The sequence below is a fragment of the Lampris incognitus genome, chromosome 7 (assembly GCF_029633865.1).
Source record: "Lampris incognitus isolate fLamInc1 chromosome 7, fLamInc1.hap2, whole genome shotgun sequence".
NCBI classification, from domain to species: domain Eukaryota; kingdom Metazoa; phylum Chordata; class Actinopteri; order Lampriformes; family Lampridae; genus Lampris; species Lampris incognitus.
Window position 1 is genome coordinate 13,107,114 of NC_079217.1, and position 131,462 is coordinate 13,238,575.

At 42.3% G+C, this 131,462-nt stretch overlaps 4 protein-coding genes across 5 annotated transcripts; 1 reads left to right on the top strand and 3 right to left on the bottom strand.

The window, feature by feature from the left end:
* Window positions 1-11,866: 11,866 nt before the first annotated feature.
* LOC130115683 (SR-related and CTD-associated factor 4-like) lies at window positions 11,867-69,932 on the bottom strand. Of its 2 annotated transcripts, none has more exons than XM_056283453.1 (18): window positions 69,714-69,932; window positions 61,624-61,707; window positions 51,347-51,391; window positions 51,087-51,248; window positions 50,458-50,575; window positions 50,165-50,289; window positions 49,912-50,061; window positions 49,715-49,788; window positions 46,821-46,917; window positions 46,531-46,614; window positions 45,717-45,796; window positions 43,114-43,301; window positions 40,415-40,515; window positions 40,191-40,304; window positions 39,918-40,074; window positions 39,721-39,818; window positions 13,420-13,558; window positions 11,867-13,304 (listed from the first exon to the last, which is right to left on the bottom strand). In XM_056283453.1, exons 1-18 carry the CDS (start codon window positions 69,741-69,743, stop codon window positions 12,847-12,849), a joined length of 2,304 nt encoding a protein of 767 aa, XP_056139428.1. In that variant the 5' UTR covers window positions 69,744-69,932; the 3' UTR covers window positions 11,867-12,846. The 2 variants fall into 2 exon arrangements, with proteins under 2 accessions (XP_056139428.1, XP_056139427.1); XM_056283452.1 differs by having other exon boundaries at window positions 45,711-45,796.
* A 42-nt stretch (window positions 69,933-69,974) lies between these two features.
* On the top strand, window positions 69,975-73,675 carry LOC130115457 (uncharacterized). The gene is made up of 3 exons (XM_056283125.1): window positions 69,975-70,530; window positions 70,855-70,923; window positions 71,315-73,675. The coding sequence occupies exons 1-3, from the start codon at window positions 70,170-70,172 to the stop codon at window positions 71,611-71,613; spliced, it is 729 nt and encodes a 242-aa protein (XP_056139100.1). The 5' UTR covers window positions 69,975-70,169; the 3' UTR covers window positions 71,614-73,675.
* LOC130115907 (putative nuclease HARBI1) lies at window positions 73,212-75,641 on the bottom strand. Its single transcript, XM_056283766.1, has 3 exons — window positions 75,336-75,641; window positions 73,635-74,230; window positions 73,212-73,269 (listed from the first exon to the last, which is right to left on the bottom strand). Exons 1-3 carry the CDS (start codon window positions 75,567-75,569, stop codon window positions 73,212-73,214), a joined length of 888 nt encoding a protein of 295 aa, XP_056139741.1. The 5' UTR covers window positions 75,570-75,641.
* A 2,729-nt stretch (window positions 75,642-78,370) lies between these two features.
* Window positions 78,371-101,001, bottom strand: urb1 (URB1 ribosome biogenesis homolog). Its single transcript, XM_056283124.1, has 39 exons — window positions 100,839-101,001; window positions 100,508-100,647; window positions 100,266-100,417; window positions 100,043-100,172; window positions 99,867-99,963; window positions 97,901-97,986; window positions 97,689-97,814; window positions 97,437-97,567; window positions 97,158-97,353; window positions 93,848-93,985; window positions 93,573-93,746; window positions 93,317-93,449; window positions 93,102-93,224; window positions 92,882-92,994; window positions 92,346-92,465; window positions 91,439-91,555; window positions 90,232-90,370; window positions 89,962-90,120; window positions 88,757-88,956; window positions 88,438-88,656; window positions 88,167-88,352; window positions 86,977-87,814; window positions 86,680-86,884; window positions 86,392-86,578; window positions 86,250-86,308; window positions 85,954-86,144; window positions 83,925-84,035; window positions 83,446-83,509; window positions 83,168-83,336; window positions 82,948-83,050; window positions 82,699-82,859; window positions 82,477-82,588; window positions 82,244-82,350; window positions 81,836-81,979; window positions 80,882-80,991; window positions 80,588-80,794; window positions 79,661-79,902; window positions 78,941-79,528; window positions 78,371-78,743 (listed from the first exon to the last, which is right to left on the bottom strand). The coding sequence occupies exons 1-39, from the start codon at window positions 100,963-100,965 to the stop codon at window positions 78,553-78,555; spliced, it is 6,795 nt and encodes a 2,264-aa protein (XP_056139099.1). The 5' UTR covers window positions 100,966-101,001; the 3' UTR covers window positions 78,371-78,552.
* Between the last annotated feature and the right edge of the window lie 30,461 nt (window positions 101,002-131,462).

Here is a 131,462-nt window from a genome sequence, read left to right on the forward strand (position 1 = left end):
TTTGGCCTTCCGGAGTTTAAAAATGGCCACTTGGTTTGAGTAATATGAGATAAGATAAGGTTGAGATTTCTTTTTGCTACTCTTGCTAAGACTGCAGCGTCCTCACAGATAATGCAGCAGACCAAGCGAAAATGCCCAAGCGAAAATGCTGATCAAACAAATAGTGTTAATACTGTATTCATCCCTGCTCAGACCGACCACAGACACCGCAAAAATGGTTGCTTGCGTGAAATGTAGGCTGTACAAAATACTCCCTTCCCCCACCAGTACAAGACCCTATAACCTGGGGCTACCCTCACTCAGTTTAGCAGTCGATCGGATTGGACATGACGCATCAAGTGACAAACCATTCAATACTGCTGCAGAAGTATGGCAGGTGAGTCTACGGTTACGGAGCCGAGGCAACACCCCCGACCGCCGGTGTTGTCCAGATGTCACAACCTATTGCAATCACTGCCAATCACATTCAATGATGGAGAACGATAAAGCTGAGGGGGGCAAAATGTGAGCCGTCAACTCACGAGGATTTTCAGTACGTTTTCTACATGCGACTCCTTAGGAAAAAAGTAAAACCATACTGGTTAAATCTCATCCATTCATTCATTTATTATCCAAGCCGCTTATCCCAATTGGGGTCACGGGACGCCGGAGCCTATCCCAGCAGTCATTGGGTGGCAGGCGGGGAGACACCCTGGACAAGCCACCAGTCCCCCCCCCCCCCACACACACACACAAATTCACACCTAGGGACAATTTAGTATGGCCGATTCACCCGACCTACATGTCTTTGGACTGTGGCAGGAAACCAGAGCACCCGGAGGAAACCCACACAGACACGGGGGAGAACATGCAAACTCCACACAGAGGACAACTCGGGCCGGGACGACCCCCAAGGTTGGACTACCCCGGGTTGTCCTCACAGCAAGAAGGTCCTGGGGTCGAACCCAGGACCTTCTTGCTGTGAGGTGACCGCGTTAACCACTGCGCCACCGTGCCGCCTGGTTAAATTTCAATGCTGTTAATTTAAATTATCACCGAACTCACCCTTTGTTAAGAATAAACGGTATCATAAGTTGTGTATATCATATCTTAAATTGTTGTCACTTTGTAGGTTTGCTTGGATGCAAGCCAATAAACATTTACTAATATGACAATGTGTATGTCTGAAGTAGATAAAGTTAAGTAGACCAACACTAAAACAACTCGGCTTGGGATGTCAAATCATGCAAAGCAGACAATTTTCCGTTAGTAAACTCATGTTATCAAGTTTGAGCTAAATTCTGTTTTCATACGCTCATGTTCACTTTGCCTAAAGGATTAATTAGGACGGCTGGCTGAGGCCAACACAGCCTTGTAGGCAAAAGTAAAAGCATCAGGCCCAGCTAGTATGTCGTATGAAAATACACTGTTTTACATGACCAAATTAAGGAAGGAAATCTAATGCTGAACACTCAACAGTGCGCACCACCTTGTAATACAATGAAACAAGCCCAAATGTGATTAGGCCCAAAAGGGCCCCTCGTCCCCTGGCAGTAGTAACTACATTTACAGTTCCCTTCAGGAAGTATTCTCACACACCCCTTGAACTTCTGTTGTCGTTTTTCTTGTAACTTCCTGAAATTTTACTGCATCCAAATATATTTTTTCTCCATTGAGTAACATTTAAGGTCATACCAAAGATTTTCAGTGAGACTCAATTCTGGACTCTGGCACTTCCATTACTGAACGAGCCGTTTTTATGCCATTCCTTACTAGTCTTGGCTGTGTGCTTTGAGTCATTGTCCTGCTGGAGCATGAATTTACATAACTCTCCGCTGACTGAAACAGATTCTCCTCAAGGATTTTTTTGTATTTGGCTCAGTCCGTCTTGTTCTTGATGACGCCAAGATTTCCAGTCCCCCCCCTGCTGAAAATCAACCCCGTGGCATGACGCTGCAACTTCCACGCTTGATAACAGGGGCGGCATTGCCAGGACGCTGGACTGTGCTTGGTTTGTGAACATACAAGCTTTGCTTCCAGGCCAAAGAGAGCAACTTTGGTCTCATCAGACCAGGACATGCTGCACGTCTCAGATTTTGTCACGTGGCTTCTAGCAAATTCCAGGTGTGACTTAAAAGGTGGCTAGTCTCAGAAGTGGCTTCCTCCTGTGTTCCCACAGAGGCAGCATGGGTGACGTGCTGAAGAAACCGTTGACCTACAGACAGTTTCTCCCACTTCGGTCAACGAGCCCTGCAACTCTGTGAATGCTGTAGCTGCTGTCTCGGTCACTTCACCTACAACTTCCCTTTTTGTCCAGTTGCTCGGTTTGGTAGCAAGACCTGATCTGGATGATATTAGGGTTGCGTCATATTTTCTGCGTCGCTACAACGGCTAATACGGTTCTCCTAGGGAAGTGGAAAGATTTGCCAGTCTTTTTATAACCGCTTCTAAATGTCCATGTACAGCTCCCTCCTCTTCATGACAGGGCAGAAATCTGACAAAGTCAATGATATTCGTTGAGCAATCACACAACTGAACAGGTGAATTCGAAATCAACATAGGACCTTAATATTCATTCATTCATTCATTCATTATCCAAACCACTTATCCTTACTCAGGGTCGCGGGATGCTGGAGCCTGTCCCAGCAGTCATCAGGCGGCAGGCGGGGAGACACCCTGCCAGACCATCATAGGACCTTAATATTAATGTGTTTAACGTGATTCCCTGAGAAAACTGAACCCGCGTGACTCAATTTGAGATATTTAATACAAACGGGGTGAATATTTATAAATGAAATAATTTTCAAGTGTTTATTTTGAAATATAAAGCTGGAGACATCTAAATCTAAATATTTCATTTAATTTTGACATTAGAGCATGTTGAATTTATATATGCAACACAGCAAAACAAGAAACAGTCGACAGGGAGTGAAACTTTCCAAAGCAACTTTAAATAGTTAAGTCTACATGCTTCCTTGCCCTACATAAATATATTACAACTAAAATGTAGGGAGGATTATCTGCAAACACATACCCCTATAAAAACCTTTAAACTGGCTTCATCCAATCAAGATGATGGAAGTCATTTCATTATTTAACATAGGGTAGGATGTGCCTGGTTGGACATAGTCTTTTCTCAATGCTTTCCAGTATTGAAAAGAAAGTCCCCAACGTCCTTCAGCGTAAGGGTTCGAGTGTGTATTTTCTTGAAGGTTTCCTCAATTCTAACAACACACGCCCCTGCAAAGTCCTCTAAAAGAGATGGGTGACCCAAGGTACTGGAAAAGAACACTGTGTACAATGGTTATCCAAAAGGGGAAAACGCAACTGTTACACAAGACATGAAAGCCAACCGTGGGCAAGTCGAGATCATTAGTGGAGAACCCTAGTGGTTTGCAGCAGTGGGCTGTCTCTCGACAGTCGACATCAAAGCCACCGGTATAGAGTCAAATCATTCAGGATGCACAGCAAGAGCTCAAACCAGCTGCTTAACACTGACCATATAGACCATAGGTGGCTCCTCCGTATCAGTTATCTAAAGATGGTCGTAGGTTCTGAAAGCTAGAATAAACCGAAGGTAGCCTTTAGACATTAAGGGGGACAATACGATAGTTCCTTGACAATGGTTGGGACATGTCCCTACTGTCCATACCCAAACCTACATAAAAACAGTTTCTTTCCATGGGCTGTCATTCAAATAAATGCTTAACACTGTCAAATAAATCCAACCATTTTGTGTTTACTGTACTGTACATTGTATGTATACTGGTACGCTCTGTCATGTCCGTCTACCTCAGGCATATATGTATGCAAGTAAGCTGCTAATATCTATTTCAGCATCTCTGATATAGTCTCTGCACCATTGCACCTTATCACCTCTTATTTCACCTGTATATAGTCAATCATTGTGTATATATCTGAAGATTGTTGTGTTGTAGTGTTGTTATCTGAAGATTGTTGTGCTGTAGTGTTGTTATTCCATGACAAGTACACAAAACTGGAGTCAAATTCCATGTGTGTGCAAACTTACATGGCCAATAAACATGATTCTGATTGCCTTCTAAGGGTTGCCGGTTAGAGTAGGTGGCTATAGCGCTCCAAACTGATCATAACGAATATTTATACAGTTACAATAAATGATTATTTTCACTATTGATTAATCTATTGATTTGTTTTTATTAATCGGTTAGCCAATGCATTGTTTATTATTGTCTATAAACTGCCAAAAATAACAACAAATAGGGGTGTCCGGGTGGTGTGGCAGTCTATTCCATTGCCTACCAACACAGGGATCGCCGGTTCGAATCCCCGTGTTACCCCCGGCTTGCTTGGGCGTCCCTACAGACACAATTAGCCGTGTCTGCGGGTGGGAGGCCGGATGTGGGTATGTGTCCTGGTCGCTGCACTAGCATCTCCTCTGGTAGGTCGGGGCGCCTGTTCGGGGGGGAGGCTGGGTAGAATAGCGTGATCCTCCCATGCGCTACGACCCCCTGGCAAAACTACTCATTGTCAGGTGAAAAGAAGGGGCTGGCGACTCCACATGTATCGGAGGAGGCATGTGGTAGTCTGTCTGCAGTCCTCCCCCAATCGGCAGAGGGGGTGGGAGCAGCGACCAGGACGGCTTGGAAGAATTGGCCAGACACAATTGGGGAGAAAAGGGGGGGGGGGGATCCCAAAAATAAAAAATAAAATAACGACAAATACCCGTCAGGAGTTCCCAAAGACATCTTAAAAGGCATTTACTCTGATCAGCAGCCAAAGAAAGCATTCATTTTATAAAGATTTGAGTCAGAGAACGTCAGGCCAATGTTTAGTATTTTTACTTGACAAATGATCAAAATTATCATTCCATTGCCAAAATTGCACAAGATTAATGGATTTTTTTTGTTGACTAAGTGAATAAACAAAAACCTTCCAAGTTTGCAGAAACTGTGAAACCAATGTGTTGGCGAGAAAATGTGCAGTCTGGCAAACCGAAAGTTTCAACTCGTTATCAACATATACCAAACCGCCTCCAACTTTTGAGTTAACGCCAAGCAAAAAAAAAAAAAAAAAAAATTAAGTAAATAAATCGACTCAAGAAGTTCTTGCTTGTGATTAATAGGACAGTAGAGCTAACCTAACCCCAGCCTCCCCATGGTGACTCATTCCCTCAGCAGTTTAGAGCACTTAGTATCTATTATTCATCCTCACCACAAGGCTCCATCAGCCATGCGAAACCCAGCGATCACCACCCTGTGCATTTCTGACAGCCGGTCATGAGTCCCGCTCACAACTTTGAAACAAGAGCAGCAAACGGGCTTTGATATAGCCTTTATACGATCATCTGTCAAGTCTCTTTGATTCCTGTGACTGTTCCGGAATAGTAAGTACCAGAGAGCCATTGAATCCCATCCACCAATTCCCAAAATGTACACCGGCCTCTCCCTTAGAAATAGTAACCTCCTGTAATTGGGAGTGAATGTTTAAAGAAATCACCATGCACAGTGTAACTACAACCTTGTTCTTCAAAGGCAGCTTTGAAGAACAAGTCAATACTTGAACGCGCAGGCGAGTCAACTCAATTCGTGGGGAGCGTTCTGTTTACTCCTTCCCGCAGCCAAAGCCACAATGTGGAGCCCTAGCAAGATAAGGAAAGGCTGCGTCTTCATGTTTGGACATCACGAGTGAGTTCATAAATCGTGCTTTTTGTCACGCTTTCTGCCCGTCTGTGACGGGTTCCACCTTTAGACGAGCCATACCTGGGAGTGGGAGAGTGCTTGGCTTTGACATCACTTCCTACGGTTAGTGAAACACAACCCCCAAGCTTTTATCCCATTACATGGACTATGTGAAAACCCCTCTAAAGTGGAGCACTGCTAAAGTGGGTCGTCCCTCTCTCTCTCTCTCTCTCTCTGCCAAGCATCTGGAATCAACTCTCGGCAGACATGCCATTTGGATGCACCCTCAATTTATGCTGTCAGCAATTCGCAAATTTGTCATGTATGACAGTTTGAAATGAAAGACCTACATATCAAAAGTTGCTGAGTGGTAATACGGTAATTTCATGTGTTTTGAAATTAGTGAGTCTGACGTGCCAACTACCCGTAAACGTTCCCTCAATTATACGTGTCGGGTTCATCTGTGAGCGTGAGCCAGAGTCGATAAAAGTTGCATCGGCAATTTGCCGACTGGAGACCTAGTTAGAGATGCCGCAGTTTACGATATAAAGACATCCCACACCAACAGGGAACGAGACAAGACACTGTCATGTCAGGTTTGACGAAAGGCTATCTGTAAATCTTACAGATAGAAGCTGCATGTGTGAAGCTGCATGTGTGAATGGGGAAAATCACCACAGGTGCTGGAAAAAAAATAAAATCATTCCAAGGAAGTACGTTTGAAAGTGGCTTAAGTGACAAAGTTACAACACAGGTTGAATATTCTCTCTCATTGTAAGTTAGCCAATACTGACATTTTTACAGCTGAGCGTGCAAAACAATGGCATTCTTCTTTCCTGCAACGGGCCAAGGACAGTGAAAGACTCATGACTGATAAGGACCATATCAACGGTGCACTCCGACGGAGACAGATGTCCTGTCAAGAGCTACGAGGGAATGAAGACCCAGCACTTGTCTAAAACTCAACAGAACATGGATGTAAACGGAGGTTGAGAGGGAAGCACGGTCTTGTCCATCATCGGGCACCAGGAGGAGAACAAAGAGCTCTTGATTTAGAGCTAATGTATTAGAGACCTCTCACACCAAACATGATGTGATTATCTAATAGACACGCTGGGAAAAACAGGTGACTGGGTGGAATAACGACGGGCATAAAAAAAGAAGCGTGGAAGAGTCTGCCCGGCTTCGATATAAGAAATCCCTTGTTCTGAGCTGGGAGGAGAGCAGATAATTCTCACAAGACAAATTTGGCAATCAACCAATGCCGACTGTATGCTATCAAACATGAGGGTCTAAACAGAAGGCCACACTCATGGCAGCAACAACACACATTGTGAGCAAATATGGCTGCCTCTGTAGCAAAACTTTGCATGAATGACAGCTGGTGTATTGAAAGCAAGTTTATAAAACTAAAATTACAACTCAAATATTGTGCTTTTTGTAAACAAAGTTTGATGTTCTGGTATTGGGGAGGTCCAGGACAGTAAAGAAAATGACTGTAATGACCTGTACTAAAAGGCAACCTTAGCTTCACAGGAAGTTGGATCAGTTCATCTGGAGACAACATTTATTGACAGAAATGTTTCATCGCTCATCTAAGTGACCTCTTCGGTCTCAACTGACTGCGGGTATCCCCACCCTTATAAACAATACAGTGGCATAACGACCAAACAAACAGACGATCACTTTCATATGCAAATGGCCATAACCACCAACTAGAATTACAATGGCAATGTGTACTGTTCACAGAGGATTTGGGAATGTTTGCAATCGCAGCACTGCGCATTGCAAGACGGTAACAGATGTATTCTTAGCCCCTGCCCCACCCCCCCTTCCAGGGATGGTCGTTCCCTCTTCACATAGATGGCCTCTTTGACTCCCCATTCAAACCGGCGTTCCTCCCCATCAACCACGTGCACCGGCCTGTAGATGGGTGTAGACTGCAGAGTCCTGGCCTGACACATTAGCTCTTCTGTGTTGTGCCATCCTCTTGGCCAGCATCTGAAACTTTAGCTTGTTTAAGAGCTTTACATTTCATCTTATTTGCCACAGCATATGTTTAACAATCCTTTTGCCATATGTCTGCCAGGCATTCACACAGAAGCTGAATTTGAGGGAAAAGGAAAATCAAACACAAACCCAAGCAAAGAGGTTACCACAGGACAGGACCTCAGGATACCCTGTCATACATCTACTGAGTGACCCATCCCTCGGGCAGCGACTTCACTGCGCTACACCATCTGATCTAAAATGTTACAAGGTGAATGCTTTTGGGAATTTTATCGAGGTTTTAAAGTTGATAGTTCCTTCACTGATTTTTGGCAGAGGTTGGTCTGACGACATTTTAGGATGGGCAATAATGCAATTCAACATCTTGGAAACTGTACCTGCCCTGTGATGGCCTGGCGGCCTGTCCAGGGTGTCTCCCCGCCTGCCGCCCAATGACTGCTGGAATAGGCTCCAGCATCCCCGTGACCCTGAGAGCAGGATAAGCGGTTCAGATAATGGATGGATGGATGGCAACTGTACCCAACTCCCAACAATAGACTCACCAACACTGTTGTGGTGCCATTATTAAAAGCTTGCATGACCAACATTTATGCTACTTATCATCTCTCCTCAACAATAAACCGTGCAACATTTGCATGTTTCCAGTTTACTATTTCTATATAATGGATAGATGATTCAGTTAGCCTGCATGTAAAGTTGGTAGAGATTTATTTTTGTTGCAAGCAGTACTATTCGAGTAAGGAAACTATGAAATATTCAGAAAGATCCTAAAACACCACTTTAGGCCACGAGTTTCTTCAAATATTAAAGCAATCTTTGCAGAAGCACGCATTTCGGTGAACTGTACTGAATTGTCAATGCGTTTTTTTCAGTATCAAAACCTGGATGGCCTACAAGAAATAGCTATTAAGACTGTATTTCGCAAAAAAAATCTATTAAGTTCTATGCAGATGGAATAGGTGCCTGGGTCACTTCAATACTTATATTTGTGGTACTATCAATGACCAGGCTATCTAAACAAACCCTGCAATTTTCCCAAAAGCTAAGATATACAGTTTTATTCGTCATAGCTATGGGATCATATTCCTAGACTCAATCTCTGTAAAACGTCATAGATTTATTTCATACACGGTATGTTTGCGTTTGGTCACATGCCACACCTGAACATGATGGATAAAATGGAGAAACCAACATGCAATAAAATCGGATATATGGTCTTAACATTACTTAAGATACTTAAAACTGTTGAAAGTTAGTAAAACAGTAGCCATTTTAATTACATCTAATACTCGAACTATGTGGTTCACTGAACTATCAAATTTTTGGAAGAAAAAAAATCCTTTTTACGGTAGTTGTAGCTTAGCTTGGTATTTTGACTTACTTTTTTATAGCTTAGTTTGTAAAACAATGATTTTACATGAACTACTATGTGCAAATATACCTGAAATTCAAACTTTGCTAGCTGGCTGAACACGGGGAACATTGTGACAACAAATGTATGTCTACTAGCCTATGATATCCTACTTAATCTGCAGCTATAGCCTTGGTCTTTATTGCTTTTCTGAGACAAGCTAATTTCAAATAAATAAAGGCCCATTTGAACACAGGTCACGATAAGCTTCTTGTCTTTATTCGCTTTGATTGTGAAGTATCTACAGAAAACTCAAACAGAAAGCTATATTATTCACTTGATACTAACCAAAACATTAGGCTGTATACAGCATTTACTTGGCAACCCTTTGCAAATGAAGGAACAGTTATGTGACTGTGGGATGGAAATGAATTATTCACGAGGAACAGTTAAAGGGTTGAATTTTGCACATTTCAAGAAATCATCTGTGTTTGGTTGAACATGTCTTCACTCACAGAAAGAACAAAGTCAGGAATTGTGCAAAAAGTCTACACAATTGTGCAAGCATTCTTTTGTGCGGTTAACACAGATGGACCTTACTTTGCCTCGAGATGGTCAACATTTGACATCTTCTAGAAGGAGCATGTCAGCTGATGGGAGTTAAATGAGCGTTGACACAGGCCAGAGGGAAACCAAACTAGTCTTAACCTGACCCCTGCGGAGAGACTGTATGAGAGAGACAGATAGAGACGGAGACAGGGAGAGAGCTTTCTGTAGAGACATGTCACACAGATGGGCTCTGTTTACAGCCCTGAGGACTCAGAGAACTGAAGCCATTGTGCAGCATGGTCCACGTGGCTTCCCCCCCTTCTACCTACGACACTCGGCTCCAGGCAAACCAGTGCACTCAATATGCTGTTTAAGCCTTTTCCAGTTTTAACACTTCCCGTAATAAGTACCTTGAAGACTTCATTTGTGACTTTTAACTCGGAAGGGAACATCTGCTATACCTTACCTACCTATTATCTGTTTTTCTCAATAGCAATAAATGCAACAGAACAGGTATGCAACATCTAAAATCAAACAGTATCATAACAAGAACTATCCTCAGTGGGGTGTTATGTAGTTGTATGCACGAATCACTGTGAAATAGGTGCATAAACACATTTGTCGACCCTGAATAGGAATGCCTTCCCACAGGGTCAAACAATATGATTTGAAAACAGCGTAATGATGCGATGCTCGGCAATCAAGATGCACAGCACCAAAATATCCTTTGCTACATGTTGCAATTCAATTGTAGTTGCTGGGAGTTACACACATCAGGGCCAAGGCTCACATCTACAATCTCACACTTGGGTAACTCCTATGTTTTGTTTTTGCTTTTTTTGTGTGTTTTTTTTTAGCCCTGTTTCTATCCAAACAGCTAGCATTTCCAGGATGTTGTTCAGGCCTACTCTCCTTGAGAACTCACCCCCCATTCTGTATGGGGCGTAAAACACCTCAAAGCCTCGCCACCTTCACCTGCGCGCTACTAACACGTCAACTACATGTGCCAAGCATGTCACGACGACCATGTGGAGACATGAGCGTTGTGACAAGGATACACAGCGCATCTGTCGCCCAGCAAGGTCACTGAATGATATACAAATGCACAGAGGAGCTACGCCTGTCTCCTCTGAACAATGCGCACGACATGTCTGTGTTCATTCCAAAGTGGAGACGGCGTTAATTCGGCGGAGGGCACTGGCACGCGACACGCACGAATTGTGCAGGAACTCTGCTCCGTGCTTCAATAACCGGACTGCATGCCGCCCTCCTTCAATGCGCTGCACGCTTCATACCGAATAAACGACATCTCTGGTCACTATGGGTGATACAAAACCTTGCAAAGGTAAAGCAAACAGTCGCCCCGCTCCCCCCCCCCGTGTTAATTGCATGTACTGTTTAGTCAACGTCCCTCGCCAAATGACTGCGAGTGAACTGAGTCAGTGGTGCCGCGCAAGACGGCACTTGAACGTCTTTGAGACGGCATTGGGATGACTGGACAAACGCGAACCCCCCCCCCGGCCACGGCAACAACCCTTCCATTGATGATCAATTCCGCAAGAAAACTGGAGGGTGACTGAGCCGAACACGATCTGGTGCCGGCGGCCACCTCCAGACGCCTGATGCCCCACGTATATACGGGACCGGCTGCCCGGATGACCACGCCAGTCACACGGCGCGAGATATATAGGCGCTGTCTTGTCTCGGTTTCAAAACTTGGTACGATTTCGCGGACGCGGTTATGTAAACGGCGGCAGGACCCATGAGGTGCGTTACACATCAAGCCAATTCATCTTCCCCATGACTGGGACGTCGCTATCATCATCATCATCATCATCATCGTCGCCGTCGTGTTTTTCCACGCATACCTGTCATCGCGTCGGCGGCGTCCGGATGGTGAGGCCACTTCTCGCACACCGGCGCTCCACCGTCCGCATCACTTGATCCTGCCGCTCCTGTCTGCTCACCGACCATGCGTGTTGTTTAGGAGGGGCGGAGCCTACAGCTCCCGGAGACGGCACCCGATTGGGCGGCGAGACTGCCACTCTCCTCCACGTCGTCCAATCGGCTGCGGTCGTTTGTTTTTTTTTGGTTTTTTTTTTTAGATGGGCGTGTGCGAACCGCGGGGTCGAAGCGCGTCCCCAAAAACCCCTTCAGGTGACCGACCGACCGTACGTAGCAGGCTCACGTTTCAGTTTGATATCGTTTTCGTGCTCACCGGCCCGGCCCGGTCCGATTTATTTATTTAGTTATTTTACTCTACGCGCTACTCCACCTCCACAAACAGGTAACAACTTCACGAATGAGTAAACGTCTTTTAATTGATGTGCACACAATATGAATGAACTAGATGACAGTGCAGCTGCAAGTGAATTCTACAGGAACTAAGCAAAAAAAAAAAAAAAGCAAAAAAAAACACACACATACTACTGCCATAAACAGTTATTTCGATTATCATAGCACTACATCCGAGAAACAGGGCCATGCTAATCCCAAGAGTATATGACGTATCATTATTAGAGGAAGGTCGGTATTCTGAACCCTACCCTCCCTTAAAATCTGACTCCCACCGTAAAAGCACGAGGTTCGACCCCAGTATGTGGGGGATGGTAACAAGGTTTGCTATACCCCCCTGCTGTTGGGATATAAATTCCACATATCAGCAGCAACCTCTCTCATTGTGACAGGGATGAATGAGAAATTGGCTTCACACAAAAGCGTTTTACAAAATCACATGTGAATGGCGAAATGTGTAAAGTAAGGTTTTCCACTCCGTTTTTACACAACACAAACCAACTGTGGTAAAGGACAAGACAAAAAAAATAGACATTGCCTCTTTGTCCCAAGGAGTTGAATCAAGTGCAACTGGACTTGGTATCCAGTTGCACTTGATTCAACTCCTTTGGATAACCATGACCTGGATGAATGAGAACATTCAGACATTGCCTCTTCGTCCTCTACCAACCAAGTTGACAGTCCAAACAGCAAACTAAACAAGATTTCAAATATACAAAAAAGGTATTAAACACCTACAAGTATAAACAATATTAACAGAACCAGCTTGAACTCTTTCACAGTTTTCAAGTGGTAGGAGTTGTTTGCGAGGACAACGTTCAAAATCGTTTTGGTTGCCAGATTGACAACAAAACATGTTTCTGGGGTTGTAAATGAAGTCTCTCTGACCACAGGACTCTGGAATCATTTCACAATGGTCTTTGTGAGCCAAGTATCCTGTTCGGTATTTGTACGTGTCATAGTGGCTTATTGTCTCCTTTGGGTCCATCTTTCAACCAATCTTTACCACCTTCCCCTGGGATAGGTTGGGTACCGAAACCCTGGACTTCCATTTCGGAAAAGTCTTCCATTTCTGTCATCCATCTCTTCAGGTTGTAAAGGATGCCGCTGGGGGAATGGTGGTACATGGGGATGGAAGGGCATTTGCATCCTGAACCTATCTGGTGGGAACACTGGACCACCAGGCATCATTTGAGGGGGGATGGATGGCATGTTTGGAAGTGGGAGGAATGGAGGTAGATGAGGGTTTGGCGCACCAGGTGAATGCTGGACATGTGGCATACCCGGGCCCAGGCCCTGCATGTCCAGTGGGAGTGGCAGGTTCATCACTGCTGCAACTGGTGATCCTAGATGTAGATCAGGGCTTGCATCAGACGATGTGCCACTGTTTCCTGTCGTATCTTTGGATGAGTTTTCCATCGTGTTTCCGGATCCTGTTGCAGCGGCAGTGGCTGAAAAGCCTGCAAAAAAAGGCACAAATATCAGCTGTGATGAAAAGATCTGTCTATCTCTGTGCATCTATTTTGTCACATGTTTTCTTCAAACAAAGACTTATTTTCCTACCAAAGGCCTGACCTGGTAGTAACTTTGTAGGGTCGAACCCTGCTGGAAGGAAAGTGGGTCCTCCTGGAGGCATAGATGTGGTTGGAGGCAAAATGTGTCTAGCAAAAGCACCTAACCCCACCATGGATGCTGCCTGTTGAACTGTTGGCACCTGGAAGACACAGACAACAAACAGGGGCATCTCATTTAAGAGTCACGTTCAGCCAGCAAGAAAGCCTTAAAACTGTACCTGCTGATAAAGAAGGAATTCTCTCAGGATTTCAACAATTCATAGCATAATACTTCGTGGTGGGACAGCGGCCCGCATTCTTGGATCTGGGGCGTACCATATTCAAGTAACAAAAGTGGACCAAACTGATGATTTTTCAAAAATCCTTACGCCTCATATGTACAGGGACAGGTTTACAAAAAAAAAAGAAAAAAAAGAAAAAAGAATCCCTTCATACGCAAGCTACTGAATTTGACTCTAATTGCATTTGTCTTAACTGGTTTTAATCACTCTGTACATTTTGCCCTTTGGTATCATCTTTATGCATGCTCAACAATCCAGGTAAGGAAATCACAGAAAGGTGAATCAGTTCATCCGGACACAACGTTTAGTGGGAGAAACGTTTCATCACTCATCCAAGTGTCTTCGTCAGTCTCAACTGACTGCAGGTATCCCCCCCAACCTTATAACCTTATCCCCCTTATAAGAAACAATTTTTTTAAAAACAGTAAAAATTTACATTATATTAAAAAGAGTTCAAATTCTAAAAATTCTTATTTCATTCATTGTTTATTTCATTCGTTATTGTTAAAAGTTATAGTATTATCAGTGGTCGGCAAAATAGTCTTAATCTGCTAGCCTGAGATCCATTGCTTTCATCTTCACCCACATCTACTACTACTACTTTTGGCTGCTCCCGTTAGGGGTCACCACAGCAGATCATCCATTTCCATGTCTTCCTGTCTTCTGCATCTTCCTCTGTCACACCAGCCACCTGCATGTCTTCCCTCACCACATCCATCAACCTCCTCTTTGGCCTTCCTCTTTTCCTCTTCCCTGGCAGCTCCATATTCAGCATCCTTCTCCCAATATACCCAGCATCTCTCCTCCACACATGTCCAAGCAATCTCAATCTTGCCTCTCTTGCTTTGTCTCCAAACCGTCCAACTTGAGCGGTCCCTCTAATATACTCGTTCCTAATCCTGTCCTTCTTTGTCACTCCCAGTGAAAATCTTAGCATCTTCAATTCTGCCACCTCGACCTCCTGTCTTTTCATCAGTCTCCAAACCATATAAAATAGCTGGTCTCACAATCATGTTGTAAACCTTCCCTTTAACTCTTGCTGGTACCCTTCTGTTGCAAATCACTCCTGACACTCTTCTCCACCCACTCCACCCTGCCTGCACTCTCTTCTTCACCTCTCTTCTGCACTCCCCGTTACTTTGGACAGTTGACCCCAAGTATTTAAACTCATACACCTTCGTCACCTCCACTCCTTGCATCCTCCCCATTCCACTGTCCTCCCTCTCATTCACGCATAGGTATTCCGTATTGTTCCTGACTTTCATCAGTAGCTTAAAATGTGGTAACTTGCCTTGTCACGAATCACCATTAGCATAGAGGGCATGAGACATACCCTTTTGGCTCGAAGGAATATGGCTGAGCAACCTATTAGTGAGGTGAGTAGTCAACTTCCAAAGGAATCGTCTTCCACTTCCACATCCTCAACCTCAAAGCTGCTGCCGGTGGTCTCGTCGCTCGCCTTTTTTTTTTAAAGTGACGACAGAGCAGGAAGGGCGCTGTCACCAGTGAATTTCTCGTTTTTCTATGACACGTGGCAAGCGGTTTAGCCCCAGTGTTCAGCCCACCCAGCCAGACCTACACGACCACGCTGAAGTTCAGTAGCCAATAGCTATAAAATCATAAAACCACACCTACCTTTCAGTTGTAATTCAAACCACCCGTGTTAAAAATGAGCTCAGAAACAGCATGAAAGTATCTCTTTAAAACGATGGTGTGTGGTGATTTCCGCAGTTACAGATAGGTTGTCTACTCGAGACATGTCCGTGAGTTAGAGCAGCTTCTTTTGGCTAGGGTTACGTTAGTCGTGACGGGCCAACCCTCAAGATAGCCTTAGCCCTGGGCCTGACAGCAAGCAAGCAACATTTTATTTATATAGTGCTTTTAAAGGATTGGCCGAAGGACAGACCCCTGAGGGACTCCACACAGTAGGGGAGCTGATGAGGATACAAGATTGTTAATACAAACATCTATTAGTCAGATAAGAGCGAAACCAACTTAACGCTGTACCAGAAATGGCAACCCAGTTCTCCAACCTATCAAGTAAGATGGCGCGATCGACGGTATCAAAGGCAGCAGTTAAATCTGGGACAATAATATTCACCTTTATCAGCATGCATAAGAATGTCATTGGACACTCTTAGTAATGCAGTCTCAGTACTATGCTTGTGACGAAAGCCGGATTGAAATTTATCGAAAATGTTATGACCCTCAGTCAGTTGCAGGATTTGGTCCGCAACATATTTTTCAAGGATTTTGGATAAGAAAGGAAGTTTGGAAATTGGTCAATAATTCCCTACTCTTACTGGATCAAGAGAGGGTTTTTTCAGGAGGGGATGAACACAGGCAATTTTAAAGTAGTCAGGTACAGACCTGGATGTGAGTGAGCAGTTGATGATAGAGAGCAGGCTGGGACCTAAGACAAGGAGGATGGATTTTGAAAATTTTGTCGGAAGTATATCACAGGTACTGGAGGAGGGACACGTAAGGGTCTACAGTATTAACAAGGAACTGAAGAGACCTGCTATTGTTAGCACTAGCTCAGCCTCCTCGGCAGATGCGGTGGAGTTTGTCTCCATTTAACGGCGTGGGAAGGCTCGCAAAAGCAAGCCACCCAACGTGTGGCAGTCACTTCTCCCGACTGTAAGCCGGTATCAACCCTCACCAGCCCTGTTGGTAGTCCTACTGGCCAGCGTGCCTCTCCCGCTCCTGTCGACAGAGTAAAGCAATGCACGCTAGTGATGAGACTCCATTACCCGCAATATCAGATTAGCTTTGCCAGCCTTGGTTCACTGTTTACCCAGAGCCAGAGTCTCTGACATAGAGGATAATCTTAGGGTGCTGACATCACAGAAGGAGAAACCGGGAACCCAGGCACACAGCACCACTACTTTCAGCAACATTGTTATTCATGTTGGCACCAATAATGCTAGGATGAAGCAATTCGAAATCACAAAAGCCAGCCTAGTCAGGACACTTGAGTTTGCCAGAAAGATGTGTCGGCAACAATTCATTGTCTCTGGTCCCTTACCCGTGAGGGGTAATGATGAGATGTACAGTATGCTCACCTCAATGAACCGCTGGCTGGTTCATGACTGTAATGAGCAGGGATTTGGCTGGCCTTCTTTCTGGGGCCGCCCTTACCTGTTGAAAGTGGACGGCATTCACCCTACTGGGGACGGCGCCACTCTTTTGTCTAGCAATATAGATAGCAGTCTACATTTAGTTTCGGACTTATCATTCACCAGGTTGCAGTTGATCAGAAAGCCCGCTAAGTTTAAATCTAGTACAGATGTGGAGTCAATACGTTCAGCCAGGGAATTTCTCATAGTATAGATTATCAGATTGACAGCTTGGTCTATAACACAATTTCTTGAAAAAATTGGAGAATTTGTCTCAGGTCTTGTTACTCACTCTGATGAGATTCTAATTCTTTGTTATTTCAACATTTGTCTGAATAAGGCTGCTGATTCTCTAAGTAGAGCCCTTCTGGCACTTGTTGATACTTTTGGGTTCGCTCAGTTAGTTCAAGAGTCGACTCATTGCAGTGGTAACACCCCTGATGGGATAGCTGTTTCTGATCTGAATGTCTTGCCAACCACATCTGCTGTGTCAGATCATTTTCGCATCAAATTTGAAGCATTATTGGCCTGTCCAGTTAATGTCCGCACATATGTAATTGTCACTCACCACACTGGTCCATCCACTGTTGCTGCATTTGGCCAGCAGCTGCCTGAAGTCTTGGCTCCTTTCACTGTAGAGCCTGACTCTGTTGAAAATTTCACTAGTGACTTAAATGTGGCCCTCTCTAGTCTCATCAATTCAGTTGCACCTCTCTACCAGAGCTAGGTGACTAAAGAGGCTTACACCCTGGTTTAACGATGAGACACATGTTCTTAAGCGGGCCTGCAGGAGACTGGAACGTAAATGGCGAAAATCAAAACTGGAAGTTTTTTTTTTACCTATCTTGGCATGAGTGTTTATTGAAATACAAGTGTGCTTTATCTACTGCAAAAGCAGTGTATCTCTCTCGCTTAATCAGTATTAATAAACATAACCCCAGATTTCTCTTTGACACTGTATCTACACTTAGTACAAAGCAGCTGTCTATTTGCTGCTCACCATTCACAGCCCATGAGTTTCTAGACTTTTTCTGAAATAAGGTTGATGAGAACATAAACAAATTAGTTCAACTCCAGCTACTCCTGCAGATCCTGTCTTACCAAATTCATATCTATACAATGAGTCACTGATAGTCCCTGTTATTACAGCTTTTGAGACTATCTCTTGATACTTTGACTAAGCTCGTGTCAGCTTCTAAACCAACTACTTGCCTACTTGACCCTTTATCAGCAAAACTTTTTAAAGACATCTGGCCTTTCCTATGACCTACAATGCTAGACTTCTAACCCACATAGAAGAAAACTATCTATATGAACCTTTTCAATTGGCTTTCAGAGCCTGTCACTCCGCTGAAACTGCTCTGACCAGAGTGGTGAACGGTCTTCTACTAGATATGGTATCTGATTCCACTTCTGTGCTTCTACTACTGGACCTCAGTGCAGCATTTGAGACCACTGATCACTGTATACTATTAGACAGAATAAATTGTAATTTTGGTGTCTCTGGCTTAGCTGTCTCTTGGCTTAAGTCTTACTTATCTAGAAGAACACATTGTGTCTGCTATGGCGTACCTCAGGGCTCAGTTTTTGGCCCTCTACATTTCTCTCTTTATATTTAACCTCTTGGCCAAATTATACGCAGTCATGGATTAAATTGTCATTGTTATGCTGATGATACACAGCTGTATGTGTTTATAAGGGCTGATGATCATACTTAAATGTCTAATTTAGAGGCCTGCTTGGCTGCAGTGAAAAATTGGATGTCATTAAAATTTCTGCTTTTAAATTCGGATAAAACTGAGATGCTGATTGTTGGCCCTGCTAGACACAGACACCAATTTGATCAAGTAACAATAACAATTGACAACTCTGTGATTACACAAAGTGTGGCAGCCAAAAATCTTGGTGTTATGTTTAATCCCAGCCGTTCCTTTGATAAGTGCATTAAAGAAATCACCAAGACTGCCTTTTTTCACTTACGTAACATAGCTAAAATGTGATCTTTTTTGCCCATGGCTGACGCAGAGACTCTTAATAAATGCATTTATTTCATCCAGACTTGATTATTGTAATGTTCTGTTTTCAGGTCAGATGGTTCAGAATGCTGCAGCTAGAATCGTAGCTAAAACTAGAAAATTTGACCATATTACACCAATTCTTGTCTCCCTCCCCTTCCTTGGCTTCCTATTCATGTTAGATCAGACTTCAAGGTGCTTCTCCTGGCTTATAAAACCCTAAATGGCTTGCCCTATCTTAACTGTCTGATCTCCTTAAACTGTACATTCCATCTCGAGCTCTTCACTCTCAAAAGGCTCCTGTGTGTACCCAAAATTAAGAAGTCAGCTGGTGGCAGCGCCTTTTCCTATCGGGCCCTGTTCTTGTGGAATAACTTGCCCGCTACTGTCACACAATCAGAGTCTGTTGAATCCTTTAAATCCAAACTTAAAACTAATCTTTTTGCCTTAAACTACAATAGTTGCCTTTCAGTGTTTCACAGCCTGTACTGCATGGCAAGTTGGTTCTGTCTCACCTGTCTCAATGAATTTACCAAGCACTGTTATGCCGATGAGATTATAGCGTATAGATTGACTACTGCAAACTGTTCTCTTCTCTCACGTCTTTTCTCTCTCTCGGAATGATGTCTTCTCTTTTCTCTTCTTCTGTGTGTGTGAATGGTGTGATGTGAGTCTCGCTTGTGTGCACGTGCAGTCTGTCCTCCTCCCAGGTCTCCGTGGTGATGGTGGTCGCCACATGGATACTGCTTGGCATCCCCCTCATCACATTTTCTTTTTATATAACTTGTAAATCCATACAATTTTGTCATCCTGTTTCAATGTTATATCCTTCTCTCACTCAGATGTGTGGCTTTTTTTTTTTTGTCTAATAGGTGATGGTGGTCATGTGGCTTGGGTCCTGGGCTTTTCCAGTGGCGTCTAGACACTGCTTGGCATCCTCCTCATTATATTCTTCATATATTTTAGAATTCCATTATAATTCTGTTATCCACTTTCAATGTTTTATTCTGTAAATTGTGTAAACACAACATCCATTGCACATTGTCCGTCTTTGGAAAGATCCCTCTGTTGCTTTCCCTGAAATTTCTTTTTTTTTTCTCCCTGTTAAAGGCTTTTTTTTTTTTTTTTAGGGAGTTATTCCTTATCTGATGCGAGGGTCTAAGGGCAGGATGTTGTACTGCTGTAAAGCCCAGAGGCAAATTTGTAGTTTGTGATATTGGGCTATACAAATAAAATTTACTTCTTTCAAAAGTCCTTCCTTTCACAGGGCTGCCAGGCCCTGTGATGGCCTGGCAGCCTGTCCAGGGTGTCTCCCCGCCTGCCGCCCAATGACTGCTGGAATAGGCTCCAGCATCCTCGCAACCCTGAGAGCAGGATAAGTGGTTTGGACAATGGATGGATGACTCCTTTCAGCTGCTCCTATTAGCGGTCACCACAGCAGCTCATCCATTTCCACCTCTTCAATCAATCAATCAATCAATCAATCAATCAATCAATCAATCAATCAATCAATCAATCAATCAAGTTGCATTTTATATAGCACTTTTCTAGCTGCAACAACCACTCAAAGCGCTTTACAATTAATTAATTCACACACACACACACACACACACACACACACACACACATCTCTTCCTGTCCTCGGCATCTTCCTCTGTCATGTCAACCACCTGCATGTCCTCCCTCACCACATCCATAAACCTCCTCTTTTCCTCTTCCCTGGCAGCTCCATCTTCAGCATCCTTCTCCCAATATACCTAGCATCTCTCCTCTGCACATTTAAACCATCTCAATCTTGTCTCTCTTGTTTTGTCTCCAAACCATCCAACCTGAGCTGTCCCTCTAATATACTCATTCCTAATCCTGTCCTTCTTTGTCACTCCCAATGAAAATATTAACATCTTGGAACTCTGCCACCCCCAGCTACGCCTCCTGTCTTTGTCAGTGCCACTCTCTCCAAACCATATTACATAGCTAGTCTCACAACCATCTTGTAAACCTTCCCTTTAACTCTTGTTGGTACTCTTCTGTTGCAAATCAATCCTGACACTCTTCCATCTACTCCACCTTGTCTGCACTCTCCTCTTCACCTCGTCTGCACTCCGCGTTACTTTGGACAATTGACCCCAAGTATTTAAACTCAAATGCCTTTGTCACCTCCACTCCTTGCATCCTGACCATTCTGCTGTCCTCCCTCTCATTCACGCATATGTATTCCGTTTTGCGCCTACTACTGACTTTCATTCCTCTTTTCTCCAGTGCATACCTCCACCTCTCCAGGCTCTCCTCAACCTGGTCCCTACTCTTACTACATATCACAGTGTCGCCCGAGACATCATAGTCCACGGAGACTCCTGCCTGATCTTGTCCGTCAACCTGTCTATCACCACTGCAAACAAGAAAGGACTCAGAGCCGATCCTTGATGTAATCCGACCTCCACCTTGAACACATACCTCACTCCTGCTGCACATCTCACCACTTCCTTACAGTAAAATAAATTAATTAAATGTATGAGCTAAGCTCTAGCAACTCTGGCATTGTTTACTGGTCATAGAAATTGCAGTTTTTGTCAGCTGGGGATACTTAACTAAGTCATGAATACAAATTATTTTGAGTATAACACTGAAATTTGAGGGGGTCATCCAGAACTGTCATTTTTAGTACCCTACAGATCACTCTAGGCACACAAGGGTTTGCATTTCACGCTAAAAGTTTGGTCAGAAATACCAAGTTGGTATTTCATTTTTCACACATTTGCTGCCCCCCCCAGTACTATTGTTTATGGTTATGATTTAATGACTTAGTTATGGGAATTGTGGACTTTTAATATCTGATGTCTGAGACGCCATCAGAGTGTGTAGATGTAAAGGAGTGAGTTATATCTTTGCCAGCAGTTGGCGTTCGTGTGTTTCTTTTTGTGTTTCTGTTACGCTCTGCCGTAGTCTTTTTGAGTCTTTTTTTTTTTTGGGGTCCTCTGCAACTGTAGATTCGTTTTGGTTGGCATTTTTTAAGGTAGGGAAGTTCCCTGAGCACTATTCGACTGAAAGCACACAGTTTAAGCCATTAATATCACTGTCTGTGTTACAACCTTCTGCAGCACGCCTATTCCGAGTGTGATTATTTGCAGGATGGAACCATTTTTATCAATTTAATGTTGGAAAGATGGTTGTGCTAATCGCCAATTGTGTGGGATGGGCGAGCTAGCTTTTCTGGGCATCGCTATGGCTGGCTAATCAGTAGCTTGTTCTTGATAGAGGCAGCTGAAGTTAGGCATCTGAAGGCTCACTGCCTGAAAGACAGGGTTACATCTTTGTAAAATCTTTTTTTTAGGTCTTTTTTAAATTTCAAATATTTTACAGCAAAAGAACTATTAAAGTGCAGTTTCTGCGGAAACTGGGTTAGCATAAAGCTGAAACCATTTGCCAAGCATTGCTGAAAAAAGCTGAATTCTGAGCTGAATTAACTGAAAAGCCCTAATGCATTGCATTGCTTTACTGAAGATCCTGCAAGCTAAAGTGTAATGGTGGCAGAGTTGGAAGCTGAAGTCAGCACCTAAAAAAGCAGAAAATGCTGAATCTTAACTGCAGCTGCTAAAAAAACTGATATGCATTACATTGCTGAAAAATACCGGAAGCTGAAATACAATCACCTATTGGCAGAATTGGGAGCTGAAGTGCATTCCCAAAAGAAACACTCTTTAGAACCTGAAGAGGTTTTTGCCTGAGCATGAAGCAGAATAGCATTGTCTGGAGAAGCTGAAAGGCTGAATGACCCAGACAAGCATGTTCCAATGAAAAACAGGATAAATCAACAAAAGAAGAGACAAAAACACAAGTTAAATTTCAAGCAGCTGATTTGAAAATTTGTGTATGACCTGAAATTCACTGGAAAGAAAAAGAGAAGAAACCCACTTTATTTTTGTCATTTTACAGGTTACAATGCAATTTATTCTCTGCATTTAACCCACCCTATCGTATAGGAGCAGCTGGCAGCTGCAGCGCCCAGGAAACAACTCCAGTTCTTCTTTCCATTGCCTTGCTCGGGGGCACAGGCAGGAGTATTAACCCTAACATGCATGTCTTTTTGATGGTGGAAGGAAACCGGAGCACCCGGAGGAAACCCACGCAGACACGGGGAGAACATGCAAACTCCACACAGAAAGGACCTGGGACGGCCTGGGGTTCGAACCCAGAACCTTCTTGCTGTGAGGTAACAGGGCTAACCACTGGGCCACTGTGCTGAAAGGTGTTGAACTTTCAATATAAGGTAAGGAGTTTTACATTGGGTAAGTGCAACATGAATAACAAACGAAATCCAAAAATTCGTTTTTCAGTTGTTTATCCCAATTTTCAGAACAGCTGACTTTGAAATCAGATAACAGTGCAAATTACTGACATTAGTTGAGTGCCAGGTAAGGAGTAAAAATTGTTTAAGTGTTGGGTTAAGTGTAAACACAGGAGTTAGTAAAGTGTCCCTGTTTGATTATATTTGTAACCACTGTTCTCAATGCTATACCATGTATGACATGCACACACACACACCCATTATAATGCATCTCATACATGACTGTTCCTGTGTGTGTGTGTGCTTGTCTGTCTCTCAGACAGCATGACTCAGTGCTAATGGACTTTTCCTCTCCCCTTCCCCCTGTGTGCGTCACCATGGCAACTTGAGTTCATTTTTGAAAATTTCTTGTCGATGCATTTTCTACAGAGGCGCACCCTCCCAACAAACGCTTGCATCTCAAAAACTATACATCACACAGCTTAGATGTTTACACCGCGAGTGTCACAAGAAGTAGGCGAATACAGTCAAAACTGGGGACGTTATAGCGATATAAGTAAAAGGTCATTTCAGTTTTTCTCTGAAAACCCAGTTTTGAATTTGTATTGCAGACTATGGGGAAGATGGATGGTGCTCCTGCCACTTTGTGGCTCGCAGTTCAAATTCTGTGAGTCACTGTGCTTTGGTAGTCACATTGTCTGAAACAGCACAAATTTCTCCAGATTTTTAATACATACATTGTGTATGGAAGCGAAATTTGTGAGACTTATAAGGGCTAAAGTGTGAAGTGTGTGTGTAAAGCAGAACAGCTGAAGTTTAGAGTGGGGCTGGACATTCTGTTCAATACACACCCATTATAAACTCAAACATGAGGAAAAAGCATAAAACTTACTGTGATAATTCAAAAACTAAAAGATTAAAAAAAAGAATGTACATTTAATCACTGAAAGTGCTGTGACCCGTTTAAAATTTAAATGGCGCCTCTAGCTGAAAATATGCAGAGTTGAAGTCCGAAGTGGAGTTTGTTTGAAGAGCATTTGAATATTCCCTCCATTTACTCCCATTGTAAAAATTTGTTGAAAAAAGCTGAATGTTTTAAAAACTGTTGTAAAACAAGTTAAATGTAAGCACAAATGCCTTCACAGAGCTGAACATTTTGATATGTGAATGGTCTCTGTAGCCCAAAGTATGCAGGAGTCCAAAAAATGTACGGAATAATAAAGATAAACACGCAATAAAGATAAATATGGGGAAGATCATAAGTGTGCCAGCTTTCAGCTAGCCCACTAATTACTTAAGTACAATTATGCAAATATTTTCCTACTGACTGAACTATGGTCACTATCACATCAGCAAACACATATTTGACTTTTGTAAAAATTGATGAAAGGAGTCTACCTATTTTAAAAGAAACAAATTTTGTCCGCATTTTCCCACAACTGAAAGTAGTAGTGGTAGTAGTAGTAGGTAATATATTTTTCAAAGTGCCATACACCAAAAGGTGCCCACAAAATAGTTGTAAAAGAAGAAGTAAAGAAAGCCACTTTATTTTGCCATTGTATTCTTACAATGAATTGCACTGTTACAATGAATTTGTTCTCTGCATTCAACCCATCCTATTGTATAGGAGCAGCTGCAGCGCCTGGGGACCAACTCCAGTTCCTCTTTCTGTTGCCTTGGTCAGGGGCACAGGCAGGAGCATTAACCCTAACATGCATGTCTTGTTGATGGTGGGAGGAGGAAACTCAACACAGATACGGGGAGAACATTTAAACTCCACACAGAAATGACCTGGGACGGCCTGGGGTTCGAACCCAGGACGTTCTTGCTGTGAGGCAACAGCGCTAACCACTGGGCCACCGTGCTGCCCACATTCAACATGCCACCCGAGATAATTAATGAAAATAATTGATGTTGCAAAATGCAGCTTTACCTACCACTTTTCTGTAAACATCAGCCACAAGCCCCAAATCATTGCAGTTTGATTATGGCAGGGCAAAAGGATAAAATCTTATTTTCGCTTCTGGTGTGGGAAGATGGCGGTGCGAACTCAAGTTTGTAGCGGCCTCACCCAGTACCGGTGTGAGAAGATGGCGGCGCGAACTTACATTTGCAGCGGCCTCACCCAGTACTGTCCATGCAATGTCTTTGTCCATGTCTGCATCTAAGTTAAGTGTCTTCGTTTGATGGCTGGGAGAGCTTGGTCTGCTGCGTCCTGTGGGTCCAGGGACCACGGCCCTGCCCGGAGCTGCGCCCGAAGAGGACACACCAAGGGCGGTCTGACAGGACGCATAAGCAAGACAGGCTAAGCTAACTGCTTGCCCATGAAGACCGGCAGTTCCGATAACACCGAGGACAGTCTGGCAGCGGCCTCGCCTAGTGTTGACTGTGTTTTGGTGTCATCGTGTGGAGTGCGGGGAGGTGTGTCGAGGGTGTCTGGCTGGGAGAGCTGGCGTTGGATCGGCTGGGGGAGCCTGGTCTGCTGCGTCCGGTGGGCCCAAGGACCACGGCCCTGCCCAGAGCTGTGCCCGAAGAAGAAACACCTTGGGCGGTCTGACAGGATGTGGGAGTGGGCAGGCTAAGCTAACTGCTAGCCCATGCAGACCGGCCGTTTTGACAGTCATCCTGGCTGGTGTTCGTTCTCTTGGACAGTGATTTTTGTTGTTGCTTAGTTTGGATATATGTCTTTAGTTTGGATATATGTGTTCTTAGTTTGGATATATGTGTTCTTAGTTTGGATATATGTGTTCTTAGTTTGGATATATGTGTTCTAGTTTGGATATATGTGTTCTTAGTTTGGATATACGTATGTGTTCTAGTAGTTTTTGGATGTGTTTTTTTCTTTGTGCTGCACTGCTGTGGGCTGGGGGAAACGATATTTCATTTCATTTCATGTACATAAGTACATGAAGTGAAATGACGAAGTGTTCCTGATTGGCTTGGTATTTCATGACAGGTAGGCTCCTTTTTATGTTGTGCACAGCATTTAGTGCAAGATAACATTAGAATCAGTTAACTGATCTAAGAGGTCTGTCAAAAAAGGTCTTCTTTCTTCGACTGTGATTAATTTGTTTTTGGCAATGACAACAAGATGTGAGTCGGACTTTTAACTGTAGATTGGATTGTAGCTGGGTGGCACAGTGGTTAGCGCGGTCACCTCACATCAAGAAGGTCCTGGGTTCGAGCCCCGGGGTAGTCCAACCTTGGGGGTCGTCCCGGGTCGTCCTGTGTGGCGTTTGCATGTTCTCCCCGTGCCTGTGTGGGTTTCCTCCGGGGACTCCAGTTTCCTCCCACAGTCCAAAGACATGTAGGTCAGGTGAATCGGCCGTACTAAATTGTCCCTAGGTGTGAATGTGAATGTGTGTGTGTCAACCCTGTGTGAGGGCCTGTTGGCCTGTCCAGGGTGTCTTCCCGCCTGCCACCCAATGACTGCTGGGATAGGCTCCAGCATCCCTGTGACCCTGAGAGCAGGATAAGTGGTTCGGAAAATGGATGGATGGATGGTAGCTGATGATCAGGGCCAGGCCAAGCCTGTAAGGGGCCCTGAGGCAGAATTTGATTTGGGTACCCCCCAACTGCGTCCCAGCACTCCATTCATAAGTGCAAGTGGCCATGGGGCCCTCGATCATAAACAGACGCTTAGTCTGTTCATGCCTCAGGCTGGCTCCACTGATCATTCATTTACTGTTCCTTTAAGTAGGTGACAAAACCTGGGACTGTCGCACACTGCATCCTATACTCCTTTCACCACTGTTGAGGATAGTAAAATCACTCACTTCAAAGTATAGTATACTCTGTTTGGTGTGGTTACTTTTGAATCAGCACCTCAGCTGTGTCAGAACTGTGTGTGACATTATAGTGAATAAGACATCAAAAGTTCAATTCATACAATTTGCAGAAGTATAAATTAGCAGCTCAGATGCATGTAAGAGGTGAGGATTTCAAACAGTGCAACTAGTATTTGTCTTCTCGTATTATAACATTTCAGAAAACTCAAAGGAAATTATATTTTTAGACTCTTGGACTGTTTATATGTAAGATAGATTAAGAAAGATTGATGTGTTAAAAAAAACAAAACGCCATATATATATATATATATGTATATATATTCCATTATCCGATTCATCCATTATCCAAACCACTTATCCTGCTCTCAGGGTCGAGGGGATGCTGGAGTCTATCCCAGCAGTCACTGGGTGGCAGGCGGGGAGACACCCTGGACAGGCCGACAGGCCATCACACAGGGCTGACACACACAGCACACACACACACATACCTAGGGACAATTTAGTACGGCCGATTCACCTGACCTACATGTCTTTGGACTGTGGGAGGAAACCAGAGTCCCCGGAGGAAACCCACGTAGACACGGGGAGAACATGCAAATTTCACACAGAGGACAAACCGGAACAACTCCCAAGGTTGGACTACCCCTGGGCTCAAACCCAGGACCTTCTTGCTGTGAGGTGACCTCGCTAACCACTGCGCCGCCCGCCCGCCCACGCGCACGCACGCGCGCGCGCGCGCACACACACACACACAAGACCTAAGCTTTGGATCATGAGATGGCGAATGAAAAAATAAAAGTGTGGGGCATCTGGGTGTCGTAGCGGTCTATTCCATTGCCTACCAACATGGAGATCTGTGGTTTGAATCCCCGTGTCACCTCTGACTTGGCCGCGCGTCCCTACAGACCCAATTGGCTGTGTCTGTGGGTGGGAAGCTGGAAATGGGTATGTGTCCTGGTCGCCTCACTAGCACCTCCTCTGGTCGGATTGGGTGCCTGTTCAGTGGGGGGTGGGGGGGAGAACTGGGCGTGGGGGGGGGGATAGTGTGATCCACTCACGCACTGCGTCCCCCTGGTGAAACTCCTCACTGTCAGGGGAAACGAAGCAGCTGGCGACTCCACATATATCGGAGGAGGCATGTGGTAGTCTGCAGCCCCCCTGCATCAGCAAGAGGGGGTGGAGCAGCAACCGCGACAGCTCAGAAGAAATGGGTAATTGGCCAGATACAATTAGAGAGAAAGGGGGGGGGAATTCCCCCCAAAAATAAAAAAATAAAAGTTTGACTGAAGAAAAATCTCAAATGTAGACAAGAAAAACTTTATCTTCCCTTATTTATTCTACAGATAGACTATTGGTACTTTTTGTAAGAAGAAAGCCACTTCAATTTGTCATCGTACAGGTTACAATGAGATTTGTCTCTGCATTTAACCCATCCTATTGTATAGGAGCAGTGGGCAGCTGCAGCGCCCGGGGACCAACTCCACTTCCTTCCAGAAGCCCAGACAGCAGGAGTATTAACCCTAACATGCATGTCTTTTTGATGGTGGGAGGAAACCCCCGCAGATGCGGAGAGAACATGCAAACTCCACACAGAAAGGACCTGGGACGGCCTGGGGTTCGAACCCAAGACCTTCTCGCTGTGAGGCAACAGGGCGAACCACTGGGCCACCGTGCCCCCACTATATAAACACATTTAAAACTCAAAATTTAAAAAGAAGAAACTAATCTTGGAAAACTATAATTAGCACATTATCTCCAAGTTCTCAACTTTGAATAAGAAAACCCATTGCAATCATGTCAATGACATTTGTAGATGTCAAGGGAACAAGTATAAAATTGGCAGTACGAATTTGAAAATGTAATGACAAAGTCTTATCAATCTTATAGGGCAACGCTTGGCCAATTAATAAGACTCCATTAGCACCACTTGGTCTTAATGGGAAAGCGCATTATTGCCTTAATTCAAAATCAATCTCATCAATTCAAATGACAAATAGTTTGTCCTTATAATAGATTTCTGCCACCAGTGCACATAATTTTTTGCTTTATATAGTGTTACTCAGTTGTGGCAATTATTGAGGTCTACCCAGAGTCTCCTTACTATGCCAAGAGGTTCCCATAAAGAACAGCCATCCTTTGTGGCTTAGCAAAGTATGCTATGCTATGCTTGTGGTAATGTATATCCACCCGCATCATAATCACTGCTATACAATCAGCTGGGGGTTTAGCCCAGCTTCTCTTTATACCAAACCAGGAGCCAAAACGATCCTATTGATAATTTATCTAATAACTGATTGCAATAACACAGTTTATGTATAACGGCTGAAGGAAAGTGTAAACAACGTCTTGTGTTTGCATGTGCGCAGAGGTGGAAAACCCGGCTTCAGAAAGTAGAAGTACTAACCATGTATTTTCTCCACCCATGGACTAAACCAGCTGATTTCACTAATTAGTTCTCCTAACTGGCTGAAGTGGTGTGCTAATTAGAATCAGCTGGTTTAGTGCATGGGTGGAGCAAATACATGGTTAGTACTTCTGCTTCCTGAAGCGGGGTTTTCCACCTCTGCATGTGAGAAGCTCCTTTTGACAGAGCCCTTTATTGCAATGGGCAATAATATTCAAATCCAGGACAAATCTGTCAAAACTATGCCCCTTTTTTGTTGCATTTCTGCAACTCCAAAGTTTAATCAGGTGTTGGAAGGGGGCTTGGTAAAAACTAGAGGAATTAATTATTATCAAAATCTGGCTTTAAATGGCTGCAGCTTCATGGGGGTTAAGAGAAGGCATCTACTTCCGAATAAGAAATGATTGCAGTAACACGATAACTAGCAAAAAAAAGGACTGCATATAAGCAGTCCATCATCACAACCGGCATTAGGATATACCCAGACCAAACTCAAGCAACAAACTCAAGAAAAGAAAAAACAAAAACACAGGATTACCTGACGGTGCTATTAAGGATTTTAAATTAGTAAATAAATGCATTAAATGCTACCAACGGGATAAACTGCACGCATTTGAGAGTAGCGGTAGCGCTTTTTTTTTTTTATAAGGGCTCTCATGCACAACTCAACAGCATCAACATGGGTCTGTTCTTACCCTGGTGTCTGATTCCATCTGCAGAGATAACGGGACATCTGTCGCTCCAATTCCTGCAGTTAAGTCCCACTGAGGAAAGTGAGCTGGTCAAAATATTTTCGTCATTGTCCACCGGCTTTTTCTTTTTTCCCCCTCTGTACCTACCACTTACGCGACGTGGAGAAAGACAGCACAGCAAAAGCTTGGCTAAATTCTGACGATTTATATTATCCAGAGCGCACCGATGTCGATGTAGAAATATGTGTCGGGTCCATCCCAACATGCATGAGCCAGTTAATTACCTTTCAGCCATCTGAAAGATCCTCAGTATAGTCCGAGAAAGGCATTCTGGTCTCCAAACCACAAAGAAAGACTCACCTTTGTGAGGCCTCATCAGACTCTGATGTTCTCCATACAAGGACCTATACATCACTGTTGTGTTCAGTGTAGTGTTTAAAGAAAATTGTCTTGCGCTGTCACTTCACTTGGTAAATGAAAAACAACACTTGTCTAAATCATCCGTTAGTCCAATCTGTATATGTGGACATGACCAGGGAGACAAACTCGGACGCATGTTGTCATCCAGATGGAGGTTCTAGTGCAGCTCTATAGGTAAGGATAACATGGGACATTTGTTTTCATAACTGGTAGCACTTCACATATCCTAAAATCATGTTATCAATGCTGAACAAAAATAAATATCCCATTTCCAAACTTCTTCTGTTTTCCCTATTTTACTCACTTTTTCCTCCAATTAATTTTCCGTGGATCAGCTATTTTTATCCCATTCAACTTCATGACATCGTCAGTTTTGAATCTCGCTTCATTAGTTTCATCCTTGCAGACAGAGATTTGCTATCTCAGATACAGAAATTTAGTCTTTGACTGAAGGCATAACCTATAGAAATCTATATAATGTGCAAGTTTCCCAGTTTAAATCAACATGGGCCATCCCTGGCCCAAAATAGCTTGCAGTAAAATTGAAAACTTTACCTTTATTAAAACTTAAATCTTTGGTGAACCGATTCCAAATGCACAGAATTTTGCTATTTCAGCAAGCTGCATCAGCAAACTAAGAAAAGTTTGTCGACCAACAACTAAAATGGACCAGAATTCAGACTGTTCCTGTAATCTCAGTCCTTGGAGAACCATGTGACACAATCTGATGTGAAAGGTGTTTTAGAGATTTTACTATAGGAGGAAAAAACACTATAATAAAATATCTAGTTGTAACCAGCAAAAACCAAGTGTCTTAAGAGTGCCCATTCAACAGTCTTTTTCTGACACAAGAGATAAACGGGCTTCAAATCAAATCTCCCATTTAACATGAAATTAACAAAAAAATGCTATTTTTCAATAACGCGTTTTCCTTTTGTCATTGCATTATGAAGGATAAAGGGAGAGATAGGAAAAGCCCTGTTTGGACTTTATTCTTCATATAAATCTTCATATACGTCAACTAAAAATGCACAGCATTTTAGTGTTTTGGCAAAAAGAGAAATTCCAACAAAGACTGGTCCATTGGTGTTGCACATCACTAACCTCATCTATGTTGTTTAACATTCACTTCCCACTGTTGCTCAGTGAAACGTTTTTGTGCAAGCGCTCCACTTTCACATAAACCCATTATCTTCCCCTCTCTCCAATGTACTGACGACTTGATGAAAAGGGATCTTTAGCTTACAGCATTATATTGAGTTGTTATGACTTCTTTCTTTTTGATGGCGCAAAGGCATCTTTGCACCATCATTTGTGGAGACCTGAAGGCGTTGACTGTAGAAACTCTAGACTTGACAAGTGGGGTCATGGCATTGTCCCGAGCTCCCACTAAACCTTGGGATGATACAAAGAAATAAAAATTGGACTCGATGGATAAAAGTTCAACGAGTTACCCTATTCCAAAGTGATCTTCAAATAAAGCGTCTAATTAAAAAAAATAAAATCTGCTCCTCTCAAGGAATGTAGTGGTTCCGTGACTTCAGTGCTTTTTAAAAAGGTAGACGGAGGCAACATACTGTCCTTTACAGTATGACTGAACCATATTTCAGCTAAAGTATTGTTACTATTGTTTATAGTGGTTTGAGTAAATGACTACACAAATGCAACATGTCCTTGAAAGTTTTCTTGCTTTAAGCGCAGACTTCACTCTTTAGCAGATGTGCCTCCACAAAAGTTGAACAGAAACCGAGATGTCATAGAGGCAACGTACAGCCCAGGTAACTTTTTGATGAGGCGTATCTGAAAATGTGCTTGCGAGATTAAATTCAATCTATAGAACTGTACTCTGAAATGTATTCAATGCCTTTACATGGGCAAATAAATCAAAACCTCAATTGTATTTGGGCTATATTACACATCCCTTGGAAGGGTGTCCCCTCTCAGACTAAGGGGAAAGATAATGCATCACTTGTCATTTGTAAATGCACTGCAAGATGTTATTAGCTATGATGACAGACTTACAATAAATATATGGACAGCCAAGTCTGTTCATCGAAGGAAAACCACATCTGTCAGTTTTAATATGTGAAACTCGCAGCAGCAGATGGACAAATACGACGCAACTGATCTCTTTGGCTTTGACTGGACCCCTACCAACAACTTGAGCCACTTGGCAGAACAGACAGATGTGTTGGACGGATCCTTGCAGAATTTGTGACTGTCTAAACCAGTTAGCAACAGTCTAAATAGAAGTATACTTTTGAAACTGCCTACACCCCCCCCGCCCCAAAATTTCTGTGTTGAAAATTAATTTTCTTCCAAGTGTTTTTAAAATACATCTAGTCCTAAATTGCAGACATTTTACTGAGGATCTTTAATAGTATGATGGCAAGTTAGATAAAAAGGAAGATCACACAAATAATGAGCACACACAGTCAGCAGACCATGCAGTGTTAAGATTTCGATCATGAAGGTTTTGTTCGCAATGTCTTTCAATGTTTTATACCCAAACTAATACCGACTGGCTTTGAGCCTTGTCTGAACGTGATGCCTATGTCAGCCTTTACGTTTATGTTAATTTTTTACCAAATCAATGGACACTTCAATGATGACGAAAGAAAACACGTGAAAACCACCAACACCGCACTCTATTGACCTGTCGTCGTTTCACACCAACAGTAGATGGAATAGAATACACCGGTGTATTAAGGGTCTATAACCTGAGACGCAACTTCAACACCATAAACCTTTTAGAAAAGGGCATTGCTTTTAAATCCAGGATTCTGGATGGCCATTTGTCTCAATGACATGAAAGATGGCCGCCATGAAAATTCATCACGTTATATTAAATCTTGGCAAAGGTGTTAACTTTTCAAGCCAAGTTTTCCAGAGCACCTTACACAAAACATTTGAGGGGATAAAACCACATTTGAAAATCGAGCACCATTCCATTTTGAGCAATATGGACACAAATCACTACTTGAACCCCGAGGGTTCCCTCAGTGTACCACGTCTTCAATCAACAGGGGCATCTTAAAACAGGCAACTGGAGAACAGGCCAAATAACCTAGTTTGGCTTATGCTTGCAGATACTCCATGTTATACAGAACATTTTGAATCACAAACAGGAGGCAGAGATTCCTATGAGAAGTTGTGGCTAATTTTAAAAGATTATATAAGAGTTTAGGTCCTACTTTTCTACTTTTCTAACCTTGAAAGGTTAAAACGAACCGAAAATTAAGGGGTGTGATCTCTTTGGCACTGCTTTGTGACCTCTGAGGGGATGCAAAATTCACTTCAGGTGCACCTTAGTCTCGAGATCATCATCCTTTGGTTAATGAACAAATAACCCGACTTCAAGAAAATCTTTCTCAAAGTTCAGCTCATCTTTCCCCTTACCCTTTAAACGTGTTTCAACAGATGGGGTTGAACACACAGGGCAAGCATAAGTACTCATCATCAAAAACACTGGTTAAAAATTAACCCATATTACATTTTAAATGAGTAGAGAAATTTAATTGCCTCTTTGGTCACACAGTCCATTGTTATACAGATCATTTTATAATGGTACAAAGGTCTTCCCTTGGCTGTGACACTATTACTGAGTCAAGATTCCTCCTTCCATTGAAAATACACAACCTGCATCAGTGGTTCACATCGGCAGTGTGAGCAGCTAAGCAGTGCTGCAGGCTTACCTTGTCTCCCACTTACAGGCTCGTCCTCCAAATGTGAGCCCAAGTCCCATCGTTGTCACTGGTCAGACAATCAAAAGCTCAAGACACGTAGGATGCCTCACGTGTGTTTGAATATTTTCATGTAGTGCGCTATGGTAGTTAGCAGACTGTCTGACTGGAGCATATATTGTTTAAGCGAGTGGAAGTTTTTTTTTTTTGCTTTTGTGGCTGTTTCTTGGCCTCAAAACAAGCCTTTTTTTCCTCGTACAAAATGTGTTTGGCCAGCTGATTAAATTTGATTCACCAATGATAGACTTCGACTTAAGTTGTTGTTTGCAACCACTTGTCATGTTTCAATTTACTCCCAGCCGGCTTTAACCCTCAGGTTGAGTCAGGCTTTTTCGAGTTCGCGATCAATTCAAGAGCTTACGAGTCCCAAGCCATTGCAACCCACAGACGAAAATGGGTTTCCAGTGAGATGTGTTTTTCCTCATTAAAAGAGAAGAAAAATTCAATAAAAAGTTAAATCATAGTAAATGATATTCTTTTTAATTCAAGCTCTGGTGAATGGCTATCTGTCCTCCGTGATAGAATATGAAAAATCAAGCACTGAATATTGACATGTCTATGCCTTTTAAAAGAAGTCTAACATCCTTTGGCCATGGTCAAGTAAAGAAAATTGAGATTGCTCAAAATATGGACATTTCTACTTTAAAAGAACACAAAGGCATCCCTCTTCACATACCACAGTACTTATAAAAGGTTTTTTTTCTTGGTCACTTTATTAAACTTTATAGGAATACCGAGATAATTTGAAAATACTTTCCCATGTATGATGCTACTGAACGAAATTCAAGAATGTACGCCTAGTAAGTAAAGGAGCTCATCTGAAAAACTGGCAGAGCAGACAAAAGCATCATATTTGTCATAAATGCTAAATGGATCTCCCTAAAATTTGACAAAGATCTGCAACAGGAGGTACCATATTCTAAAATGTCTTCTTGCAGATTTATTATTCCAGTTAAATGCATAACATTTCAAAATTGCTCTGCCTATCAAGAGGTGTCCTGAATTCTCAGCTCAAGGCCAAAAATGACATTCCCCAATTCTATGGGCTACTGCTCTGACATCTTGGGGGAAAAAATTATATATAATTTATAAATAAAACTATGGTCTCTTCCTGAAGGTAATTAAAAGCTTAAAAAATGGGATCATAGATCCAAGATGGCGTATACTTTAAAGTAGGGCTGCACAATTAATCGAATATTAATCTCAATCACTATTTTGGCTTCCCACGATTAAATGAGCATGATCATCTGCGATACTGACCTTAAAAATGCATGCTCCGCTCATAGAATGCTCTGCTTTATATCAAATGATAATAATAATACCAATAATAATAATGGATTACATTTATATAGCGCTTATCTAGACACCCAAAGCGCTTCATATTGAATAGGGGAAACTCACCACAACCACCACCACCAATGTGTAGCACCCATCTGGGTGATGCACGGCAGCCATTTTTTGCGCCAGAATGCTCACCACACATCAGCTTGAGATGGGGAGGGAGGAATCATTGAGCAAATTAAATGGGGGGATGATTAGGTGGCCAGATGGAGAGAGCCAGGTTGGGGAATTTTGCCAGGACAACGGGGGACCCCCTACTCTTTGCGCTAAGTGCCATAGGATCTTTAATGACCACAACCACAGTGAGTCAGGACCTCGGTTTTAACCCTTCATCTGAAGGACGGCATCTCCTACAGCAGTGTCCCCTTCACTGCACCGGGATTTTTCTTTTTGGCCGTTTTTTTGTTTTGGCCCACTAACACTACTTCCAGCAGCAACTCCTTATCCGATGAGAGGGTCTAAGGAGAGGATGTTGTGTTGCTGTTAAGCCCACTGAGGCAAATTTGTAATTTGTGATACTGGGCTATACAAATAAAATTGACTTGACTTGAACTCAAGTTATCCCAGGAGGTCTCCCATCCAAGTACTACCCAAGTCCATACCTGCTTAGCTTCCTTCATTCGGCAGAGCCAAGGTACATGTTGGTATTACTGCCAATCCAAGCCCTTCCTAAACTAACTGCCTCACCAATCACAGCTGTTCCCTTTAAGCATGCACCATGCAGCGGCAGCCTGTGAAAAATGTCCTGGATGTTGCAGCTTCAGTCCAGAGTAGAAGAGTTAATATACAACAGAGAGCAGAAGGGTAAAACGAAAATTAAACATCTAGAGCAGAAGGCGAAGAGCTAGTCCCTCGAAATGGATCATCATCCGTTGTTAAGAAGTATTTCGGATTTAGGCCAAGTGATGTTAACTAAGAACATATTATATGCAAAGAGTGCTTTGGAATTGTGTCTGCGCTGCAAAGCAACACAAGTAACCTGTTCAACCACCTGGAAAAAACACCACAAACTGCAATGAAATGAAGCACGAAGGCAAAGAAGAGTAACGTCGCTGACATTAACTCACTGAATCCTCATCCTTGTCCAAATGAATGAGGACCAGTTTTATTTTAATGCAGAGATTTGTACATTAGAAGGAATGTAGCACATGGAAGTGAAAGCAGTGCTGTTTATTTAAATGTGAACGTGCAATAAAATATTTTTCCCCTTAAATCAATGAATAATCGTGATAAATAATTGTGACCTCAATGTTGATAAAAAAGTAATCATAATTATCATTTTGGCCATAATCGTGCAGCCCTACTTGAAAACATAGGTTAAAATCGTCAACATGGAATTCATTACTTTGACAAAAGATGACCACCTAGATAGTCGGTTTTTGTTTTTTTTAATCTTAGGGATAAATTATCAAAGACTGATGTAATCCCATTCTTTTTTCTCTCCACAAAAGGAGGGTAAGCAATCCAGTCACCTTAGTGTTTTATTCATTTAGACAGAAGGAAGGCTGATGGATAGGAATGAGTGGGGGGGGCTACAGGCAAGGAAGTTCCTCGTGGGATTTGATCCAACGCAAGTGGAAGTACATGTGTGACTCCAGAGCAATCTGACATGAGCATGAGGCTCATCTCTGAGTACCTCTTTCAATTAGAATCTGGCTTTTCGTTGACCAGACCACACCTTCTGGTAGTTTGTCATAAACCACATTAATCTCACATCCAAAACAAAATATTACGCAGCATCAGTATTGACTACGCCATTTGAGCTGAGTTCAGCAAGAACTTTTGAAGTCTTGCAAGCCTACATAGCATGTGGGCTTGCAAATAGCATGCCCAGATAAAATCCTCGAGTCACGATTAGGAGTGTTTACACTTTTGCAAAAACGGCCCTAGACTGTGAAATGTACAGCCTAGTGCTGGGCGGTATACAGGTACATCCTGTATACTAGTTTTAATTTGCGGTACAATTTGATTTTTTTTTTCATATACCACCATACCGGTGTTGTATGAAATTTGTAGTGGCATGAAATCTGGAATGGGTCAAATTGTGTCGACAATTAATAATGTAAACTATCACGTTCGGAGCCACCAGACTGTTAGTTGCTAAATAATTGGGAGGCATTTCACATGCTAATAAAAAAAATTAACTCCGATTTGCAGATTTAGAGACATAGGCATTGTAGCGTTCTTAAAACTGACTTCATAGCCATCTGAGTAAGGGGCTGCGCCATGTTTGTTTATATCCTCAGAGCACGTTAGCGGTGCTAACACACCCATGTCCGGAAGCATTTCACATGCTTATTCACAAACTCAAACAATTTGATATCATGTGTCACTCAGGGGTCAAATATTCATTTCAGAGGTGTTTTGTTTAACCCATAGACTTGTAACATGATTTACCTACCTGAAAATGGGTCACAGGATGCACCCATTCCAGATTTCATGCCGTTACACGTCATACGACAATGACGCTGGGCTCTTCGCTCGCCGCTACTGAGGGAACCCTGTTTAGTTTTCTTTTCCTTCGCTTAGTAATATGCTTAAATTCACCGCGTTGTCTCATCTGATCAGAGTTCGTGGTGGAATTTCAGCTATAGCGTGGTTCACCGCCCGCCGTCACCCCGGCTGCCGAAGTGAGAAGGGGTCGGGGGAGGACGGATGGATGGATGGAAAAGCTGATGTCTGGCTACAGGCCAAAAAAAGGGGCCCAGCGGCTTCTGCTCAAACCAGGAACATCGAGAAAGGAAACTGCGAGGCGCGGAGCCCGCCATGCTCTCGAAAACCAAGAGAATTGTGGCTGAGCAACAGCCATTTTAACATTTAAATATCTTGGCTTGAAGCATAACATAATGTGAATTAATATTAGACTTGTTTCTTACTTGTGCGATAGAACGTTTGAGAAATATCTCTCTCTGAGTATTTTAGGTCAGTTTATAGTGTTTATACAACTATCTTAAAATATTTCGTTTTGAAAAGGAAGCAATGTTAAACTTGTTGGCGTATCTATTTACTATTATGTTGCAGCTTGCACAATAAAAATTGTTTCAAACAACTGTTTCATGAATTCTGATTCCTTCATATTTCGTATCATTTTGTGGGGCCAAGCAAACCCTATAGTATCAAAGCCTTCAGTATACGTGATTACATTAAGATGTTTTTATATTCTATGTACTGATAGCAGAATAAGCCACTATAAACGTATATAAAAGGATCAGTCATGGGGGGGGGGGGGGGGCTGATGTACCATGAAACCGCCATAATCTTATAAAATACCGTGATAGAAAAAAATGTTGGTCATACCGCCCAGCACTACTACAGCCTAAGAAACCTGGACAAGCAAATTCAGTATCACCTTTTTAATAATTTCTTAAGATGCATGCTATATAATTTCACAGAGCATTTTTGTTTTTGCCCACCTTTTAAACGGTGCGGGATATGTACGTTTTTGTAACAAGCTTTTTGAATGTTTCCAAATTCATATCTCCTCAGTATAACTTTCTTTTTATGTCTTTTGTTTATTGCAGTGAGACAAGTGCCAAAGATGTTTATTATTGATACTGAAATGACCTAGCTACCCAAGTTAACAGGTATCCAAATGCTAAAAATTGACATGAAAATACATTACAGAAATGACACAGCATATGCGAACTTCAAATCGTGGCAGACATTTTATGTTATGATAAAAATGGCTTTACAGAGTCAATTTATTGATTTTAGATGAATGCATGCCTCTAAAAGAATGTCTGAACCAAATTTGTAGCTGTTCCTGTTGTGTCACATTGTTTCTTTTTTAAGGTTAAGTTCCACTATCATGTCACTCAGCTGTATATGAAAACATTAAGTGCTCCACCTTGGCGAAAAGGAGCACTTCTTCATCAATTTAACTACATAATAACTCTGAACACAACAGTTGGAAATGGGTAAAAGACAACCTATTAATTCAACCTATTAAATCCATAACAACTATATTTTACCACATACAAACTAACATATGTGTGCAGGCTTATTATTTGTGCTTTCGATATGCCTCAATCAATTAAACCAATATTCTTTTTTGAATATATTTTTATTCAGATTTTGCGATAATTAAGCCAATATTCTTAAACTGACCCCACAAAAATGATTACCAACGTATACCTCCAAAGTGCAAGTTCAGCAAACCAGCAAAATAAACAACCATTAAAAATAAGTTTCATGTGAAATTGTATCAGTATTACCTGAATTTGAGCACTGACTGATCCATCTGCCTGAATACTTTCCAGGGCTCCATTAACACCTACAGGTTTTTTGATGTCCATGAGAGCATCATTCCATTCTATGTAGAAGGGAAAATAGAATCACAAAATGAGTGAGAAGTGTCACAATAACAGAATCATAGCGCATACAGTCAATGAGGAGACAGTCGGGTGTTTACCTGGATTCAGTGTGTCCACATCCAGCATGCCTCCTTCCCGAAAGCTCTCCAGCTCCTCAACTTTGACTTTGTTCCATGGGATGTAGGTAACTCCCCGCTCCACATCCCAGAACTTTTTGTACGTTGTCTTTATACCTTTGTTCAAAGCCCAAGCAATCTAGACAAAAGTGAAATTTCCCATAAATTTCAAAGTTAACCCCCCACCCACCCAGAAATAAGTCTATATGTGCACAATAAAACTGGCTGAAATCAATCTGCTTCAAAGTTTTGTACCTTGATGGGTTTCTGGTTAACTTTAAATGACCCATTACTGAGTTTGCGCAAAGCAGTATAGGCATCTTGTCTGTGAACCATAACAATATAGGCACAACCCCTGGGAGGAATCATCTGGACAGACGGCAAGAGAGAACAGTGATAAGTATGATATAGCCACAAGTTTATATGTTTATAGACCTTCAGCTTTTTTTGAAATCCTGAAGAACCGTGTTTCATCTTACATTGATGGACTCAATCTGGCCGAACTCTTCCAGAAGGGACATCACATCAGACTGCTGGGTTCTTTTGTCTAGTTGTCCTACCCACAAAGTTGTGCTGCAAACTAAAGGCAAAATGAAGTCAGCCACATTTCAGAAGACACGGAAGAAACATTAAACATTTGTTTTTGTCACCCAAGCACTATACAGTCAGCAGTCAAGTAGTAACAAGCAGGAGTACTTCGCCTTTTTTTTTTTTTTTACCTTAATCCCAATTATATTAGATGGATTGAGATGGTCTTTGAACTATTTAGTTACTGCTCTCAAGAACCTTTCCTATCAAATATATTCCCAATTTTAGTATGAAAATGTTGACATGTAGTGTGAGATAAGGATGGTCTATCCAATTTGGGAGATCTATATCAGAGCCTTTCCAGGCTTATTTCAATTGACTGGTATTGGCTATATCAGCGTTCTATTTCACATGGGCTCTGCCATCTAATCGGCTCTATAGGCTTGTCCATTCATCTTCTGGATTTACCACACTGGCAATTTTCTGTTTCCCAATCCAGTCTTCAAGGCCTCCCTGCTCTGCAGATTTTCACTGTAACCCTGCATACATAAATACGTCTGCTTGTACTTAACCAATCATATCATACTTAATTATTCAAGGTGTGCCAAATCTGACATGAAGAAGTGCTGATTGGTTGAGCGAGTACATGCAGGCCTACGTAATTCAGGGTTACAACAAAAACCTGCAGAGCTGGGGGACCTTGAGGACTACATTGACAAGTACTGGTTTATATTAAGCCCGGTCAAATTCTGATTTGTTTGTTTTACCCACTTGTGCTACGTCTATGCCCGCTGTCATACAGGGGTTTGTTAATGTCCCATTGGCTTTGTTCAGGTGTTGTAAAATGACATTATTCACAACTTGTAGGCATGTGTTAAAAAAAAAAATCAACAACAAAGCAGCTAAACTGTCAGCAGTTTGAACTTCTTTAAAGTGGAAGATGACAGCAGACCAACAGCCACTTGTAATGGCTACGATGCCAGTGATTTGCAAAAAGGTAATAACCGAGCTACTTTCAACTAGACTAATATGATAAGGCACTTGAAAAGAAATCATTCAAAAGAATACAATGAGTCCACATGCTATATACTCTGGAGTGTGCTTTGTCAGGCATACTTAACCTAAACTGGATTGGTTTTAACAATTTAAATATTGGATTGGGAATTGATATCAGCAGGTAGTATCAAATGACTTGGATCAGAGGCAAAAAAAAAAAAAACTTGATCGGGACATTGCATAGTGTGAGATGGTTGCAATGTTTAATGTTGGTTATAATGATTAGCAAAAAGGTAATAACCGAGCTACTTTCAACTAGACTAATATGATAAGGCACTTGAAAAGAAATCATTCAAAAGAATACAATGAGTCCACGTGCTATATACTCTGGAGTGTGCTTTGTCAGACATACTTTACCTAAACTGGATTGGTTTTAACAATTTAAATATTGGATTGGGAATTGATATCAGCAGATATCAAATGACTTGGATCAGAGGAAAAAAAACAAAAACTTGATCGGGACATTGCATAGTGTGAGATGGTTGCGATGTTTAATGTTGGTTATAATGATTAGATAAGAATGAAGGCTTATGTTTGAAAAAACTTGGGAAAACCACATTTTCCGATAAAGACTTGAATTAAGAGATTACTTAACCCAGTAGGCAACTAAAAATTAAGGAGATTCGATTATTTTTGCAGACAGAAATTCGAGATAATGGAACTGCTGAAATGCAGCAAAATTAAATTTCTCAATAATTGTGTGTTGAACTTTCTAAGAAACACTTGGTTAATTTGACAGAAAGAGTCCAATGATTTATATTCTAACTGCACAAATGGCTGTTCAAATGACAGTGACAAAATGATTTCAATAGCTAATCTCATTTTGTATTTCTGAACACCTGTTTTATTTAGAGATCATAAGTAATATTTGATTGAATTCCAAACACTGACCAAGTGACAGGGCGGTAACACTTAGGTGCAACTTCCCAAGTACGCCCACACACAAGGTACTTTGAAGATGCATACAAATCAAAAATATCCACTCCCACCTCCCATCATCCTCTCCTATTTTGGCTAGCTCTTCAATCTGAGATACAGAAGCCGAAAGTTTCACTACTTAAATGGGTAAAATCTGACCAATTCCTCGTTTTGCAAAAGCAATCAGTGTTGTATCACTGAATACCTGAAAAGTATGCTGAAGCACAGAGACAGTACCTTGTCATGGTCAGAGAGTGGGGTCTATGACAGACTGCATTAGTCATGTATTTTTGAGAAAAGGTGGTACGCTCTAAATTGAAGATGGGTGCTGTTGACACTTTTGATGGCACTTTTAATTTAAAGGCTGGAATCATCAGCAGTGCCTTATTAAAATTTATAGCCCCAAATGTGTGGATAGTTTATGATGAAAGATGAGACGAAAAAGTGGAAAAGGTATTAAAATATGAGGCCGTCTCGGGCCAATCATGGCAGTACAGCAATAAACGCTCCAAAAAACAAAATCTTTATGTGTAGTACTTGGATTGACGCAATTCTCATTTTCTCTGTATCAATTACTTCTCTGCAGGTTTGATCAGCTAATTTGGATTGCAGTCTGTAAAAGTGGTAATTTGTGAAAAGGCACCAACTGTAGGGGCATTTCCACATAAATACATACCATTGAGTGTTTGGCTCTTAATGCTAGGCAGGCCTTTCTGTCTTCGCTCTCGATCTTTCTCCCTTTCATTCCTGTCCTGTGAATGAGAGCGGGATCTCCAGCGCCGCTCTCTGGAGCGAGAACGAGCACCCCGATGCCGCGGCATCCTCGAATGGGATGTAGACCTCGATCTATCTCTCCTGGGGGATCTGAACAAAACAAAATGTTGTACATGTAGTTTTAACTGTATATAACTGGAAGGAAAAAAAAAGATTTTATTCATTAGGGAGAATAATAGTTAGTGCTGTCACTTTTCTCTTGTTTCACTGTTGGGGGGGCAGAAAATAATACCAAAACAGACCCACTTTTAGGTTTTTCTCTAGGTGACAAGGCTTTAAAAATCCTCTGCTGTCAGCACCTGCAACTTTGTCGGAATGATTTTTCTGGCACCGGCGGCATTTTCCCCTATTCACACATAAAGCCTCTGTCTATAAGATTCACAGATTGTGTTTATTCACATACATATGCCAAGAAAGTGTCTTTTGTCTGGTCCCTGCTCATGCAGGATGTGTTTATATGGTAAATTATGGCATCTCTAATGTGATTCTTTTATTTTTCATTCATTATTTTCACATTCTCGATTTTAATTAACGGCAACACACAGCTGCTTATTGATTTCATCATCTGCGTGAACTAAAATAAGCTCTTATTTTTAAGTCATCCATTCTCCAGACATTTTTAAGTATACTCTTAATGATTTAAAAATAAATCTCACAGGCCGCTCTGGTGGCCGAGCGGAATAAACCGCCGTTCTTGCAACCCGCTCGTCACGTGGCTGGGAGGTTCGTATCCCAGACTCGCCATAACCGGTCACGGCCAGAGCGTCCACGGGGTAAGGCCTTCATTAGGCCACCCTTACCCAAGGGATAGTGGGTGTAGATCGGTGTAGTGTTCGGGGACTCGTCATTCAGCGACCCCTCTGGCCCACCCGGGCGCCTGCAGCCAAGCAACTGAAAGCGTTCTCCCTACGCCTCCTTTGCAGCCTGAAGGTGATGCAATCCATGCGAGGCTTCAGCGTGTAAAATAGCGAGAGCAGCCGACACGAGTTTGAAGGAAGCTGGTGTTACAACTATCTCCTTCCGGTGGAAACGTGAGCCAGGGGAGTTATTCGACAAGAGTTCCGGCCATATGCCACTGGGTTAATCGGGTGGGATAAGGGGAAAAACTAGAAATTAATTTAAAAAATAAATCTCACACTTCGTTTGCTGTGTACAAGTTGCATACATCCCTTGTGATTGGTTCACTCGCTCCTGTATAAGTGTTTTTAACACAACAACCCAACAAATTTTGTTCACGCCATCGTCGTTTGGCAAGACTTCCATAAACGTCACTTGGTCGAGAGTTGGTGAACTGCTGATCCAACTTTTAGGGAATATTGACTCTGGCTTGCGCTTACACACGAGCCCGACACGTAAAATTGAGGGGAGGTTTACAGATTAGCTGGCATGTCTGAGTCAGGTTAATCATTTGATGCTTGTGTTTTACTCACGATGAAACGATATCCCTTCTGGACGTACCAGCGATATGAGCAGATTAGAAAAAACAATGAAAGCTAGGGCTTGGCTGTTGTGATGTATATGTCTTTTCACAGCTAATACCCATTTTAATAATAGAAATATTAATATAAATAGATTGCTCATACATACATACATACTGCTCAATTATATCTTATTTTTTATTTTTGTAGTTCTTGGTAAAAACTCCTTTCCTGTTGTCCTCGTGAATGACGCTAGTCTGCTCTATACAGGTCATGAAGCCTTTGTTTCTTTTGAACTCAATACTTTCTAGATTGCATTCTTTTGTCTTTGCAATGTTTACTTTCTGCTGTCATTGAGTACTGCAGCGGCAGCAGCTCCTCTCTCCACATTTCAGCATGTCAGGGCTTTTTTTTTACGGCAGACTATTTGCTAACACTTGATTTTTACTATAACAAATTTAAAAGCAGATGTTGACAAACAGCACTTGATGTAGCGTACTAAAGGTTATACCCAAGCTGTAGTCACCCTTTATGAATGTCATAACTGTGATGACGTGCTAGTAAACTGAACATTGAAGCAGTGAAGACATATCTGGTATTTGAATTTATTGTTCCACCTTTGCTTTTAAGTTGTACGTCAAGTTAGTCTTGAGGGTAACACAAAACCTGATGAGACGACACACACTTGGCATATTAACAGGTGATATTATATACAGTGAGAATGAGACCCGGGATGCCTCCATAGCACATACCACATGGCCACAAGATCACAACTGTTGCCAGTTCGAGTTCGAATTCTCTCTCTCTCTCTCTCTCTCTCTCTCTCTCTCTCTCTCTCTCTCTCTCTCTCTCTCTCTCTCTCTCTCTCTCTCTCTCTCTCTCTCTCTCTCTCTCTCTCTCTCTCTCGAGGGATCGTGGAGACATAAAGTGGATAAACCTAATAAAATACATTTTATTTGATTGAACGCCAATAAATAGGCTCATGAGACACCAAACCTCATGCAGTACTTGATATATTTCCCTTTCACTATGTAACCCCGGAAGCCACAATACTGCATCCACTATGAGCCCAGCCTCTTACCCTGACCTTGTTCGGGATCTCGATCTTCTGCCGTAGCCTCTGTGCCTGGCTTCCCTCCTGATGGATGACTCTTCCATTGAACTTCCCTACAAAGACAATAATTAGAAAGGTGCAAACCCTTGCGTAAACCTGATGAAGTCTTCAAAATCTTTCACAAATCTGTGAACTATGAGACAAATTTCAATAAAAAAGGTTACATGTAAGCATGTCCATAGTTTTGATGTGAGATGTAAAACTACCAACTTGCCATCAGAAAGTAAGCCATATTTACTATTGAAAAATTATATTTCATCAGTTGTTATTTGATAAGTTGACAAAAACCATTTCTTATTAAAATAGAACAGGTATTTTAGGCAACAACCGGATACAAACCCAGTACAGGGTAGTATTTTAGGCAACAACCGGATACAAACCCAGTAGAGGGTAGCATTTTAGGCAACAACCAGATACAAACCCAGTAGACGGTAAACAAGGAGATATTAAAATCTAACATGCAAGTTGCAGAAAGTTCCTTTGTGTTAAAGATTAAAAGTTTATTTAACAATGGTCTGATTTTATGTTTTTTTAAACCACTGAGGCTGTTGCCAACATAGGACGGCAAAAAAATGAAACATATTCAAATTTTATATCCATTTATTCTCGGGTTGATTTTCTGTGTGCTTCTCATTTATTGTGTCATTTTTATCTGTGATATTGTTCGCATCTCTTTTTTTTTTGCAAGCACGTTGCAACTGCTTTGATAAATAGTTTTATAACTACGACCATAAACTCTCATAAAATGACAAAATTAACTACATGAATGGGCTGTTTGGGGCTTTACCTGTGGGTGAGCATATGCCTCAGTCATGGAGGGGTATCTGTCAGGCATCACTTGTGGTTCACCATGCATCATTACTCCACCATGCTTAAAAAGAAATAGGAGACAGCCACAAAAAAATCTTTTAGATTCAACCAGGACATTGTAAAGTGGCAGCAACTCTAAGCAAATCTTTGGCTGCATATTTGTAAAAATCACGTGTTAACATCTCAAACATATATGCTGCAGTGTAGGTCAAATATTGTAATGTTATGTAATGTCATGATAATATCATAATGTTGTAGTTTGGATACCTCGCTACCACCAGCCTCTCCAGTCATGTGTGGCTGAAAATTTCCCATGGTGGGTATCTGACCAGGAAACTGCTGAAATGTATTTCCTGCGGCATCTCTGTAATGACAAAAATTTACCTTATTTAATAACTTAGTCCTAGTATTAGTCAGCCATAAAAACATAAAGTGAAGCATGTTTACTAATAGTGGGAAACTCAACAATTAAGTTTAAGAAAATGCAGGTAAAGTAACAACTTGAGAGAATATGAATAAACAAATTTGATGCAAAACTGCGATGCTAAGCCATGACGGTTTTAATACTGCAGCATTTCCCCTGAATCACAATGCTGAAGCAAAATCAACAGATGCGGTGAGGAGGAATAATGTAATGATATGAAGTGCCTGAATGTGAACTGTTTAAATGTTCACTCAGGGGCGCAAACTCATGTCATACTCGTACTCAATAAGCTTTTGCAACACATGGGATTTCTAATAAATGCATTTGTTGTAAATTTTCTTTAGATTATTGCAGTTTTCACATATTACTGGAGTTGACAGGTGACGGCGCCTTAAAAAATCAAATCAAAATATCAAATTACAATAGTGATAATATTGTCATATTTGGAAAAACTAATTTGTTTCAAAAGTTAAACTAAAATATTGTGATATCGGATCAGAGGGACCGGCCAATTTGCCAGCCCTAGCAAATTGCTGTTGGGATTAGGCAGTGGAAAAAGGTGCATCTGAAGTCTTGCTAGAGTCTACTACTACTTTCGGCTGCTCCCGTTAGGGGTTGCCACAGCAGATCATCCGTTTCCATCTCTTCCTGTCCTCTGCATCTTCCTCTGTCACACCAGCCACCTGCATGTCCTCCCTCACCACATCCATAAACCTCTTCTTTGGCCTTCCTCTTTTCCTCTTCCCTGGCAGCTCCCTATTCAGCATCCTTCTCTCAGTATACCCAGCATCTCTCCTCCACACATTTCCAAACCATCTCAATCTTGCCTCCCTTGCTTTGTCCCCGAACCATCCAACCTGAGCAGTCCCTCTAATATACTCATTCCTAATCCTGTCCTTCTTCATCATTCCAAATGAAAATCTTAGCATCTTCAACTCTGCCACTTCGAGCTCCCCCTCCAGTCTTTTCTTTCATCAGTGCCACTGTCTCCAAGCATATAACATAGCTGGTCTCATAACCATCTTGTAAGCCTTTCCTTTAACTCTTGTTGGTACCCTTCTGTCGCAAATCACTCCTGACACTCTTCTCCACCCATTCCACCCTGCCTGCACCCTCTTCTTCACCTCTTCTGCACTCCTCGTTACTTTGGACAGTTGACCCCTAGTATTTAAACTCATACTCCTTCATCACCTCTGCTGCTTGCGTCCTCACCATTCCACTGTCCTCCCTCTCATTCAGGCTTATGTATTCTGTCTTGCTCCTACTGACTTTCATTCCTCTTCTCTCCAGTGCATACCTCCACCTCTCCAGGCTCTCCTCAACCTGCACCCTACTCTCGCTATAGATCACAATGACTTCCGCAAACATCATAGTCCATGGAGACTCCTGCCTGATCTTGTCCGTCAACCTGTCCATCACCATTGCAAACAAGAAAGGGTTCAGAGCCGATCCTTGAAGTAATCACACTTCCACCTTGAACCCATCTGTCATTTCAACAGCACACCTCACCACTGTCACACTTCCCTCATACATATCCTGCACCACTCCTACATACTTCTCTGCCACTCACGACTTCCTCATACAATACCACACCTCCTCTCTCGGCACCCTGTCATATGCTTTTTCTAAATCCACAAAGACACAAAGCTCTCTAGAGTATCTAATTGGAAAATATAGGACTGGGTGATATCTTGGGTCTTCACAATCACATATGTATAAAAGACAGACCAAAACATTCTACAATTTCAGACCTATACAGTGTCAAATACAAATATCAACATCAATTGGGGAGACTTATTAAAGGTAATACAATGATTTGACTCTGGCTAGTAGCCACAGGGAATGGTAATATAAACTGGCAGACACTACAAACAGCCCCCCCCCCCCCCAATTCCATTGGATTGGACTTTTGCATTACTGCATTCAAATAACAATTGAGGAACCTGGAGGCAGATGTTTAGAATCAGCCCCTATTGGGCATTTTTGGGCCAACAGATGGATTATGGGAACAAAGTAATTGCAAGTATGGGTGCCATTACTAGTAGTCTGCGTCATCACCACCACCTCTTCTCGATGATGCCTTAGATCTCATATTATGGTTAAAACTGGCTTTTGAAAACATTTGACTGGCTTTTGACAACAGTTTTACAGTTCTGTGGCAATAAGTCAATGTGTAAGCTTGTGGAAAAATAATAAAGCTGAAAGTGTATCAATCTAGTCATTTTGCTCAGTATTTTAAATTAAAGAACACATTTTATAGTCCATTAGAGGAAAGTGGATTTCATTACGATCTATATTCACCCACAATACATTATTACAAAACCTCTTCACCAAATGATGCAGAAGCTTTAGGGCGCAATATCCAAGTGAAGTAAGCTAATTTTTTCACAATTATTTCCATTTCATTTTCTCATGGCATCGTTCCCATCACCATAATGTCATTGGCGTACTGTCTAATGCTAGGAATCATGAATGAAAACACTATTGGCCACCAGAGGCAAATCTAGCCATTACAGAAAAATTAAGACCTATGAACTGGCATCAGAATCAATTTTAACTTTGCATTACTACATGCAGAATTGGAATAGCAGTCAATAAGGAAAGTGCCTTTTTGGGTCTGTCATTATTGTCCCCTAGTGTTTCTTGTTTTTCATTCCCATGCTTTAACCCCATCAATTGTTAATCCCTGGTAGGACATAACATGCATACTAGCTTGAGGGTATTTTAATTAACTTACAAAGATGAGGCACTGCTTCCTCTATTCTTCATATCCTCCGGTTCATCATCGTAATCAAAATGGTCAAGGAGTTTCTAATGCAAACAAAAATAGTAAAACAACAAACAAATGTAAACCAAACGAGTCAAAGGGAATATTCAATATGTTGCATATAATCAAACTTGGCTTTCATAACAAACAGAGAGCTAATGTATAACCTTGGCTAAAGAGGCTTTTTGCTCCATGTGTGTGTTGTGTGGACTATGCTGGGCCTCAGGCATCTGGACATGGGCTGGGAAGTCGTTTGCCATGGCGGTTACCAGGGTCTTGTCCTCTTGTTGTTGTAAATTCTGCAGCATCCTCTGTAGCTAATGGAGATACGGTGAGGCGGGAATAAGCGGTAAAATCTGCACTTATCAATTTGCAAAGTACTATGATCAATGAAGTATCTAAATGAATCTCTTGTCTCACCTCCTGACCCTGTGAGGACTGAAACAGTTGTGCCACCGCAGCCAATGCATCAGGATTGGGCAACTGGGGCACAGCTGAGGCACTCGTGACAGGAGGCTGTGACGGTGGTTCGTTGGCAAATGAGCCTGTTTGGAAACGGGCAATAATGTCTGAAGCTTAATTCACGTTGTATTTATATTGTTACTGCTGTGGGGGGCAATCTTGCAATGCATGGGGCAACATATCTAAATACATGTAAAAGAAACACTAGTTTGCAAACTTTAAGCGTTGTCAGTAGAGACAATGAGATTTACCTTCAAGTGGGGGGACAGGCACTAAACAGCCAGAGGCCATATCCAAGAGAGGTTGGATTATGTCCATGTCAAAAACACTGTTCTTCTGCCACAGGTTGAGCACACGCAAAATTTTGCTCTGGAAAAAAACAAAAAACAAAAACATAGAAATGTAATGTAGCGAATTCGGGGGGCAGTCTGAGAACCGCCACAGCTGGGACGCGAACCCGTATCGCCCGCACCGCAGGAGACATCGCTAACCGCTCGACTAAAGGGTCCGACCCGTCATCCAGCGGCCAACGTGTCTACTTATCCATGCACGTTACACTACCCCCCTCCTTCGGGAAGCGCGTCCCGGCGCTTAAGCATATCAGCTCCTTCACGCCTCTGGGAGCATACGCTTCCGATGGCCTTACGGTCTCCCCATCCCACTTCCGACACCAATGTAACGAATTCGGGGGGCAGTCCGGGAACTGCCACAGCCGGGACGCGAACCCGTATCGCCCGCACCGCAGGAGACATCGCTAACCACTCGACTAAAGGGTCAGACCCGTCAGCCAGCAGCCAACGTGTCTACTTATCATGCATCATACAATATCACCATTAAGTTTCCTTATAAGTTTATCATCAAACGCATATGCATAGAATACCTTGTCATCCTCAGGACAAAAGTAAAGATTTTGAAAAGTATCGGGGAAATTCTTCAGGAACCTCGGTCCAAACACATCCTTGTCAACACCAAACTGATGACGTGATTGACGAACAATGGAGTCAACTACATACAAACCAGGGACTTTTAATTCTGGCTTGCACTGTGGAAAACAAAAGAAAAGAGAACAATGAAAGTTGGCCAGCAATTTTACAGAAGATAATGAAGTTTTACAATGAATGTGAAATTGGGCAAACATACCTTCTTGATGAACTTTTCAACAATCTGAACAACATGCTTGTAAAGCTGATAAAGAGGGAAAAAAAATTACATAATCAATATGTTATTTTTTACCAAAGAAACACAGACAAAGGGCATAATTCTAAAATAAGTCAATTTCGTATTAATTTATTTATCACTGGTAAAAGACTGTCTTTCATTTAAATGTTTGTCAGACAAAAATGGTGAACAGCTGGTCTTTGAAATTGCCTCTCCTCCATTTTCTGACCAACTTTTTAGAAGACTTTCACCAACTTTCCCTGCTTCTTGTAACCTCTAGAAATATCGAGAGTGGTTTATAAGATGGTGAATGGCCCAACTGCTTGGTCACATAACATCTATCATGAGCACTGACATCACTTTTGTAAGTGGTCTCTAAATTTCATCAGTTTGTCAACTGAAATCACATGACACTACAAAATAACTATGTTTGCTTTGTGCTGCTGTACAAATTCAACATTCCAGACAAGCTTATCCACAAACTCTCCTTTTCAGGATGAGAGTTTTTGCTGCTGTGAGCGGGAGGATGAGACGCTACGTCATCTGTTCTTCCTGTAGCAGCCCACCACAGTCTAATTTGTCCCGCAACAGTTTCACAATGAACTGAAAATATTTTTACACTTCTCATGATAACATAAAAGTCTCTAACATTGTGTTTTGCGCCATTGTTTCAACCAAGCATCATGCAAAGCTGACTTCGGGAGACACCCCTCAGCAGTGCACCCCCCTCACAATATCCAACAGCCCTGTGTCAACCGTAGAGACCTTCAAGTTTCTGGGAGCTACCATTTCCAAAGATCTGAAGTGGACGACAAACGTCAACTCCATTCTTAAAAAAGCCCAGCAGAGGATATACTTTTTGCAGCAATTGAGGAAGTATGGTCTGCCATAGGAGCTACTGAGCCACTTCTACACCGCACTCATCAAATCTGTCCTGTGCACGTCCATCTCGGTTTGGTTCAGAGCAGCCACAAAACAGTATAGGAACAGACTGCAGCGAACAGTAATTACATCAGAAAAAAATCATTGGTGCTCCCCTGCTCAACCTGCAGGACTTGTACACCTCTAGAACCCGGAAACAGACAAGCAGAATCAGCAGAGACCCCCACCCCACCCCCACGATACAGTCCGTTTTAACTCTTATCCTCTGGCAAGCGTTACAGTGCGATGTGCACCAAAACCACCAGACACAAGAACACCCCCCCCCCCCACAGGCCATCTCTCTCATGAACATTAACAACATAGTGTAATAATAAGTATATAATAAAGAATATAATTACAATATACACTCACTGGCCACTTTATTAGGTACACCTTGCTAGTACCGGGTTGGACCCCCTTTTGCCTTCAGAACTGCCTTAATCCTTTGTGGCATAGATTCAACAAGGTACTGGAAACATTCCTCAGAGAGTTTGGTCCATATTGACATGATAGCATCACGCAGTTGCTGCAGATTTGTCGGCTGCACATCCATGATGCGAATCTCCCGGTCCACCACATCCCAAAGGTGCTCTATTGGATTGAGATCTGGTGACTGTGGAGGCCATTTGAGTACAGTGAACTCATTGTCATGTTCAAGAAACCAGTCTGAGATGATTCGAGCTTTATGACATGGCGCGTTATCCTGCTGGAAGTAGCCATCAGAAGATGGGAACACTGTGGTCATAAAGGGATGGACATGGTCAGCAACAATACTCAGGTAGGCTGTGGCGTTGACACGATGCTCAATTGGTACTAAGGGGCCCAAAGTGTGCCAAGAAAATATCCCCCACACCATTACACCACCACCACCAGCCTGAACCGTTGATACAAGGCAGGATGGATCCATGCTTTCATGTTGTTGACGCCAAATTCTGACCCTACCATCCAAATGTCGCAGCAAAAATTGAGACTCATTAGACCAGGCAACGTTTTTCCAATCTTCTATTGTCCAACTTTGGTGAGCCTGTGTGAATTGTAGCCTAAGTTTCCTGTTCTTAGCTGACAGGAGTGGCACCCGGTGTGGTCTTCTGCTGCTGTAGCCCATCTGCCTCAAGGTTCGACGTGTTGTGCGTTCAGAGATGCTCTTCTGCATACCTCGGTTGTAATGAGTGGTTATTTGAGTTACTGTTGCCTTTCTATCAGCTCGAACCAGTCTGGCCATTCTCCTCTGACCTCTGGCATCAACAAGGCATTTTCGCCCACAGAACTGCCGCTCACTGGATATTTTCTCTTTTTCGGATCATTCTCTGTAAACCCTAGAGATGGTTGTGCATGAAAATCCCAGTAGATCAGTAGTTTCTGAAATACTCAGACCAGCCCGTCTGGCACCAACAACCATGCCAAGTTCAAAGTCACTTAAATCACCTTTCTTCCCCATTCTGATGCTCGGGTTGAACTGCAGCAGATCGTCTTGACCAGGTCTACATGCCTAAATGCATTGAGTTGCTGCCATGTGATTGGCTGATTAGACATTTGCGTTAACGAGCAGTTGGACAGGTGTGCCTAATAAAGTGGCCGGTGAGTGTATAAACAGATGAGTATATTATAGTATATATTAGTATGTTATATAATTATATCATTATATAAGTAATGTGTTATAAATTATTCAGCCATAACATTCTGTATAGTTGTGACATACCTTGTTGTGCATATATACCTACCTCCAATATTCTTACAATTCCATTATTTATTTTTTGTTTTTGTTGCCTTTCTTTTTTGTTTTTGAGTGATATATTTTAGTACTAGAAGCTACTGTAAACCAGAGTCAAATCCCTCGTATGCATAAGCACACTTGGCCAATAAAGTTGATTCTGAAATTATCACCTCTTTAAATTATTTATCTAAAACTAATCCGCTAGCCTGTGAGTGCGACAGATGGGGACAAATCTACCCATTATCCAGCCTTCTGGCAGCAATTGCACTTGCAGTTCCAGTGTCAACTGTCAACTGTGAGAGACTCCTCCACAGTGAACAGGGTAAGGACAGAAGGCATGGTAGTATGACTGAAGTTGCCAAGATGTGTGCCAAACATTTAAACCCACTGCACTTACGTGATAAACAGCAAAATCTTAACAAAGAGTACAAACGGTGTGTTCCAAATGCACCTTTTATTTTCATTCATTTGGCTAAATGTAGTTCCCTTCATTTTCAGGTCGTATCAGACATTTCTAACAGGCTGCAAAGGAGCCTACCTGAGGGTCTCCATCAATGGGTCCAGCACAGAGGATGTCAACTGCAAAAGGTAATCAGAACTGTTTTTCTCAAAGCCCAGGAAACAATTAATGTCCAAATTCAGGGTGCAAAGTTTGCCAATAGGGATGTCGAGAGAGTTTATCTATACCACGTCCTCTACCTATAATAGAAAAATATATGTGTATTTAAGGCCCCCATGCATGAAATACGGACTTCAAGCTGATAAATAATATCCTGAGATCAACCATCAAGCTCTACAGTATGGTCCAGCCCCCCAAAAAATGTTTCCAGTCAAAATAGGTCTATTTTTGGCTTAAAGCTTAGATTTTTTTTCGACTACAAAGTTGAGTAAGGAATTGACGATGTGCCTTCCTCATTCAATATATTTTTGATTTTCTAAAAAATAAACCAGTTCAACATAGGTAACCACTTTTGCTTCATTTCTTTGATGGCTCAAATGTATGCTCTAGTTAATTTTGTGTTTCGACCATTTGTGAACTGCGATAAACTGTCTCGTTTACCATGCTTTGTAGGTGCGATTTTTTTTTAAATGTCCTCACCATTATTATATATGCAACCAATGTGTTTATGATTAAATTGTTTAAACTGGAGCACAAAATTGTTTATAAGAGCACAAAGTGCACCAGATTGATGTATCTAACTTTAAAATGCACAAAATTTTCTTTCTGGGAGCATGCTCCCAGAACCCCCAAGAGGCAGTTCCTCATTTGCTAAAGAAATTATATCCTCTGCTGGGCTTTTTTAAGGATGGAGTTGACATTGGTTGTCCACTTTAGATCTTTGGAAATGGTAGCTCCCAGAAACTTGAAGGTTTCTACGGTTGACACAGAGCCTAACCAACGTAGCACCTTGTTCGTAGAGGTGGGGAAATCGCTTCAGTGCAACATTGCAATACCAAGCCGTGATGATTTTAATATCGTGGCGCTTACCCTGAATCACAAAGTTGAAGCGTAATTAACAGATATTGTGAAGAGGCTTTATGTAATAATTTCTGCATGTCTGTGTACACACATACACGGATGCCCCTGGACACATCTTCAGTGATGTTCCTGGAATCATCGCGTGTTTTGGGTCTTTCAACATCATGCACCCTTATCCAGGTGACCCAGCCAGGGCTGATCAGACCCCAGCTTGTGTCCAGATGGCTTACTACTTATGACTACATGGCTCTCCTCCTTTGAGCCACAGCCATTGAGGCCCTCTCTGCCGCATCGGTGGCACTGTGGATGGCTCTGCTCTTCCTCTCTCCCTCAATGCCCAAATCTCTGAAGTCTCTGGCTTAAGAATGGGCTGCAAGCCCCCTGCATCCAACCTCCAATGGGGGGCACCTCACTCGCCATCCAGCCTGCTTGCAGTTGCTGAGTAGTCTTGCTTACTTGACGGGCTTCCTTTCAAAGGCCTCTTCCGAGTGATTTTCCCATGGGACTGGCAGCTCCAGCAGCACAGCTTGCTTGGTGGACTCGGACACAAAGACAATGTCTGGTCGCAGGGGAATGTCTACAATATGGTTGGGGAACATCAGCTGCCAGTCCTTGGCTGAGGTCAGAATGCCTGTAGATGTTATTTTAGTGGATTTTGGCTGCTCCCCAGCCCTGACAAAGGTGATGGCCAACTTGGAGGGTTGGGACCACTTCGCCCACTCAACTCCTGCGTTGATCAGGACCTGATCATGCCTCCATCAGTACCATCCCTCTCTAAGTGCATTTGTGCAGCAGCCTAAGACATGCTCCAGGGTTCCTTGCTTGGCGCACAATGGGCACACTGGTGACTCTGCTTTGCCCAATATGTGCAGATTTGATGGGCTTGGAAGCACATCATACACTGCCTGGATGAAAAATTGGATGCAGTGTGGCTTGGCTTTCCAAAGCTCAGCCCAGGTCACCGCATTCTCCGATCTTGTCCAAGCTCCCTGTTGCTTCATTCCCACCGACTTGCAGGTTCTCATCTTCTCCACTGCTGCTCTCACTTCCTCCTGAACTAGGCGGTGCATTTTCTCCCTCTGATGGTGTTTGTTTGGAGAGCTAGAAAGGATCCTAACCCAGTTCAACCTCGTATGACCTCTCCCACCAGCCTCTTGTGATAAAGCCTTGCCTTTGCTTCCTGAACAATTTCCTCTGCCTTCCACTTCCTGCCAGTTCTCACTTGGATCCCTGCTTTAGCCATCCTTGAATCACTTGACTCCCTGTACTGCACCACTTCTCTGGCTCTTGTTACCTTGAATTCCCACTCCAAGATTTTTTCCCCCTGTATTTTCCACCCTTTTTCTCCCCAATTGTACTCGGCCAATTACCCCGCTCTCTGAGCCGTACCGGTCGTTGCTCCACCCCCTCTGCGATCTGGGGAGGGCTGCAGACTACCACATGTCTCCTCCGATACATGTGGAGTCGCCAGCCACTGCTTCACCCGACAGTAACGAGTTTCACCAGGGAGACGTAGTGTGTGGGAGGATCACGCTATTCCTCCCAGTTCCCCCTCCCCCAGGTGCCCCGACCGACCAGAGGAGGTGCTAGTGCAGCGACCAGGACACGTACCCACACCCAGCTTCCCACCCACAGACATGGCTAATTGTGTCTGGATGCTCGGCCAAGCCGGAGTCAACACGGGGATTCGAACCGCGATCCCCGCAATGGTAGGCAACGGAATAGACTGCTACGCTACCCAGACGCCTCATCCTCCAAGAATCTGAAGAGCAGTTGCAGTTTGTTGTGGTGACCGTACAGTGCGATACTGCTCAGGCTCTTTGGCAGCCCCAGCCATCTCCTGAGGTAGTTGCTAACCCTCCTCTCTAAGGTCTTGACTATTGAGATTGGAACTGCAGAGACAAGGAGGGGCCACAGAATTCTGGGAAGAATGCTGCACTGTTACACCCAGGCTTTAACTTCCCAGGTAGGCCAGACTTGTCCACGGATTTCAGCCAGCCATCCAACTTGGTGCAGGGGGACAGGAGGGATGTCGTGTCCCTCAGAGAGCGGTCAAAAACCTTACCTATGCTGGGATGGCTATGCCTGTGACGTTGAACCGGAACTTGTCCTCCACTTTCCCTTTCCTCAGCACCATAGATCTTGATTTGGCTGGATTGAAACGCATATGGGCCCACTCCACCAGCTTTTTGAGCCTCTGCAGAATCCACCGGCAGCTTGGGAATGATTCTGTTGTGACTGGAAGATCATACGTGATTGTCCTGATTGGTGGTTGTCATTGAGCAGAATTTGTTCTGGGCCCTCTGCACTCCAGTTCAGCAGATTTAGTGAGCATGTTCATGGATAGGGAGAATGATGTTACGGAGATAGTGCACCCTGTGAGGATGTTGATCTCCACACCTTGTGCCAGCTTGATGAAATTGCTCCTGAAGAGACCCTCATCCTGAAGTTGCTAGTAATCAGTGGTGTGAGGACTTTGATTCTGCTGGGGACATGATGTTTGGTCAGTGTGAGCTGCACCAGCTTGTATGGAATGGAGCCATGTGCATTTGCCAGGTCGTGAATTTGAATTTGAATTGTTTGAATGTTTGCTCAGGGAAGCATATTCATGTTTTTAAACTTTCATACACGGCGTTTATAATTCATTTTCTTGTATATTTTCTTTGGATTATTGAAGTTTCTATATTTTATAGTAGATAGGAGGGGAAGAAGCTTAAAAAAATTAATATTGCACTGCAATATCTACAATATTGTGATATTTGAAGTGGCTCTAAAATATCTTTACAATATCTACTCAGGAGGTTCCTGATGGTTCCAAACCCTACTTGTTTGTGTCTCTGAAAGTACTGTCAAGGAGAGGTATTTTAAGTTTAGCAAAAAAACTCAATATTTGTGAATCTTTGGACTTAAGCATGCTTTGGAAAAAAAATTAAGTGCCACCTATTATATTGCCATCAGCCATACCAACATGTACGCTGGCTCTGTCGAATGAAGGAAGCTAAGCAGGTATGGGTTTGGCAAGTAGTTGGATGGGAGACCTCCCGGGAAAACAGAGCTGCTGGAAGTGGTGTTGGTGGGCCAGTGGGGGGGCAGTCTTCCCCATGGCCTAAGATCCCATGGCACTTAGCGCAAAGAGTAGGGGGCCCCCCCGGTGTCCAAGAAAAATTCCCAAATTCGATGTCTCCATCTGGCCACCTAATTATCCCCCTGTATAATTCGCTCAATGATTCCTCCCTCTCCACCTCAAGCTGATGTGTGGTGAGCATTCTGGTGCAAAAGTGGCTGCCATGCATTACCCAGGTGGGTGCTACACATTGGTGGTGGTTGAGGTGAGTTTCCCCCTACGCTTTTAACTGCTTTGGGTGTCTAGATAAAGCGCTATATAAAAATGTAATCCATCATTATTTACATCAAGGAGGCTTTTTATTGGGCTAATTAATGCAGCCTCTTCTACATCTGGCACCTCCTAAAATAATTGTTGGATAGGCCGTGTAGGCGTTAAAATGCAGCCGTTTCATTGATAAACCTGGAATGACCATGGCTGACAGGAACAAGCCTGACATATTGCAGAGCAAATGGAAATCAACTTAAGAAATAAGACTAGCTATAACTTCGTGCACATCTTGTCCATGACAGAAAATGAATAATCAAAGGCAAATTTTGGCCCAGGATTAACACTCAAGTTTAAAAGCAGTAGCCATTTCTGAGACTGTTATGATTTGGTCTTTGTGATTTAGGAGTCCTCTTGACTGAATGTTTTGCAGATTTAGGAGCAAGTTTAGTGCTTAGATACTTCAGGAATTACTCTTAGCCCAAAAACTTGGGAGTTTAAAAATGAGGACTGATATTAACATTATTTTTGGGATTTTCTATTAAATCAACCCATTAGGAGCCACGTTTAACCTTAAGATTTCATGAAAACGGCACCAGGTACTTAGGGAGTCAGGTGGAAAATGTTCTTTGCCCTTTTATTAAATCAACAAAGTTTCTGTATTCTTTCAGTGTGGTCTCTCATTGACCATCAATTCAATCCAGCATACAGAAGAAAGCTGCTCAGCTCCCAACATTTGAGAAAGTCTCTGGGGGACTCCTCTGCTGTTACTGTGCTTTTACTCTCTGAGGATGCACTTTATTAAAAAAAAAAATTAAAGAACCAGACCGACTCTCCAGTGGTTGTGGTTTTCTTTAATTTCCTTTCACAAGGAGATTTTCATCCCTTTAATTTCGAGAGGTGATTAGTTATTAGTTTGCTGATTATATCACAGTGGTAGGTCTCATCAGCAACAACAACGAATCCTCATACAGAGCGGAGGTGAATCAACTGGCGGCAAGGTGCAAAAACAACAACCTCTCCCTAAATATAGGAAAAACTAAGGAGGTCATTATTGACTTTAGAAAGACCAGCACCCACCATACCCCTCTGACCATCAATGGTATGGACGTGGAGAGAGTCAGCAGTTTTAAGTTCCTGGGAGTTCACATCACAGAAGACTTCTTCTGGTCCTCACGTCACTGCGCTCTCCAAGAAGGCCCAGCAGCGTCTTACTCCCTGCGGCGTCCGAAGAAGGCGAGTCTCTCCCCACCCATCCTCATTAAATTCTACAGAGGCACCATAGAGAGCATTCTGACCAGCTGTATCTCTGTCTGGCATGGGAACTGCAAGGCCTCCAACCACAAATCCCTACAGCGGAAAGTGAAGACAGCTGGAAAGATCATAGGAACTGCTCTCCCATCCATCCAGGCCATCTTTGATGCAAGGTGCACCCGGAAGGCTCTTAGCATCGTGAAGGACCCCACCCACCCTTCCCACATCCACTTCACCCTCTTACCCTCTGGCAGGAGGTACTGGAGCATCCATGCTGCCTCCACCAGACTGTGCAACAGTTTCATTCCTCAGGCTGTGAAGTTCCTCAACAGCCTAAACACTTACTACTACTACTACTTTCGGCTGCTCCCGTTAGGGGTCGACACAGCGGATAATTCGTTTCCATTTCCTCCTGTCTTCTGCGTCTTCCTCTGTCACACCAGCCACCTGCATGTCTTCCCTCACCACATCCATAAACCTCCTCTTTGGCCATCCTCTTCCCTGGCAGCTCCATATTCAGTATCCTTCTCCCAATATACCCAGCATCTCTCCTCCACACATGTCTAAGCCATCTCAATCTTGCCTCTCTTGCTTGATCTCCAAACCGTCCAACCTGAGCAGTCCCTCTAATATAATCGTTCCTAATCCTGTCCTTCTTCATTACTCCCAGTGAAAATCTTAGAATCTTCAACTCTGCCACTTCCAGCTCCGCCTCCTGTCTTTTCGTCAGTGCCACTGTCTCCAAACCATATAACATAGCTGGTCTCACAACCATCTTGTAAACCTTCCCTTTAACTCTTGCTGGTACCCTTCTGTCCCAAATCACTCCTGACACTTCTCCGCCCACTCCACCCTGCCTGCACTCTCTTCTGCACTCCCCGTTACTTTGGACAGTTGACCCCAAGTATTTAAATTCAAATGCCTTTGTCACCTCCACTCCTTGCATCCTGACCATTCCACTGTCCTCCCTCTCATTCACGTATAGGTATTCTGTCTTGCTCCTACTGACTTTCATTCCTCTTCTCTCCAGTGCATACCTCCACCTCTCCAGGCTCTCCTCAACCTGCACCCTACTCTCGCTACAGATCAAAATGTCATCCGCGAACATCACCGTCCATGGAGACTCCTGCCTGATCTTGTCCGTCAACCTGTCCAAGCCTAAACACTTAGACTTCCATAAAATGACTTTTTGACCGTCTTACTCACTGTCCGTGTCAGGTGTGCTTGTGACGTTTAGGTCTGTGAAGTAATTCTTGTTTTTAATGCATTTTTCGTATTTAATATTTATTGTATATTATTTGTTTTTATGTGGCACTGAGGTCCTTGTGAAATTTAATTTAATTCCCTTGTATGCATGAGACATGCATATAAGGCAATGACAAATAAAAACAGTCTAAGTCTAAATAATTCTGCCAAAACAAAACACACTATGCATCAAAAATTATAGCCTATTGCTCTGATCCAATTAAAAAGGGTACAGCCAATTCCAGCTCACCAATAATAGCAATATCTTGTACAGTTTTAAGGTATTAATCAAATTAATGTCATGGTCACCTTACCTTGATAGCTTTTATTGCCGATTTTGTTACTGACATCATCTTAGCACGGGATATTGGAGGCTTCATATCAATCATGGAGAACAACTGAGGAATTTTGAAAAACAAAAAACAAAGCTCTCAGATCATTTGTAAAACATTTTGATATGGCCTACACAACAAAAAAAACATCAATATATGTATGGGGTAATGACATTGATTAATGAGGACATATAAGAACATTGCTTGTTTTAATTACTGTTTGCAGCTTGCCAAGCACAGTCACATAAAAGTCTTGATGCATGCTCAATAATCCAGGTAAGAAACCCAAAGAAGGTTGAATCAGTTCATCTGGATACGTTTATTGACAGATACATTTCATCAGTCATCTAATGCCCCTTTTCCACTACATGGTACCAGCTCAACTCGACGAGTGTCGTTTTCCACGACCGTAACAGTACCCCCTCAGTGTAGCAGGTCTGCATTGATTTTGGTACCCGCTCCAGTTTTTTTTTTTTTTTTTTGGAACCTCAACAAAGGTGGTACCAGAAAAGTGGTAACAGTTACCAAAATGCTGGTACTTTCCAGTAATAGAAAACGAAAAAGTCAAGTCGAGTTGAGCCGGTACCATGTACTGAAAAAGGGGCATATGTGACCTCTTGCGTTTAAACTGACTGCAGGTATCCCCACCCCTTATAAACAATACAGTTGCATAATGATCGAAACCAACAACCAGTTCCATATGCAAATATGGGTGTGACTATTAACTAGAGTTTCAATCGCCACGTGTACTAATTTCAGAGGATTTGCGTAAACCAGGGGTGATTCCATATGTGGTGGGAGTGTCGGAAAAGTTGAGATGCATATTTTCCAAACACAGCATCTCAGTTACTTTCAAACCCCAAAACACGCTGCACCAAAAGTTGGTTCACCTCAAGGATCGGGTCCCGCAGGACAAACAGAGCAATATAGTGCATGCTGTTAAGTGCCAGGAGGATTGCCGTGACTTGTAAATTTTTGGAAACTAAACAGATGCTGGACAAGAGAGTGGCACAACACAGGAGAACCAACATCAGGTCCAGGAATCCACAGTCTACACCCATCTACAGGCCAGTGAACACTCTTTCAGGAATCCCTATCAAGGATGTGCATATCCTTGATAGGGAGGAACGCTGGTTTGAATGGGGAGTCAAAGAGACCATCTATGTTAAAAGGGAATGACCGTCCCTGAAACGGGGGGGGGCTAAGAGTACATCTGTCACCATCTTACAGTACTGTGATTGCAAACATTCCCAAATCCTCTGTGAATAGTACACATGACCACTGAAACTCTAGTTAATGGTCATGCCCATATTTGCATATGAAACTGCTCTTGGTGTCGGTCATTATGCAATTGTATTGTTTATAAGGGTGGGGATACCTGCAGTCAATTTAGACTGAAGAGGTCACTTAGATGAGTAGGGATGCTCTGATCAGGGTTTTTGGGGCCGAGCACGGATCGCCGATCATTGGAATCAGAATCGCCCGATACCGATCACAGGGTGGGTGGGGGGGCTGATCTTCAATTTAAAGTGTTCTATTTATCATGTACCATTATTTATTTATTTACTATTTATAGCAATAAAAGTAACTATTCTTAACAGCATTGCAGAAATATAATTAAGAGGTGAGAAAGTATCATATATTGACAAGTGTTTATTTATCGGAAGGCAACATATGCAACATATTCCATTCTCTTATTAGGTCATGTAGATTATGAAGAAACTGAAACCAATATGGGTGGCATGGTGGCGCAGTGGTTAGTGCGGTCGCCTCACAGCAAGAAGGTCCTGGGTTCAAACCCTGGGGTAGTCCAACATTGGTGGGTCATCCTGGGTCGTGCTCTGTGTGGAGTTTGCATGTTCTCCCCATGTCTGCGTGGGTTGCCTCCAGGGGCTGCGGTTTCCTCCCACAGTCCAAAATTAAATTACATGAATTGGTCATACTAAACTGTCCCTAGGTATGAATGTGTGTGTGTGTGGGCCCTGTGATGGCCTAGCGGCCTGTCCTGGGTGTCTCCCCACCTGCTGCTCAATGACTACTGGGATAGGCTCCAGCATCCCCGCGACCCTGAGAGTAGGATAAGCGGTTCAGATAATGGATAGATGGACCAATATAATAGCCCATGCTCAGCTAAAGAGCAGTTTAGCAAATATTTTTGCCTTTCAATGGAATAAAAGCTGAATGTGCTCAACACTATGCACTATGTTTCAAAGCATAAGAAACCATTAAAGCCTATATAAGGCAATAAAAATCAATTCCAATAGACGGAACAAAATACAAGGCCTTTCTAAATTTAGGCCTACTACAAATTTAGACAATAAAAAACAGCAACAAAGAAAGGCTATGGCCAAATACTGTATAAAGCATTCCTCATCATTTACATGTCTTTACAAACCGTCATGGCTACCATTCTTTAGCTTAGCCTACTTCTTAAGCACGACGGCAAGTTTTTCATTATACATATAAGCATCTCTGCATTTTTGGAAGTCCGCCTGTTCCTCTTCTCATCTACAACATTCACTGCTGTGCTGAAAAGTCGCTCACCATCTACACTTGTGCATAGCGCGCAGAGGTAGGCTTGTGTTGCTTCTACAAGTGCGGGAAGCGGCTTTTATTGTCCTGACAGAAAACAGGTGGCTGTCCGCTTTGTGGAATAAGAGGCTCTGACAAATAGAGGTTCATCTGTGATGCGGTTTGGTTGCTGGTGTCGCTGCCATGTTCCATGTCTTCACCCAGTTATTCAGCATACATAGCCTGCAAAGAGCCAGCTCATGGTACTTTCTCTGGGGGCTCGGAGCCACTCGCCTCCGAACTGTTCTCATCATACTGCCGTTCCTGGCCGGGGCCTGAACAGGCAGCCAGGATACCTGAAAGCAGAACACGTAGCTGTGGCAGGGCTCCAGAGTGCGAACATTTAGTCGCATTTTGCACCTAGTTTTGGCGTCAGTGCAAGTAAATTTTAAACCTAGGCAGACTGGTGGCAACTTGCAATATAACCCGAGTTTTTTTTAAATTATGTGAAAACCAGAAAGAGCGAGAACTTGTGTGTGTGTGTGTGTGTGTGTGTGTGTGTGTGTACCCACGTGTGAGAGAGAGAGGAGTTACTGCAAGGGTCTCGTGACATGACCAAAACAAAGCAGCATTTTGTGTGTGTGTATGTGGGGGGGGGGTCACGCACGGGATGTCAGTTGCCACTCAGTAGGACTTGACTTGCTCTCACTGTGAAATGAACAATGAAACAAACTATTGATTTGTTTTTTTAAAAGAAAAGACCTTCCTTCAGACCCTCCTCCTATTCCACCGACCCAAACTGATGACAGCTCTGACAAGGAAGCAGCAGGTGATGTGAAAAAGGCAAAGACGTATTCCTTCCAACAGGAATGGCTTGTGCAATATCCATGCAACTTAGCAAAGAAAAAGGCACCATGTACTGCACGTATTGTTCTCAGTGTGGGCCACCTTTTGCGGGGAAAACCAAGTTTGCCGACCCCTCGACCGGCACCACTATGTTCAAGCATGGCAATAAAGCCATGACTTGGGACATGCACTCGAACTTCAGATGTCACTTGTAAAACTAATTGATGCGACGTCCTTCAAAATGCTGTCAATATGCCTATACACTGTTTGGTATAACTGCGGCAGGCATATGTCCATGAAATATTTACGCCCTGCGTGGCTCCAAGTAGGTAATAAGTCGTCGGTACCCTTCATCTTGCACTACTTAAAGAGGCTGCTGATCAAGGCCAATGAATTCCAGGCTGATATTTCTTTTGACTTCTTACTGTCGCCGCTATAGGGTTCCTGCCGTTTAAATGTCTCCCTAACTGACAACTGAGTGAAGGAAGGCCGAGTCGCTAAAGGGTTAACTCGCTTTACTGACTTTGCACTGGCTTGCCTTTCGCACTTGCCGTATTCTTTGACATGGCGAATTCTCAAATGTCTGGTTCGTTGTATTAAAATGTCATTGTTGCGTTCCACCACGAGGGATTTCTGCTTCACACACATTGCATATAGCCATTTTAGTGTCTTTTTCGAGCACCTTGTAGAACTGCAAGACTGGTGAAGCCAACTTCTTTTGCCGCGCATTGAGAAATGTCTCACGTATTTTGCGTTATCTGATCGGCTCTTCTGATTGATCGAAGCTCTCTATAAAAGCCAAACTATTTACAATGATAATCGGCCAATAATGATCAGCGGCCGATTGATCGGAGCATCCCTATACATAGGTGATGAAACATATCCGTCAAAAAAGGTATCCAGAAGAACTGAGTCAACCTTCTTTTGTGTCACATAAAGGCCTGTTTCCTCATGAAATTATGTCAAGATTGCAGTCTGTAGTAAAACAGCAGAAAACAACAGTTTTCTTGGATAAACATTTGATAATTAATGTGACTAAAATTAAACATGCATTAATTAAATCCTTATGTCATCACACTTAACTATGTTGGAACATAGATTGCAAAAAATTAGTAAAATTTTAAAATGCAGGTGCACAACATTGTCATTCAAATCAAACAGTACGAGCATTTTCCCCTTTCTGAGCATTAAGAGTATTTGTATTAAACACCATAGAAATAACAGCGTCAACATCATCTTGTATTCCGTGTAAACACATTTCATCGTAAATTTAAAAAAAAAGGTCAAATATAAAGATGTAATTTTGTGTACAGATGGTCCCAACTGACCAATAAAAAGAGCCTCTATGACTTGCACATTATTGCTGATGTATGAGTTACTGTCCTCATCTCAACAGTTGTTACGACCCCCTTTGCAATTCATATGGAGATGTCAGAGATGAGTCCACACAGCCTTTTCAAGGCACGAATGTTGTGCCATTAAGCCTCGCCGTTCTGTGTAAAAGGTACGAAGACCGCATGGGGGGTCATTTCTGTTCCGGTATTAAGCCAGTAACAGAGCTAATCACAAAGCTGAATCGTCATCTGTGTAAAAAGGGACAGCCGGCAGGACGGGACAGCAGACGCTGTTGTATTACACGTCGTGATGCCTCTGCTTCTGGAACACCACCATGCCATCTATGTATGTAAAAATCACACACTAGGGCTAGGTATTGGCAAGGACCTCACGATATGATATATATCAAGATACATGGGTCATGGTATATTGCAATACATTGCAATACTCTACATAATTTACTGATTTAAAAATACAGCTGGAAATATAGCTTGTTACCACCTGGGTAGTCTAATATTTACATCATTTATTTTGATAACTCAGCAGACAAATTGAATCAAAGCTATTTAATCAAAAATTTCCACCCCAATTCATAAGAACGGTATTTGCGTTTCACACTGTTACTGAATACACTGAACTGAAATGTGGATGCCATAACATCATATGAAAATAAAGTGTGCGCATAAAATATTCTTATTTTATGAACACACTGAAATACTGAGCTGTGTTGATTTTTTTCCCTTTTTTTGCACAGCCCTATCACACACTGGGGCACCTTTATGCCACCTTTGCTTGGCTCAATGTAAAGAACAAAGCCAGTGTAAAGACAAGTCTCCATTACACCGTTATTGTGGAATCTGTAAAAACGCCTCATGTTGTTAAGAGTAATCAGTCTTGTGAAAGTGATGTTGGTCAGAGTAATAGGAGATGTGTCAATAACGTGTCAATTACAAACGGAATCCTAATCCAATAAGTGGGATTCAACGGTCTTTGATGCACAGAGTACTCTGGAACACGCTGTAATCATATGGTGTGTGTGACTATCTCTCTGTCATGGGAGACAGGAGTGTGAATGTAGGTTTTTTTCCCCCCTCCCCCTTGAATTTCCCCTCGGAGATACTAATAAAGTCCTATTTCCCTTCTTGACAAAACTCAAATAATCCTGTTACATGCCTCCCTATAACGTGTAGTATTTAAACACACCATTAAACCCACTATGACCTAATCTGAACTCTGTTAAAATGACCTACTTGCTCACGTTTTGTACAATTTACTGAGAACTGGAAACACGAACCACATCAAAAAAAGCCTCAAATCAAAGATGACTTTTTGGGAAGCAGAAGAAAGAGGGTGCAGAAGGAGTTGTAACCATCATCACTGGAACAAATAAACTTTAATGAAAGCATACCGACTAATCATGGCTTTCAGTGAATCAAAGCTCTTTCACAACTCACGTCAATCAAAACTCGGTGCAAGCATACATAATAGCTGGAACATGCAAACAGAAAGCAAGACAATTTAAACCCTTCTTGAACTCGACCCCTCCCCCCTTCATAATGCTACGTTTTGTGAGAAGATGGGTTTGATTGGGTTAGATCGGCGTTTTGGAGGGGATGATTAGGGGTGAAGAAATGGACTGAATATTTGCAGCATTACACCTTGTCCTTATTGCATGCAGACCAAGTGAGCATCAAACACGAAAACACATGTGTTATACTAAAACCAATCCCAGTGTCCCTTCAAGGATGCCTATGATTCATGTGTATTTTCCGAAGTGACTCAGCTACCAAGACTTTCAAAAATGGCATCTTTAGATGAAATTATTCCTTTGTCCCAGATAAATACAACAAACCAATTCATGCTGGAAAAGTGAGAAAATGATAAAGGATTCAAAATACCAACGTGTATAATAAATCTGCTCGATTATTCTGAAGAACTTTGCGTGCGATTATGTTGAGTGAGTGTGCTGTGATGGTGCCCACTAGGCTTGTAACGATGGGATCGTATATCTATGATTGAAGGGATGATCGACGATTGGCTTTTCCTACACCAATATTTGGGTGATTTTAACTAACTTACTATCAGAACTTAGATACTGTAAAAAAAAACATCTAAAAACTGCATCTTCTTCTTTCGGCTTGTTCCCCGTTTCTCTGGGGTCGCCACAGTGGATTTTACAGTTTCCAACAGGACCCTGCGAGGGCACAGCACCAATGGCGGCCACCGTTAATCTGGGCCTTGACCTATCCGGTATGGAGCCTCAACCGATCCGGTATGGTTTTGTCAATCTGCATACTGATTTGGCAAAACTTTACGCCAGATGCCTTTCCTGACGCAACCACTAATAACCCTGTGGACGGGGGCACAGGTAAAGCACTGGATGCCATCGAAGTATTCAGACTTGCACTTTTGCCTGTCGCAAAGTCTAGAAACTGCATCCTACTGTGCATTTAATGAAGTTTCCATGTCCGCCCGCTGAACCCCTTTAATCAGCACGAGTGACTTTCTGTATGCTCAATAATCTAGGTAGGGAAATCAATCCATCTGGACGCAACGTTTATTGAGAAACGTTTCATCACTCATCACTCAAATGACTGCAGGTATCCCACCTTTACTTACTATCCTTACTAAAGTTATATTGTAGCGAACTCGGGGGGCAGCCCGGGAACCGTCGCAGCCGGGACGCGAACTCGGGTCTCCCGCACCACGGGCGACTACGTTAACCAGACGACTTAAGGATCCGACCCGTTAGCCAAACTATTGCAACTATTCCAAAAACCCTCTGTGAATAGTAGACGTTGCCATCGTAACTCTTGTTAATGTTAACAGCAACTTGCATATGAAACCGATCGTCGTTTTCCGGCGTTAGCTAAACTCGACAACGGGCATAGGCCTTGAGAGCAGTCAACAATTCGACCGATTGGCTAACAACACACCAAAAACGCATTTGCGTTTAAAGACAAGCTCTATACCAAAAGACAGACACATAGGTTTAACATTGGGGAAAAGAAGTCAAAAATCACCGCGTCAAATTGAACCATCAAAAAAGACATGCATGTTAGGGCTAATGTGTACCCCTGACCGAGGCATGGCAAAAAACGAACCGGAGTTGGTCGCCGGGCGCTGCGCGGCGGCTGCCCACTGCTCCTAGCTACACAGCTAAGATGGGTTAAATGCAGAGCACAATTTCCCCGCGGGGGTTTAGTAAAGTATACCACAATCAAATGAAAAACTCAAATGTAAACCAACTCAACGATCTGCGCACAACATCAGTTACTAAGCTAAACACTGTTAGCTCGACCTGTTAACTAACGTTAGCATCCGGCTATCGCTTCCCGATTTAGCTGGTTGAGCTAAGATTAGACGTTAGCAAAGTTTACCTCCATGTTGAACGCGTTCACGGCATCCATGGTTGTTCGTTTCAACGGAAAAGATCCAAGTTTGATTGTTGTTGTTGTTTTTTCGGTCTTTCTGACTATTCTCTCAAACCTTATGACGACCTAGCTCGCCTCATCGTCGCACCGTACAGGCGAAATTCCACCGAACGAGGGAAAAAAAAAAGAGAAGACCTTGTTTTATCTGTCACGTTGCTGTACACGAACTCGACACACTTAGCTCCTCCCCTTCCTTTGCGCCGGCGCCTAAGGCCGCACGCGACGTGCCGCGCTCGCGCGGTAGCCCTAGTCTTCACGGCGCGTTTCCACTGTGCGACCCGTGCCCGGCCAGCTTCTTGTCCCGCGCCATCGTGTTTTGTTTTTTCTTTTTTTTGGTTTTCCGGCGGCCTCCCCGAGCTTCCAGTCGCGCCCCGCCGGTGCTTTCAAACGGGCCGGGGAGCCATGGCGAGTGCGAGCAACAGCCGCCAGTATTGGTCCATGAGTGAAACAAAAGCGTTGCTCAACATATGGGCCGACGAGGCCGTTCAGCAACAACTGGAGGGCGTGTGTCGCAATGAAGAAGTCATCCAGTTTATGGTAGACGAGCTGGCCAAGTCGGGGATACAGCGCACAACCACCCAAGTTAGGGAGAAGCTGAAAAAGATGAGGCATCTGTACAAGGCGGCGAAGCGAGACGGCAAGAAGAATTTCCCTTTTCTGGAGCTGATGGACAGGGTGCTCGGGGGGAGAGGAGAGGGTCAGCTGGGAGCAGAGACTTGTCAAATTCCCAAAGCTACAAACAAGTCTTTGACTCACCCGGGAGGTAAGTATGTGTCGTCGTCGTCCCAGTGAGATAAAAACACAGACGAGCATGCGAAATTATAAAATCACAAGACTTATCAATAGTCTTATACACGTGTGTTTTTTTCCTCCATCAATTACAGATTTAATGAACCGTAAGTTTACGGCCGTTCCTATGTTAAATTGCCACAGGTTAGGCAGGGAATGGCTCTTAAGCCCTCCCTAAACGTAGTCTCACCTGTCTGTCTCCACTTCTGCGGTCTGTGGAGCGTGGCAATTCAGATACTTTGTTTGTTTTATATATGGTTACTTTGTTTTAATTTTACCACTGACATACATTTCACAGAAAACTCGGAAAGCGGCGGTATTCCTGCAGCGAGAAGAGGAACAAATCTGTTCCCTAGAATAAAACCCGGTAAGTTGAACAACAGATTTTCCCAGCATGCTGTTCCCCCAGATATTAAAATGGCATCGCTGGAAGAAATTCTTAACGAGACTAGTCACCATAGGTGAATCATTCACTTTAAGTAGTGGTAAGAAAACGGCCATAAGCAGCTCTTCATGCACCTGCTTCTTGGAGCTGTCATTCCCCAATTTAAATCAGCACATGGATGTGAAAAGTGAAACGTTGGTTTTGTCGATCCTAATCATATTTGGCCCGATATTTTCCAAGAATTTCAATATTGGGATCACAATTTTCCTGAGTGTAATGTGGCGTTCCAGCTGAAAAGATTGAAGTAGATCAATGCTATTAAAGTAATTCAAAAACCATTTTAACACGTGTGACAGTTGTTGCATGCTTGCAGAGACCCGTAAACGGAGGGCCAACAGTGACACTACGAAGGAGTTCCTTAATGCAATGGCAGAATGCCACAGGCAGTGGTTGGAGAAGGAGCAGGAGCTCAGGAGGGAGGAATGGGAGAGGGAGACCAAGTTGAGGCATGAAGAGATGCAACAAGAGCTGGCTTTAAGAAGGGAGGAGGGGGAGCGAGAGGAAAGACTGAGACTTGCGGAGATGGAAGCTCGGAGAAAGGACAATGAGCTACTAACGTCTTGCTTGACACAAATTGTAAAGTTTATTGCAAAGGACCCTGGCACGATGTAAGATCATTATATCATTAAGATTATTAATACAGCATATTCCCTGAACTCGAATGCCTTACAAAGAACATAAAAGCACAATAAGGCCTTACTCCAGGCCAATGACAATGGAGTGCGTCTGCTCATGGTTATTCAGAACAAAGTGGCTGTCTCGTCAGAATTAGTTTTATAAAGTCATAAGCCCAGCGCTGCGCATTAGCATGATTCACTTTTATGAAGCGCCTGTGGCTTAAGGTATTTATGACAGGCCCCAGTGCATGCTAGTTACTAGTTGTGAAGCACACACACACACACCATTAGGCGTATATATATATATATATTTTTTATTTTACCAACAATGTTTTGGATTTTACTGTTGAATGAGTTACTTAGGCTATTGTATTGGGAGAGAGGTCAAAAAGAAAGCTATCAGAGCCATGGATAGCGGTCTGACACACTAACGTAAACAGACAAATCAACAAGTCAACTAATCAACCAACTATAGCTGGAATGTTTACACAACTATAGCTGTTATTGGGAAGGTATGTAGGTAATAAAAGGCATCATCAGGCAAGTTGCTAGATAAATAGCATATAAAATACTGTAACTATGCATAGCTGACTAGAGCTAACAATTTATTGTTGACATGGATAAATTGTTTCTGCAGTCAGTTTAACTAGTTGCTTGTTGCCGTCTGCTTCACATCAGAGAAGCATTAATGAGCTGATCTCCATGACTGAAACGTAGGGCGAAATCGTTGTTGCTGGTGAAAACTTTCAAAGAAGTAACAATCAAAACATGCACTGTGATGTGTCATTACTGCAATTCAAAATCCTCTGTTGCACACACGTCCTGGTGTAAATCATTTGTGCAGTATTTCAAGCGCAGTAATGAAGTTGTCTTTTCTTTCTGCCTCTTGTATGTTTGAAATGCATGACTGCTCGCTCAGCTTGCAGATGTGCTCAGCTCGTCAGTCTTGACGTTCAGATTTTGCACCTAAACTAGCGATACCGTATCATCTGGTCACATGATCAAATAGAGATTTGACATTACCCAGCAATCATAATTGCATATCTGTACGTCACAAACATACCAAAGAACATACATTGTCTTTATGCATGCTCAATAATCCAGGTAAGGAAATTACAGAAAGTTGAATCAGTTCATCTGGACACAACATTTATTGAGAGAAAATGTCTCATCGCTCATCTAAGTGACCTAAACTGACGACGTCCCCACCGACACAGCGGCTGGGGAAGGGGAGAAATCCCACATTAAACAGGCCCTGGTTAAGTGAGGTTATCCTAACTGGGCGCTTGTCAAAGCCAGGAAGACATCCAAACAGTGCACCAGCCAATCGAAGAGAGGAGAAGGACAACAGCTGTCTAAGCATAAACCAGTGGCGATTCCGCATGTGGCGGGAGTGTCGAAACAGCTGAGACACATACAGAAGAGGGAACAACCATCCCTGAACCTAAGGGGGGGCTATTCGAAGTGTGGTACTGATTATCGTTTCGGAATTTCTTTAGCTAAAAAAAATGTGCACCAGGAGAAATTGAAAGTAGTTGAAATTACTGTACATTTTCTGTCATAACCTGTTGTACCATAAAACTGGTATCAGGATCACCATGTTTTGGTGGCCTGCCATTTGTAGGATAAAGCTGACTGTCGGCAGTCCACTCTGGAAGGGATACATCCATGTTTTTCTCACAGAGATTGTGTAGAACGCAGCATGTCTCTATCATATGCTTGACAGCCTCAACATTGCAGTCATTTCGTTTGCTCAGACATGTCCACCTGCCCTTCAACCTCCCAAATGCTTGGTCAGCCACACAGCGCGCTTGACTAATCTGAGTGTTGAACAGTTCTTGTTCAGGTGTCAGCCAGCCTGTGTTGGGGTACGGTTTGACAAGCCAGTTTTGTGAAGGATACTTAACGTCACCGAGAATAAAGTGACCGATACCTGTTCCACAAATTTGATGCATTCTGCTGGGGAAATGGTCAGACACCCATGATTGTCCAGATCCACTGCAATCATTTACCCACCTTGGGCAGCTCATGTTCAAATCCCAGAATAAACCTTTGCCATCAACAACTGCTTGTGATAAGATAGCCAGATAAAATTCTTCGTTAGGCTGATCTGACTGATAGTGCGGCGGTCTGATGACTGGAACGTGAATACTGTCTATGACACCAATACACTGTGGGATGCCATATGTCTGGTAGAAATGGTCTGCCATTGCAGCAAGGTCTGCGTGGTTCGGTGTTACAACAAGTTGTGGTTTAAGTACTTCAATAACTGCTGTACAAAACTCGTGCACACAGCGGCAAACTGAGGCCACTCCCACGGCGAAAAGGTTGGACAAAGTTTTGTAGTCACAGGAGTTTGCCAGTTTGTAGAGCGCCAAACCCACTCTTTTCTGTAGGGGTATGCAAAGGCGATATGTGGTGTCTTGTCTTTTCAGCCGAGGCTTTAGCGTTCTGCAGAGGTATGAGAAAGTTTCCCTCGACACCCTGAAATGCTGCAGCCACTGATCATCTGTAAAAGCAGCTGCCGTTTCTTCCCACCACGCACTGTTCCTTGGGTAGAACCACACCTTGGCTCTTCTGCGCATGTGGGTCTTCAGAAATGTATGGGTGATCTGGTTGAAAAAGAAAAAGAGGACATCAATTAGCACGTAATGAACATGACTGAGGGCAGGATGTAGAAGGCATGAGAGCACTCGTGCAAAGCAAGTAGCAGATGAAAAATCTGGCGATGGAAGAAATCCACCTGTTTAAACAGGCCAAAATGTCAACACCTGTTTTTACACGGAGACGGGGGGGGGGCATGTTTTCTTTATTCACATCATATAGTCACAGGAAGTTGAATCAGTTCATCCGGACACAACGTTTCTTGAGAGAAAGGTTTCATCACTCATCTGAGTGACTTCTTCAGTCTCAACTGGCTGCAGGTATCGCCCAACCTTTACACACGGCACAGCTGCATAACGCCCGAAACCAACGATTGGTTTCATATCCAAATTGCTGTGATCATTAACTAGAGTTTCAATGGCCATTTGTATTATTCACAGAGGACTGGGGAATAGTTGCAATCACAGCATTGTAAGATGACGACAGATGTACTCTTAGCCCCCCCCCCCCCCGGTTCAGTGATGGTTGTTCCCTCTTCACATAGATGGCCTCTGACTCCCCGTTCAAACCAGTGTTCCTCCCCATCAAGGATGTGCACATCCCCATCCTTGAAAGAGTGGCCAATGGCCTGTAGGTGGCCTTCTCCAATCCTCTGTGACTACTACACATGGCAACCGTAACTAGTTAATGGTCACGCCAACTTGCATATGAAACCAATCCGTTGGTTTCGATCGTTACGCAACTGCGCGGTCTATATGGTTGGGGATACCTGCAGTCAGCTGAGACTGAAGACGCGAGTACTTAAATGAGTGATGAAACGTTTCGCTCAATAAACGTTATGTCCAGATGAGCTGATTCAACTGCGGCGTCCTTACCAGGATTACTGAGCATGCATCAAGTCACGTCATAGAGGTTGCACAAATGGCAAGTTTATAAGCAAACCACTGGCTTTGCAAACTGCTGTTCTCTGATCAGTTTCACTTGCCAAACCTGGACCCGGCCATGAAGCGCGTCCCTTAAAACACCTGCGGAAATTAGGTTGTCAGGTAATCTGACGATTAGCCACCATTAAGCATACATCTAAACGTGTGGAAGTTGTTAATAGACACCCACCGTCTTCATCCACACGTCGTGAGCACAGAGTCGGTGCAGCCGACACTGGCGGTGGCGTTCACCTCTCCGCTCCCACGTTTGCCGGAGTCTCCTCAGGCGCAGGCGTCGGGCCGACAGGAGCAGTTGGCGGCGGAGTCGTCGCCGACTTTCGATTTGGGTGTCTTGCTGTACCTGCCTCGCTCTGCACCGCGCCACCACCGACAGAAGTATACCCGCACAAACGTCCCCCTCCATGCCCAATTTAATCACACCCTTACATTTATTTCTGATTTTTTTCCCCTCCCAATTTAGTGGCCAATCGAGCCCTATTTTGGCTCAGACACCCACCCTTCGTACTGCCTGCGACACCGCCCCACTTTCGTGACAAGGCGAATCCAGGCCGAACACACAGACACACACACACACACGCTTTCATGTGAGGAACACAAGCCGACTCCGCCCCCCTCCCGAAGACAGCGTTGCCAATTATTGCGGCTTCATCGAGTCCGGCCTTAGTTGGACCGGGACGCGAACCCCGGTCCCCAGTAGGCAACTGCATCGACACAAAGCCGATGCTTAGACCGCTACGCCGCCGCGGACCTAATTTAATCACACTCTCACGGTGACGACAGAATAAACTTCTGGCGGCTGCTCCTACGCCCCCCAATCTTACTCGTGAGTTTCCTCTCTTCTTCTTTTGGTCTTGTGTTATTTGATTTCCAGTGGTTTCACAAACTGGCATGCGTGTGCTACTGCCCCTAGAGTATCCAAGTGGTACTACATTGGCCTTATAATTGCGAACATACTTTTCTAAAAATTACAAAATGCTTTTTTTTCTGGGGGGGGGGTGACACATTAAGGTCTTCACAACAAAGTGAAAATTGCGTAAATATCACAATGTCAACACAAACCATGACACCCTTGGAGGTCCTCTCACCAGTTCAACCCATCAAGTATAAAATTAAAATGAGACAAGAGTTATAAAAGATATTGTATGTTTCATGAGGCCCACAACCACTGTGGACACCCAGCACACTTAATTGGCATGATGATACCAATAACCATACAAGCCTATAAATAAATCCATCCATCCATTATGCAAACCGCTTATCCTGCTCTTAGGGTCACGGGAATGCTGGAACCTACCCCAGCAGTCATCGGGCAGCAGGCGGGGAGACACCCTGGACAGGCCGCCAGGACATCACAGGCCCCCCCCCCCCCCCACACACACACACACACCTAGGGAAAATTTACTATGGCCAATTCACCTGACCTGCATGTCTTTGGACTATGGGAGAAAACCGGGGCACCCAGAGGAAACCCACGGGGAGAACATGCAAACTCCACACAGAGGATGCCTCCCAAGGTTGGACTACCCTCGGGCTCAAACCCAGGACCTTCTTGCTGTGAGGCGACTGCGCTAACCACTGTGCTGCCTAAATACATTCAGTTGCCTCTTAAATAGACTCTGCTTATCATATTTCCTTTCCAACCTAATAGATTAACACTTTAATTTCTCTTGATACACTCCTACGACTTTTTCCTTTCAATCCCATCCTGTGGCCAACCTGGATACTGCATGTGCCTATCAGATCTAGTTGCAGTGTATATGATAGGGTTAACAACTTGAGCTGAGGTCAGACAAGCGTGTTTGTAAAGATACTGGAAGGCTTCCTGAAATACACATCTATTCAGAGACATCAGGAGACATTGGTGTTTTATTGTTTACTCCTGTTAACCACGTGAGTTCATACCTTTCCTCTGAACCGGGAAACCATTACCTCCCCCAAACTGATGACCAAAATGGAGAACACTACCAAAGTTCTGCACTACAAATGGGATTATGAATACTATTATGACTATCTCGACCCCATTATTGTGGATGAGAGCAAGCTGAAATACAACAAATGTGAGTATATTTATGAGTTTACAGAATTATGTTGCCTGTTGTTGTATAACACACCATAATAGTGTTTCTGCTTGTCTTGCAGATTCAATTGTTATAATATTTTGGACAATGTTGGCTGCTTTTGTGGGGCTCCTTTTCTTCATTTTGACTCTAATGTCTCACAATGGAAACCTGCCATGGTAAATACAATGCGTCAACTTTCAAAATCCAACTGCTTTCATTAGAGGTAATAAATGAATTGTATAATTTTCTTGATCAAACGTTGTTCAGCTTAAATACTAAAGCCAAAACCTTTTTTTAAGGGCTCACAGATGCCAAATCAAAAGGAGACCCAGAATTTTTGCAGTGTGATGGCCAGCTGGATTTGATTGGGAGAGCTTCCTTATGTATAAGGAGTCAAAGCAATAAAATTCTGAAATTGAGATGGAAAAAAGTAAACGAAAGTAGGTCTGTGAGGTTTGTGTGTCGGGGGGGTTGGGCAAAAATTCATACAAAGTGTCACACTTACAAAGTGAGCTGAATATGTGATGAGTGGACTGTGATTGCGCTGTATGAGACTGTCGGATCATTTTCACCTGGCCGTGTCCAGAACCTCAACCTCCACTTCCCAATGAATAGCCAAGCGCAAGGTTTCATTTACCAACGCACAAAAAAAACTGTATAACTTCTCCTTGTCATGAGGCGTGTGCATCAGTGTAGATTTTTCAACTTCAATTTTAGAGGACAGCGAAAGAGCGTCTCTATATGAATGTGGGTTTATTAAGTGAGACCCTCATGTAATGTTTGTGACACTTCTAGAAGACTCAACCATTTTGGTGGCATCGAATAATCAGATGGCCCCAGACCTGCTGTTGTCACTGATTGGATCTACAGTTTGTTTTTTTCCCCCAAAGTGGAGTGTGATTTCCTGCACTATATTCATTTATACTGATATCAAAATACACTTTTGAATAAAGTTAACCGCATTACAGATAACTATCAAACTCCACGTCATCAACATTAGCTGACAGGAGAGCTGACCTCTTTCTCTTCCTGTGAATTTCTACAGGTGACTATGCACAAGTGGTGATGCTATGACACAGAAACCATATGTATAAAAATAAGAAAACTCAGAAAAAAAAGACTTACAAAACCCTTTCATTTTCCATTTCAATTACTTTATAGCAGAAACTTTAAAAATGCCAACAATAAAATAAATTTTCCTTTTTTCTCCTCCATAAGAAACATCTCAAGGGAGTAAACATGCTTGAGACTTCCCTCAATTCAGTCTTTGAGAAGAAACAATGTAATTCTGTGATTGCAAAAATCGATACTACTCACAAGCTATATTCAAGTCTTCATGGTGGCAATGTCATTACAAATAGCTTGGATGGCTGTTTGAGTGGGTGAGGATTTAGCGGATTTCGATCTCTTCAGCTTGGTTCCAGTCACAAGGTTTACGTGAAAGAGAAAAAGTTGTGTTGATTTGACTCCACTCCACAACTCATGGGCGTAAAGCGACAACAGCAGCAGCCCAGCCTCTGGAAAACAGAAAACTGCATGAGACTTTTGACGCAATACAATTTATTGTATACTCAGCTTTATGAATGCAGAATGGGGTTGATGACTCAATTTGTGAACTAATGCAAAAAAAAAATGCCAAAACCATCGTTGTAATTAAAATGTTTGAAAATGCTATGTTTAGAAAAAACATTTGACTGATAAGGTAGCCTCTTACCCTTTCTGCACTGATCATGTACATCATCTGACAGACAAGCAGAAAGTACCACTTGATGCAGGTCTTCTGGAAGGTGGCCTTGGAATTCCAGCAGGTATATCATAATTGTGGTAAACAACTCGAGTGTTTCAATCCTTGAAGAAAGACAGGCCTGATTTTGGGCTTCGAAGGCCCGATAGTAGAGTTTATGGAGATCTGCTTTCAGGGCAGGATCAAGTAACAGGACCTCCACAATTTCTTTGTGTGGTATCACAATCTTGTTAAACCACTGCAAGAAGTCTTTTGTTCTGTTTTCATCATACATGCCCTCTACCAAGAACCTGAGGGACCATTTGGTTAGCAGGTGTGCAGTGTCATTGGCCAACTGATTTGGGTCCTGCTTGTCACTTGGTTGGGTCGTCTGACTACTCTGAGGCACAGTGAGAGGATGCACACACTCCCAATGAAGAAAAATGCTGCAGAGGTTGGGCTTACATTCTGTCAGAAGAGTCCGTTCTTGTTTCTTTATCTCAGCGTCATCTGCTGGGTCCTCCTTGAGGGTACGGGCCTGGGAGGAGCCTTTACCTCTGCCCTTAACCCTTCCTGAACCTGAAAGGGGGAGATAAACAAAGCAGTGTTTATATCATGTCAGAAACAAGGAACATGCTCAATTATGAGGCACACAACAGCTTTAAAAACTATGAGTGAATCCAACATGTCTAACAGCTGTAAAGCCCTCACCTAGTACTTCCTTCACTCTGTGTTTTTCAGCCACAGCCTGTAAACTGTTGAGGAGTGTTGCATTGCGGGACAGCGAGGCCCAGCATTGTAGCATGGTGAGGGCTTCAACAGAGGAGACAGCCTTGGGCTCGAGCGTGAGCCAGTTAGCCTGTCTGTTTACACTGAGAGCCGTCGCACGATGCTTTAATGCAGAATCCAGGATCTGCAGAAACTGCTTGAGCTGAGCAGCCTTCCCACCCATCCTGATAAGAAAACAGGCAGTCACCATGAGATCTCAGACGCGTGTTATGCAAGGTGCTGGCTGACATTTCAATCCATTTTCATTTAGATTAGATTGTTTTATTAGCCACACGACCAAGGCCGGTGGAATTTGTTTTCGGTACACATGAAACTCTGCAGCACAACACATACATGTACAACAACAGACACGCCACATATTATCACAAACAATACAGTTACACAATAACAGAAACAAACATATTACGCACAATTAGCGGAATGATAGTATGCATGCCAATGGTGTGTGAGGAGGGGACTATAGGGAGGAAGTCAAAGTCTTGATGGCTGGGGGAAAAAAACTGTTGGTGAAGTGTTTAGTCTTAGTGGACAGTGACCTGTAGCACCTCCCTGAGGGAAGGAGCTGGAAGAAGGGACGAGCAGGAAGTGAGGGGTCGGAGATGATCTTCTTTGCTAATAAAACAATCCAATCTAATTTTCACGACCATCCTGTGTTTTGTTTTTAGCCAGAGTTTTGGTTCCGTTTGCAAAACCTAAACCATTCTTAATGTGTGTGTTTTTTTTAAAATAAAATCCCAATTTCTATGAATTACATTTATATGTTTTGTCTTTTTGTTAATTAGAAAATGTACCAAGTAGGGAAAATATTGATGTTTTTACTTAGTAAATGCAAAGGAAACAACTTCTTACTTCAGATGTTTTATGATGCTGGATGCCACACATAGGAATTCATTTATGAATGGGAGCGGGAGGCACTTTGTTGCTTTCTGAGGTTTCACTTCTTTAGATGATGAGGTGCTGGCTCCATCTATCTGCCTCTCCTTCTGCGCCAGGTTGGTAAACCACAATGAGTGGAGCAGGTCTATGATGGTGCAGAACAGATGCTGGCTTAGATGCCTAGGGAGAAGAATTAAGATGTACTGTGAATGACAAATGCAAAACAAAAATGCAGAGACGACAAATGCATCGTACTTTTGAGCTCACCTTCTTCCCAACATCTGTATTATCCAGGGCAGGAGCCCATGGGCCTTGACAAGGTTATAAGCAGCTTTGTTAATATGGGCAGCCTGGCGCAGTACCCTGATGATTTGGGCCTGGTGGATCATACAAAACATGAAAAACCAAACACTTGATATATGAAGAATGTCCTCCCCAAATGTGATATACCGATCTGCAGGTAGAAATGCTACCCAACATTCATTGGCCAAGATTTCAAAGAGCTGAATTAATTGTCAGAACAATAACAGAAGTATTATGTACTAGCAGAGGTACCCGGCGTTGCAGAGGTACCCGGCGTTCTCACCAAAACAACCAACATGATCTGATCTTTACGATATAATTGATGACGAAATATAGGATAATTATGATATGATACATGTGATAAACAAATGTCGAATAAATGAATCTTATTAACAAAAATTATCAAATGTCAATTTTCAATCCATTCATCAAGCTTCTTTGCCAATGTGTGTATTAATCGCTCAGTGCTCAAGTGCCTCAGGGTAAACCACATTGCATGCCTTCAGGCTAGCATTGACAATGTTATGTGTAGTGCCTCCCTTGACCACTGGAACGATTTGCCGGAAGTCTCCACAAAGCATCGTCGGAATGCCTCTTTCGCAAATAAATCACATTTTTTACTTGGTTTTTGAAATATTTTTTTAACTGTGCAATCCTTGCAAAGTGCTGATTCTAAAGACACCTTTCTTTTTGTTCAACAATGAGTATTTCTGGAGTTTTAAGTGAACATACAAACATACACTCTTGCTTTATATATATATAGAAACATTGGTCTTCAGGGATTACTCACAACTCAAACACTATCAGCATTCACTTTTATAACACCATTTTATTAACAGAGTTCACGTCAAAGAAGCAGTTGTCCATCTCGACTTCACGGTCCAAGTAGGACAACAGCCTCAACCCCTCAACGTGTACCTGGGTGTGCTCATCACACAGGGGACTGCTGCTGAAGCCCAACAGGGTCTGGAAGATGCCTTGTTGGTCACATAGTTCATAGCTGTATTGATCAGTTAAACCTTGCTCAAGCACACCCAGGATCCACTCCCGTTCTGCCTTGTGCTGTGGAAGAAACACAACGCTTCAGTCCCGCTCCCAAGATTGCCTTCACAGAGACAGTTTGAAAAACACCCTTCCGGCTCTAAATAAAATAAACCGCTGTGAAGGTTGACTGCTGTTGATACAAGCAGCCTGGACTGTTTGGGCAAACATTCACTTGACAGGGTAAGATCCTTCAACTGTGACTAAAACCGTAAACAAACGGGTAAAACAAACATTATACAAGCAAAAATCGGTGAAGTTTAACACTTGAATATCATTCTGTACCTCCAAGTCAAAGCTGTAGAAGAGTTTGAAAAACTCGGGAACTCGTCTGAAGTCCAGACTTTGTTGGGACAGCAGGAACTTGTTCAACACCACGTACATATGGTCCTCTGGAGATATCAATCAAACAGACAACTGTTAAACAAATATTCTTATCTAAACACACAATAGGCCAAATTGCAAACGTCAAGGAATTCCAAGATGTAACATTTCCCGTTTATTGCACGCGGACATACCAGGTTTGAGCATCTGCTGGGCAACTTTGGCAATATATGTGGTCTGCACAGAGGGGAGTCTTAGATTCTGCTGCCGAATACCATTCTTCACGATGTCCATCAAGTACAGCAGCTAAGAATAAAATGAGGTTTTATTTAGTTGTATGCCTGAATATGTTGGTATTTTCACATTTATTATTTTTGAATGCAAATGCTACATCTGCCAGTGAGTTTTTCATTTACCTGTCTTTTCTCCCTGAAGAGAGCGCCTTCAAGGTGATGGTAGAAGGAACTCAGCACATAGTAGCCTGCAGCTCTTACCTTAGGGTCATTGCTACTTAGGGCCATGACGGATACCCCAAAGGCATGGCTGGATACAAACTTGAGGCAGTCAACCACACACTCTGTCAAAGACGGGGAGAAAAATATAATTATTCTAAGTATCAACAAGTGATAACAATAATGTAACAACAATAATGGAACACAGCCTACCTGGCTGCAGCATAGCGCTGAACAGAGGCAACAGGAAACAGGGGTCATATAAATTACAAAGGTCCTTCACACCAGCTTCCTTATAAACCAGCTCTTTGCTCTCCTTCAACACAGCAGACATTGAGAAATATGATCACATCTTGTAAAAATCTTGTGCAAATATTTTGTGTCAGAAGAGTCTTATGTGAGCCAAGTTAAAAGCTGGCATCATGACACCAACCTCAGGGCTGATCTGGCGTTGTTGAGGGTAGTGTGCAATGGTGTGGAGCATCCTGTCAGAATTAAGCAGCGCTAACAGGTCCTCAGAACTAGTCTGCTGCCATAATGATGCTCCCAGGCTTTTCCTGGTCTTGTGATGCTCCACTGCTGCTGGACCCCACAAGAGGGACCTGGAGTTCAAAATGAAGAATTCCTTCAACAAACTCATTGATCACCATCACACACACACAAAAAAATGCATGTGATGTGCACAAAGAACACAAAATAAAATTAACTTACTGAAATTTAAGTAGACTTGTGCTGTTCTTTTCATACTCCTGTAGTAGTAGCAACAGTTTCTGATCTTCAAATTGAGACAAGAGGAGGAAGTCCATTTAAACACACAAAAAAAACATTAAACACACATACACACACACACACACACACTTACTTTCTTGTACTTCTATCTTTGTGAGGACCCCTCATTGACTACATTAATTCCTTAGCCTATAACCCTGACCTTAACCATCAGAACTACATGCCTAACCTTACCACTTACCCTAACATTTACATAATCCAAATTCTAACCTTAACCCTAAATCCAAGTTCTAACCCTAAAACGGACCCTTAAAGAAGTGAGGACCAGCCAAAATGTCCTCACTTTGCAAAAATGTCCTCACTCTGATAGTTGAAAACTTGGTCCTCACATTGACAGCAGTACAAGAACACACACGAACGAATGAACGAACGAACGCACGCACACACACACACTACCTTACCTGAAATGCTCAAAGTAGCACCATAGGCCCCCAAAAGAACAACGAAATGGTTGATATTGCAAATTGTTGGGCATTTCTTCACCAGATAGAGAAGAAGTGACACTAATGCTTCTGGAGGGAGAGAAAAAAATATAATATATATTTATATAATCTAGCGGCCTGTCCAGTGTGTATCCCTGCCTGCCGCCCAATGACTGCTGGGATATAAGCGGCTTGGATAATGGATGGAATATATATATATAGTTCTAATATAAATATAAAATATAATATATTTACGAGACAGTGCAAGCTTGTTTCATGCCATAAGCAATCATCAGCTGATCGATTGATGATCAGCTGATGATTGCTTATGGCATGAAACAGGCTTGTATCGTCTCATAAAGAATTTACTCTATTCACTGGATTATTTTGCTCCTTATTTGTTGAGCACTTTCCCTACTGTTGTTTCTTTTAACAAATTATATATATATATATATATATATATATATATATATATATATATATATATATATATATATATATATACATACATACATACATACATACACTACCGTTCAAAAGTTTGGGATCACCCAAACAATTTCGTGTTTTCCATGAAAAGTCACACTTATTCACCACCATATGTTGTGAAATGAATAGAAAATAGAGTCAAGACATTGACAAGGTTAGAAATAATGATTTGTATTTGAAATAAGATTTTTTTTACATCAAACTTTGCTTTCGTCAAAGAATCCTCCATTTGCAGCAATTACAGCATTGCAGACCTTTGGCATTCTAGCTGTTAATTTGTTGAGGTAATCTGGAGAAATTGCACCCCACGCTTCCAGAAGCAGCTCCCACAAGTTGGATTGGTTGGATGGGCACTTCTTTGAGCAGATTGAGTTTCTGGAGCATCACATTTGTGGGGTCAATTAAACGCTCAAAATGGCCAGAAAAAGAGAACTTTCATCTGAAACTCGACAGTCTATTCTTGTTCTTAGAAATGAAGGCTATTCCATGCGAGAATTGCTAAGAAATTGAAGATTTCCTACACCGGTGTGTACTACTCCCTTCAGAGGACAGCACAAACAGGCTCTAACAGGTACTATTTAATGAAGATGCCAGTTGGGGACCTGTGAGGCGTCTGTTTCTCAAACTAGAGACTCTAATGTACTTATCTTCTTGCTCAGTTGTGCAACGCGGCCTCCCACTTCTTTTTCTACTCTGGTTAGAGCCTGTTTGTGCTGTCCTCTGAAGGGAGTAGTACACACCGGTGTAGGAAATCTTCAATTTCTTAGCAATTTCTCGCATGGAATAGCCTTCATTTCTAAGAACAAGAATAGACTGTCGAGTTTCAGATGAAAGTTCTCTTTTTCTGGCCATTTTGAGCGTTTAATTGACCCCACAAATGTGATGCTCCAGAAACTCAATCTGCTCAAAGAAGTGCCCATCCAACCAATCCAACTTGTGGGAGCTGCTTCTGGAAGCGTGGGGTGCAATTTCTCCAGATTACCTCAACAAATTAACAGCTAGAATGCCAAAGGTCTGCAATGCTGTAATTGCTGCAAATGGAGGATTCTTTGACGAAAGCAAAGTTTGATGTAAAAAAAATCTTATTTCAAATACAAATCATTATTTCTAACCTTGTCAATGTCTTGACTCTATTTTCTATTCATTTCACAACATATGGTGGTGAATAAGTGTGACTTTTCATGGAAAACACAAAATTGTTTGGGTGATCCCAAACTTTTGAACGGTAGTGTACATACACACACACATATATACACACACACACACACACACACACACATATATATATATTAACTGCTATGCATTAAAATCTTTTTTCCTGTATGCGTGTTGTTTATTCCACTCCTCATTAGTCGAGCACTCAGCACCATTGACGGTTTTGGAAAAAAACACTATATACATATACATATATATATTTCTGATATAATTACAGAAAAGTGTGCATATAAAAACTAAATGGTTAATTATAAGCAATCCCAAGCATTTTTCTTTTTTATTCTATTTCAAAATAAATATCTACCTTTGGTCTGGGGGTCCCCACTAGGACAATTCTCAGTGCCCAGCATGGTGGGCAGAAACAGAGAGTGGCTGCTGATCATCATGTGAATGGTGGCTAAAGGTAGCAGATCTTTGGGGGGCTCCGTGCCACCATACATCACTTCCAAAAGGTTTTTCAGGGTATCCAGAAAGCAGTGGTCTTTGAAGCGATATCTTGGGCGGGGAATATATTTTTATGCTATTAACAAACATCGAATATGGCACACATTGTAATTTAATCCATTAATAAAATGGATAAAGTGTTGTTGAGTGTCTTACTTAAGTCCAGTCTTGACAAAAGTGTTCCAGTCAAATGGAGTGATATCATCGGTTAAAGTCTGAGCAAAAGAGATAACTTATGAGATACATGAAATAAAATGTATATATAAAATGTATGACGGTATGAGGAAAGCAAACCCACCAGAATATTTTGCACCCTCTCTAGGATGCTCTCCTCCTGTGCTGATGGGGCATTAACATAGTCTTTAAAGTGACTGTAAGAGGAAGTTAGCCACTTGAGGGCAGCAGTGACCACAGATTTCCTCCAGGTTTTTTGTTCCTCTGGAAAATCAGTCAGCTTCTCACCAACAACATCTACTAGCTGCCACCTAGAGGGACAACTCAGTTAGGAATACCCTTTTGGCATTATTAAATTACTTTACATTTAGGATGTCCTATATGAAAATGAGAGATTTCTGGAAGACATTACCTTTCAAAACCATCTATCATTTGAAGGGCTGTCGGCAGGTTTTTGATGAACTCCTTGATATCTTTGTAATTTGAACCCAGCTTTATCAGGCTACCCAGAGTTTGAGCATGTTGAGCCAGAGAGTCTGCTGTATGGTTAACCAGTACAGTGTTGCACAACTTGGTCAGCAGAGCTTGCTTCAAGGCTTTGAGAACATTTGTTTTCACTGCAAGACATTGCGAGAGGAAAAAAAAATTAGCAAAAAATGAGCAATAATCAATTAGGCAATAATTAAAATGTCTCTGTTTTAGTACAAACCGTCTTTGGGTCTGGCAGGATCCTCCCTACTTGCTGTCTGTAGGTAGGCATGGATTAGCGGAAAGTAGGTGTCTGTTTGGCTTGAAAACCTCTCCAGGTTGGCTGGCTCCAGGCACCACAACTCAAAGCAGAGGCGGTGGGTTGAGCAGTTCTCCAACAAGAGAGAGCTGATGGCCTGGGTAGCTGGGAGAGGCCGCTGGATACAGTGTAACAGTACATCTGTGGGAATGAGTTTGGCACTGCCCGGCTCACTGGACAGTATCTGAAGCAGGAAGGCTTCCAATGTGGGGCTGGAGCAGGAAAGTAGCAGGGTGCTTAGGCCTTGGATGTGTTGCTGGGACAGAGGGAGACAGTGTTCCTGGGAGGTGTTGGAGTTGCTTTCTGTGAGGACCTGCAGGACTGTTTGACCATACGCACTGAGCTCGGCTGATGTGCCACCATCACCAGAGATGATGAGACACTCCTGGGGAAGCAGTAAAAAGGTGGAGACCACCTCCCTCGAAAGACATGGGTCCATGTAGCTGTGCAGAGACAAGAAGGCTTGGACAGGCTGGGATTGTCTCTCTGGTGCCTGGGAGCCCTTCTCCAACAGCTCTTTCATCACAGCCCTCCCCACAGCTCCCAAGTAGCTACACAGGAGATCCAGGTGACCCATGTTGTGAAGGGTGGGGCCGCTGATCTTCAGCAAGGCCAGAATGTCACCACTCAGCTGGGCACACAACTGCTTCAGCCTGACAGGGTTCAGAGAGTGAGGAGGCAAAGCAGCGAGCTCCAAAGCCAGAAACCACTGCTCCAGACATGGATGCTTGAAGATGGAGTCAAGTGTATCTGCAATGATCTAAACACAAAGTGTGTCGTATAAGACACAGTACCTTTTAAACACAAGTAAAACAATGAACCTAATATCATCAACTTAAGTTTGGCATGTTGCAAGTTTTTCTTGCCTTGTCAACGAAAACCTCATGAGCTCAGTTTTTGTGATGCGAGATAACCCTAACCATAGCGAGGGAAGAGAAATTTGTTGGTTGGCTTTATGAGGCTAAGTTTTATTCTCCAAGACAAAAAAAAAAAAGACTAAAAGTTTCAAGAAGCAAAACTTGGATTTGCTGATGACCTTGCTGGTCGATCAAGTTCCCCAGCGGAACAATGCAATTTTGAATTAAAAGAATATAAAATCAAGTTGCCCTTACCTGCTCTTTGTTGGTATCCATTGTAAATGACTGGTTGACCTCCAGGAAGAGGTCTGAGCCCTCTTGAGGGTCCCCTGCCACTGGCTCTGAATTTGTGGTCTCCTGGAATCCTTGCAGCTTGGTCACCAATTCCTGCAGTATTCCCATTAAGGCCCGTAACACTGGAATTCCTTTGTCTTTGGGTAACTGTATGAAGAAATAACATACTCAAACAAATATAAAAGCCTTTAGCTCAGCCTCATTTACTCATTAGGTTGGCTTTTGTACTTACTGTGCCAAAGTTGTCCACTGTGGATTTGATGTAGAGTAAGGTCTGCTTGATGACCAGTGGGAACTCAGCCATGGCCATGGTAGCCAGAGACTCTTCCATGTTCATCCTGAAGGAGTCCTCCAAGAGAGTGATGGGGTCTTGGCTATACGCTTCTCTGATTGATGCAGTGAAGGAAGCATGGGCTAGTAGTTCTTTGGAATGGCATTCAGATGACTTAAACTGTGAAATACAGGACAAAATAAACTGGTTTTTCAAAAATGTAGAGGTCATTTTTGCACACTACCATGTGAAAAGTATCCCAACAGTAGAGAACACTAACCAGTTCCTCCCGACACTGTTGGGGCAGCCATTTCGAGTAATAGCCATGAAGGAGCATGATGGAGGGGTGAGGATCAGCAGTGTGTTCGGAGGACACAAACTCTTTATCGTACTGCAGTAGAGCCAGACAGAGAGGGAGTGGTTCTCTCTGCGAGTGTAGCACGTCTATGAGCACTGCAGCCATGTACTCACATATCACACCTAGGTTAGAAAAAAAGGTATAGGCAACAACATCACAACAGCAGCCAAGAAAGGCCATAGCACAACCATCAAATGTTTGGGGCAGAATAAATGGTTCCCAAGACGGCAAAATACCATCACCTTAACCACTTCTTGTTTGAAAAATAAAACTTACTAGTTAGCAGTTGCCAAGATTAAATGGATATATATACCATGTAACAGTAAATTTAGTTAAGTAACACCTGCACACTTTAGAAAACATGTTTTGAGTGGAAAGCTCCTGTGAGAGCAATTCAAAGGCATTATTTTACATATAGAAGAACAGCGGGATACTTGCTAGAAAAAGTAGAAAACTAGTGGTAGATAAAGCTGAATCCATATAGACAAAGGCACTCTAGACACCGAGGGGAAAAGGAGCTGAGAAGTGAATTAAAAAGCCTTTTTTTTTCTTTTCTTTTCTTTTTTTTTAACATGGCTTTGAGCTGACCCATTTCAACCAGAGGGCTCCCTCAGGACCTTTTAAATTGTGTATGTTCTTTGTGGAGCCATCTTTTGTCCTGAGGGAGACCTCTTTGGTCACAGTGCGTTGGCTCATGGCAGTAATTAAAGGCTTTCTGAATCACTTTTCAGCCTCTTCCCGCCTCAGTTTTTAGAGTGGCCTTAGTCTGTGCAAATACGGTTTCATCTACTTCCAGTTTTCTACTTTTTCTAGTAACTGTCCCACTGTTTTTCTAGGGTTTTTTTCTTCTTGTTTTTCAATGAGCATTTAGAACATTGTGGACTGTACACTTTGAGACTGTTTTAATTTTGTTACTAGAAGAGTTCCCAGGGCTATTGTTGCCAGCATTATCTTAAGTGTCTATGCATTTTATAGACAAATTAACAGACACATTCCACAGCCTATGAAAGCATTTTCAGATTCTTCACCATCAGCTTGAATAGTGGTCTTTTAAGCGATGTAGATGCCATTTTTTCCCCTATTTTTATTTATTTTTAACGGTCAAGTTTTAGGAAGATCCATTTTACCCTTCTCCTTTGGCAGCTTGTTGCGAGCCTCCAGAGCAGCGGGCACCACTGCACTGAAGGGGAAAGTCTGAATGATGAGGTCTTCGCTTAGGGCTGGCCCAAACTCTTCCATCTCTCCCTCATTGCCATCCATGATTACGTCGACCATGTCTAGCACATCTAGAGGACAAATTCAGTTAGGCAAAATGGGGTACTAATTCATATTCAAGCTTATAACAAAAAAAAAACAAAACAAAACAACAACAGTAATAGCATCTTCGAAGTCCCCACCATCTATGTGTGAGATGGGGATACTGACAGCATCTCCTTCTTGGCCACTCAAATTAGTGAGAATGCAGGCTGCCTCCTGAACCAAGCCGGCGACCTTATCCGTGTATGTGTAAGGATTGCATATCAGTCTCACCAGCACCTGGCGAGAGAACAGAGAATTTCGCTAAGAAAAATATTTAATTGCAACTTGGGTTATTTCAGTATTGCTAAATTGCACCAATGTATCATTACAAAACTGTGCCAACCTCCATTAAGTGTGCCCATTTAGCACAATATAGTGCATTTTTCAAGGGTTTAACTATGCTGTGTGTCACATCATGGGACGTTAATGTAATAACTGCCTGACCTCCTTAAGTCAGCTGTCTGTAAGAAATGGTCGTCACATACTAAATAGCCAAAAAAAAGCCTTTCTAAGCAAATCCCTTGACATTCATGGCTTTTACATGGATATTTGGTTATGATGTCAATTATGTGACACAGACCTTTTCTCTAAATGTGTTTTTTCTTTGCCCAGGAAACTCAAAACAATGAATTCAAGCAATGAACAAGCGAGGCAAATGTAAGACTAGCCACATTGATAGCCTATCTATTTAAGGATCATAGTAAAGTTGCATACATGCAAAAAAGAGAAGGGGTGCTCCAAAATTCACTGTATAACAGCACTTTGTCCTGAGTCTCTGTTGTCTTTGCACTTGTTAGATGCTGCAACTGGTGCCTTTGTTTTGCTTTTCTCTTATTAATACCCTTTGGGGTATTAATAATGATTATCTTATCTCTTAAGGAAGATATAAACATTGAAGTAAAATAAATAACCAAAAAAATTACTTAAGACATTTGATTTTTTTTCCCCAAAGAAGCAAAAATCAGCCATGTTTTTGTGCAATTAAAACAAAAATAAATATTATAGTATTTAAGGAATGCAGCATTTATTTGTGAAGCTTACTTGTTTGAGTCTACCTGTACTAAAGTTCACCTCTGGACCTACAGTAAAACAAGCACCCAGCACATGTTTGACACATCTTGTTTGGATTTACACCTGACCAAGATGACCCCTTTCCCACTTATTCTGGATTGTTCCAATTATCTGTTCAATCTGATCATTTATTTACATCTGAACAATATCAAAAACAGGTTTATTAGTTATTTACTTGAAAATAATGCTTAGATGAATAAGCGGTTATCTAACAATTAAAAGAAACTGGCTCACCCTTTCCAGGAAGAGGATGACGGTCTCCTGCTGGTCTGACTCCAGTCTAGCCAGGTGATCGAGCCACACTTCAAGCTCTCTCCAGGTGTGTTCGAAGACACCACTGTCTTTAAGCACCTGGATGTAACAAATATGAAACATAACCGCACATCAAAATACATCAGCTAGGATATTATTCGCTTGACTGAAGTTAACAGGATGTAGACACAGTCTCCCACCTTAAAGGCCATTTCCGAATCATAAACCTCAAGCAGTCTTTGTAAGTTTTCCAAAAACATGATTACGCTTCAGACTTGTGCAGATAATGGGGCAATACTATCTCCTTGTTCGAGAGAGCCCCCTGTGATCAAGTTGGGTTTCATACCAGCAACAGCCACCTTGCTCTGCTGAAGTGTCCTAGAGCAAGACCCAACTTCTTGCTCATTGCAAGATGTTCTGATAAGAACAAAGTTCTTGGCCAAAGTTAAAATACTGCTGATCCGAAGGGAATAAAATGCTTTCTTTACGCCACATTCTCATTAAAAAGTGAGGGTAAGAAAAGTCTATGCCGGAGCAAAGCATTCTAGTTCACAGTGATGGGGCTGGCCCACGGGCAATAATACGAATTAGGCTATTGTTGAACTACTCATAATCTGAGACATTCTGTAAATTTGTCTAATCTCTTTAGAGGAAAGTCAGTGGGAGTCTTATTGGGCTATTGAGTATGAAGTTGTGTCAATACTTGGTTGGGGAACAAATTACTACTATTATTACCCACCATAAAACTTGCCCTGCTGAAAGCTTTTTAGCCATTTCAAACATTAAAAATTAATTAACAAGAAAAAAAAATTAAATCACTCAAGAACAGGAAAGAATGAATTCAGCTGTACCGCCATGAGAGAGAAATAAAAAAGAAGCATTCTCTTACTTTGAGGACCAGTGTCTGTGTGAAGGTTTTCAAGCGGCTGTTACTGCTACTGCTAAACATCTTGAGAAGCAGGTAGAGAACCGACTTCTCCCCAGATGCTGACTCTATATCTGCAGTGTCCTTGAAGAGTCAGAGGTTTATTTGTCACATAATTCACGTACAAGTACAATGGTAAACTCCAAAATTGTGCAACAAAAAGAAGTAGAACACAAGTAAACAGGAATTAAATTTAAAAAGGTTATAAAACCGGCAGTATACAAAAGGTATCCTCTGATAAATATCTACAAATGTATAAATAATATACAAATGTGCAAACAGTCCGTATGAAGGAATTTTATGTACATATGTATTTATATTTATATACACATACATTGTGCAAAAGGAATTTAAGTGTCAAAGGCAAAGTGGCATACAAAGTGAAATACACAACAAAGGAGACATAGGTTACAAGGAACAACAATTTTATGAACTACAACAATCATTGAAAATGAAACAACAAATGGTGACCTTAATTCAACAGTTGGTAACTTCTTTACCTGGATACGGAACCAGCAAAACTTGCTCGCAGGAAGATCCAAGGCTAGCTGGAGAATTTGATACTGCAAAACAGGAGCAACCTCTTCCCTCATGCCTTTCTCTGAAACGATCCCTGGGGAAGTTCAAAGAAGAGATTAGCCGTTGAAGGCCTTTTCACGCAGAACCCCAACAAAACTTCAAAATTAAACCTGCCACCCGCTCTGTGGAAAAACAAATTACCTTTCAACAGCTTGCTAAAGTCAAATTTGCACTGACTAACAAGATGTGGCACCACCTTCTGGTAGAGACATATGACCTGGAGAATAAGAGCCTTCAGCAGGATGACCTCAGCACTATCAGCACCTGCTCGGCATAAAGAAACAGGAGTCAGTTACCCTCTAGTCCACAGTACTAAGTCAGAATAATCAATCAGCTTGAACTCCTGATGTTATTACCTGGGATTTCTGCTTTAGAATCCTTCTCTTCAGCGCTGCCTTCCTTCTTTTCCTCCTTTCCCTTATCATCTGCCTTGTCCTTTTTTGTCAGTGACTGCCACTTTGACACAATGCCTGTCATATCTGGCAAAATCTGGAAGCAAGCATAACAGAGGAAGTAAGTGATTTTATATACTGTGGATTAGAACACTGGCATAAAACAATGAAAACTACATCATGGCTTCATAGTGCTATAATGACACGTGTTTAAGGATACCTTGCTTAGAGCCTCTCTGTATTGTTGCACCAACTGCTCCATCATTTCAAGAGTGTACATGTCTGAGCCCTGCCACACAGACTTATCCAAAAGATACTCGACATTCTGATGGGCTCTTTTCAAGATGAAGGACATCATGGAGAGGGTTGTGTGCTGCATCGCTGTGTTGGCAAACTATCAGATACAAGAGGGGCCGAGACTTAAAGAACACTGATAAATGGATTTCCAATTTTTGTGAACCAATGAAGGTATCCCAGTGAATACTGGACTCTTACATTAAGGCCCTGTGTGAAGAATGCCTTGTTACAGACAGGAGGTACAGATGTCACCATAATCATGGAGAGCAGGCGAGGTAGCGGAATGACTTCATGAGTTTGGAAGACTACAGAAATCTGTGGCTGAGCCTCATAGATCTGAAACAGAAAGACATAAAGGAGAAGTATTACTGGTAACCCTATAATTTGCAGGCCATTAATTATGTAGTAATTGTGAAGAAATTGCTAACAAATAACAGTAAAGAAAAATCAGTAAACTCAATATAAACTGTAGTAGTATAATTACCGGCAAGTATTGTGTAATTTCAAGTAAAATTGTATTAACTTTTCATTGTCTACCATGCTTTGTTTTGATTTTATGCTGTCTGATACGGTGCTGCTTGTTTTTTTACCATGTTCTGCAAGGTGTCCTTGAGTGCTCTGAAAGGCACCCACAAATAAAATGCATTATTATTATTATTATTATTATTATTATTATTATTATATCATTATCATTAAAATTAAAGCAGAATAAACAGGTTAGGTCAGTAATTATAAGGGAACTAATTGTTATACCCCACATACAGGGTAAAACAGATGGGTCGTTTCTTCACATTGCTAAGTAATTTCTTAGCAATTCCTTCACATTATCATTATTATTAATAATAACAACAACAATAATAATAATCATTACATTTATATAGCGCTTTTCTATACACCCAAAGCTTTTCACATTGAAGGGGGTAACTCACCTCAACCACCATCAATGTGTAGCACCCACCTGGGTGATACACAGCAACCATTTTTGTACCAGAACACTCACTACACATCAGCTTAAGGTGGAGAAGGGAGGAATCATTGAGCCAGTTACATGGGGGGAAGATTAGGTGGCCAGATGGAGAGAGCCAGGTTGGGAATTTTGCCAGGACACCAGGGAACCCCCTATTCTTTGTGATAAGTGCCATGGGATCTTTAATGACTACAGTGAGTCAGGACATTGGTTTAACATCTCATACGAAGGACGGCATCTCCTACAGCACAGTGTCCCCATCACTGCACTGAGGCATTGGGATTTTTTGATATTTGTTGTTTTTATTAGGACCAGAAGGAAGACTGCCCCCTACTGGCCCATCAACACCACTTCCAGCAGCAACTCGGTTTTCCCTGGGAGCTCTCCCATCCAAGTACTAGCCAAGCCCATACATGCTTAACTTCGGGCATTTGGCAGAGCCAGGGTACATGTCAGTATGGCTGCCGGTGACATTACTACGTAATTTATAATTATAATAATAATAATAATCTTCATTTATATCACACTTTTCTGAACAGCATTACAAGTTGCCTTACACAACAGGATAAAATAATGCATGGTCAAGATAAAACAACAAAATACAATAAAAATATAGGAAATAATGCCAGATCCGCTTCACAGAACAAGGTAAAACATGGTCAGGCTAAAGTCACAACAGCAAAATTAAAATGAAGAGAATTAGAACCGATAAAACAATTAGGATAAAAACAATTAAAACAAGGAGATGAAAGAAAAATATAAGAATATAAAGAATAAAAAATGTAAATTATAAAAGTATAAGATATAAACAATATAAAAAAATAAATAAAAATCGGGCAACAACAGATTTACTATAAAAAAGCCTTCTTGTAAAAAGTAAGCTTAAGAAGTGATTTAAAAGAAGGCATTGAGTTTGCTAGCCTAAATTCTTCTGGTAGGGAGTTCAGAGCTGTGGGGCTCTTACAGAAAACGCCTGGTCACCTTTAGTAACAAGGCCAGCTGAGGGGAACAGTTCCTGCCTGAAGAGCACAGGCAGCGACCAGGCCGATGGGGTGTGAGTAAATCAGTGATATATGTAGGAGCGAGGCCATGTAGGGCTTTAAAAGCAATTAGTAAAAGTTTAAAATCAATCCTATACCTAACAGGTAGCCAGTGAAGCATTGCAAGAATGGAAGTGATGTGTTCATGTCTCTTGGAATTTGTCTGTCAGTCTGGCAGATGAGTTTTGGACAAGCTGGAGGCAGGAGATGGACTTTTGACTGAGTCCTGAATACAGTGAGCTAAGTTAATCCAGACGTGATGAGATGAATGTATGGAAGATATTTCCAAGGTCCGTTTGAGATAGAAAATTCTTAACTTTTGTGATGTTCCTAATTTGGAGAAAGCAAGACTGTACTACCTTGGTGATTTGTGTGTCAAAACGGAGCTAGGAGTCAAAAAAGACACCCAAATTGTGGGCAGAGTGCTTAACATTGGAGGACAGGTTCCCTAGATTCTTTTCCAGGTCGCCAGTTAGGTTAGGGGGGCCGAATAAAAGGACCTCAGATTTGGACTCATTGAGCCGGAGGAAGTTTTGTGACATCCAGCACTTAATATCGGAGAAAGATCGTATGTGTCATTACCAGTAAGCGGGACATAAAGTTGGGTGTCGGCCGCATAACAGTGAAAATTAATATTATGATGACGGATGATCTGACCCAGGGGGAGTATGTAAATGGAAAATAATAATGGACCAATAATTGACCCCTGGGGGACACCACATGCGAGGGGGGCTGGGGATGAGGAGAAGTCTCCAATTATAACAGAGAAAGACCTGTCAGATAGGTAGGATTGGAACCAGGCAAGAGCAGCATCCTTAATGCCAACATGTTTTCCAGGCGATTTAAAAGGATGTAGTGGTCAACTGTATCAAAAGTGGAACTCAAGTCAAGCAGAATTAAAATTGAGCCAGCACCAGTCAGCGGTGAGCAATAAGTCGTTGGTAACTTTAATGAGAGCTGTTTCTCTGCTGTGGTGGGTACGGAATCCTGATTGAAATTGCTCAAAAATACTGCAACTATTCATGTGTGTGATTAGTTGAAGAGCAACAGACTTTTCTAAGATTTTAGACAAAAAAAAGGTAGATTTGAAATTGGTCTAAATTGCTTAGAACAAGAGGGTCGAGAATAGACTTCTTCAGGAGAGGTCGGACTACTGCGTGTTTAAAACTAGATGGGAACACACTGGTAGACAGTGAGCAGAAAGAATTTGTAGGCCAACAGTGTGAAATACCTCTTTCAAAAATTTAATGGGGATGGTGACCAGTTGCCAGGTGGAAGAGTTCAAGTGGTAGATTAAATCTTCTAATAGAGAATTTGGCTTAAAGCGAGTCAGACTGTTGGCGGGTTCAATGCAAGTGGGGAGATTTCTTCACAATTACTACATAATTAACAGCCTGTAAATTATAGGGTTACCATATTACTTTCTAAAAGAGATGAATAAGTTATTGGTGAGCATTGAAATATCAGCAAAATAAAAAGGATGAAGAAGTGAATTCATTACCTTTTTGAGTAAATTGACATTGTCCTGCCAGGTGGTTTTGGCGCGTGGAGTGTAGGAATATTGAGTTTCCTTGAAATATCTGGGCAGAACATCAGGACTAGCTTTGAGTATATTGATCACCAGCTCTGCCACAAGTTTGTCCTCTGTGGCCTGCTTTAGCCCAACTAAGAATTGAAGTAAGACAATGTTGCCAGCTCTGGAAAAAACAGTACAGTCTGGTATTAATAAAAGGGTTTTCAGGATGAGAAAGGTAAAGTCACGGTCCTCAGGATTTCTTACCTTCCAGCTGTTCCAAAGCTGGGATCATAGAAACTGATTCCATGTTTACGGGAGCAGCACAGGTCCACAAGAAAATTGTGAACAAGCTCCCGGATTACCAATATCCCACCCTGCTCTGGGTTATCAGCCATCTTCAATCAATCAATAAAAATGACAATAACAATCATAATAATAATTAAGCCACATCAAAGATAGAGATAACGATTCTGTGGCCTTTGCAACAATGTAAAAAATTAGCAAGTTGTGCATCACCATCGAATCATCAGTGCTTGCATCCACAATCCCATTCCATTTGTATAGAGATGCTATGTTTGACAGAACAGCAGGTGTGAAGAAACGCACTTTCTGCGTTTTGCTTAAAGCCTTGTTTTGTACAACCTGCAGAATGAATCAGAATTAGATTTACATGGAAAAAAGATGGGGTGAGCACAAAAAGATAGCCAAAAGCAAATGGCCCAACTTACTTTCATCTTCAGTGTGGTTAAAACCAGATTTACTATGGAGAGCCGATCCTCCTTCAGTCCAGAACATATAATCTCTGGCAGGAGCTCTGATATACCAAATCAATAGTTTAGCAGCAAATTAAGATACAGTAAATTGTGTACATTTTATTCATTATCTCTAATTGAGTCTACTACTACTACTTTTGGCTGTTCCCATTAGGGGTAGCCATATCAGATCATCCATTTCCATCTCTTCCAGTCCTCTGCATCTTCCTCTGTCATGCCAGCCACCTGCATGTCCTCCCTCACATCCATAAACCTCCTCTTTGGCCTTCCTCTTTTCCTCTTGCCTGGCAGCTCCATATTCAGCACCCTTCTCTTAATATACCCAGTATTTCTCCTCTGCACATGTCCAAGCCATCTCAATCTTTCCTCTCTTGCTTTGTCTCCAAACCATCTAACCTGAGCTATCCCTCTAATATAATCATTCCTAATCATGTCCTTCTTCGTCACTCCCAAAGAAGATCTTAGCATCTTCAACTCTTGCCACCTCTAGCTCTACCTCCTGTCTTTTCATCAGTGCCACCATCTCCAAACCATACAACATAGCTGGTCTCACTGCATCTTGTAAACCTTCCCTTTCACTCTTGCTTGCACCCTTCTGTACCAAATCACTCCTGACACTCTTCTCCGCCCACTCCACTCTGCCTGCACGCTCTTCTTCACCTCTCTTCCATACCCCCCATCACTTTGAACAGCAGACCCCAAGTATTTAAACTCATCCACCTTCGTCACCTCTACTCCTTGCATCCTCACCATTACGCTGTCCTCCCTCTCGTTTACGCATATGTATTCCCTCTTGCTGCTACTGACTCTCATTCCTCTTCTCTCCAGTGCATACCTCCACCTCCCCAGGCTCTCCTCAACCGGCTCCCTACTCTCACTACAGATCACAATGTCATCCGCGAACATTGTAAGTCCACGGGGACTCCTGCCTGATCTCATCAGTCAACATACTTTCTATCACCATTGCAAACAGAGCCAATCCTTGATGTAATCCCACCTCCACCTTGAATCCATCCATCATTCCTATCACATACCTCACGACTGTCTCACTGCCCTCATACATGTCCTGCACCACTCCTACATACTTCTCTGCCACTCCCGACTTCCTCATACAATACCACACCTCCTCTCTCGGCACCCTGTTATACGCTTTCTCTAAATCCAAAGACACAATGTAATTCCTTCTTACCTTCTCTATACTTCTCCATCAACATTCTCAAAGCAAACATCACATCTGTGCTCGCTAATCATCACGTCTCCTCTTAACCTACCTTCCACTACTCTTTCTCATATCTTCATGCTGTGGCAGATCAACTTTATGCCTCTGTAGTTAATACAGCACTGCACATCACCCTTATTCTTGAAAATCGGCACCAGTATGCTTCTTCTCCACTCCTCAGACATCTTCTCACTTTCCGAGATTGTGTTAAACAATCTAGCTAAAAATTCCACTGCCATCTCTCCTGAACACTCCCATGCCTCCACAGGTGTGTCATCTGGACTAAACGCCTTTCCACTCTTCATCTTCTTGATAGCGGCCCTCACTTCCTCCTTGCTAATCCACTGCACTTCCTGGTTCACTATCCCCACATCATCCAACCTTCTCTCTCACTCTCTCTCTCTCTCTCTCTCTCTCTCTCTCTCTCTCTCTCTCTCTCTCATTTTCTTCATTCATCAGCTCCTCAAAGTACTCCTTCCACCTTCTCAACACACTCTCCTTGCTTGTCAGCACATTTCTATCTCTATCCTTCATCCCCCTAACCTGCTGCACAGCCTTCACAGCTCGGTCCTTTTCTCATTCCTTAGTGTCCAACCTCTCACACAACTCACAAATTATTATTATTATTAGTATTATCACGTCATTATTTTTAATTCAGTATCAGTTAATAATTCATATTAACAACCCATAGCATAACATTACCTTTGACCTCTAACAATTGTCCAACTGTTGCATTATCACCAGACACCAAGAAGGAGAGAGCAAACTGAATAAAAGCCATGCGAACATCAGGTTTTCCCTGGAATAAAAAAAAGATGGCTTAGTAGAATCATCATTGCACATTTAAATGCACATTAAAAATGACAGCAGGATCTCACCCTCTTGTCCTTTCTCCTTGCCAATGCAGACAGGCCCTTATTAAAGTGAACATGGCTGAAAACTTCTCTAGCAGCATCTGGACCCTGGGACACCATGGCAGACAGAAGACTGAGACACTGTCGGACAAACCTATCCAAAAGAGGAAAAACCAGGTCAGGGAACGTTTGTTTTCCATAGTGTTTATAATAAGTTACATGATGTCACTATTTGATGCCTTTATACCTGTAGTTTTCAGAATAGAGGGAGGTTTGAAGATTTTTCATGAAGCTGGAAACAATCTTTTTCACGATATTGTTTCCAACTGGGAGGAAGTGAGAGAGGTCACTGGCTGTTCTCAGTAGGATCATCTCCAAGCTCTCAAAGATCAGCATCACCTGTATAGAAAAACATAGACCACATCACGGGGGCGATCACAATCAAGCTTCACTTGGATGTGAGGGCATATCCGTCTGATTTGATCTTACCTGGTTTTCCATTTTCTTGTCATCCTCCAGCAATTTGAATATTTCAGCACACTCCATAGAAATTTTGATATAGCCTTCAACCACGTCATACAAATCTAAGCATGGCAGTTTCCTTGCCGTGGATACGAATTTCCCCAACCCTGTAGATTGGTACATCATAAGGCATCATATGAACAGAAAGCTGCAGAAAGCAGTATAAGATATTGTGACATTAACTGCACAGAAGTAGAAAATGGTGGTCGTTATGATGTATTGATTGGGGTTTTTTTGTTTTTTACACAAATTTTAATTCAAACAGTTTGTAACGCAACCCATTTATATTCAAACTCACCCTTCATAGCTTTGGTGGGCTCCCTCAGCATCGCTTTAAAAACGGTACCATTGAACTCTGCGACTTCCTCCTTTTTTAACTTAGCGTTAGACTCGCCGGAGTCCTCGCTGCGACGTTTCTTACTCATGTTTTCACAAGAATAACAACGACGACAGAGACTAACTCCTTAAATTCTTCACACGCAGGCGTTGCGTCTCTCATCGATAAAACACGTTTCAACATAAACAGTAAATGGTCCGGCGAAATTGTCTTCCGGACGAGCAACGTTGAACGTTGTACTTTGGTTCCGGGTTGTATACCGCGTCTTATTCGTACGTGCGTGCGTGCGTGTGTGTGTTGGATAGGTTTTGATACTGAGCCCTGTACCCTGATGAATCCAGACCAGTACTGAATCCCTCTCCACTAGCCTAAAGGTCTTGCTTGGGACCCATGGATATATTTCCCTTTCTCCAAATGGAGTGTCCCTATGGAAGCCCGTTTCTATAAGTGTCACTGTGTCTTAACTTTGTGATTTATTTATTTATTTTCATGGGAGAGAGAGATCCCTCCTCTGTTGCTCTCCCTGAGGTTTCTTCCTATTTTTTCTCCCTGTTAAGGTTTTTTTTTTTAGGGAGTTGTTCCTTATCCGATGAGGGGGTCTAAGGACAGGATGTTGTGTTGCTGTTATGCCCACTGAGGCAAATTTGTAATTTGTGATATTGGGCTATACAAATAAAATTGATTTGATTTGATATTTTTTTCCTCAAATTCTCATGAGCTCACACGCTGGGTACATGAAACTTTGTCACTTGACTGAAGAAACACATTCCACCTATAACAATTATATTTTTTATTTGAACTACAGAATCCTATCTCTTTAATCAATGTTGAGATTATTTATATTATTATTATTATTATTATATATCAGAAGAGCTCTCTGAGGCCTTCAGAAAGAAGGTTATGGCTGCCCATGAGTCTGGGAAGGGATTTAAATAGAGTGCCAAACAACTGGAAATCAATCATTCCACTGCCCAGAAGATAATCTACTAGTGGAGAAGAATTCAAACAACTGCCAACGTGTCCAGGCCAGTCTGTCACACCAATGTCTCAGCCACCGTCTCTATATTTGTAAGTGTCCAAGGCCTCCAGAGTCTCTGAGAACAAGAAGGTGGTGTTCTTCCCTCAATATTGTTGGATGCAGCATGCCTCTTTCAGTCACAGAGAACCAGCGTTTCTTACACTTCCATGCCATGTGTGTGTGTGTGTGTGTGTGTGTGTGTGTGTGTGTGTGTGTGTGTGTGTGTGTGTGTGTGTGTGTGTGTGTGTGAGAGAGAGAGAGAGAGAGAGAGAGAGAGAGAGAGAGAGAGAGAGAGAGAGAGAGAGAGAGAGAGAGAGAGAGAGAGAGAGAGAGAATTGATTAATTGTAAAGCGCTTTGAGTGGCTGTTGCAGTTAGAAAAGCGCTATAAAAATGCATCTTGATTGATTAATTATTTTCATTTTGTTTCAGAAAAGCACACTTTTGTTTGTTTGCTTTTTGATGTACACTCAACATTATTTCATGTCTCCAATGCAAAAAAAAAAGTAAATTAGTGCTTAAAATGATTTTAGAATCTTAATTTTTCAAATACATTTACCTTGGCATAAAAAGTTGATATGGACTTCATCCATTTTATAGATAATTGTTGGGATAGGCTCCAGCATCCTCGTGACCCTTAGTAGGATAAGCGGCTTGGATAATGGGTGGGCGGATGTACTCTAAAATCTCATTTCGCCCCCCACACATATACAACATTAACAACAACAAACAAAGCAACAAACAACAACAACAACAACAACAACAAGCAACTAAAAACAGCTTGATAAATGTTACCGCATTTCATTTAGGAAGAAGGGTTTGAAGTTGGAGTTTGGGAGTTTTTCTGTTCCCATTTCACATAAAATGCCCCCCCCCCACTTATTCCCTTCTGTATTTACATGCCTTGTTTACCGTTCAGTTGACAACAATATAATAATTTTGGGAAGAGGCACAGTCTGCTGAGGCCAAGTAGACATATTTGTGGGGCCTGCATTTTATTTCAAGAGCGGTGGTTTCAAACCAAAGTACAGCTGGTTCTCAGTTATTCTTTAACAAACTGTTTCAGGCTCTCTCTAACCAAACTCAGAGTATGAAGTAGATGTCAAAATGTTTTTAAATGTAAGACAGCATAAAACCTTAATATAGATAGATAGATAGATAGATAGATAGATAGATAGATAGATAGATAGATAGATAGATAGATAGATAGATAGATAGATAGATAGATAGATAGATAGATAGATAGATAGATAGATAGATAGATAGATAGATAGGTAGATAGGTAGATAGGTAGGTATGTGTGTGTGTTACCCAAATTACCTTACCACCTTAATCACCTTACCTTGACCACCAGAGATCCCATTCTGGAGAATCTAAGTTTACCTGTGTAATGGTTGTCATGTGTCATGATGTGCCATGTGTGAGTTTGGCTGAAAGGATCAAATGGAGTAAAGTGGCAGTATGAACATATAGATGTAGTTGCAGCACTACGCATAGGAGTTGTATTGGTAGTACAGTTAAACTAATATTGATGACTGGTCATCATAAATGAATGTCTTTGCTGTATACCCAGCAAACTGAAGTAATTGCATGATCTCAGCTAATGCAATATTCACCTCTCCACTGCAACATCCGGTTAAAAAAAAAAAGAAATCTTAAAGCCGGCAGCCCAGTAACCATTATCTAAAATTCTAAATAGTCAGTAAAATCTGTTTTAAGATAGAAATGTTTTACAGCAGCCCGATTAACTGCTTGATTGTTATTTGCCTCTCCTGTCTTGGAAAAAGGAGAAATAAATACTGGTATGACGTTGCTAAAGGCAAGATTCCACATTTATTCTCTTGAGAGAGGCTCTCTCATTAGATGTGTCAGAGAGGGCTGTTTTTTGGGGGGGGGGGTCTCTGGGGACCGCAGACAAGAAATGCATAGGTTTAAACTGCAGAGAGAATCCGCCATATCCCATGGGGGGTGGGGGGTTATGCATTAGATGCTTGTGTTCTCCATAAAACTGCACAAACTTCACAGGTGTTAACCTCAAATACCTTTGCACGCCTATTAACGTTTGACTCTGATTCAGTAGAATTTGGATGGTTCTTGTTCGCTAACAAACCGGAAGTGATCCGGTTGTCTTCGCGACAGCGGCGCTAACAATAAAAACATTTGGAAACGCTATGAGAGGAGAGTTGAAAAGTTGTCTACAGCCGCTTTAAATATCATTCTTTTTACCTGCCTGTTTTTTTTAAAATTTTGTATCGCTTTGATGTCTGTTAATGATTAGTAAAATTAATGGCTCAGTCCCCGTGACGTCGACATTCAGGAAGTGACATCACACAAGTCTTTTGGAGAAGACGTTGCAAAGAAAGGCAAATGTCAGTGTCTTTTCTTACCAATATTTCATTGTTTTTATGGTCAGATTGAGATTGTCCGGCTCAACAGTTCAACCCTGTTGTATGAAGTAATGATAGTAAGCAATTTTTTTTATAAAAAAATTAACAGTAGTGTTGCAAAAATATTACAATCTTTCGATGTCCTAAATGCCATTTGGTGCTAATGTTTTAGCTAAATATGGAGCTGTGGCTACTATTAGCCAAAAACTTCAACCCCGTCACATTTTTTTTCTTTATTGTAACAGGGTTGAATCATTGTGACAGGGTTGAATGTTTGATGTGACACTTCTTAGTAGATGACTCAATTGTAGACTTTGATGTGAAATAATTGTTAATGCGCTGATATGTTCCAATATTTTCAGACATCACAATGGTAAAAACAGCAGCAGAGAGGCAAAGAGAGTACAGGGTGAGAAGGGATGCAGACCCAGAGAGAAGGGAAAAATATGTCAGCAGTGAGCGGGAGAGGTGGAAAAGGGACACTGAAGCAGGGAAAAAGAAAAACACTTGCTGAGCAGTTCCACACACACCTGACCAAGTTCAAGAAGCACCTCTTCAATATTAGGCAACAGTCTACTTACTACCATGAGCTGAGGGAGAGCTTGGGCACTGATGAATGCTTAATTCACATCGATTTTTCGGAGAACTTTACCTGCTAGTGCAGTTCTGAAATCCAAGCAGTGCACTTTGGATCATCTCATCAGCAGGCGACACTACATACAGGAGTTTTTTTGTTTTTGTAGGTGGTAGCCAAGAACCAACCTGCTTCGGCACAATATCCCTATCAAAGCATAAAAGCCCAGCAGCTGTAGGGGAGCATCTGAACCCTGTATTGGATTATGTGCAGGCAACATACCCAGAGGTTTCGGTGATGCTACACTTTTTTTTAGTGATGGTCCTTGTACCCAATACAAGCAGAAGGGCAATTTTTTCCCCCTTTTTAGCACTGAGCTGGAGAAAAGAGGCATCAAGGCAGGAACTGCCTGAAGAGGACTGCCGACACGCTAATAAGCCATGGCTGGGACATCCAAGATGCACATGAGCTCTTCAAGGCCCTTTTGGAGACCAGCACATCGATCAAGTTGTTCTTTGTTGATGGTGAAACTGTTGAGTAGGCACTTGAGAGGATGCCATCAAACCTACCAGCAGTCCCATCAACCATGAGAATCCATCAAGTGGTAACTCTTGCTCCAGGAGAGATAATGTCTCGGGACGTCAGCTGTATGTGCTCAACCCAGAAGCAGTTAACCTGTGAGTGTTGGAACACACGGCATTTCAGCTTCATCAAGAAGGTGCCAGTTGCTGTGTCACAGAAGCAGACACAAATCCATTGGGAAGACCCAGAGGTGCTAGGGCAGTGGTGTGTGCTCACATATGATAAAGATTTGTATCCAGGAATAATCCTTGTTGTGGATGAAACCCATATTCAAGTTAAATTCATGCACCGTGTCAGACTCAACAGGTTCTTTTGGCCAAGTCGTGAGGATGTGCTATGATATCTAGTTGATGATGTGCTTGAGCTAATCCCGCCCCCAAAGCCTGTGACATCACGACATGGAAATTCAGAAAGAAGTGTGGGCCAGACTTTCCGAATAAAGGATGTATAAATCAACATTTTACAGTCATGTGTTTAGTGTTCAGTTCACTTTTTAGAGCGGGCCGAATACCAGCTATGATAAAAAATGAGATTCCAGCAAGGTCATATTTTTCACACTAGCCTGGGCTGTACATTTCACAAGGGATTTTATTTATTTATTTATTTTTTTACTGTTGACCATATGGACAGATCCATTTCATTGTGTATTTTTGCTTGTTGATAGGATGTATGAATTAACATCTTACAGTCACACGTTTAGAGTTCAGTTCAGTTTTTAGAGTGAATGCTAGTTTTAATCAAAATGAGATTCCAACAAGGTAGTTTTTTCCCCCACACTACCTATGCTGTACTTTTTTTTTTAACTTTTGACCATATGGACAGATCCATTTCACTGACATCTTTGATTAATTTATGATTGATGTTCTTGATTTAATGTTAAATGTTAAATACTTAATAATTTTTTTTGTTTCATGTTTTTTCATGACAGTTGAAAAATCTGAATGTTGTCCTCTGTAAAATTTAATAAAATTCCATTTGAATTTTATTTACTATTATTAATTTAAAAGGTAAATAAATCCATACTGTATTGAAATATTGATTGTCCCTTCAACCCTGTTATCATTTTCAACCCTGTCACGTGAGTTCAACCCTGTTATTTGATGAGTTTTTATTAATATTTTGATGATAATAACAAATATGAGGTTAATGGTTGCTGAACCGTATACAATTTATTGGATAATAAGAAATAATATGAAAATCTAATCAAATTCTAACGTTAATGCATATTTTTTGATAAAATATGGAGGCCGATCTTAAATAAAGTTCTAATTACCTGCTTTAGCAGGCAAAAATTTGAGTATTTAAAAATAACATTAGACTTAGAATAAGTGATCTTAAACAAGGGACATCTCATTAAGGTTCTGCAGGAATTTACTCGAATATGTTTTAAAATCATATTCACACAGGGTCCAAGTTGTCTGTGACGGGGTTGAACTCAAAATGACTATTAGTGAGAAAGAAATGCCTAATAATGATTAGCATTTGTTGCCTGAGGTGGGAAAATATATTTTCTCAAAGGTTTAACTAGTCTACTATCAGATGTAGTGATCAGTGATACAATTATTTGAGGTATTTTTTTTTTCAAAAATGGTGAGCGCCAAAAGACACCCGTCTCAGAGAATCACCCAGCAACCTTCTCCTCTAAGTGTTACGTACTTGCAGTGAAACTACTGTAAATCTAATGTGCTCCTTCCCGAAAGTCTGGTATGAAAACAGGTGCCCTGAGACCAAAAGGCATCCCAACTTGGCATCAACCTTTTTTTTCCTCCCCGCTCTTTTTCTCTGTCTTTCAAATCTCATTACAATGGCAACGGTACCGCACTATGAAAGAGACTTTAAGATTAGACTCGAGGGCTTTGTTGGGTAGTTAGTTTTAACTGCCCAAACTAATTCCCGCCTCCATTCCATCAACAGCTCCATACAGCAAGCTGAGGTTTGGCTTTTGAAAATCTAGAAGTTAAATTCAGTGGTACATTAAATTCATGTCGGCTACTGTAAAATGGTATGACTGCTTTAGTGCTTGACCCCCTATTCCAACCTCTGTTCTGGGATTGAACGATTGGAAAAAAAACCCCACCCAACAATAGTCTCTTCATGAGACTTTTGCCATGGGAGAATCTAAAAGGCAAAGCAATCAAGCCCACCCAAAAAATCCCCCTGTCCCACATGTGTACCCCAGGTTCAGTGAAACGGTATTGGTCTTGATAAAGCCGCATAAATAACTTAGGATGACTGTTGGGAAAATGTGTGTTGGCTTGAAACTGGTCTTGGCTGGCCTGTCTTGAGGGGGGGAAAAGGCGACTCCTCTGGGTAATTCTTATTTGCTCCAGGCAAAGTTCACTTTGTAATAGACTTTCAAATTGTTGTACCAAGAGGTTGCTGATGTAATCCTTTCCTAATTATAAAGATTGTGTAATTTTCATTCATCTATGTAATTAGAGTGAATTGACGTCCTACACTTTGTGGATGAGTCATTGGCACACTGCACAGAAAATGGGGTAATTTATGTGTTCATGGTCAAATTGTAGAAGCGGAGTTGTCAGGACTAGCACCGTCAGGAGAAATAGGGAAGAAAAGCTGACTTTTACAGGTTCTTTGATACCAGAGAATATTGAAAAGTTGGACTTGTGTCTTTTAACCCCTAATCGACGACGGATAAGGAGAGCAGAAAATGCAACGTGGTGACGCATGAAGTGCAGATTCAGCCATAATACAGCGCTTATACTCAACTACCACAACATCTAAAGAGGGGTATGAGGCTGTATGAATGCCCAGCAGAGAAACTTGTGAGCATGGGGACAAGAGTGTCCCCTGTTCAGATGAGTCAGACGAGAAATTCTGGATGGGGGAGATAAAAAGTTCTTCCCTTCTCAACATTGACAGTAAAGCTGTAGTTAAACAGGGCACTGACTCAGTAACTGTCCGAGTGAGTCTGTTTAGCGACCAACAATTCTACACTATTGTAGTAATTGGCTGCTTCCATGTTTACTCATTTAGCAGATCGTTTTATCCAAAGTGACTTGATAGAGTGTTAGATTTAAGTTTCCTTTATAAATCCCCTTGGGGAGATTCTGTGACTGCAGATTAACCCGTCCTAGCTGTGATCTGTGTAGCTAGGAGCAGTAGGCTGCCACTTTCATGCTGCGCCCGGGGACCAACTCCAGTTCTTTTCCCGTCACCTTGGTCAGGGCCACAGGCAGGAGTATTAACCCCAACATGCATGTTTCTTTTGATGGTGGGGGAAACCAGAGCACCCGGAGAAAACCCACCGCAGACAAGGGGAGAACATGCAAACGCCACACAGAGGATGTGTGGCGTTTGCATGGACCTGGGATGACCCCCCCCCCCCCAAGGTTGAACTAGCCCGGGGTTCGAACCCAGGACCTTGCTGTGAGGCGACAGCGTTAATCACTGGGCCACTGTGCCGCCCACTTAAAACTTAAATCTTATTGACAGATACGTTTCATCACTCATCTAAGTGACCTCTTCATCTAAGCTGAAGACAGTGATCAGAGTTTTAAGAGCCACAGCAATCATCTCACAAGTTCAGCCTTCTACCATCTTAAAAACATTTCAAAACTAAGGGACTTTCTATCAATATCAGACTGTAAGAAATTAATCCGTGCCTTTATAACAAGTAGACTAGACTACTGTAATGGACTATTCACCGGCCTCCCAAAATCAGTTGTGCGCCAACTACAGTTAATTCAAAAGGCGGCAGCACGTCTTCTCACCGGAACCAAAAAGCAGGAACACATTACACCTGTTGTTAGAGCTCTGCACTGGCTCCCCATCAAAACTAGGATCTGTCTTAAAATTCTGTTAATTGTAAACAACGCGCTAAATGGTCTTGCGCCACGCTATACAAAAGACACACTAATTATGCACAAACCAGCATGAACTCTCAGGACCAATGGCGGTGGTCTTTTAACCATCCCTCGTGCTAGGTGTCAAGCAGGGGAAGCTGCATTTTGTGTAACGCCCCAAATAGATGGAACGCCCTGCCTGAGGACCTGAGAGAGGCCCCCACACGGGACACATTTAAAAGCAGGTTAAAAACCTTACTTTTCAAAACAACCTACGGCTAAGTTCTTGGTGTGTGTGTGTGTGTGTGTGTGTTCTGTATATTTTGCTATTTCTATTTATTCTGCTCCGATTGTTGTTTCTTTTAATTAATCAGTTTTTATGGCACTTTTGTTTATTTTACTAACTCCGTTTTAAACTTGTCTGTACTTTTATAAAAATTTGTCTGTACTTGTATTTGTCTCGTTTTATGCTTTTATAATGTTTTTTCTTCTTCATATCTTTTGCCTGTAAAGCACTTTGAGTGACCTCTGCGATGATAAGGTTGCTATACTAATAAACTTGCCTTGCCTTAACTGACTGCAGGTGTCCCCACCCTTATAAACAATGCAGTTGCATAACGACCGAACCCAGCGACCAGTTTCATATGCAAATATGAACGTGACCATTAACTAGAGTTTCAATGGCCATGTGCACTACTCACAGAGGATGTTGGACCGTTTGCAACCACAGCATTGTAAGATGGCGACAGACGTACTCCCTGAGAGCGCCTAAGAGTACATCCGTCACCATCGTGCAATGCTGTGGTTGCATTGCAGCACTGTAAGATGTAAGATTATACAGCACCTCAGAAGCATCATAGCCACGAGTGCGTAGGTTGTCAAGTGCAGGTCGTGGAAGGGCACGATAATACCAGACACCAGTAATACTGGTGTCTGGTTGAATTAGGGCACAACAGTAATAGCACGTACCAGTAATAGTAAGTGATTCATGAAAATGTCCCAAGTCAGTTTAAGAACTGTGCTCAGAGATGATTAAGGATTAAGGTAGGCCTGGAAGAGGTTTAAGGTCCCGAAGGACGGAAGCAAGTGAGAACGAGTGTAACGCTCAATTCTTGTGCAACTACCTATCCAAGCTGTAAATTAGAATGGGCTCTATGTCAGCTTTCCTGGTTAGGCAATCTTAAAAAAGCAAACAAACAAAAAAATGGGGGAAAAAGTAATAACAGACTTTAATGGTACTTTTCAGACAAATTACATAGTTCAAACAATGATGAATTAAAAGAAAAGTGTGTATCATAAATATAGAAAAAGATGCAGAAATGGTCCAGGATAAAGGTAACAATGAGGCAGCAAAAAAAAGACCTAGACTGCAGCTATCAAAGCCATACTTGACTCATCATTACAAACTGTAATGCAAGACTTCTGGCGGGGGGGGGGGGGGGCGCCTACACATCTTCATGCTTATGAAAGCTTGGCCAGTAATGAGGCCTGTAGGCGATGATATTCCATGCATGAAGAAGAATTGGTTGTGCCGCCTCATTAGGACCCGCTACTGAAGTCCTTACCAACGAGGGTCACTCTCTGGACTTTAAAAGAAGCAGGAGTGGCACAGCTATGCAAAGCCTTTTCCGGTCCATAAACGCCAGGTTTATTTTTGAAGTTCTGCCCTGGTGTGCGCCACTTCCTAAAATACTTTCCCTCCAAAACAAAATGGTGGGTGTGCACAGCCTGTCATAGCTTTGCTGGCTACAGGAACGGGTTGGTCCGGCTGCAGCCCTGTCGGAGCGGGATGGTTGTCAGGGCATGGAGGCTCTAGCCACATGTGGTTTGAGTAGAATTATCATGTCAGCAGAGGGGTATGTTCCTACCCGTCGGGCAATGAAAGGAAATGTTTTTTTGTTTTGTTTTTTGTGATGTGGGTCCTTTTCCATGCCACGCTGTGCTATAATACTCAGCACTGATATGTTACTCAAATAGCATTTCAGTAAAGAAATAGAGCAAAGCAACGTTTTGCAGAATACATAACATATAGTTCTAGCTGAGGTTTCACCGCTTACAAAAACTTAGACATTTTTACTGTACGGTTTGTATCTGAATTTGACCCTTTTACCATGTAAAAGAGTCACACTCCAAAAAAAGGAGAAGATTGTTTTACTGTTCATGCTGCTTTTTGGAAGAAAAGAAAAGAAAAAAAAGAATTTAAACACTAATTTGTTGTTGCCCGCTCCGACAGCGCTGGTTCTGATCAGTCCGAGTATAGAAGCTGGGTGGTTTGTAAAGGGTAGCTCCTCACAGCTGAAGCCACTTTAGCAAGGCTGTTTTCACCACAACTCACCACAAACCCCTCAGTGAGTTTACTACACTTCCTCTGTGTGCCTCACAGGACTCCTCACGATAACACAACAGCTATGCTGCTGGGACATCAAAGATCGCCCAACGCCTAACTAACAGCGAGACACTTGGACTATCAGAAACATCTGGGAGTGTTTGGGTGCAGCTGTTGGTCCGTGCCCACACCCCTGAAACCATCAGGACTCAGGCCAGATATAGAGATCATCTCACGTAAGATGCAGATGTTTCTGTTCTTCAGAATCACCACAAGGAAAAGTAGGATGCTTTCTGAAGACCTATTAAATTTAGACTGTTTGTGCTACACCCACATTGGGTTCAGTGCCCTGGGATATGCTGGTGGCTTGTGGGTTGTCGCTGCTCACCAAGCTGAGTGGAAGCAGTTTCTTAGGCAATACTTAAGGAAAATAGAGCGAAATATATTTTTTTCTTTTTAAATAAGTGACGAAGAACCAATAGATGTCATCCAGTCTGACTCGGTTGGCTATATAGCGGCCATATGGCAATAAGTATGTCACAGTGTTCTGCCTTGAATTTATAACAACAGCTTTCTTGGAACTCTATGAATATGTTGTATAAATATGGAGCTTCTTGAACTCCTTTGGGTTTGTTACAAGACTCAGTACACTATCTCATAAACTTGGATGCTAGAAGCCAACAGCTGTTCCAGTTACGAATGTAGAGAATCTAGGCGCCCTCTTGGGACCTGAGAAGAAGAAGAGGCAGCTGACTGGCCCACTTCTCACCAGAAACTGGAGTGATGCCCCAACATACCCAGAGAACAAACTAGAGATCTGGTCTCTGCCTGGGAAGGTGAGGCAGGGTAACAAAGAGATCAGGGTTGACAGAGCTAAGAGGGGCTATGAAACAGCAAGTATGTGACACATGGGCCCTCACCCAAGTGCGCTAGCCGAAGACCGATTCAAGTGAGGGTTGGTAAGAGTCAACCATGGGTGACTAACCCTGCTTCATTGTGCTTTATCATCTGGGCTCAGAAACCAAGTGGCTTCTTTGCTCAGCTGGTTTTGAAGCCTGGAGCCATACCAACAATCCTCAGCAGTGCACAAGTACTTTAATGCATGGTTTTTGCGTGTGTACCTAACGTTAACCCTCACGCATCTTAAGGTCCTGATAAAAGACCATGTAGAGGTTAATATTGTTTAGCAATGCTACTATTAATGGCTTTTGTGAGCAGCTATCCACAATGTGTAGCTAACACTAACTAGTTCAAGTTAGCCATTCATCAGCTGGGGTGAGAAGTGGCTATTGAACCCAGGGGATAGCCCTTCTTTTAATTTGTGTTTTCGATATTTGTGTGTTTTGAGTATAACTAATTCATATCACCATACAAAGTAGCACTGATTGAAGCTGAAAAATAATTGGGTGCCGTGGCTGTCTGAGCGGCATAATAATTTAACACTACCAGCAAATCTCACGACTGGTCCTCCCAGATTTTGAATGGTGTAACTTGACAGATAGTTGGCCACCATAAGTGCCGGATAATAAGTGTTAGCTAGTTAATAAAAAGTGGGCTGTCTGCTGCTTTGCACCTTTGTTCACGGCTGCATGATCAGAGAAGCTGACAGAGCTTCTCCCAGCAAGTTTTACCACTGTCATTCAAAGTGACATAATGGGAATGCCCACTCAGCAGCGCGAGATCTAGATCCCATTTCTAATTTGCTTAAAAAGAGAGTGACAGTAACTATGGTATCCCTTTGATTTCGTTTTTTTTTCTTACATGGAAAGTGAGGAGATTTCAATTTTCGGTTGGGCTTTAAGATCAACCAAGACTAAGCAAAGGACAAGGGCAAACTGGGGAACTAATAATCAACAAATGTAAGAACAATAAACACAAATTGGAACTAAAAATCAAATAAAGGAGGGGGGGGGGCATCCGATCTATTCCATTGCCTACCAACACAGGGATCGCTAGTTCGAATCCCCGTGTTACTTCTTCTTGCTCTTGCTTGGTCGGGCGTCCCTACGGACACAATTGGCCGTGTCTGCGGGTGGGAAGCCGGATGTGGGTATGTGTCCTCGTCGCTGCACTAGCGCCTCCCCTGGTCAGGCGGGGGAGGGGAAGTAGCGTGATCCTCCCACGCCTTACGTCCCTCTGGTGAAACTCCTCACTGTCAGGTGAAAAGAAGCAGCTGGCGACTCCACATGTATCAGAGGAGGCATGTGGTAGTCTGCAGCCCTCCCCGGATCAGCAGAGGGGGTGGAGCAGCGGCCGGGACGGCTCGGAAGAATGGGGTAATTGGCCGGATACAGTTGTGGAAAAGAAAAAAAATCCAGTAAATGTAAACTACTAATAAAACACGTTAGTCCCTAGCCAACGGGTCTGACCCTTTAGCCGAGCGGTTAGCGATGTCGCCTTGTGGCGCAGCACACCTCGTATCGAATCCCGCACCGGGCAAGAAAATAACCGGTTACATAAAGGAGAAGCAACAGCGCTGTTACAGTTCCCATAGAGCCTCATTTTTTCATACTTCAATGCAGAATATTTTTGTCTTTATGAAATCCAAATTCCTGAAAGCGGTTGCTGGTCGTTTTCATTTTTAATTGTTCCTGAACAATGACATGTATTTCTTGTTGAAACAATATTAGGCATATAAGTTTTACATTTACTGACACAGTACCTAGTGGCAGTGTTTGCACCAACACTAAATGTATTAAACTAGAACGACCAAGACGGTCATCATGACCGTTTCGGATTTTCAAAGTTGTGGAAAAAAAAAAGACACAGACCTGCCGCTCCCTGAATTCTCCTAAAATTGAATAACAGGTTATTGTCTTGCCCGGTGCGGGATTCGATACAGGTTGTACTGCACCACAAGGCGACATCACTAACCGCTCGGCTAAAGGGTCAGACCCGTTAGATAGGGGCTAACGTGTCTTATTAGTAGTTTACAATTGCATATAAAATTAGTTTTAGATCAATTGTACAAAAAAAAAACAAGTTATAAGATCTACGTAAAACGACCACATGAGCGGTCAAAATGACTGCTCGTACTTTGCGCGTGGTCGTGCGCGTCATGTCACTATTTATGACGTGTGTTGGTCGCATCATTTCCTTTGCGAAGTTCATTGCTGTCCAAAAAGAAAAAAACCACAAACTAGCGTTCTCCGGTGCAGAGAAATGGTCTAAACTTGGATGTTTGATTACTGCCAACATGTCTGGTTACAGACTCCGTTTCAGACGCACCGTGACTACCACCGAGGCGCTGCAGTATTTACAGGCGTTGGACAGCGGCCATTTCAAATTGTTTGAAAAATAGTATTAAAAGTTGTTAAAATATTAATCTTGGTGCCAGTTAGTTTCTTAACAGACATGCTAACATATACAATGCATCAATAGCTCAATTGGGTATTTATCTTGACAGAATATAGAGTTTAAAAACCGTGGCGGTCAAAATGACCACCCACGGTCGTTCCAGGAGTTTTTAAGTTCCGGTCGTTGTTTGGGACTGTTTTAACATTTATTTTCAGTTCTTTCTTCTTTTTTTTTACATTTCATGTTTTATAGACCTTGTTAGGTTTGTTAGATTAGCAATATGTGTTCTCCGTTTTGTTTTTCAGGTAATATTTTCACTTTTTCAATTTTGCTATTCAAGCTCGACCATGTCTCTCTGAAGTTTAAATTGTTTAAACATAGTATTATAGTTGTTAAGATGTTAATTTTGGTGTCAGTCGTTTCCTTACAGACATACTAACATATGTAATGCATTAATATCTCAACTGGGTATTTATCTTGACAGAATATAGAGTTTCAAAACTGGCAGTCATTTTGACTGCCTGTGGTCGTTTTAGGTAGGCGTGAAATCCGTATTACAGGCCATAGGATTTTTCCCACTGCATGTTTTTTCCCCTCAGTTGTTGCTCAAAGTCAATTACCACATTATTATTCACCGTCTATGTGACACCAAGCAAAATCTGCATATTTCAACAATGTGCAGTGTCCACTGTTGTTTAACGATTTTTTTTCCACTGAACAACTTTTCGAGTATTTGATCCGTTCGATCATCCTCACTTAAATCATGAGCACAGAACAAATCCATGGAATATAAAATCACAAATGGTTTTCTGCCATTGTCCGGTTCTCTGGTGACGCATAAGGACGCGCCATAGAGCGGTAAAACCAAAGAGACTCACACAGGAGAACGGTGATCGCAGAGTTGACATATTAATGCAGTGAATGTGATATTAATACCAGACCTGAGATGGTCTGGAGAGAGTCTTCCGCTCCTGCAGGCTCCCTGTGGTGATTGGAAAAACACTTTGGTGGATATTACACGCTGTTATTCTTTCCCTCTGTTGTTTCTGCCTGTTCCTCCTCTCTGCACACCATTAAAACAACATCTTGGGCCCGGGGTCACTGAGCACGACATCGGAAGCAGAGTCTAGTAAAGCACCCTTACCGTGAACCCCCGCCCCCTGCCCACTCTTACCTCTATTCTCATGAATGAAACAGTTTTGTCCGGAACATCAGAAAGAGTTTCTTTGTTTACGTTGGCTTTTACTTTAAGCACATCTCCTCTTCACGTTTTCCCCTGTAGCATGAGCGAGAAGCTGCTTTTCTGATCGGTGGGTCGGTGATAACATCGGTACCGCAGTGCGCTCGGCAAGGCATTTAGATAGTCTCGCATTCTTGAACCCACAGTCCCACATCTGACCTTATCGCCGCTGTCTCCACGTCACCGCTCTGTCGTCAAACTGCCCGGCCGGCCTGCAAAATAGACTCAATACGGAACTTATAGCCACGTCCGGACCTGCCTGAACCCGCAAACCTCTCAAGATAAGATGGTCGGACCTTTGCTGAACTTTGTCCTTATCAACTTTCCTCAATGAAATCCACAAGTCCTCTGTTCTGATTTAAGACTGCACAACGTTTTGGCCACCACAGGCTGATAAAAAGGACCTTTTTTTTTCTTCTTTTTTCAAATCACTCCAGAGAGGTGAGTTAGAAGTGCTTCTTGACATTGACAGATCACCTTTTTCCAAGAAAGCCCTGTGTTTTGATTATGAAGTAACGTCTTTCCCTAGCCGAGGGAAATAATCCGTGGGATATCAGCCAAACTTTTTAATTACTTTCGACTCGTTTTGACTGCTTTTGCGTGTGAGGAGAATGCAACAGGAGTGCATGGCCGATACTCATTAAATGATAAACCTAACTGATAAATGTAATTTTGAGTTTTGAAAATTGACTTTATAACTTAACACCTCCAACTTCTCTGTCCTCAGAGCTTTTATCGCTGAAGTCCTGTTGTACATATAACGCCTCTTAAATGAATTAGCATTCAGAAGCAAAATGTTTAGTCTGTCACAGTAATGTCAGTTGTTCTGCCATAACAGAGATGTCAGAAACTTGCTTTCACTTGGATTTAAAATCCATACTTAAAGCAGAAATGACAGTAACTCCATGCATTTATCCTCAGTCAGCTCGACTAATGCAACAGCATCTTTACAGGTCTCTAAAAACAAACCCATCAAACAGCTGCAGCTGATTCACAACGCTGCTGCTCGAGTCCTCGCTGAGACCTACAAAGTGGATCACATCACTCCAGTTCTGAGGTCTTTACACTGGTTTCCTGTTCGTCACAGAACTGATTTTAAAATACTGCCCTTGGTTTGTAAAGCACTGAGTACATTTTCTGATCTTCCGCTACGCTATGAACCATCCAGACCTCTCAGATGGTCTGGGACAGGCCTGCTCTCTGTCCCCAAAGTCAGAACTAAACATGGAGAGGCGGCTTTCAGTCTCTGTGCACCACCCCATATCTGCAACGAACTCTCAGAAACCTGCCGGTCTGCTGCAACTCTCAGTTCTTTTAAATCAAGGATGAAGACTTTTCCCGTTTGTTGCCGCCTTTTATTAAATCAAATTTGTAGCTTTTGATTATCATCTTACGTGGCACTGTAACTTTTACTCCATCTTTTTAATTGCTATTTAAATATCTTTTTATTGCCATATGTTGCTTTTTTGTTTGAGGTAAAGCACTTTGAATTGCCTTGTTGCTGAAATGTGCTATACAAATAGATTTGCCTTGCCTCGCTTTATTTAACTGCAGGCTATTTTCTGTTTTCACTATTTGCAGTGAGTGGTTTTGCCACTTTTGTAAATTTTTGGACCTCCTAAATGGAGGTGGAGCCTACCAGATCTCAAATTGAGGTATTTACTAAAAAGTGAGAATATTCCTCAGAGGTGAAAGGTCATTTAATGGTGTTTTTGGATTCCAACACTCTGAGCCTGACACGGGCACCGAACAACTTCATGAGGTCACTGAATACAAGTGACTAGTTGTGCAAACAGTAGTCCTGTTACACAAATCTGGAGTTTGACCTGTAACATGCAACTACCTCCATACCTACTCCCATCAAACACATGCTGGAAAAAAATCAAGATGTAAAAATGACCTGTCCCGCTTTACACGAAGAGCTTACTTTTAAGGTGGCGTCATCTACGATTAATGTCCATGAGCATTCTCTTCATATACAAGGTGGGAAAAGACGTTATGCAGCTTTCATGTTGACTTGAGACAAATGAGATGCGAAATAAGAAGAATGCAAATGGCCAAATTCTAGAAATATTTTAGTTACGTAGGCCATGTTACACATTTTCACGTGTTTAAACTCAAATAGCACGAAATCACGGTTTGAGTGCTTATCAAAATTTCCAGCATCACTTCGGTTACGACATGAGAGGCAAGAGAGGCACGTTTTCTTTAACCACAGTTTGTGAGCTTCCTTATTTCAAAGCTGACTTGAGAAAAGAAACATGAAATTTGACAAACAGTTAGAAAACTTGATTCTAGTCTGAATTTGAAAGATTTCTCTCCAAGTCTTGACGTCCTAGAAAAACAGATTTCACATCACAGCCAGCCCACGAGGGAAGTAATCCATTGGATATCGACGGAAGCCATGCACGTCGACAGGCGGAAGCCATGAACTGTCTCCCGTCTTTAGGTTGTCTCGCCCTCCTTTGATGTCAGCGCTGCTCCAGCCGGTCTCTCCTGCAGCTCACCATTTATTAATCTCTTGGCTGCATGACTTCGGCTCTCGGTTCTTAAACTGATGAGTCATAGAATTAAATGGCTCCCTGTGCCTCACACTGAGGTCTTGCATTGAAAAACCTCACCCAGATCCTCAAAGGCCAAACAAGGGATGTGGCTATTTATGATTATTGGAGGTTCTCAATGATTCCCCTATCCCACTAAAGTGATTATACATATATTTATGTGTAATTTTCTGATCTGAAACCTCGTCAGTGTATTTTTAGTCACGGGCTTGGATGCTAGTTTGGAGAGTGTTACTGATTATAGTGTTTGTTCAGACCAAAGTGCATATGGTTTTGACAATATCATAACAGTTCTGTTCATGCACATCTGTGCGTGCCTAATACGGAAACATCATATGCTGGTGTGGGCTCCTCCAACTGACTACGTATTTATTAGATTTATTCCCTGTCACCTTTGCACTCTGTCTCTCTTCCTCAGTATGGCTATGGCTAGCTGTGGCTTCACTGTTTTGCTCCTGACCGTCATCCATCATGTTTCCCAGGATGGGTTTATTTTACACAGTAGACTATGTTGCATGCTACAGCAATAGATCGCAGGTTTCACCCGTGTCATTTAAGGTCAGACATGCTGACTGTCTGCCTGTCTATGCTTAGAGAATGCTTGTGTTTTGCCAGAGCTGTCTGTTGTTGCCTTTTGATTTCAGAGTGTATTTATTCACACAAGATAAATATCAAAACACTGGCAGCTGATTTCCGATGCTGTGATTCCCATATCCTGCAGCTGAGACTAGCTAAGACAAAGTAGAGGATGTAATGATGGAAGATTATATCCCAAGAGCATGAGAGAGACATTTAGGCTCAGTGAAAATAATGTTTTCATAGGAAGTATTGAAAGTAGATGCTAACTGTTCAGGGCATGTAAGGTGCCGGAGAGAAATCCCTGCTCACGCTTGTTCCTATGTCTCACAAAATGTTTACTATTACCTCTTTGTTTTGCAAGATGTTTGCTTTTTGAAAACCCCCAGCAGGAGTAAGTTGACAGGTAAATGATTTAATTTACTATCAGAAGAAATCTGAGTAGTGTTTTGGTTAGGCTCCTTTGGGAAAATGGCATTATAAAGGTATGATTATGACGTTGCCCATACACAGCTACACCAATCAGCCAAAACATTATAACCACCTATCTAATGTCATCAAGGTCTCCCTCGTGCCACCAAAACAGCTCTGACCCATTGAGGCATGGACTCCACAAGATCTCTGAAGGTTTCCTCTGGTCTCTGGCACCAAGACGTTGGCAGCAGATCCTTTCAGTCCTGTAAGTTGTGAGGTGGGGCCTCCATGGATTGGACTTGTTTTTCCATCACATCCCACACAGATTCTCAATCGGTTTGAGATCTGAGGGAATTTGGAGGCCAAGGCTTTGAACTCTTTGTCATGTTCCTCAAACCATTCCTGAACAATTTTTGCAGTGTGGCAGGGCGCATTATCCTTCTGAAAGAGGCCACTGCCATCAGGGAATACCGTTGCCATGAAGGGGTGTACTTGGTCTGCAACAACGCGTAGGTAGGTGGTACATGTCAAAGTAACATCCACATGAATGCCAGAACCCATTGTTTCCCAGCAGAACATTACCTAGAGTATCACACTGCCTCCGCTGGCTTGCCTTCTACCCATAGTGCCATCTCTTCCCCAGGTAAATGACACACACACACAGCCATCCACATAATGTAAAAGAAAACATGATTCCTCAGACCAGGCCACCTTCTTCCATTGCTCCATGGTCAAGTTCTGTCACTCACATGCCCATTGTAAGTGCTTTCGGTGATGGACAGGGGTCATCATGGGCACTGTGATGAGTCTGTGGCTATGCAGCCCAATATGCAGCAAGCTGTAATGGACTCTGTGTTCTGACACCTGTAAAGCTAGCATTAACTTTTTCAGCAGTTTGAGCTACAGTAGCTCTTCTGTGGGATCGGAGCAGACGGGCTAGCCTTCACTCCCCATACGCATCAGAGAGCCTTCTTCGCCCATGACCCTGTCACTGGTTCAGTGGTTGTCCTTCTTTGGACCACTTTTGGTAGGTATTGATCACTGCATACTGGGAACACCCCACAAGACCTGCTGTTTAGGAGATGCTCTGGCCCAGTCATCTAGCCATCACAATTTGGGGCTTGTCAAAGTAGCTCAGATCCTTACGCTTGCCCATTTTTCCTGCTTCCAACACATCATCGACTTTAAGAACTGACTGTTCACTTGCTGCCTAGTATATCCCACCCCTTGACAGGTGTCATTGTAAGGAGATAATCAATGTTACTGACTTACCTGTCAGTGCTTTTACCGTTTTGGCTGATCAGTGTAAGTTAAGTTGCCATTCATCTTTGTAAATATTTTTCTTGCAGAGTTTGGGATTTCTGAAAAATATATTTATCGTGAGAATGTTCATGCTTTTCCAAAGATACCTATGTGTCCTTTTGTGAAATTAAAATGTTATCTCATCTGTGATAGATGCTTACAGGTTTTGAAAAATATCATTGGAGTGAACCTGTATTTTTTCAGGCTGTGGACCTCATGGGAATTACTGCAAATTTATGATGTTCACAGGATGTGCAGACAAAAGTGTAGTGGGCCCAAGCATAGGATGTTGTCTCCACCAGGCTGCTGTGAATTTAGAAAACCCAGAGGAAAAATACAACACTAATCCAAGCTTTCCAGCAGCTTCCCTTCCTTTCCATCAACACTGCTGGGAGCTGCAGAAGAATGGTCTTTTCTTAATTGTCCAAGAAGACGTATCATTCCAACACACTTCCTCAGAAAAATGGCCAGATACACTTGACCTCTTATTCCCATTGAGTTTTCTACTTGTAGTTGAATGATGATGACAGCACCACTTCCTTCTTCGGCTGTGCACCTGGTGGAGAGCGCTAGCACGCCAGCATCCACACAGCTCTTGGACGGGGGGATTCGGTCTCCGATCGATCGGCACATGCTACATTTTGGACTGCAGAAGAGCGGCAGCCATTTTAAAGAAGGATTTCCATCATTGTAACCAATATATGCAAAACCCAGTGATGGAGGAGGTTCATTTGGTAGTAATTGATGACGATGTTAATAGTTCCCGTCATCAGCAGAGTCTCAGGAAAACCGGCTATGAAATGAGCTGCAGTATCTTTGTGGCAAAACTCAATCACGGTGAAGTATACACAATTTCTTGATCTCCATTATTCTCTTTTTTGCAGTGTTGGATGATGTTAATTTTTTGTTTGACCAATAAATGTAATTGTGCCACTACTTTATTTCCTGTTAATGTTTGTTATTCCAATAACAATCTTCAGAAATTTTAAGTTTTTCCTCATATGTTAACGGTTTACTATTTTCATGTCCGTGTTTTATTTAAAGGTACAATCCTAAATAATAAAAAAAAAAGGATCAGCCCACTGCAAAAATACCAAACACAGGATTGGAACCTGTTAACACATCTACATTGATTGACAGGTCTCTTAATACAAGGACTAACACTACACAACAACTATATGAGGTTCTGATAGTTTCTGATGCTATATACAAGTACTGCATTACTGCATTTAATACTGCATTACTTTGGTAATGTTTGCAAAGACTGTAGCAACAAGAATCCATTTTTAATATGCAATCAGTTAAGAGAGATGAAGAAATGTCGATTTTCGATCTGTAATTCAGGCTTTTTAGTTATTTATGTGACTATACCTCAATTTTATACGGTCAAATAAATCACAGATTGGACTCTTAAGTGTTGTCACATACATAAAACAAGAGTAAATATCTTTCCCGGAAAAAAGATATCTACTCTCTTAGCACCCAGATTAAAAAATGAATCAAATATGATCTATTTCTAATCATATTTATTTGACTAGAAAAAAAGACACAATATGACAAATCTGTCTCAAGGTGTTGATTTAGTTGTCCCACCTGGCAAAATTAAGAGCTGAACAAAAAAAGGATATGGATGAGATCTTTCTGCTTTTTAGTGCTTTCTTCCTTCCAGGAAAAAAAAAATGTTACTGTCAGTTTTGAAACAAGTGATAAATTGCATCCCCCAGGGCTGAATACATCTGTCTCTCCTCCAGAATGTCTGCAGAATAAAAAAAGTGGATAATATGCATACATCATCTGGTACATCAGCTGATAAGATTTTTTTTTATGTCCAATTCCCCAAATGCGTCCCACAAAATCCCAATTTCGAACTTAAAAAAATACAATAGACAATAGATCGCACTGTTTTCTGCCAGTTGTCTTGCTCCAACAGAGCCAACATTTAACTTTGGTGCAAAATGAGCAGCCTCGTGCACATGAACGGAAAACTTGTAAAGCTTTTGGATGAATGAATTAAACCCCCCTGGCAGTGAACCGTGCGGAGGTTGTCATCCAAGCACGCCGGAGGGCGGTGTTTTTTACAGCTCAAGAAAATTACAGAGCTCATCTATAACTTCTAATATACCGACGACATAATTGCTGAGATTTTTTTTTTTATTCAGTTATTTGTTGAAAAAAAAAGGATTGAAATCAGTGTAAATTACTAGTTTCAGTGATGGGTCTTCTTTTTGACTGGGTGCTGCAAGTGTTTAACGCAACCGCTTTGTCCCTGCATCTGCTCCATAAGGAACTGTTTACCATGCTGAAGTATTCAGTCCTGTTTCTTATTATGCAAATGCATGGACATGAGCGTGGCAATGTGGATCATGTGACCCTTGGACAATTTGTTGGTAACGCTGGTAGCCTTGTCGCAGATGTCTGCCCCCAAAACATCACTGGGGGGGGGGGGCTCTCTCCTTGCATTTACACACATTTTTTTGTTACACAATCACAAGTGAAAATAAGTGCAACTTTTTTCTATAACAAGAATATCAGTGCAGCATGAGTGCTATGCAGTGGCATTGCTCAGTGCAACCCTGGCGACCCTTGGCTCCCAGGCCAGGGCAAACTTGTACTGAGTGGTTATTTGTATTGTTGTGATGAATTACCATATGGGCCTAATTCAAGGGGATTAACTGGTCACATGCTCACATTCCGGTTTTCTCTTATTGATTACACATTTTGAAATCAAATTATGTCATGGGCCGTGGAGCCGAACGGCTCCTAGGAAGGTTTGTTCACATCTGCTCTATTTGTTACTGTTGTTCCTGTGTCAAAAGTGCAGCGGAAATGGTCAAGTACACACCCAGAGATTATTATGGCCTATCTGGGCCCGCTGTAATAAAGAAATATGATTTATTCGTGATTAGAGGGGGGTAGAGGACTTTCCCTGATGTTTCCTCTGGATCACACCAAAAACGTCACATCAAGGCACATCAGCCAAAGAAAATTGTCACATTAATCTCCTCGCGGCAGTCGAAACTCATTTCCTGAGGTATTTAGGCTCTCACTGCATCCCAGTGACACTCTGAACAAAGTCCCCTTTCTAACATTTCGGCTGTGATCCTCGAGTGTGCCCAGTTCATCAGCGAGGCTCTCTTGAGGAAGAGTTTAAGGCGTTTGTACAAGTAGCTCATTGCTGACCCTGAAAGACCTGATAGTGACAATTCAGCTCCGTGCCAAGCCTTATTAGTACCAGGGTGTGTTTTAAAGTGAGGGAACAAGGGGACATTTTCTGGAGTGACAGCAAAGTGACATGTGGAGTAATGTGATTAGTCACTTTGTTCTCTCCGGGCTTTTTTTTCTACCTCTAACAGAAACAATTGCTTGAGCAATTTAATTGTTTGGTGTTGAATTCCTGGGCCAGCATTTCAATGCGATGCATTCCTTTCTCCAACAGCATAATGCATTCCAGAGGTATAAAAGTGATCTCCATCAGAATTAGCTAGTCTCGATACAATGTCGAAGGAATTTTGCCATGTAAGGGAAAGACATTTTGGGCCTTGTGATTGATCGTCAATTTATAATAGCGCGCTCTTACTAGACAGAGCAAAGGATTTGGTGTTAATGTGGTAGGTCTGTTGCCGGACAAGGGAACGAGGAGGTGACTCCTTGGGAGCCTGCAGCTGCATGCAGGCTTGCATGGGGTGCTCATCAGTTCAGTGTATATTTTCAATTTTCATTCATTCGTCGTGATTGGATATTGTTGGCGCATGGTAACTGCCTAGTGTCTGGCTTATAGATTTGGGTTTTGTTGTGTAATTTAGTGCAAAGACAAGTAATAGCAGCAGAAACACTGAAAAAATTTGAAAATGAAGAATATTCATGATATTTGCTCAGTTTTTAAAACTTCCGCAGTAATCAAAGTAGGTTTAAATTCAACTTCAAACTGTCCAAGCAGACAATACTCTACCGTTTCTCAAAATCACAGTTCGGCTGCATCTCCCAGCGAGAGGATTCCTTTCCCGCTGGTAGCTGGAATTTTTCTCATGCCCAGCAGGGGTAATACTGGGATGACTCTTTCTGATAGAGGTCAAATGTTATTATTCTCTGCCTAAACGGCTTGTTCCATGACACAAGGCTTGGTGAAGTATATAGCTTTCAGTGGATATTTTTACTCCAGAATTCTCTCTACTTAAGAGATTTGTTTGTAGTACATATGCAGTTCGAAGGCATATTAGCGTTAACATTTCATAGGGTGAAATGCAGTTGAGTTTCATTCATTCTCTACAAACAATGGCTAAAATCGAGTCTTAACAGAGAAAATAACAGTATGTACATTATAACACTATTTATTAAAAAAAAAAAATTCTGCTGAGCATACAGGCTGGTCTTCATGGTAAAGTGCTTGAGGAAGGAATAAGGGGGAAATTTCTCCTCTGGGAGATTTTGCAAACTTAAGCCATGCATTTAGTTCCCCTAGTCTGATTTACAGTAAAATAAATAAATAAATAAATAAATAAATAAATAAAAGATTTCTGTGCAATCTTCTGCAGGCGGGTAAAGTTTGTGACCCTTGGTCAACATACCATCATGCTGCATTATGCTAGTTTATTTTTTCCCCATACTGAGGATTTGACTTGTTGACTTGCTGAGACACTAAGTCACGCAAAGTTATCCAACTGGTGTGGTTTATGAAGGTCAGCACTCTGCAGTCGCTGAGAGAAATGCAGAGAGAAAAACAGGACCGTCCTCTCAGGATGTCTCCTCAAAACATAGCCGCAGTGTTTAGTGGGTGCCTGTAATGGCCCAGCATAAACCCTTTGATGCTGAGCTGGCGGTTGAGTGACATGTCATGGGGCAATTACAAAAGTAAAATTGCAGAGATTGAAAAGGGTGGCCCCTCATGCATTTCAATATATTCTGATTCTCCAGGCAAAGTCAAGGAGAGATACTGGATTTGTCATGGCAGAGCGAACCAAACATTTATTCAGGGGTAGACAGTTAATCTATTTGATCTATTTTTAAATTAGATACTTTGGTGGCCCTCAGCACAACTATTATTTGATAACAGAAAATAGACTAGCTAGCTCTCTCTAGATGCAGCTATTCAACGGCATTATGAATGATAAATATTGGTCCACTCAAGCGGTTCAGGCAATTCTCACTATCAATATATTATTTATGTTGGTTAAGATTTACCATTAGTTTGTGGTTATCACTTTTGATGTACACTCTGGGGAGTACACTTTATGATTGGCAGGATTTTTTCTTTACATTGAAGTTATATTATTATAATTCTCAGCGTAAGGGAAAAGATGGAAACCGTACAAGAAAACCATACAAGTGCATAAGACAAATGAAAATCACCTGTGCATAAGATTTCCAAGATTTCTTGGAGATCACACACTGCACACACAGACCCCTTGTACTCTCATGCTAGCTCAGTGTGCACACGACTAAAACACATTTTGCTTTAGTGTTCTACACATGCACTACAATTCATGATCATGGGCTTATCTCAGATTTATCATTTCAATTTTTACAGAGTGCGCACAGTACAGTGTGGCATTTATGGCATAATGCAAACCTCAACATAAAGAAATCATGAAGGAGGAAGTGGATGAGCAGGCTTCTGCTGGACTTTTCTCGACGCTAAATCGGCCATTAGAAGTAACGTTAAACAAACCAAAGCTCATGTTTCATAGGGTAAATGGCCCCATTGTGTTTCTGGTTACTGTTTTATCTGCCCCCCTCTCCCCCCATACTAAAGTGGTAACTGAATCAAATTGGCTGCAGGGAATTTAGGGCCCCTAACAGAAGAACAGCAAAGCAAAGTTTACAACCTAAAGTTATACTTTTACGTTGTGATTTAGTTTTAAATGGCGTTACAGCTGCAAAGCGCATTTGAGTTCTAACGTCTAACAAACATAAACTGAATGGACTCAATTCTCCTGTTGGCGCGGGGCCGGAGGAGAAGCGAACCCAGGCCGATGAACAATGTCCTCAGGCCCAAGTTGAACATTTCCCACCTGCGTCCATTTGGTAATGTCGTACCTCATAAAGGAACCTGCCTGTGCCGAGATGGGTGCGGCGGTGGCACAGATGCCTGTGAGTGTGTTAGGCGAAATCAGAGCCCACTGGCGCTGTGCAATTTTGGTGTCCTTTGGCTTTCAGTTGCACTTACACTGGCTCAGATCACGATTAAGTGCAACTGCAGGTGCATTGAGCTGTTTTCATGCAACAGACTGGACGAGGTCGCACAGGGATATAATATAACATCCACATGTGTCCTTATGGATGTCAGCCTATGCACTTAACCTACTGAAATAAATCATTAAACCGATAGCAACTTTGTGGCTGTTGAATTTGATGTGAATCAAGACATCTTGTGCTCATCATGACACACAGAAATTTCAACATAACTTGACAAAGTGAATGTCTACGTGGTCCCGCAGGATTCATCCATAAGTACAAACTGTCTATACTAGTGCCTGACATCTGGTTGTGGGACGGCCGTGGGACATGAAATGTGTCCACTGTCAGTCTCTGTAGGCTTGTGCATGACATGAGAGCATTTACCGCCGCCGGATTTCATACATCCAAGCTAACTGAGGGGGAATGCGGAGCCGTTAAAACCATTAAAGGGTATGAGTGGGGCTGATGAGATCGGTTCAGTTGTAGATCACCCCAACTCCACCTGCTTAGAACGTACACTACCGTTCAAAAGTTTGGGATCACCCAAACAATTTTGTGTTTTCCATGAAAAGTCACACTTATTCACCACCATATGTTGTGAAATGAATAGAAAATAGAGTCAAGACATTGACAAGGTTAGAAATAATGATTTGTATTTTAAATAAGATTTTTTTTACATCAAACTTTGCTTTCGTCAAAGAATCCTCCATTTGCAGCAATTACAGCATTGCAGACCTTTGGCATTCTAGCTGTTAATTTGTTGAGGTAATCTGGAGAAATTGCACCCCACGCTTCCAGAAGCAGCTCCCACAAGTTGGATTGGTTGGATGGGCACTTCTTTGAGCAGATTGAGTTTCTGGAGCATCACATTTGTGGGGTCAATTAAACGCTCAAAATGGCCAGAAAAAGAGAACTTTCATCTGAAACTCGACAGTCTATTCTTGTTCTTAGAAATGAAGGCTATTCCATGCGAGAAATTGCTAAGAAATTGAAGATTTCCTACACCGGTGTGTACTACTCCCTTCAGAGGACAGCACAAACAGGCTCTAACCAGAGTAGAAAAAGAAGTGGGAGGCCGCGTTGCACAACTGAGCAAGAAGATAAGTACATTAGAGTCTCTAGTTTGAGAAACAGACGCCTCACAGGTCCCCAACTGGCATCTTCATTAAATAGTACCTGTTAGAGCCTGTTTGTGCTGTCCTCTGAAGGGAGTAGTACACACCGGTGTAGGAAATCTTCAATTTCTTAGCAATTTCTCGCATGGAATAGCCTTCATTTCTAAGAACAAGAATAGACTGTCGAGTTTCAGATGAAAGTTCTCTTTTTCTGGCCATTTTGAGCGTTTAATTGACCCCACAAATGTGATGCTCCAGAAACTCAATCTGCTCAAAGAAGTGCCCATCCAACCAATCCAACTTGAGGGAGCTGCTTCTGGAAGCGTGGGGTGCAATTTCTCCAGATTACCTCAACAAATTAACAGCTAGAATGCCAAAGGTCTGCAATGCTGTAATTGCTGCAAATGGAGGATTCTTTGACGAAAGCAAAGTTTGATGTAAAAAAAATCTTATTTCAAATACAAATCATTATTTCTAACCTTGTCAATGTCTTGACTCTATTTTCTATTCATTTCACAACATATGGTGGTGAATAAGTGTGACTTTTCATGGAAAACACGAAATTGTTTGGGTGATCCCAAACTTTTGAACGGTAGTGTATTGTGGCAAATTCTACTGGAGTGTTCCTGCTGGAAGTCAGGGGGTTCATTTGCATATTAACCACGATGCAACTGAAGAGTGTTAATGTTTTGGCTATATTGTACGATATTGAACATGTTAAAAACGGGCATATCTGTTACAGAGAGCGGGGATGTTGTGGAAGGTAATGGGGACGTTATAAGAGAAGTTGTATTAGACAGCATGCTATTTCCCACCATGAGTGTGAAGAGTAGGCAAATAGCAAAGCTCGGTTCTGTGGCCAAGAAAAAAGAGAAAAGCTGAGACCAATACAAACTTGTGTCTGTTTTCACTGGCTTGTCTTACGGTCATTAAAAGTTCGCTGTGAAACTCTGAAAGGTTGGCTGAGAAGTTCATTGTATGACCACGTCACAGCATTCATCCTCATCCAACCTCTTACAACTGCGCCACGCTGCACCATGGTTATACTTTACTGAAAATATGAGTACAATGTGTGACTGTGTTTGTGCCCAATATGTTGAGAGAAAATATTTATCTGCTAAGTATAATGCAACATGCTGTCATGCTGAGAGGTAGCTGTGTACCATTTGAATCACTGCAGCGGCTAAGGAGGTACAAACTAGTGTATACCTGCTGTATGTGCATGCTGGATAATGGCTGTTTTACAACCAGCTCTTTATTTTGCTTGTTGTACATTTCTGAACCAATGAGTTTCAGTTTAGATTATATTAAAAAAATATATTAAAACACCTCTTTTTTTGTGGATTTTCACCAATTTTTCTTCCCAAATTGTATCCGGCCAAGGGCGTCGGAACCGGGAGGAGGGGCGGGGGAGAGACGGAGGGGACAAGTCCCCCTCAATGTGCCCCCCCATAAACAAGAACATCCACTACTAGATATATGCATAAATATATATCATATTGGACATATACTCCCTGTATGTGCCAGCATTCATGTCATTCCCATCCCACAATATGTAAAAGTGTTAGTTATTAACAGCAACAACAACCCCCCCCCCCCTGCCATGTCTTTGGTACTGGCGGCGGCCCGCTGACGTGTGATTGCGGTGACGTGGCGGTGGTGCTCACAACTTTTCAATGCAGCAACGATGAATCCTCCTCTATTCACCATCACTCTCAGGTTTGTAAATTCCCTCACAAACAAAGTGCCCTTACCCAGTTTTAAAAGATAAACATGTCGCTATGATGAAACCTGAGGTCGAAACGTATGTATTTAATTAAGTAAATGCATTTTTGCTAACTTCTGTCAATGCTAGTCAATGAGCGGGAAGGCTAACTTTAGCTAGCAGAGACGTTGTGATAGTCACATAAATTAGTCAAATTATAAAGGTTATAACGTTAATACGGAACGCACGTTACATTAACCTTGTTGTGAATACAATGTTTTATTTATATATCATTTACATTAATTTCAGAGCACTGTGTTTTGGTAGTTTGGTAACTTCATAATGTGTTGCTAAGCTGTTGAGTAACTTTGCTAGCTGGTTAAGCTTAATATGAGAAATGAAAACGTTGCATACAGTACAGCAACCTGACCTGTACAGAATTTACAGTATGCATTACAGGCAGGTTAAATGCATATTTTTTGCACTTTGTTGCGTATTGCTTTCTTGCACTGTTCTATACTCTTTATTATCAGTACCATCTTCTGGGGTAGGCCTTATCATATAGGCATGAAACATGTTTTTCTTTGCTGAAAACTGTTGTAAAATGGCAGTTTAAAACCGTTTAAAAAGATGTCAGGGGGAGCATGCCACGGTCACCCCCCCCCCCATATAAAACTCTCCTACGCCCTTGGCCCCACTCTTCTGAGCCGTCCTGGTCGCTGCTCCAGCCCCTCTGCCGATCCGGGGAGGGCTGCAGACTACCACATGCCTCCTCCGATACATGTGGAGTCTCCGAGTAGCCAGCTGCTTTTTGTTTTTTCACCTGACAGTGAGGAGTTTCACCAGGGGGTCGTAGCGTGGGAGGATCATGCTATTCCCCCCAGTTCTCTCTCCCCCCCCCCCCCCCCCCCCGAATAGGTGTACTGACTGACCAGAGGACGCGCTAGTGCAGCAACCAGAACACATACCCACATCCGGCTTCCCACCCACAGGCACGGCCAATTGTGTCTGTAGGGATGCCTGACCAAGCCAGAGGTAACACGGGGATTCGAACCGACGATCCCTCGTGTTGGTATGCAATGGAATAGACTGCTACGCTACCCAGGCGCCCCCTATAAAAACACCGTTAGATCAGGAAACATCACTGTTTTCTATATCAGCGGCGCAATTTGTTTTTCTTTTCCCCCTCCTCGGCAGTCCTACAAAACTGATAACCTAGGCTTTTAAAACATGGTCCTCAGCAGACTGTAATGGCACCAACAACATTCTGGAAACATAAATGCAAACAGTGGTAACTTAACGTGAATACAACAGATGCAAGACAGGCTCAGTGTGTCAGTCCACCAACCTACAAAACTACATGTGCATATTATCCTACGCAGTACAAACCTATTAGTGAAACATGAACACTCGTGTGGTGTAATGACATATGGTAACAACTGAATCCAGCTGCTTTCCAATACGCAGATTCTGCAAGCAGCATGTCCGTATTTATTGTTTTTGATGACTA

Coding starts and splice junctions, on each gene's coding strand:
- urb1 (XM_056283124.1), bottom strand. CDS start 100,965: ATGAGTAAGAAACGTCGCAGCGAGGACTCCGGCGAGTCTAACGCTAAG. Junction 97,568..97,688: donor CAAGCACTGATGATTCGATG/GTGATGCACAAC, acceptor GATTGATTGAAG/ATGGCTGATAACCCAGAGCA. Junction 82,860..82,947: donor CAGCGCTATGCTGCAGCCAG/GTAGGCTGTGTT, acceptor CGTCTTTGACAG/AGTGTGTGGTTGACTGCCTC.
- LOC130115907 (XM_056283766.1), bottom strand. CDS start 75,569: ATGGAGGGGGACGTTTGTGCGGGTATACTTCTGTCGGTGGTGGCGCGG. Junction 74,231..75,335: donor ACGACGTGTGGATGAAGACG/GTGGGTGTCTAT, acceptor TTTTTCAACCAG/ATCACCCATACATTTCTGAA. Junction 73,270..73,634: donor TTGAACATGAGCTGCCCAAG/GTGGGTAAATGA, acceptor TATCCCTTCCAG/AGTGGACTGCCGACAGTCAG.
- LOC130115457 (XM_056283125.1), top strand. CDS start 70,170: ATGGCGAGTGCGAGCAACAGCCGCCAGTATTGGTCCATGAGTGAAACA. Junction 70,531..70,854: donor GTCTTTGACTCACCCGGGAG/GTAAGTATGTGT, acceptor TACATTTCACAG/AAAACTCGGAAAGCGGCGGT. Junction 70,924..71,314: donor GTTCCCTAGAATAAAACCCG/GTAAGTTGAACA, acceptor GCATGCTTGCAG/AGACCCGTAAACGGAGGGCC.
- LOC130115683 (XM_056283452.1), bottom strand. CDS start 69,743: ATGGATGCCGTGAACGCGTTCAACATGGAG. Junction 49,789..49,911: donor AAAAAGCCTCTTTAGCCAAG/GTTATACATTAG, acceptor TGTTTGCATTAG/AAACTCCTTGACCATTTTGA. Junction 13,305..13,419: donor CCCTACAAAGTTACTACCAG/GTCAGGCCTTTG, acceptor CTTTTTTTGCAG/GCTTTTCAGCCACTGCCGCT.